At 39.6% G+C, this 144,179-nt stretch overlaps 2 protein-coding genes across 5 annotated transcripts; one reads left to right on the forward strand and one right to left on the reverse strand.

The window, feature by feature from the left end:
- Positions 1–6,987: 6,987 nt before the first annotated feature.
- Positions 6,988–33,569, forward strand: DKK3 (dickkopf WNT signaling pathway inhibitor 3; the record flags this gene model as incomplete). Its single annotated transcript, XM_080618419.1, has 7 exons — positions 6,988–7,164; positions 9,169–9,306; positions 9,825–9,908; positions 27,093–27,185; positions 29,273–29,417; positions 31,905–32,061; positions 33,326–33,569. 7 exons carry the CDS (start codon positions 6,988–6,990, stop codon positions 33,567–33,569), a joined length of 1,038 nt encoding a protein of 345 aa, XP_080474545.1.
- A 2,944-nt stretch (positions 33,570–36,513) lies between these two features.
- On the reverse strand, positions 36,514–93,417 carry USP47 (ubiquitin specific peptidase 47). Of its 4 annotated transcripts, none has more exons than XM_080618944.1 (28): positions 93,277–93,417; positions 74,793–74,996; positions 73,753–73,866; positions 72,499–72,637; positions 70,805–70,901; positions 70,135–70,280; positions 69,239–69,318; positions 68,223–68,372; positions 62,075–62,170; positions 61,831–61,983; positions 60,264–60,431; positions 58,837–58,968; positions 57,856–57,932; positions 57,485–57,540; positions 55,816–55,928; positions 54,791–54,895; positions 54,243–54,450; positions 53,699–53,814; positions 49,932–50,051; positions 47,884–48,667; positions 46,820–46,995; positions 46,554–46,634; positions 44,739–44,854; positions 43,743–43,861; positions 41,268–41,398; positions 39,175–39,222; positions 38,957–39,087; positions 36,514–37,951 (listed from the first exon to the last, which is right to left on the reverse strand). In XM_080618944.1, the coding sequence occupies exons 1-28, from the start codon at positions 93,313–93,315 to the stop codon at positions 37,777–37,779; spliced, it is 4,074 nt and encodes a 1,357-aa protein (XP_080475070.1). In that variant the 5' UTR covers positions 93,316–93,417; the 3' UTR covers positions 36,514–37,776. The 4 variants fall into 4 exon arrangements, with proteins under 4 accessions (XP_080475070.1, XP_080475071.1, XP_080475069.1 ...); XM_080618945.1 differs by having other exon boundaries at positions 60,264–60,428; positions 73,753–73,869; XM_080618943.1 differs by having other exon boundaries at positions 73,753–73,869.
- Between the last annotated feature and the right edge of the window lie 50,762 nt (positions 93,418–144,179).

The following is a 144,179-nucleotide window of genomic DNA, read 5'->3' on the forward strand; positions in this document are numbered from 1 at the left end:
AGATACTTGCCCATACTATCCCACACACCCTGCCACTCATGGCTGTCCAGCCTCGGGGAAAATCTCTCGGTCCCCCTATTTTGTCGTCTAACCCCAGACAAGGCCCAAACCCGACTCTGCTTAACTCTTGAGATCAGACGTAATGGTTGTGGACAAAACACACTCTGTATGCGTGCCAACATGGTGACCCCCATCACAATCAGCAAACAGGTCTCAACAATATTAAAAGGCCACTCAAAAACTTCAAAACTCTCAAACGATGCTGTAAACGGTCTGGAAGGGGCACTGGGAGGGTAAAAGAATGTCTCCTTCATAGGTTGACCACCCAGGAAGGAGAAAAAAGATGTATAGTTGCTAAGCATTTGTATTATATACCTCCCAAAGTATAAAGGTGGTGACCACACTGGGAACATAAGCCAGATCAGTTTCATGATCAATTTTTCTATTGTATTACAAGTCATTACCATAAAATATAATGAGACAATAACCTTAGCCCAAGCCCCACACTTGAAAAACACTAACACAGCAAATACCGGCTCTAAGTAACCTACGGCATATTGAGACTGTGAGATCAAAAACAACAACTTTGAGAGCCAATAAATCAGCATTGTGACAAGTGACTATCAATCCAAAACACTGAATGCTTATCACAAATACGATTAGACACACTCCAGTCAGATCTGTCGTTATCTCAACCCTTCGTGCCCCACGTTGGGCGCCAAAAGAACTGTCATGGTTTAAGCCCAAGCTGTAAATCAGAACCACGCAGTCTACTGCCCCCCCCCCCACCACCACCTTTCTTCCCTCCGCTTCTGGAGGGACGGGGAGGAGAATCAAAAGAATGCAGCTCCCATGGGTTGAGATAAGAACAGTTTAATAACTAAGGTATAACACAAATCACTACTGCTACCACTAATAATAATAATGATAAAGGAAATAACAAGGGAAGAGAATACGATACCGCCCGCCGGAAAAAACAGCCCGCCCCACCAGGGGACGTGCCCTTCCGGGTAGCTCCCAGTTCCATCCCCTGGCATGACGTGCTGTGGTATGGAACACCTCCTTGGCCAGTCTGGATCAGGTGTCCTGTCCCCGCTTCCTCCCGGCCCCTCCTCCTCCCTGGCAGAGCATGAGACTCACAAAATCCTTGGTCAGTCTAAACATCGGTGTTATCAGTTTTTTTTGTTCCCAAGCCAAAAGTCAAAAACACAGTACTGCAACAGCTACTAAGAAGGAAAAAAAAACAAAAAAACTGACTGCCACTGCTGAACCCAGGACAAATGCAAACTGGGGCATTGATACATGTCATAGTAATCACTAAAACCTTTCAATCATTACTTACTAATCTGAAATACACTCTAAAAAAGGTTGGGAGATAGAGAGTCTGTATTTTACTCCCAGTTTTCTCAACCACCAAGTCTTAACAGCATGAACTACTATGACGGTATTGATGAGAGTGTTTGAAGCTATGGACTGTCCAAAAAAACCATATGTGCACACTTCTGTAAAAGTCATTTAAATTTTCATTTATCAGACAATATTGCACTTCCTGGATAGTTAGAATAGTCTGGCATGCAGAAGTTTTAAAGTGTAATTTGATTGTATGGAATCACAGAACCATTTAGGTTGGAAACAACCTTTAAAATCATTGAGTCCAACTATAAACCTAACACTGCCAAGTTCATCACTAAACCATGTCCCTAAGTGCCAGATCTGCGTGTCTGAATGCACATGGACAATACATTTGAGCAGCAAAACTTTTTCATGCACTGCCATGGACTTACACATTACAAATAGAAAGAAATACTTTCTTACAACTTTCAGAAGCTTATTGCCATAGGTCATTATTTTTAAATTGAGCCAATGGCTTGGAGTGGCATTTAAAGCATCTAGAACATGTACTAGAAAACAGCTCTTTGCCTACGTACATAATTTGCACTTGTGTTTGTAGCAAAGAGCCCTTACGAGGCTTTGCAGTTTGTGTAAGTCAAAGCCAATTCAATATATTTCTGTGGTCTGGAAAAGCAGATACAGTTCAGAGGTTTCATCTGGTTTCTTGTTGTCACAGCTCTAATAATGTCTGGTAGGTGACTCACTGTTCCATCCGCTCTGGTCATCAGTAATTGAGAGAATACAAGGCACACTAATAAAATAGCCATTGTTGATCAGTTAGGTCTTCACTAGTTAAAACCTAGAGTACCTTAAAAGGAAAATATAGTCTACAAAGGCAATAAAAATGAGATCAAAGCATGTTCATATTTTAAACGCATAGCTGCTATCTTGCTAAATCATGTGCCATTAAAACTGAACAATATTTGTATTTGCATAATTCTATTTTTCCAGAGTACAGTTCAGCTGCCACGTGACAACTCTGTTTGAAAAGACTGTCAAGGATTTAATCTGTGCTGATAGGTCAATATTTCATAAATCCTTGGCATATGATAATCTAGCTTCTAGAAAATTTTATGATCATCCATGAAAAGGCCAAAAGGAGATAAGAGAGCACCACTCTAAACCCTGCAACTCCGAAGATAAAACTAATGCAAGTCCCTTTATTCTTTAAGAAAATAAAATTAAGCAAACCGCAAATCTCTCCTTTAATCTGTCAAATAAGGCCCACAAGGTGTTCACCTCCACCTGAGCGTTACTCTAGTTTTGACAAAGCACAAAGTTAAATATATTAACTGTTCATAATCAACCTATGTGTGATACCCTTGCATTTTCTAAACAAAGCCTTACTACTTTGAGACTTGATCAACTTACAGAGCAAGTTAATTAAACTAGAATGAGGCACAGCTATTCCCAAGAGGTATTAAATCAGGAATTTTTCAGGACCTGTTATTGGAGGAAATGTCTGTAGATATTCCTCTCATTGCAGTCAAGTTTTTCCCAAGCATAGGTTAGCATTTCCATGTCCTTCACACCTATTTACTTGAGCAAGACCTGACAAAACTATGATCATTAAATGATTTTGCTCTAATTGCTTTGAAATCTCTAATTCTTTCCTAAATCTTCCCTAAAATTTCTAGATCTCAGATTGGGCTTAAAAATTTTATATATGTTTAACATATAAAAATGGTCAGAAAGTTAAACACTGAGCTGACCCAGCAAAATAACTCTGTGGGTTTTTATACTGAAGAGTTATTTGATCCTTACATTTACAATTTTCCATACTGCAAAACCTCATGTGAGTAGAAAACATTTTTACTATAACTCAGAGCTTTTTAGATCCAAGCAATCTGATAAAACAAATAACTAGTAAAAAAACTAGATAATCAATACTGTTATCACATCTTAATTTGTCTGGATAGAATCTTTCGCATGGAAAACCCCTAACTGATACTGTACTAATAAAGCAATTAGTTCCACTGGGGAATTAAACGTACTGACAACATGCTAAGCAATATCTTTCAGGACTACATTATGGATATATAAATTCACTGTAGACCACAAGCATTCAGTTTGTCACTTGTTATTCCACCTTGTCAAATAGATTGAGTTTGATTTGCCCTTGGCTGCTGTCACACCTGGTCTTTCAAGCTGCTGTTAGCAGGGACTTATTGGCACAACACAGTTTCTCACAGGATGTCAACCATGATCCTCCAGTGACCACCCATCACTGAACCCATCAGCTTTCCTGTGAGACCCATACCAAGATCACAGCCCAGAAGCAAGAAATGTGTACTTTAGTGTAGACATGCCACGTACATGGGGAGTAAGGAAAAATAGCACTGCAGGGAGTAAGAGGAGTAATGTTAATTCCCTCTCTCAACTCTGCCCTCCCTTTCTCTCATACTCTCCTTTCCCCTTTAGCAGGGAATTTAGGCTTTCCGTTCCTGGAGTTTTGCCCACTGATGATAGAATTTGTCTTTGTTGTACAGATATTTGTTGTTGTTTATACCTACATACCTTGGGAGACTACTTTTTCTTTTCATGCTATAGGTTGTATATCAGCCAGACATCTTGATATTTTTTTTTCTGCAGCTAACTAACTGGTTGACTGTTGGCAGTACAATTGTTGGAAAGGGAAAAGAACTCAATTAATTGGTAAATGAACATGCAAAGTAACAGATGTCTGAAACACAGAAAACAATATAATACTGCCTTTAAATGAATAAACAATGGGTGGGAAAAATAAATCAAACATGCACAATTCCCTACCCTGCTGCTTTCAGGAACATTGTCTTTTGTGTCAAAACTCATCCAACCAGAAGGTGGTTTCTATTCTCCAGAATCACTGATTCAGACGATGTCGGCACTTGACAAGCGTGCATTCACCATGACAGGGGGCCATTTTTGCCTCAAATCCCCTTCAAGGATCTTGTATTGGGGCTGACCTAAGTCTTACAAATTCCTTTCTACATAATCTGTCTGGGGTATGCTTTTCCTAACTATGTTTCCAGCTAAAGTTATTCCACCTTACTATGTCCTAACTAAATTAATAAATTGTCTAAGAATTAATTGTATCTTGGCAAAAAGATCACATGTGGTTTTGTGTAATGTATGTTTTTTTGTATATTGTATGCGTTCAGGGACAGATGATCTTTAGCTGTGTTAATTTGTTTGAGTAAAATATCAGCTCTCTGGGCTGTACCTTAGCTATGAAAATTTATTATAGTTCAAAACATATTCTCTGACATCTTTTACCTAACATAATTTGAAACAAGACTTCAGTCCAGTAGCAGTATTTTCAATACAGATATGGCTTTCTTCCTGCTGTGAAAATGCAAATGACCTGATTAAAGGGTTCTGTTACATTAAATACAGATGAATTTTTATTTTTTTTTTTTTTTTTTTTTTTTTTTTTTTTTGGCATTGTCATTGTTGCTTTAATCACACAAGATGAAAAATGCAGAATAAATGACCAGAAGAGGTGATCAATACTACAAGCTATTTCTGGTCCTCCGTAATTCTGCTTAAGAGAGTGTAAATCCCACTGAAATTTATGGTAATTTTCCCACTAACCTCAGTGGGAGATAATCTAAGTGTAGTATTTTCAGTATAAGTAATTAAAGTATCTCAGGCTCTGATCTAGGTTGTATGTCAGTGTAATTATGCAAGTATAGCTATTTTCCTTACTACTGTACACATAGCTATAAAGCAGCTATTCCGTTGAAAGAAAAATAAACCAGTAACGGCTCTCATGTTAGCTGCATGCTTTGTTATGACTTAACTGTAAACCAAAACTGTACCTGGGTACTAAAGTATGAGTACAGACTTGGGAGTTTATAGTATACAACCAGATTAGAATAAATGTGCACCCCAAAATTTTCCATGTAGATAAACCTGTTTGCATAGGCACTGTGGACTGAGCCAAGAAGGAAGATGAAGATTAATAATTAAAAAATCCTAAGTTTTAGATGCATTGCCATCTATGACAATTTTTTCCTCTTAGTTTGCAACATCCCTACACTGGGCAGATCAAGTGATACAGAGGGGAAATGCACCCAGTTTCAAACTCAGGGAGGAACCTAATCATGCCTGGAATCACATCAGGCTGCTAGCACAGCATCATGCCCTAACATCTATACCTGCCTTTCAGTAAGGCTAATGAGCTCAGGCACAACACGATGTCACTGTGAACTAGACATGGTTCACATCTCAGTAGCTCAACTTAAGAGCAAGGCACAGCACCCCTGTGCCTATGGCTGTCCAGGGGACTTTGGCAGCTCCAGGGCAAAGGGCAAATGTAAGCATTTGAGAGTGCTGCAGCACCCTACTGCTCCTCTAGTGTAGAAATGCTATAGTATTTTTGCTAGCAGTCAGAGCTGAATGGAGCTGCCTTTGGCTGCCAATAACACTGGATTTTATGTTGGTGATTATTGTAATAATCCACTTGCAGGAAATTTGCAAGACTTAAATAGCTTCCACAGAAATACTTTACTCATGATTACCTTTCACCCAGGCTCCAAAACAAAATGAGATTTACAGGTCAATTCTCTCTTGGCACAACAATGTTGCCGTGGAGCAGGGTAATGATTGCAGCAAAACCTGGATGCAGCATGAAGAGGAAGAATAATGTGGGAACAGGGAAAGAAGCACACAGGTACAAAATTATGCTGTTGTCTGAAGTTTTTTTAGAAATAAAATTGAAAGGACGCAACCAGGGATAGTGAGGTGCTGGCCAACAGATGCAGGATGTATCACCTCTCAGAGATCTTTGATGCTGAAAACACCTTTTGAAAACCTTTGGTGAAGACTGGAAAGCAAAATACATAATCATAGAGTCATGGAATGGTTTGTGTTGGAAGGGACCTTAAAGCTCACCTAGTCCCAAATTCTTGCCACGGGCAGGCACACCTTCCACTAGACCAGGTTTCTTCAAGCTCCATCCAACCTGGCCTTGAACACTGCCAGAGATGGTGCATCCACAGCTTCTCTGGGCAACCTATGCCAGGGCCTCATCACCCTCACAGGGAAGAACTTCTTCCATGCACCTAATCTCAATCTCCCCTCTGTCAGTTACAGCCATTCCCCCTCGTCCTGTCCCTACATGTCCTTGTCAAAAGCCCCTCTCCAGATTTCGTGTTGGCCCTTTAGGTACTGGTACTGCTGTAAGGTCTCCCCTGAGCCTTCTCGTCTCCAGGATGAAGCATCATCCTATTGGCATTAAACCTGTTCAAAAAAATCATCGGAAGGGCGGGCTCGGGTCTGAACGGGAAGCTCCTACGGCTCCTTTTCCTCAGCATCTCTCCCCCACCTCCCTCAGCCCTTCCCGCTTCCCCAGGGCGCAGCTTCCCGCCCGGGGTCCTGCTCCCTGCCGTGCCTCTCACGCATGGCTGCGGGCTCCCGCGGCGGGCGGGCCGGGCTGGGCTGTGGAGCCGGCGGGGGCCGGGCCAGCCCCGTGTGGGCCGGCGCTGTGGAGCCGGCGGGAGGCTGCGGAGCTAGGTCGGCGCTGCGGGGCCGCCCGCTCCCGCCCAGCCCCGCCCCACCTCCGAGAGCCAGCCCGCACTGCTGAGGGGCAGCGGCGGGAGCGACGCCACAGGGATGCTGCGGGGAACGGGGCCGCGATGGCTGCTGCTGGCGGCTGTGCTGGGGACAATGTGCTGCGCCGCGGCGGGGAGCAGCGGCCGGCGGCGGGCGGCCAGCCTGGGCGAGATGCTGCGGGAGGTGGAGGCGCTCATGGAGGACACGCAGCACAAGCTGCGCAACGCGGTGCAAGAGGTGAGGCGGCGGCTGGGTGTGGGGGACCCTTCCTCCCTCAGCCCCCCGGGCCGGGTCGCATCGCACCTGCGGACAGCGCAGTGGCGCGGTCCTCTCACTCACCCGCCTTCGACGACCCCTGTGAGGAGCCGCCTCAGCGCGGCCGGCTCCATGCGTGCCACAAAGGAAGCCGGCGTCCGGCCCTGCCCGCGCCCCCCTGTGAGGAGCCGCTGCCCGAGGCGGGCGAGAGCCGCGGTTCCCCCGCCGGGCGCTGCCCCCTCCTCAGGCTGGGAGGCGGGAGGTGCGGGGCTGCTGCGGTGGGAGGTCTCCCCTCAGTTCCTGGCGCTGTTCTCTCCGGCAGGGTTTCCCGCCCCGCTCCTCACGTAGCCGCGCACTCCTGCGCCCCACGGCTGCTGCTGTGCGGCCCGGGGGGTTCCACTGTAAAGCCACCCGGGCAGATGGTGAGGCGAAGGTGCAGGCAAATAGTCCGCCTGGTTCAGAAAGTGAGAAAACAGCAGTACGTGGCAAGGGGAGGACTGAAGAGTTACTTTATTGCCTTTGACAGTAACAAGGGGTTATCCCAAACCAGGATCTGAAAGTGTAAGACAGTCCTGAAAACACATGTGTAGAAGCAGCTTAGAATCATAGGATCGTGTGGGTTGGAAAGGACCTTAAGATCATCAACAGGCAGGGATGATCTTCCTTCCACTAGACCAGGTTGCTCAAGGGCCTTCTGTATCTTGATCTCAAATTGCCTACCCAGAATTGCACAGTACCCGTTTCAAAGCCAGGGACTCAGTCTAGACCCTGAGCTATTGTCTCGTATCCACTTACAAAGACCTTGTTCCTGCATTCCCCTTACTTCTGCGCTTTTTACCCCTTTGTGTTAAGAATCTTCCTTCCAAACTCTCTTTTCCTGTCATTCAAAAATTACATGGTCCAAAACCATCTTTTACTGACAATCCACTGGGAAAACAGACGTTTGTTTACTGTAATTAGATAATTTCTGAACTTTTACTGTCTTTTGGACAGTTGCTGAAATCTGCCTCTGTCATTCCCTTCAGTTAGACTGCAAACACATTGAGACAAACCATTCTTTTCATTCTTTCAAAAAGTATTCTTTACAATGCCAAAAATATGCTTAGTTAAAATAAAGATCTAGTCAAAATTTCTGCCTGTTTTATTCCTCTGTTGTCGGTTCTGGATTGAGGAATGGTCTGTATACAGCACAAAATGTGGGTTGTCTGGACTGCATTTCAGCAGATAAAAACTTTACACACAAAAAGGTTGGCAGCTGTCATTTAAAATAAACAGACATACCAGAAAGAGAAATTTTGTCTTGGGAAAAATCCTGTTGTTCAGCCTGGCTGAACTTGTGGCCTCCTAGCTCAGTTACAGCAGTTGCAAATAACAATGGGATGCAACTTATTCACAGTTTGTGTTGTTTACAAGGCCTTTTTGCTGACCTTACTTTGTTTTCTGATTCAGAGAGCACTCCCTTTCTTGTTGAGCCTTCATCTGGCAAAGACTGTGGGAGCTGAAGTGAAGAATGAAATTCTGGATGTATGCACCCTGATCTATAGGACTCCTTCTATTGACTTTGGGGGCTCTGGCTATGTCTCTGCCCTGCCAGAACATTTTCTTTTCTTTGTCAGATGGGAAGGTGTGTCTGAAGTGTTTAGTGGTTTTCTGGGAAAAACAGAAAGCTGGGCTCTTGACTAGCATCAAGCTGTGCAGATACCAACTTGCCGCTAGTCTTTGCACACATTATCCTCACAGGTACTGACTTTGGCTTAAACAGTGCAGAGCTAGAGGGTTTAGCTCATCACTGTTTTTCTAGTCCATTAAACAAGCTGATGCAGTCACTGTCTGAAACAGCTGAGTAAGCGTACCCGTACAGGGGGATCTGTACTAACAGCATAACATAATTAAACAGGGTGTTACTGAGGGCTGCACAAGAAGCACTGCTGGTTCTCTTTTGTGTAATAGTTGCTAATTTTCAGTTGGTTTATTTAAATTTGGCAGATGGAAGCTGAAGAGGAAGGGGCAAAAAAACTGTCAGAAGCAAACTTTGAAAACCTACCTCCCAACTACCATAATGAGTCCAACACGGAAACCAGGATTGGCAATAAAACTGTTCAGACTCATCAAGAGATTGATAAGGTATGAGATACACATATTGTACATAGCAAAACATATATAGGAAGCTGCTGGTTCTTACACACCTTCTCTTCAAAAATAAAAACAATTTTTCATGTTTTGGGGAGGAATAAAATAATTTGGAGCATATGCTTTCCTGATCATCATTACTTTGGGGTTTTATTGTCTCTTGTTTGCTTGACTGATCACTGTGTAGGGGCACATGTCATGAAAGGTTAATATGAAATAATAATTCATTTTGAAAAAAGTTCCAGCTGAAAATAGAACACAGGTAGAGCTATTACATGGATCATAAAAGAAAGACCATCTCCCACTCAGCTTCCTTACAGTGCCATTTTGAATAGATAAGGAGGTAGCCTTGTAATCTATTTTTTCCTCTAGATTAGGATTTTTATATGATTGACAGCAAAATGGGAAAAAAGGGAGCGGGTGAGTTAAGTATTGCACAATGTAGGACTGAGAGTAACAAAGGAGTAATAAAAATTGTAGTCTGATATTTTGTTCTTCTTTTGTCATATCAGGTTACAGATAATAAAACTGGATCAACAGTTTTTTCTGAGACAGTTATTACATCTATAAAAGATGGAGAAAATAAAAGAAATCATGTAAGTGGGCACATTTTTTCCTGTTGAAAATTAAACAAATGCTTTATGTTCATCACTCAGAAGAGGGTGTTGCAGTTCACCTAGCGAGGTTTCTGAATGCTTTAAAACAGACAAAACCATTATGGGTAAGCAGACAAAAATGCTTTTTGTTTTTTAATTAATTTAACTTAGGCATATTATATTATGAATTGGAAGTGGTATTTCAATGCTGTGGTTAACTGAGGTGCTTGATCTGAATATTCACTTTGTCTGTCAAATGTAAATGTTGTACTCAAATAGCAAAGATAGTTACAGAGCCCTTTCCAGCATGAATAAACCTTTAGTATAACAGTTATTCATATATGTCCTGTCAGTGCTCTTGGGTTTCATAAAAAAATTGCTTTCTAGACTTTTAACACTCGAAAATAAACTCCAAATTGTCTATCATGAGAAGTCTATAGAACAATCTATGTCTGTAGTTGCTTTTCAGCCTAACTTAGTGATGGACAACTGGTTGTGAAAAGTCACTTTGGGGATGGGTGGGACAATAAATCCCCCTCCCCTCTGGAAATATGGTTGTTTAAGGATTCTCAAAGAATTTAAAAGATCAAGAATATTCTTTAGTTGAGTCTTGTAAGCACAAGTAGTGCCATGAGAAATTCAGCATGTACCACTACTTGAAACAACTGTTAGGTTTTCTTCAGCTATAGTCTTACCAAAATGGACTTTTTTAATGCTCTTGCTAAGACAGTAATTGCTAGTGTTCCCTCTCATAGTTGGCTTCAGCTGACTAATAGTTCGTGGTTTAATTTTAGTTTAACATGCCCTGGCTTTTTCTAGAGTAACTTTATCCAATTCTTTCACAAAAGCAGCTCTTTAACTATTTCATAAAATATTTATTAAACAAAAAGTTGTAGTGGTAGTTTCTATGTTTAATGGGCATAAAACCTGAAATTAGTGCATCTTTTCTGCTGTTATCCTCTAAGTAAGTTTTTCCTCTTTCAGCTCATATTTTTATACTGCTGTTAAATTTTGAAAGTGGCAAGTAGCAAAATAAGTTGCTACTGTTTGCTGTACTTATTTTTAACTATTTTGCAAAGCTTATAGATTAAGTGGGAAGTCAAGGTACACAGAAATTGCAACTGTTCTAAGCTATAGCTTGGTTTTATACCAAGGGTTAAGATATGCCACGATGCTTTTCAATAATGAGGTATGTGTAATGAAGGCAATTCAGATGTTTGTTTCAAGCAAATATGGTCATCCTCTTCAAACGCAGTGTACAAAGGCAAACTTTTCAACCTTCTTAGCACTGGGACACAACATTGGTGTTGTTTCATAGTGTATTTGGCTTGCTTTTTGTGTATAATCATTCTTCATAGCTGTAAAAAATAGTTCTAAATTTATCCAATGATCATCCAAAGTTCCTTATAAGCTTCATATATCAAAAACCAAAACTACATTTGTTAATGTTTATTTCCCCTGTCGTGCTCATTTTGAACTTTAAGTGTGCCCATGGTACAAACACCTAATTTAGAGGTTGCCAAGTTAGAGAAAAAGCTAAATGGGAAAATCAACCAAGAGACGTATTTGGTTGTTATTTAAGGCAAGAGGGTAAACATATATATTAATTTGATCAAGAGATGCCTAACAGAAGTAAATCTGAAAATATTTGAAAACTTTAAACATTAAGGGGGAATATGAATCACTTAGGACACTACAAGGTTGAAGAACTATTTTAAGAGTAATGGCATAAAATTGAGAATTGGAAAATTTGGGTTATAGCAAGAAAAATATGCTGCCAAGGAGAGACCTACCAAGTGGAAGAAAAATTGTGCCCAAATTAAAAAGCAGTATTGTTTAGATCTGTAAACGTAAGACAAAAATACTGGGGAAAATGAGTTACATAAAACTTTGCACTGGCCTCTTAGGTCATTATTATATACATATATTTTCATACTTGAAGTGTCGTGTGACATTGTGGGATGTCCCAGTCACTTTCCAGGCTGCAGGCCAGTGAATGGTAGAAGAGTGATTCTGCTTCTTTGGTGCTTATTTAAACTTTAGCAACAAAGTAATAACATGTATAGGTTTTGTATTCTCCAGGAAGTTACAAATACAAACCTTCTGAAATCTGGAGATTATCGCAGTGGGTCTCCAGATACAGTCAGTATATGCTGTTCTGTAATGCATCAGTGATTCTCCTGCTGTGTATTATAATGTAGCAAGAGGTTTGTATAATTGTAGCTATAAGTATTGACAGTCATTTGAAAAGGTATACTGACATTTTGTTATGAGGATGAAGGACTCGGTAGCAGAAGCTGTAGGGAGCCAGCTGCTGGGAACAGGACCTCTGTTCTGATGTTATTCCTGTAGCCTTGAGATTGGTGTCTCTTGAGAAGCGTACATTTGGTTTTATTTTCAATATGCCAATTAAAAGAAATAGGTGCGTGCTATCTAGAAGCTCAACTTTTAATCTTGTAAGGAAACGGAAGGCTGAAAACTAAACCTGTTTCATAGGTTCAGCTTATGAGCTTAGCTTATAAAAGTTGAAGAACCACAGCTCCTTCACTTTAGGTTCAAAACCGGGTGGTAAATACAACAATTCATCAAATACCTTAGAAAACAGAAAATCACCTGCTCTGAAATGTAAACTCTATAAAATTTATTGCTGCAGTAAGTAGTAATAATTGGAACTCTACAACCCTCAGTTCACATTTATTCTCTGAGCCAAATTATAAGCCACTGAAATCACTGGAAGTTCTTCCAGCTACATTTTTTGGGTTTTGAGACATGATGCAAAAGCCTCACAAGTGGGCAAAGATGTGTCTTGCAATAGGTCTGTGTTGCAATAGTAAATCCACATACTGACTGGAATGAAATTTGGCACTGGAGGAGCAGCTTCATGGAAAATAGGTTGTGTCTGCTTTTTAAATCACAGTGCCTGTACCACCCCTGCAAACAGGTAGAAATACACATATCTATAGTGTATTTAGGTTTATACACATACGTATAATTCTGATACACTATTACAGAAACATAAGGCATAATCTTACACACACACACTTTCCCCTCTCAGACAGTATTTCTTCTTGGCTTTGCATCACAAATATATTCTCTTTAGACTGTGTTCTTTCTTACTGAATGTCTCAGTTGACAATATTTTGATGGAAAGAAGACTATCAGTATTTAAAATCTCCAGAAGAGGAATTGTGCTGCTTGCCATTTCTGTTAATGCAATCCAGTTCTTCAGAGGCACTGCATGACTTGGAGATGCCTTTTACATTCTCTGACTAACATTCACTTTCTCAGATGTCAGTGAGGACTGGCAGTCACCAGCATAGATGTCAGGCTTTGATCCAACAATCTTGTGCCTTGAAAGAATCTGAATACAGGCAAGAGGTAGCTGGATGTGCATGTTATGTCTGTGCAGGGTTTTACACCTACTTGCTCCTGAGTTTAATGCTCACATACTTTATAGTTTACTTCTCCAGGGACACTGGTTAGCTTGCAAATTAAGAGAGTTAATTTCCAGTAGTCCGCTCAAGTATAGAATGCAGATAAAGTAACAGCACTCTTTATTACCATATGAAAATCATATTTTTTTCTAGTTTGTTGACTAGTCCTATTTAAATTGTGATACATGAGCCTAACCAATGAAAAGCAAGCATGAAAAACAAGAAGAAACAAAATTGATAAGATTTGCTGCACAAATGTTGGTTGCATTTCTACTCAGTTGCACTCGGAGCAGTATTTTATATAAGCCATCTCTTCTAATCCAAAGTTAGTGTACTTAAGATTTTTTCTTGTCTGTATTAATTTGATAAATATAAATAACAACATGTGCTTTTTAGAAAGTTTGGGATTTTGTCAGACAAGTACATCTTGTTGCTTTCAATTCTCTTTCTTGGAAGACATTTTTAAAGATGCTAGTATCTAGGGAGAGTATACCAGTACCATACATTTTTTATTTGCCTTTGACAGTACGAAGCACATTCATTTCTTTCACTTGTCCTTGATGGTAGAGGCTCTCAAGGGCATGACTGTGCCTCCTCCTTAGTTACACAGTGCTGGTCAAAGTTTCTTTGTGGGAGAGGAAGGAGAGGTGCCTTCAGCGGATTCTGTGCAAGGTGCTCACTCTTTCTCTGCAAAGGTGGGTGGGTGCCTGTGTGCACACACGCATTCAGCACCACCCTCTGCAAATACAGCAGCTGGCTAGGAGTTTCAAACATGCTCAGGTCCTTAGGAGATAGACTCCATGATACCAGGCCTTTATTTCCATGGTTAGAGGCTGCTGTTTGGATCCCTGCAGCTCTGGGCAGGGAGGACTGCATCACTGTGGAACTGCTTTTACAAGCTGAGTTGGCAGGCTCTTTAAGTGACTGTCAGTCAGGTCACAGGTTTATCTGTAGAGAGAGAATGGATAGTACCCCCATTTAATGGCCTTATTTAAAGCACTTTTCAGCCTTCATCTTCAGTCTCACAGTAAAATAGCAAGAAGAAACAAAATAGAAGAATTAAACATTAATTTCTGGAGCTCCATTTCACCCTTTTCTAGAGCAAAATTTGTTTTCAATGGGTAAGCTGTAGTGCTCCGTAACCAAGCTTCTACTTCGCTGCAGAGACATCCAGAACTGCTGAAGTAACTGCTTGATTCCTATTTGAGTGACTTTCGTATGATTTCACTAAGTATGTTTGCAGCCACGTATCCTGGAGCAGCTTTCTTTTGGGATTCATGCTGCTCCAAGGAGAGGAGTTTTTACCAGTGCTGAAGAGAAAAAGAGCTTTGAAAATTGAGCAGGAAGCATTAATGGAATGGAAAACACAATTTTTTTCATCATCGTCACTGCAGGAGAACAGCTGGTGGTAGAAATTTGAACATGCAGCATCTTGATGTTGATTTCTTCTCCCCTTTGGCATGCCTGTGTCTCAAGGAGGACACTTATTTGAGCATCCCAGTCCTACATTCGGGTCCATTTTTTTTTTTTTCTTCTTCATTTTTCACAGGATGTTTAGTTCCTGGTGACTTGCACTCAACAACCTTAAACTATCAATAGACACAGTAAGTGTATTCCTAGGTTGAAATCCTGGTGTCTGTCTAGCAAAAAATCCCATGATATCTAAATCTGGTAGGTTTTGTAAACTTAATAATTTAATTCTTTGGCACTCTTAGTTTGCTTTTGTTAACTGTCCAGACTCCTCTGTCGACATAACTTGTTACATGAACCATGTCTTGACTAGTACAGTTCTTCTTGACTAGTACATTTCTTACCCTTTGGGTAATTCACAGTGTAAGAGTAGATAAGGCAAAGTGCACTTCCTGGTTAATGCTCCAGGAGAGAATTAAGAGATCTGAATAAGCTGTGTCACTGGTTTTCAAGTTTATAAACCACAGAGTAACTCAAATAGATTGTTACAGTTATAATATAGGCTAAAGCTAAATTCTGAAAAAAAAAGAAAAATAAAAAAGCATGAGTAGCTTACAATGGCAGCCTGTTAAAAAACTAAACGAGTTTCACTGGCCTTTTGTAAGCAGAATACCTGCATGCACTCTCTTTAGTCACATACAGTGGATAGTTTTTAAGTAGTACATCTCATTTGCAAGTCATAGCTTGATTTTAAGCCAAAACAGCTCCTGTAGGCTAGGTCCCAATCCACCTAAATTCCTGCAGGAAAGCTAATAAGTATTTCTTTTAAATCTTACCATGCGTGAAAATTTACTGCTTTTCACCAGCAAATCTATCCCCAGTTCTTTCAGTCTCTTGTACAACTTCTTCAAGGCAGTCTGATGTGTGCATTGCCCTTCTGATAAGTTTGCTAACCTATCTGACCCTAGCAATCTGCTTAGTTGACCCCATCAGAGGTGACATACCCTTCCTGTATGAGAGGTGTGATGGAGTGTGTGCACACCTCTGAGCATATATGTAACTCCATAAGTAGAAAATATTTCTTAATGATGCAAAAGCTATTAAGAGGTTAAATTCAGCTCATGGACAATAGGATGGACTTACTGTCAGTCACAGTATATCTCTAAACCCCACCTTCATACTGGTGATCTGATTTTAACTGGACTATAGTTAAAAAAATCTGAATGTTAGCCTGAATGAATGGAAAGACCTGTCATAAGCAGTTTGAAAAATGTGTGTCACCTCTGATTCTGCATGCAGAAACTTCTCTGAGGAAGAAGGTGGGAAACCTCTGTAATTGCCAGCTGAGATGTGTAATTCAGCTCAGCGTCCACATTCTTATTTACTGAACTTAGCCCACTCTGAGTGGGCTTGTTACCTCAGAGAGAACGCTATGTAGAAAGTTACGGATCCACACAGAGAATCAGGAATGGATAGCGTGTACAAACAGAAGATGTTTTGTAATACTGTAGTGCTGCAATAGCCATGATGTGGAGAAAAGTGAGACTGCCTTTTCCTGGGACTCTGATATCATGATTGGTGACCCTGAACAAACAAGCAGGTATAAACAGCTGCTAGACCTTATCAGAGTGAAGAGAAGCAAGGTGTCTTTTGCTGAGAGGTGAGGCAAACCAGGCAGGTGTTTGGGCTGAAAACACAACCACCAAAGGTCAGAGAACACACATCATTATCTCTTTTATTTATTTTTTCTTTCTCAAATAGTGGCCTGGATTTACAGGCAAATAACTGATACAACAGTAAAGGGGTTACTCTTAATTAAAGGTATCAAATTGTGCTCTTGTTTGTATCAATGTGGGAGTCCAGAATCATTCAGATAAATTTAGCAAATATACTTTGCTAGTAACAAAAAAAAAATAAAATTAAAAGAGTGACTAGGATTTCCTTCATATTTCCCATTGCTCTAGCTAGTAAGTTTTTTTTCTGTCAAGTTAGGCAAACAAAACTGTGTAGTACTAATGGATACCATGAAAGTCACACTCTTCATTAGTAATTCAGGTCTATGCCTATGTTTAAAATTGTTCTAAAATTTGCCAGATGCTCATGTGCTGTCATATGGTGTATCTATTCCAGTTAGACTCCAAAGAAAAAGAATAATCTTACACAAAAGCGGGCTGGCTAAAGAACTGCCTCACTAGTTTTACCTATCTGGGCTCTTACCCCTGAGTTATTAAGTATTGAAGAAAGATTTTCTCAGAATACAGTTCTCACCAAAAATAAACTGTTACTGTAACACAGCCTAGAATTGATTCAGTGTTTAGGTGATGATTAGTAAAAACACAGCAGCAAACCAGTAAGTTCTCCAGAAGGCTCCAAAACAGACTTTCTCTTAGAGAGTCAGTGCCCACCCATTGCTTCATCAGTGTCCACCCAAGAGCCACGCACCACTTTAAAGCTTTCAGCATTCTCGTTAGTTGTGGAAATAAATTCTGGCTTGCCTGAAACTTTTCATCTGTGGGGAGGTATGCAACATGTTCAGTTATCTGCTGCTTCCTTGTTTGTATACTGGTTGGAACAACTCTTCTGCAAACAAGCCGTGGTAAGGGAGCAGTGTAAATCAAAGAGCAGTTGCTTACCTTTTCCCTGGCTTTAGTTTAGTCATCTCACACATACCATGCTGAGTTTTGGGAACCAAGGCTGTCCAAATGTCTTTTGCAGATCATGTTCAAGTTGTAGAGAGATAAAAAAACAAATTACCATGAATGATTTTACTTTCTGCCTTTATTAGATCTACCTATTAACCCTAAGACAAGTTAAATAGGTTTTTTTATCTTAAGTTAGCAGATACAGTCAGGAGAGTGAGTCTTTTATGTGGGCTGGTGACAATTCTGTGATCTGCTGATATCTGTTAAAAGATCATAGTTTGGGCTGTCTTTAGACAGCACTGAAAACTGATCAGCAATGTTTTTCTTTCCTCTGGTCAGACCCATGTAGCAAAATTAATTACACAAGAGGAAAAGCTCTAAGGAAAAAGACCAATTTTTTCCACTGGTTTTGATTACATGGTGTAATCTATTGGCTCCAGCAGCTGCTTATTTGAGATTTTAGCTGAAACCATGTTATCTAATTAAGTAATAAGCTTTAGCTGGTAGGGTAACAACAGTAGCAAAGGCTTTAGGAAATACAGGCTATAGTACTGGATATAAAGCAGAAATATTTTGTCTTTCTGGTTTTTATTTACACCTGTAACAGAATGATTGAGATAGAAAGGATTAATGGATTAAATTTGCAGCTGGTTTACATCAGTTTGTCATGGCTGGGAGGTTGGCCCAGTAACACATAGAACCATATAGGATGAGCCTAAGTCTTCTGTAACCTTTTCCTGGGCTGCAGGAGACGTAGGTGCATCAATATCATTAAAATGACTCTGGTTTTACACCAGTGTGTTGGATGAGACAGAATGTATGTGATCTGTGATTGCTTGACCTTCTGTGCAGTTGTTTATGGTCAGGAAGACACGTGAGATGCTACTAGTCCAGTTTGATGGTGTTTCTTACTACAATTTCCGAAGGTAAACCATGGAAATTGAAGGAAAGTGGTGAATTGAAGTCTGTTTCTGTTCAGTTCTGTTTCATCAAAGATTTGGCAAATGTGAGATAAAAAGCACTGTAGAATGGTGGCTTCAAATGTATTCCCTTGAGAAATGCATTTCTGTGTCAGCTGAGTAAGTCTTGCTTTGTCCTTTCTCTCATCTTGATTCAAACCCAGCATTCTGGCATCCTTTGCAGAGTGAGTGCCTGCCTGGCCTTTTGAGGGGCTGAGTCACTTTGATAGTTACCACAAAGGAAAAGCACACCAGTGAGCGTATTAGTTTTCAGATCGTGGTTGTTCACCACTGCAGCTTATAGAAAGAACCACCCCTCCAACTTCTCTACCTGTCCCGATTCTTACCTTAATAAGAAGTGCACTTCTCCATTCCAGTTAGTAATATATCATAATACAGCAGAACTGGTAAAAAGATACACAGGATGGGGTGGGAATTTCAGATTTGTTTACTTGTTACCCTGTCTGGAAATGACTCAGAGCCTGTTCTGTGAATTTATATCACATGAGGAGTTCCTCAAACGTGTTCCCTTAGAAAACCCACTCATCCCAGATGTAGGATGAAGCATCCTAAGGCATGCAAAGCAGCTGACATCACGGTGTCAGACACAGGGTGGTCTTTCTTTGTCCATGAATTGTCTTGGGCATCATACATGGTAAAAAGCTGTAATACATTCATATTCTTAGGTCCTGTTTGGAAGGACATAAAGAGTATGCTGAAGACCTTTTTTCATTTCTTTTTTGTTGGAGTTTGTTTATGAAATGAAATGATTATTCATGAATTGTCATCATCTGTCGTTGATATCCTCTAGACACATGACTTCAGACAGAAAATTAAGTTAAAGGAAAAAACATTTGAAAGACTCTATTGTAATCCCAACAAATGTCCCAAAGAGGAGGTCTGGAAGAAGCCTCAGAAAGTCAACATCTACCACACAGATGCCTACTCCATCTTTAGGCAGACATTCATCTCATGTGTACCCAAAATCCTCAAGCCCTGGAGGCAATTTATTCCAATACTTTTCTATGCTCACTCTAAAATCTCTATTGCTGTAATTTAAACCCCTTCTTCTTCCATCTACAGCTCATGGAAAATATATTATTTCTTTCCTCTACAGTAACAGCAGTCTTTCACACTGTCAGCTCTGCTATAGGCAAAATCCATTGAGGACGAATTCTTACCCATCTATTTCTGTTCTAGTATTATCTTTGGCTGACACCTTAGACACAGTAAATAAGTCTGCTGAAACTGTAAACTACCAAAAAAGCGTAACATATAAGAATGAAGCATGGAAGATTCAAGGTTTGAAATAAGTTCTGTGAGGGATTGGGCATAGGTTGGAAATTTACTCAGTGCACTGCTCTTAATTCAGTGATTAAGATTAGCAAGCAGCTATTAAGTACAGAAATCTTGTTTTAAACTGCTTTTCTTTCTGCACAGCTGTTTCACATCCTTGCTGTGTACAGCTCCTCTGTGTTGTTTGCTTTCATAAATTTTCAAAATTTACATAGCTTGGTAGTGAATCATGGAAACTTTGTAGCTGCCAACTGTAGAGAGAAAGGATGCCTGCATTAAACTCCACACATTACATCAAACTCCATACTCCAAACTCCACACCATTACATCAAAGCTGTATCTTGATAGGATTACTGACTACTTAGAAATAATGGCACTTCAGAGCTTGGTAACACAGTTTTACAGTGTTTCCGTAACTATTACTGTATCTCAAGATATTTGGAATAAAACCCAAGATCTTTTAGACCACAAGGTTTTAGACTCATCTTCTGGTTATCAAAGGTCGAAGAATTGTTCTCCAGTTAATACATACACAGGTAGATGCATTTATCTAGTAAGACAATTAATTGCAAAACCATTAGGAAAACTTGGTTTATGAACATGTGTCAGTAATTTGACCTCATTTGATAACCTCATACTATGTAAAAAAACTTTTCTTAACAGGGAGCAATTAAACATGGAACACATGGATATTGGTTTTCTGTCTCAGATTGTCCAACTTCAGCATATTCCTTCTCTGTCTAGTTACACATACAGAAGATTATAGAACCTCTGTGTGTTTAAAAACCAATGGACTGAGTGTGTAGCATAGCACCAAGTTTCCAGAAGGCTTAAGAAGAGATTTTGCTGTCAGAATTTCTACCTTCCTGCTCTGCCTATGGTATACCTGAGAAACAGGAGAAAAGAAGAGGAATTTTATGTTATAACCTGTCCTGCCTGCTCTAGGGCAAGTGTGTGGAATGAGACAAGACTTCTGCTATTGCAGACAGGCACTGCAATATGTAGCCTTATATAGATTTATGTATATGGCTGTATACATCTATATATGTGTGTATATATACATCTGCACAGACCTCTGCTCATTTCTTAGTTGAATAGGTCTTAGTTAACAGACTAAGTTAATTACCTGTCAGATTATAATTTGCGGGTTTTTTTCTGCCAACTTTGAACAGTTTTTCTGGTGTGCCTCCTCTGACACCATTGCAAAACTGACTGAAATAAGCACTTTGCATTGTTTCCCACTCAGGAGCATTTGCAGACAATGTAGTCTTGTTAGAATCAGATTATTAGATTCTTACTGAGAAAAGAGAGGGTGAGACAAGAAAATCAGGGGACTGCTTTTGCGGAGTGACCTGCCATGAAATTATTACATGACACGCAGAGATATTGACCATGGATGAATAGAACATGATCTGATAAAGCATCTAGGCATCATTTTTCTCATTATAGAATCATAGAATAGTTAGGGTTGGAAAGGACCTTAAGATCATCTAGTTCCAATCCCCCTGCCATGGGCAGGGACACCTCACACTAAACCATGCCACCCAAGGCCTCATCCAACCTGGCCTTGAACACCGCCAAGGATGGAGTACTCACAACCTCCCTGGGCAACCCATTCCAGTGCCTCACCACCCTCACAGTAAAGAATTTCTTCCTTAGATCCAATCTAAACTTCCCCTGTTTAAGTTTGAACCCGTTACCCCTTGTCCTGTCACTACAGTCCCTGATGAATAGTCCCTCCCCAGCATCCTTGTAGGCCCCCTTCAGATACTGGAAGACTGCTATGAGGTCTCCACGCAGCCTTCTCTTCTGCAGGGTGAACAGCCCCAACTTTCTCAGCCTGTCTTCATACGGGAGGTGCTCCACTCCCCTGATCATCCTCGTGGCCCTCCTCTGGACTTGCTCCAACAATTCCATGTCCTTTTTATGTTGAGGACACCAGAACTGCACACAATACTCCAAGTGAGGCCTCACGAGAGCAGAGTAGAGGGGCAGGATCACCTCCTTCGACCTGCTGGTCACGCTCCTCTTGATGCAGCCCAGGATACGGTTGGCTTTCTGGGCTGCGAGCGCACACTGAAGCCGGCTCATGTTCATTTTCTCATTGACCAACACCCCCAAGTCCTTCTCTGCAGGGCTGCTCTGAATCTCTTCTTTGCCCAATCTATATCCTGAGGTATTTGTCAGAAATCTTTTTTGGTTTTGTGTGTAGTTTCTTCTTTCATTGATGTCTCAGTTTCTCGAAGCTGTGGATAATAGAACATTTTATTTGACCTGTTTTGACCTGAAGCATTAACTGCATAAGAGTCTGATCAGTGACAGGATCACTGTATTTGTGGTGAGAATAAGCAGATGGTGTAGAAAGGGGTGGACTTCTTACACTGACTTTGATGGTGGCAGTTTACTGGGTGACTACAACCTGCTTCAATTAATTCCCCAGGCTTTTTTACAGCCTGTTAATGCTAACATAGTTATGTTGCTTTTAGTACCTAAAGCCAAGCTCAAGTGCCTTCATGTAGACATATCTTGCATTCACTCGTATTGCATCATGTGGAGAGCCAGAAATACAGTTCCTACAATTAAGATATTTTCTCTTTCTTGACAGGGAAAAGGAAATGGGTGACATTATTTCTGTGAAGTTCAAGACAAAACTGAGGGAGTCACTTGAGTTTTCTTATTAGTTTTGAGCTCAGAAGTCACATTCCTGTTGAACAGCCACACAAATAGCTGACTTTCTCACATGGCACTAGGATGTGACTAATACCATAGCTTGCAGCTCACATGCCTGCTCTTTTTAGTATGCCTTTTTTAACAGTAGTCCTTATTTTTAGTAGTCCTATGGACTTGGCAGGACAACAATGAGATTTGCTCTGCTGGAAAGTATTACAGAGGTTTTGAGATATTTCAAGGCAACTTAATTCATATCTCATCAAAGACAAGTGCATTATGTGCCCTGTCTAGACAACTAAGAGATTAAAAAATGGAACACTTGTGCAATTCAAACTGTTGTAGTAGTTTCCACAAAACCCAATATTCCATTCTGTGTAAGTCTGCCATTTTTTAAATACATGTAGTACATGCATGATATAAACCAGGTTTTATGCCCTTTTTCCTTACTACTCAGCAGTTTTTGCCATCTGCTACATTAAACGGAGACCAGTCCAACATGAAATGACTTATAGAAATTAAAACAAAACCTAGAAAGAGATATGTAAACACAGAAGTCATTGTTAACTCTTAGAATTGACGATTGCTAAGAAATGGCAGTTTAAAAGTGAACAAGTGATTTTGCTAGAGCACTCCAGCTACGGCTGAAATTATCACTGCCTCACAGGTACAGTTAGGTGAGCTCTGGAACTGTTTGGGAAGGATCTGCAGCTGCTATATATGGAGGTTAACATGAGTTTTATTTGAGTTACAGGCTTTTGAAAAGGAAATTTTATTGTAAAAGAAGTTTTTAAGAAACATGTAAAGGGACTTCTTGTTCAGAGAAGCTTTTGAAGCGTAGTCATCCCAGTAGTCCTACCATACTTCTCTATCACTAACATCAGTCACTTCTTCGTTCTCAAGCATGAAGATTAACCATTCTTCAGGAAAGCAAAGAACAGCTTGGCATAATCTGCCAAAGACAGGAAAACGTGTTTCTTTCAGCAGCAATTGGTTTAGCAGTCTTATAATACAGTCATCGTGGAACCTTTTCCACAAAGTTTCAGGGTTTTGTTGGGTACTTTTTTCCCTGATGGTTTTGGAACAGATTCAACCTCTGAATTGATTTTAAGTGTTGCAGGATATTCACTACGGAGTACAATGCTGTATAGTAAGAGCCCACAGGATGCTGAGTATGTACTTACAGGTACATAGCATGCTCTTCTCCATCCTGGCTTCTATTGTTTATGGGTCCTAGTGTACCCATTAGTAAACAGGGAATCCTCCTTTCACTTTGCATTATTCTTTAGCACTTCTCACGCAGCATATTTCTTTGCTGCTACATTAACTGGTATAACATCATAATGGATTTCAGAGAGATGTATACCATTGTAAATGTAGCTAATTCTGTCTTTAAGCTATCTGCTCAACTTGTATGCTCTGCTGCATGTCAGAAGCCAGCATCGGCTCTCCTGCATGTCAGAAACCAGCAACCCTTGCCCTCAGTTTACACAATTGCTCCTGCAAAGACAAAATGTTCCGAGAAATAACCTAGTGTGCAGAACTCCAGAAAAAAAATGAATTGTTCAGAATCTATTGCAGCTCATGAAGATGTTTAGGTTTGCTCCTGGTCTGGCAACTGTTCTGTCTCAAGATAGCCCGATTAGAACAGGTTTGTGGCCTGATTAAGTAAATAAAATAAATAAAAATATTACAAAGAATAAAAAGATTACAAAGAATAAAAAGATAAACAGTCACACATCTGCATGTGTAAGCATTACCGAGTTCTGCATTGACTACAGATTATAAATCCTGGGTGAAGGAAGCTGGCATGGAGTATGGCACAAAATTTCACAAAGAGCACATGAAAGCAAGCTTTTTCCATGCCAGGAAAGAAAACTGTGAAAGGATTTTTCCCTCAACTGAAAAGCCTCATAAAACTGGAAGTCTGAACTGGTGGGACACAATTCAGTAAGAGGGGAAAAAGAAATTTCTTGGCAGGCAACTCACTAGTGCGGGAGAAGGCACTGACTGGAGAATTACAACTTTGGTGTTAGGTGGTTTTATAGCTAGAGAGGGAGTTATTCCATGAGCTTAAAAACGATTGGGGCAAGATTCCTCCTTTGTGGAGAGGGACAGCTGGAAAAACTGAGTACAGTGAGAGCTGGCTGTTTGCCTGAAAGTAGATGGAACAGGAATGAAACAGTATAGTTTATTCTGAGTATAGTTTATACAGAGGGATCCATAAAAGAAGCTGACAAAGCTGCAGACAGAAAATTGGCCAGAAAGAGCATGGCTGCTGAAGAGAAGTGGCTCACTGCTAACTTGGAACTAAAAAACCTAAAACATACTATATAACATTGGGATATTGACCCACCTGATTATGTAGCAACACAAAAGCAAACAAGCAGAATATGCACTGTGCTGGAATAATGAAGTTTCAAAAGCATTCTGGTAATTTATAGCAGCCTAGACCCAGTGATACTGTCTTAAAATAGCTGAAATGACTGCTTCTTTATAAACATATAACCTAGATATTGTGTCATTGACTTGAAAATAATCAGGCCGCTGACTGTTTGGCTTCTGTTCTGTGTTCTGGGTAATCAAACTGTGAAAACATTTCAGGTAGCCAAAATGAGTAACTTAGACCCTGCTCTTCATGCAGGGCAGGCGTGTCTCACACAGGGCAAGAAGCTTCCATAAGGTTTAATCTGGAGAAGATATGAAGACAGTATAGATGTCACACAATGTAATCTTTTCCTCTTTCAGTGATTACAGTATTTTGAGAGCTTTACTTAAACTTCTTACTGACCTGGTCTTCAATGCAGCTGAAGCACAAACCCCAACCGTGGTGGTGTGGAAGAAGTCAGCACTTTGGGGAGAAGTGATCTGAGAAAGTAGAAATAGAAGATTAAAAGCTTAGTGGAAACTTTTTATGAAGGTTGCACAAATGACAGTTGATCTGCTCCAGCAAATGAGGTTAATATCTGCCAAGGAGCAGTGAAGTGGTCTCTTCAGAGAATTCAGGGATTTCTGGTATAATTCCTTCTTTTTTAATTGACCAATAGCAAAAAGATAGCATCAACCTTATGGTGGTACAAACCAGTGATGGAGTACAAGTGACTCAGAACAGTGCTATGATTTATTCTTCTGTTGACTAGATTGCTTGCAGCCTGGAGAAGACACTTTTTAGAGAACAGGGTTAATCACATGTTTGAAGACGTAACCATTAGATGGGTTCACACCACCCCTTGCTGTGAACCAGACACATCAGGAATGTGCAAACACATACACTTATTCTCCGTATTATCCTCACTGCCATACCTGTGAATTCCTGACCAGTTTGTTCACCCTGTGCCGCATGAATAAAAGATGAGCCACCTCTACCACGGTGCTTGTGAGACCTCTGGGTGAAGAAACTTTAGTCCGAGTTTGTGATTCAGACAGGATCTGAGGTGTCGCTCTCCCATGAACGTTTTTGTTAGGGCCACGAAAGGATTCCAGGTTTGAAGAGCTAAACGTGCTCAAAGACATTGCGAGGCTGAGGCCTGCCCTAGTGTCATAGCCATGGGACAAAGGCTGATACACTAAGGAGAACTGTGGGCCTTTTTTTTCCCCCTAGGATGCATGTGGCTCTTCAGCACTTGTCAATCTTAGTGTTCAGACCTGTCTGGTGAACACTCATGCAGCAAACAAGGAGGGAGGAAACACTGAGTTTGTTACATGCATCTCAAGGGCGTGAGATGTAGAAATCACATTCTTCAACAGTCTAGAACGTTACTAAGTGGACGTTACTAAGTGGACATTAACTCCATCGGCATCAGAATGACGCCGGAGAGATGATGTCAGCAGAGAATCTCCTCCTGCATATTTTGCAATATTCAAATTAAATTTTAAAAGGATTTAAAATTTACATGTGTTGGTATTTAGACATTTGCAGCTGTGATCTCGCAGGTGATGGGCTATGGTGATAGGTACACGGGAGACATACCATAAGCCAAGGAAAGGAAATCAAACAGTGTATGACCTCTACTGCTTTCCTGAGGTACTTGCTGTAAGGTAGTGCTGCAGTTACCATCAAGTCCCAGGGACATCTAATGTTACCAGTCCTGTGGAAAGCAGCACTGCATTTTTCAGCGTAGAAGTTATTGCTCACAAAAAAATTGCACTGCAAAGATTGCCCAAGAAAAACTTGTCTGCCACTTGCAAAGGGGAGCAGTTAAAAGGAAACGCATTTCCCTTCTCTCTTAGGGTTGTCCTTGCTGGCTTAAGGAAGCTAACCATGCTGCACCGTTTCTGTTGGCACTAACACTGCTGGGGAAGAAAAGGGAGGACAGCATACAGCTACCTGGCCTGGGATCTAGAAAGCTGTTGCAGAATGGTCTCCCATGGAGCATAAAGATACTCTTGGCTGCTGCAGCTGCTGTAGCACATCCTCTTTCCTTTGGTCTTGTCCCTGTCTGGAAAAAACAGCCAGCAAGTAATGAATCACAACTGTACTCTAATGCAATTTGAGTAAATTTAATACAAACGTCTTCAGCCCCCCTCCTCCCCCAAGAGCCTGCAGAGCAAGATAATTTGTTTTCTTGAGGTTTCCAGCAATCTGGGGCCACAGTATTTAGGTACACCAGAGAGATGGCATTGTTCTATTTCAGAGCTGTGGCTGTATGAAGAACCAAAGCAAGCTTCTTTTCTTGGTTCCTAAATAAGAAATACAATCATTCCAGACCACTTGATATTTCAAGAGGTATGGATTTCTGTCACACAGTGGCAAATTACTTTCATCTTTTTCCTCAGGAGTGCATCATTGATGAAGACTGTGAAACAGGGAGATACTGCCAGTTCTCCACCTTTGAGTACAAATGTCAGCTCTGTAAAACCCAGCATACAGTAAGTCCTGAATGAGATGTGATTTTCTGTGGTCTTTAGAAACTCAATATAGAAGTTATTGTTAATGTCAGCAAGTCAAAATTAGTAGAAAATAATATGGAAAGCTTTTTGCATGAGGTTAAAAATGGATGTGCAGAGCAGATTGGGCTGGATTGTTACTTTTTTTGGGGAGGAGGGTGTTTGTGTGTTCCTGCCTGTTAATACAACAACTAAGTTGTAAGGTTTCTGTTCCCACATGCTTCAAAACCTGCACTCTACTCCTCCTGACTCAAGCTTGACTTGTTAGGTGACCTAAGTAGAGTGTAAACTAACACACTGTATGTTGCCTGTGAAACAGGCAAAGATGAAATGATGTGCCAGCTCCTAAGGCTCAGCTGACGGTCGTTTCCAGCTCTTGATTCACAGAGAGCTGCAGCAGTCAGTGCTCTTCACTTGTACAGTGCTGTAGCACAGTTGTCACCAGAAGTGATCCTTACACATGGGTCATTTACATTGCTTGAATCTGAACATCAGGAAGCAGTGAATTCCTGTCTTTTGAGCTAAATGTTCTTGGTAGTAGCTATGGTTAGGTTACCTCCTGTGAGTCACAGGTACCTGAGAAGTTCAGGCTTTTTCTGTGGTGAAGATCCAGTTTAAGAGCAGTCTGTTGAAAAAGGCCTTTTATCTGACTGTCCCTTTCCATCTAAGTTCTGCTGGCAGCTTCTTGTGAAACAAATTCATTCCTCAGAGCATTTACAGACAGTTAAGCCTACAAGCAAGCAAGCCTTGCTGTAAAGTCATGTAATCAGTAGGATTATTATAATCTAAAAGCACCAGGCTGTTCCTGAAATGATTGAAATACTCGGTAACTTCAGGGAGCTCCATTGACTTCAGTGGACAGAATGCTTGCTTAAACACAAGTCCCGAGTATATGCTGAAATGTCATTAAGAAAGCTTATGCTTCATATTTTAGAAAATGTTAAAAGGATAATTTTTTGTGTTAACATGGAATAATGTAAAATCACCATTGGGGTGACCTAACACCTACCCCCCTCCCTCTTCTTTTTGCAGCCCTCAGAAGACGTGTAGGATAGAGAAAGTAAAAACTGGGTCCTAGCTACACTCCTGCTGTAAAGTGAGCTCAGACTGAAGGTGCTGGGACCAATTCCCTGACCCAGAACCCCCGCAATTGCAAAACATTTTATTTTTAATTAGCAGGTCTTACTCGTGCTGGTGTAGTCCCACTCCGTGCCCTGTGTTCAGCACTTCCTGTGGGATCCGCTGGACAAGAAATTCTGATTTTGGATGGCTGCCCACACAGGGCTTCACACAGACAGAAAACAGTTGTTAAACAGCTGACCTACTATGAATCCAAGATGTTAATCAAACCACCTAAAAGAGAGAAACAAAGTGACACCCTGCTTGCATTAGATTGGGTTATTAGGTGTGTGTAGTTGAAGCAGGGGGACAGTTATCATACACAGCTGGCTCTAGCCAGAGATTGGCACTTCTGATTCCCAAAGATAATTTTTTCAGAGATTTTTTGTCAAAGACTCTTGGTTCCAGACGAGGCCTGGTTCTTCTTATAACTGAAGATGGATTTTAGTAAGGTTTTTTTTGCTTTGCTCTTTGAAATCATCCTTCTGAACAAACTGTAAATTCCTGACTGCATTTAACAATGAAAACCAAACGTAGAAGTCAGTAATGTTTTCATTGACAACATTTTATTTGTCAATTTCTGCTTCCTGTCACCGCAAAAGGCTGCCTTAAAATCCATATTACAATTTAGGATGTCTGGCTGCTGATCCATTTTCATGTAAATGCTAAAATAAGAATTCAGGTTTTGTAAGATTGGAAGTACAATAGTATAGGAGGAGTGCTGTTACTCTGCTGTGGAGTTTCCTTTCTGGCAACTAGTTCTATGTTTGCTCGAAGCTGAGAATCTAAAGCAGTTTGGTTTAAAAAGTGGGAACATGACAAACGTACATTTAAATCGCATATATGTGGTTGCCTTCAGGACCAGATCTAGTTGTATGTTTAGCTCTCTGTTGATATATGCAATTACTGCTAGAGAGACAGTTTTGTCCTGTGCTTTTTCCATTTGCAAGCACTGCTCACGGGATGTTGAATGCTGTGGAGACCAGCTTTGCGTTTGGGGTGAGTGCAGGAAATCCATTTCAAAAGGAGAGAACGGCACCATTTGTGAGAACCAGCACGACTGCAACCCTGGAACATGCTGTGCTTTTCAAAAAGGTACAGAGGTTTGCTTTTTATCCTATTCATTTTATCGTACAGGAGTTGGGAGTATTTATGTTCAGTTCAAGCAGCTAAATCACTACAGAATCAGCTCATCATTCTGCCTCGGCCTGTGAAGCACACCTTGGTAACTTCATTATAAAACCTTAATAGAATTAGGAGTGAGAAAAATCTGACAAAGGTTCACAGTAGTCAAAGAAAAGCCTGTTGCACACTAGAGATGACACCAGCATGAGAAGCTCAAAAATCTACTCTTTCTGAAGGAGAGTCTCACACATTTAAAAGTAGCAGAGCTCACCGTCAAATGTTCACCCAGTAGAACAAAAGTAAGGGAACGAAAAATGTACAAAAGAAATTAATGAGATTACTGAATGTGGCTTCTCCCTTCTCTCAGCAAGCAGACCATCAGAGTCCCATTGCAGATACATTTCACACTCTGAGTTTTATGACAGCCTTCCAGGGCACCATGCTATGCAGTACTGACCAGACAGCCAAGATACATAGAGGAATTATGTTCCAGATTATGTTGTCAGTCCACATGGGAACGTGAAACTTGATTTACAGAAGGTAGGACAGGAGGAGAAGGTATCAGGCCTGAAATCAGTCCCCAAAATCCTGTCTGGTCAGGGCCCAGTTCTTCGGTTTTATACCCACTAGTTCCTTGCAGTTTTTATCATAGTTCACCTTAATTTTGCAGTGATAGGATACAATTCCAACCATCTTTCCAGACAGGTAGCTATTTCTCTAGATGTTTTTTATCTGGCTCTGCTAGAGGAGGGTTACCCCAGCCCTGCATCAGGTTTCTGCCTAAAGCATTTACAGGTTTTGAGCATTACATAGTAGACCTTCAGTGATAAGTAAGTTTGGTGAGAACAGTTTTATTTTCCCTTCATTAGATTTCTGCCTAAAGTATTTACAGGTTTTGTCAACCTCTATCAGAGATTTAATTGTACTGTGGTTCTAAAATGAGACAGAAAGGGCACTTTTAATAAATGCCTATTACTTTCACCACACAGTGCTTTGCATCTGCTTATGCTGCAGAGATGAGTAAATTAGTAATATGCATCCCACTGGTGGTAATAGCACTAGGCTGTCTACTGTGAGGGTAGTACTGCTGCTGTAGCCTTGATTTCCTATGGGATCCAACCAAACTGTGTCTTCATGATGATTATTTCAACTGCATAAAACAATCACAGTGAGTGTAAGTTAGTGTTTGGCTTGAAATGAAATTTAGTGCAAACCTGTAACTTGGGAAGGAACAATACAACAGATAGGCATAGTGACTAGAGTTGTGGAACACAACTGTTAAAACTTCAGATAGCAATGGATTTTTATTCTCTATGCTTGTCTGACGTAGCAGTTCTTTAGGGCTTTTCAGGTTAGGCCCTTCTCTATCATTAGAGTATTGCAAAAGTTAGTCCTAAATATTGGAGTGTCTTTACATGGATATTTTTTATATAAAACTGTAGTGAACTTTGGAGCATTCACTGCTCAAGATAATCTGTTTTGGCATTAGGAACTGATAAGTCATATCCATTAAATTACACATGTCTGTGTACACACACACACACACATAGGCTGTTCATAAAACATAAATTTTGAACTCTTCACATATTTTATTCCTCCATACCACAAAATACGAGGTGAATGAAGCCAAGAGGAGGAAGGGAGTTTAGATAGGAATATCCGGAAAAGCTGAATTAAAGATTGACACTGTAAGTTGCTAGCATCAGGAAACACAAAAGGCATAATATTTTGTTACACAGGTTGAAATTGACACCTGTACAGAAACAAAGTAACCAAGTCCCCAGTGCCATCAGACAGCTTTGCCTATTGCAGAATGACTACAACAAATTAAATGCTGAGTAGTAGTTCTTGTAACCTCATTTAGTGTCTTAACGATTGCTCTGTATTTGTACCACTACAAAGAAATAAGAAAAATAAGAGTTCCAAAATACAGATATTTCTCTATTCAGGTTTTAAGCCATCAATGCTATGCATTGTAAACAACTAACTGTAATGTTAGTTTTGTTGGGTTTAGCATAGTCTTGCAGATCTCGAAGGGATGGGGTTGTGCAGTACTACTGTGTTGACAGTAGTCTCTTCCTGACGCAGCAGAAGTTGATCTTGCTCATTAAGCATAAAGTTCCACTCTCTTACTCCCACCTAGTGGAAAGAACATTAAGTTATGGCTCCCTCATATGTAAAGGGACTTAAAAAGTGATCATCTGTTTTTTTATATCATGTGTATAGACTTAAAGATCAGGTCATCTCAGTTTAGCAGACAGTTAAGCATTTCTCTTAAAATTAATTTACTGTGCATGCATAAGTGATAAATGCCCCATCCCTGGCAGTGTTCAAGACCAGGCTGGACAGAGCCTTGGGCGCCAGTCTACTGTGAGGTGTCCCTGCCACTGGCAGAGGATTGGAACTAGATGATCTTAAGGTCCTTTCCAACCCTGACTATTCTATGTTTTTATGCAGACCTACTGTTTCCTGTGTGCACTCCATTACCTGAAGAAGGTGAGCCTTGCCATGATCCTTCAAACAGACTTCTCAATCTGATTACCTGGGAACTGGAACCCGATGGAGTACTTGAGCAGTGCCCATGTGCAAGTGGCTTGAGCTGCCAGCCTCAGAGGTAAAGAGCAAAACCGGGCAAGAAAGCTGCTTGAAAGTTTTGAGGGGTCTCTTTCTGTGATAAATAGATACAGAACTTGCAGATTCTTCCTCATTAGAAAATGTTCTGACAGCTTTTCTCAAGAAGGAGAACAGCTTTGATGGGGATAGAGAAACACAGAAATGAATTGGGGTGTGATTATAACTATCCAGCTACTGTCACAAAAATTACTTACCTGTTTAGAACTATCACAAACACAGAAATACTGTGCGTACGTGCCCAAGACTCACGTGGTCAGAAAGATAAAGCTGCTTCTGGGTGTTTCCATGGGGAATTTGAAGATTCAGATTTTTTTAAAGCAGCAGCCCATCTCTGCTTGAAATGGCCCTTGGCTAAATATTACTAGTGAGCGCTAAACACTGAAACCATGATTCTATCTTAGTGAATACAGGGTTAGCCTACCCACAACTGGACGTACTAAAGCTCATAGGAAGCAAAACATACAAGAATTCAAAATGCACACAAAATAAGCTCCAGGAACATTTTTAGTTCATTCACCCTTTGTTTCCAATGAAAGAGGGTGCTGCTTTAAGCAGCTATAAAGGAGGCCTGGCCCTAGCAGTGGTCCCGTTGCCCTATCACAGGGAGCTGCCCACAGCGCAGACACAAAGCAGATATCATGATCAAGTTCTGCTCCCCCACCTCCTATCAACAAATGCAAAACATTCTTCAAATTTTCCTTTTACCAAACTTCCTACAACAATGTGGGATATTTGTTTGCAGGCAACTGAAGCCACTTTTCAAAACAAAGGCAGCAGCAAATTTAGCTATTACAGTATCCTGTTCAGAACCAAATATGTAATGCTCAACTCTACAGCTTGATAGCAAGCAGTGTTTTTTCTGCATTCCTTTAAAGCTGGAGTGTCGTATTTCTTAACTTGTTATTGTGATGTGAACAGAAAGGCCTAGTCATCAGGAGCACTTGTAGGTAGAAGAGCACTTGTAGGTAGAAGATGCTGTGGGCCACTGCCATCTTGTGTCCCAGCATCAAACATCTCTGGCTATTAGGACCTTTGTTCTAGCTCTGTGTGTGGAAATCCCATCCTTAACTCTCCAGCTGTCAAGCATGTAAAAATCAGATGTTTATCAAGTCAGCTATGGTAGACCTGACAGTATTGCACATCTAACATGCTTTCATGTGGGGAGGGAATGGAGAATTTTATTCAGTAATTAGCCAAAGAACATTAAAAGATGTATTACATGACCAGATGTCTCTTTCCAACAGCCACAGTGCTACATCTGTGTGTGAACACTCTGCCAATGAAACCAGGGATAATGAAAAAGAAGAGCCTTTAACCATGGATGAGATGCCATTCCTCAGCTTGATACCCCGACAGAGTCTTTCCGATTACGAAGAAAGCAGCATCATTCAGGAAGTGCGTAAAGAATTAGAAAGTCTGGAAGAGAAGGCAGGTTTGAAGCCTGAGCCTGACTCAGCTCGTGACCTATTCCTGGGAGATGAAATTTGAAAGTCCAAACATCAGACAGTTAGGTAGTTATTTCTAGAGATTTTTGTCTAGTGTCTTGCTTATATAAACCCTGAACACTTACCACTGGATAGAAGTGTAATAAACAATGTCTTCAGTGAGCACCCTTTTCTGTGCACCAAACCTGCATGTCCAAATGCTTGTTGAATTCACTCAATCCTTGGACCAAACCTGCTGTCAAAGACAAGTAAGAACTATATCAGTGTTTCTTCTGCGTTAGTACTTTCCCCGTAAACTTATCAGTACTTGTACTCATTAAAAAACACACTTAAGCATAAATAATCATAAGACATTAGTGACTGTAGAAGTGACCTTTAAGTATGTATGTTTAGAATGTTGATTTGTTGGGCTTTTTGTTTCCCCAGGGTAAGAACTATCTACTTTGGAGACTGATTTTAAGCAAATTTTTGAGGGTTTATTTTTTTCTTTAGAAAATACAATCAGCGAAGCTGCAAAATGCAGATTCTTCGTGTCATGTCACCCCCACCATACACACATTGTAACGGTAGAAAAAAGAAAGGATGCTTACCCTTTTAGATGAATATATCCAGAGCTGCTGTTCAGCTGCATACAGTGGATGCCATCTGTCCTGCAGCAGCCTGCAGTGTAACTTCAGAACTGGTGTTCCACAGCTAGAGCATCCCTTGGGTTTTATACTTTCACACACAATGGTTGTTGGCCTTCCCACTACCTAAGGGGCATACTAACAAACAAAAGCCTACAACATTTTCCATATAAATAACTAATAGTGTGTACATTCTTATATTCATATCATGTTTGGTTTCTATGTAGGAACTTTCAATGTGACTGTTCAGGGCTCTCTCAAGGGCAAAATACACTATCTAAAATTAAATTTACAGAACTAACAGATTCTCTGTTGTACACTGAATATGTGGAGTGTCATCACATGAGAATGGCACAGCTGCAGTTACCAGTCTATGCCTAAGCTAGAGCTGAATACAGTGCCACACACGGCACCATTCTGCATTACACTAACACCTTTACGTACATTGATTAAAGGATCTGCCAACTCCATCATCACCTACCCTTTTTGAGAGACAGTGTGCATATAAATTCATTCCTGCAGTTTAGCAGTGATATCTTAATTAGCTTCTTGTATTTAGAGACTTGTGCTTCTCCTACTTAATTCTGTTACACCCAAATTCTTTGAAAAATGGTTTGTGCTTTGAATACACTTCATAAGCATAAATCTGTTACAACATGATTATCATTGCCATCCCAAGAGGTCACTGATTTAAGAAATCCATACCCAGCTGAGTAAAATCTAATCCACCAAACTCTCAAACTCCTAGCTTTCTCAACGAACGGTTGCTACAAGAGCTGTGCAGTTATTGATGTTTTTTGGGGTATAGATGCCACCATCTGCTATTGCACATGGTAAAAGATACACAAGGCTCCAGCCAAGTAACTCTTTGTGGATCTTCCCACATTAATCCCTACCGCTTATGTCCAATTTGGAACAGTAAAGCAGCTACAAGGCTGTGCTACTTGTAGTTTGCAGCTACTAGCCTGCAAGTCTTTCATCACTTCTGATCTATGAAAGCTTTCCATCAATTCCTTGGGTACCACACTCAATAACCACTATCATTATGAACAGGAAGGGTATTTCATCAGAACAGTCTGACTTCTAGTTTAAGGGTCCATTTATACATTTACACCACCAATTCTCACACCAGCACATGCACATATACACATGCTCTCAGAGTTCACTGAATCTGCCTTTCTTTTCTATCCCCGTAAGATTACTGTGCTTAGAGACAGCCCACCTTTATAAAGAGAATGAATTAACTGTCACTGCAATTCTCCTGTTAAAAGTAATGAACACAGTAACTGTGTGTAAATACTGCCCTATTGTAACGATAGCATCATTCTCCCTTCGAGATTCTTGACACCTCAATCCTTGGAAGATAAAGTGTTAGTACTCATCAGAAGTTCAGTGAGATTTCAGCTGAAGTAAGTACATTAAGGGACATGAAGCTTCTTGTTTCTTTAAAATGCCCATGGTCAAACTCAAAAATGTTTAAAACAATCAGAATGTTTCCCAGAACACCTCAGAATATATTCCAGTACGCTGGAAGTGCACCACCAGACAAGAAATCCTTACAAAGATGCCCCCCACCCCCCTTGTCCTCTATCCAGATTTCTGCCAAGACCGACAGATTTAAAATTAACTTCTTTGAAGATGTTCTCAGTGGAAGTTTCCCAAATTAGGCTAGAGATTAAGCAAGCTTTTGGAATTCTTCTCTTATCTCTACTTTATTCCACCTCTAGATTTTTGGCTCTCAAAACATTCGGAGAAATTTCATGACCCATTTGATAATTCAATTTTTCCTTTTCTAAAACCTCCAAGGGTCTTTCAGCAGTCTGCATACACATGTAAACAGCAATTTAATGCAGTGCTCTACCTACTGGATGGTACTCTATGCTTCCTTTCCTCCTGCTTCCACCCCATCCATGTTGGACAAGAGATAGCACAGGTTTAAAAGAAGAGGAAGAATGAGTAAGTTCCTCTGTGCAGTGCCTGGTTCTAAAGCTGCCAGATTCCTCAGGAGTTATGGGCCAATCTGGGTCAGTATGGATGGAAGAACTGAACTTTGTTAGTGAAAGCCCTTATTCCTCTGGAGCAGAACTTAGCTGCCAATTAAATTTGGAGTTTAGAAATTTCACTTCTAAGGAAGTGAATTCAATTCAAGTGAGGAATTCAATTCTGGAAAAGGAAACTTACAGTTGAAGCAACATTTGGTGTGAATCAAAGTAAAGAGGAGCAGCAGACAGGCTACAAACCACTCACCAAGTACACACAGGGGTGTGTGCACATACACACACAGATACACACAGTCTTGCGATTCTGACATTGCCCTGGGAAAGTTTGTGTTTCCATGAAATAATTCCATAATTTTCCAGATAAAGCTCACAGCATTTAATGATTAAAATAACACAACAGAATGAACAAATGTTTTATTGGCATGTTCATTGTTGTAAACAGCATGTGGCATGAAAAACTTTACCAAAACCTTTTGATTGTTATAAATTAGGTGGTTTTCCAAAAACTACAGAGAATTGTTCTCTATTGATCTTTATGGACCAAAGCAAAAAATGGCTGTTCCTAGGCTTTGCAATGAAATCATGTTGACTGCATCAGTCTTTGCACCACAACCTTAACTACCAAGTTTGTATGTTGAGGTGTCAGAGGTTGCCCCAATATTTGACTACACAGCGCTACAGAATCAACTGGGGAAAAGAAAACAACTTTCAGCGTGTGGAGAAGATGCAAACTTGTAATAGTCTCAAAACCAAAATGTACAAAAAGGAGCTAACAAAACAAAAACTTCATTAACAAGGGGAAATACAACCCTGAAGTACCCAGCATCATCAAACATAAAATGAATACAATTTTAAATAGGCAACTATACTTCCAAATGTACACAATGAATGTTGATATGTGAAAAGAAACACCATGGTAAATAGCTGAACCACAGGTCTGGTAAATGGATAGGGCAAATGGTATTTACACATTGAATGCAATATAGCAGATCTGCTCACCGGCCTCTGTAACCTATTAAAATGCAGTTTACCTTACGACAGCACTTCTGACCCAAGGTCTGCTGCCAGCTTTCTGCCCACACCCCTCTGACTGCCTCTTTTGTGGAAGAACATTCTGAAACCTCACACGTGCAGCACTTCCATTTCACCTTCAACCGTGTGCTGTCGCTTCCCCAGAACCAATGTGTTAACATTTACTGCAGGCTCTCTGATGAGGTAATGTGTGTATCAGTGAAACAAACAGAAAAAAGGATTATTTCATGGCCTTTGCACAGCTTTTATTAAGCTGAGTATCCTGTTTGAGGCTAGTTCAACTAGCTACTATGTGCACACTGTCCTCAAGAACTTCCACTCGTTTCCCTCCCCGCCCACTTTTGAGTTCTAATCTTTTATTTGCACATCCCTTTTAGCTTTACAGTACATTTGACTATAGTGCACAACATGATTCCAAGTCAAGCAGCTACCCAACGGGGCACTGCGCTTCTGATTGGTAGCACAGCCCAATCAGTGCTGGTGTCAGCGCTTTACACCTAATGAATGTCCTGCCATAACGGCACTACACAGTAGTAGTGAACCTTTTGATTTAAAAAAAAAAAATTCCTCAGGGAAAATGCTATAGCGAGTATCAGTCTTGAGTCAAGTCTTTATTTGGTGCTCCATCCAGATAAATTTTTAGTGCTTTTTCCTTACGAGGAGAGTAGGTTACACGGTGTCCAGTTTTCTGGAGTCTGCTGCTTTCCTTTTTCATCAGCTCATTTCTCTGCTCATCTGTTAATTCCATTAATTCTTCAGTTTTATCCCTAAAATAGAAATATGTAAAAATTAAGATTAATACCATAACCACAATTAAATTTCTGTAATTGTTTCATTTGGAGCAACTTTGTAAAAACCACAACTATACATAAAATACTCCTTATGGATTATTTTCTTCTCCAGAAACTAATAATCTGGCTAAACCTGCTTTTCTAACAGAGACATGCTGTATCCTGACAGCAGTCTCAGGGGAAGCAGCAAGACCCAAGCATACATTCTTCAATCTACCCGGTAACTCTTGTTCTTTAGAGACAACTACGACTCTGCTTTTTATTCGGTCACAGCAGCAACAGCTGGAAGCAGCATGTCAGCCAGCCCCTAAGAGAAACTACCAGCTGCTCTCCCTGGTAGTTTCATTTTCTTCAAGGCCAGCACACTATCAGCCAGCTGTTTCCCTCAAGCTCACTGTAAAGAAAAATACTGTAGCAGCAACATGTTCAGGAGGTTACCCCACTCACCAAGTCTGGCAGAAAGGACAATACTCAAGCTCTTAGTTCTTAAACACCGCCTTTGGGCTACTGCCACCAGCTGATGAACAATTCTCATGTTAACATTTCTATTGTAGCATCCTTTTTCCCAAAGAAGCCATACTAATTTCTCAAAAGAAATCAATTCAGAAAATAAAACCCTTGCTCTCTAAAACCTACAGCCAAGACCCTCACAGACTCCACAAGGGTATGGGTCTACTTGAAGAGATTAAATCCAGATAAACAGTCAAATATAGCAACTGGCTTTGCATTCAGCATTATTTTCAGTGGTTTGGGAGCAAGGATTGAGTAAAAGGATGCAGTGTTTGTTTTCTTTAACAATAAACATAATATTCAGGGGCTTAGGAAGCTGAGGAGCACAAACATTTCAGCTCAGTGTTTTAAACCCTCTTTTCTTTAAGACAATAAAAAAGTACTTCTATGCTTCTGCTGATTACCTCACCCCTCAAGTCTTATACCCAGATGTTTTGCTCTGTTATACATACACTGTAATAAAATACATACCTATAAAATATTACTGCACCATCATCACAAATGTACAGAGGCCAGACATTCAATGTAGATACTTTAGGATTCCAGTCCAAGTCCTGGTGAATCTCTAGTATGGAGATGTCACATGGAAACGTTCCTCTACCCTGAGAAGCAGCAATTACTCAGTGAATAAAACTCATAATCACACATCCATGCCGTTAAAAGGTAGTAATAGGCAAAATCTTACATACCTTTGCAAATTCTATGTTTTCTAGGGGTATTCCACTTAATTCACTCAGCTGTAAAGTGAAGAAAGATGGCACATTTAATACTATTCCACAATGTTGTTCAGTGTCTACATAAAGTCAACAGACTTGCCAAATCAATTCAATTAAAATATTTAAAAACCCTCTAAAGAGCCAAAGTATTAGTACAAAATTCCAGCCGCAAGGTACAGATTTTTCACATTTCTGAAGTTACTAGTGTGTCACATGTGGCATTTGCATCATACTTCTCAACAGTGAAGGGGTGACAGAAAAAGGTTAACAGAAACAATCAATTAGTAACAGCCAAGTTCCAAGATACAAAGAGACCAGCTGCCCCATGTTACAGCTTCAGGTTCATCAGTTTACCCTCAGCAGCTTCACTACACGAAACGAAAGCTGTTACTCAGTCAGCCTAGGATCAGGCAAAGCCAGAAAACTCGCACAACTAAAACCCATCTCCATACACCAGCACTTCCTACCACAACAACCCCACAATTCCCCAACAAGCACCCATGGCTGCTTTTCTGCCCTGCAGCTGCTGCCCCTCTTGTGCACCTCCCCATTGCACCATTCATGCCCTGGCCCTGGCCTTGGTGAAGCCCTCCCTCTGCTGAACATCTCATGGTGCACACAGGCTCATCGCTGCCCCAGCCTTGACTCAAGTAGGAGCTGCAGTCTGGTCTCCACGACAATGCAGGCACTAACTTTGATTTATGTTTATCTCTGGCTGTTTATTTTCCCCAAACTTGAAGAGATTTCCTCTCTGAGATTCCTGCCTCTTTCAAATCAACTGTTAAAACAGATGTGTTCAAATTAAGCTGATGGTAAGAAAAGACTAACAGCCAGTGCCATTTTCTAACTCATTTCCTTCGGAACCTAGGAGAAATAAACACTACTGACAAAAGCCAGACACTCTGAAATGTATCAGCCCTACACTCTACTAATAAAATTTGCCTGAAAGAGAAGAGCTGGCTGAACAGATCTCTTACTACACGTGTCATATTGAAGTTTCTCTTATTACTGGTGGCAATAAAAAGATTAAGACCTCTCAGAGAGAATGCTGCTACAATTGCTCCTTGCACAGCCAGTCTTACGACTGGAAAAAAAGAGCAGCCAACTCTCCCAGATACAAGCAAAGAGAAGAAGAAATCATGAAGACTGCATGGAAGAACCTGTAGTCACAACTTCACTTCTATTTGAAAAATACAAGAAACCAGACCATAGCTTAATCTGTGTATGTACACAACCCCAAGGCTGTTGCATTCTATGGAAGCTGAACAAAGTTCCTCTTCCCAGCCTACCAGCTAAGCCCTAACTTACAGAAGCTGACTGGTTTATTAAAGTAAGGCTTTGGCAGACTTCACTGCTAGTAGGATCTTTGCTGGCTGCAACATCCAAGGTGGCCTTTTATGTCTCAGTATTGCCACATACAAATAATATTTCCCTAATAACCATTTCTCCAAGAGTGGAACCCTGTGATATACTGGATTAACAAAACAATTTCAATATGAGACATACTTCTACTGCTCATTTCTGCAAGGATGGCACATATATGCTTACCTGTTAGAAGCTTCTGACCTTAAGAAAAACAACAAAACATACCAAAGGCGTACTTCTTTCCAACCAACACGTAGGTCAATCTACTTGGCACAGTTACACTGTACCTGAGCAAGAGCTCTTAAATTCAAATATGAAGAGGCAGACAGGTCTGGTATTTTGGGATACCAAAATACTGGCTTGAAAAAACAAAGTGACAATGGTTTAACTTTTCTTTCACATGTGTTTTTCCAGGATAAGGGAGACACATAATATGCTGCCTAAGCGTCAAGATACCACTTTTTTTTTTCTTTTGCATGTATTCAACTGAATGCTTTGACACCAGACCATTACGTGAAATTAAGAAGTAAAGCTGATAATAAATACAGCTTTGGCAATAGGATGGGACAGGTTCTCAGCTCCTGCGAAAAAAAATAATCACCATGCAACATGATTTTTGTAGCTATGACATCTCCGTGCTTCCCAACAGAGGACATCAATAAGGCTTTTAGATACCACAAGGAACGCGTTAAACATTTTACCTTCTCTTTTAATTCTTCAACACTGCTGCTTTCCAGTACTACTTCTTGGAAAGAATCTAGTTTCATTTCTGATGGCCTCCATCGTCTTGATAAAACAGCAAGTTGTGACATGGATTTCATCTTTTCTACTCCTAGCAAAGAAAGATAATTTTATATTACCATCACAAAATCTATTATTTAAAATTAGTTTTCCCATAGCATAAGCATACTCAAATATGGAATACTGCACTACATACACATACTAACCAACACAGCAAGTGTGCTGGAAGTAGTCCACTAAAACAAAAAGGGGCAGGAGGACAACACAAGATGGGGGATGCCACAGACTTAGTTAAAGGGGCTTGCATTTAGTTTGACTTTTTGCTATCAGCTCCTTTCAAGGAATTTTTCATAGGCAGTATCTCTTAGAAGCCATGCCATTTATTCTTCTTTAGGGTATGTTTTTTTCAGTCAAACCCAGCTTAGTTATGCATACAGTATCTATCCACCTAACCAGATGCTTACCTCCAGATCATAAGAAATTCCTCATCAATCTGGTATTTATTCATGCACTTCACTTCCTTTACCAAAACAAGCTTTCCATATTTGACTTCTAGATTTTACACACTAGTTATCAAACCCTGCTTTATACCTACCACCTTGAAAAGTTTTAGTACATACTGCCTCCAGTCTTTTTATACTAGTTCCAGGTAATAGAGCTTTCTCTGGTTGACGGGGTAATACTGTTAAAGTTACAATGAGATAGGCAGAAGTGATACCAAAGGGCTGATTTTATTTTAAATCATTCTATAAACTTGTAACTTAGCATGCCGAACTTGTGGCTTTAGCATTTATGTCTACCATTAGATGCTTTTTCTGCATGAAGCCACCAGCACTGGTAAGGCTTCTCCCTAAATCCCCTCTACAGTCCTGCCTGTGACTACATTTGTGCCACCTTTCAATTCTAACCTATTAGCCGAAATTAAGATCCAGCCACCTAATGCTTCTGGGCATTCCAAGTCTGCAGCAGTTACATAAATTCTCTTCAGAGACAGAAAATAACTGATTTAAATATGTCTGCAACAGTGCGATGCAAAGCTATGATAAGAATCTTAAATGTAAATTATTGTAGGTTGCGTTATTTACCTGCTTAATGTATTCAGTGTTTGGCTGAAGAACAAAATGAAGTCAGCGGTGCTGGTGGAAGGCCTTACAAACCTTGACTTAAAGAAGTGGCCTTTACACTCTTCCAATAACCTCTGTGGCAGCTGTGGGTACGTACAACTTAATTTTCACAGAATCTAGTGGGATCTAGATGTATCTTCTACAACTGGGTTTAAGCAGCACATCTAGGGCAGAGCTAGACAGTTATACAGAATATTCCAGAATACCTGGAAGCCCTGGTGTGCCTGTGAACTAAGTGGGATGTATGGGTCTAAGAAGTAGCACCTCCAAACCTGCTCACTACAGAAACAGTACAGCAACTAATCTAAAACTGATACAAAATTATTTAAGACTGTGGAGTTTTAACTGAAGTCTGAGCTGATACATATGGCCACTGGAATCTGCAGGCCTCCTGCTGTTTTGGTACTTGCACTGGCACAATTTTGTTAAAAATTAAGAATACCAGAATTGAACACAGCTGCCAAAATATTGGATTAACAGTTAAATGGGACTTCTTCAGCTAGGTATGCTTGTGAAGAAAGTTCCTGAGTGAATGGAATTCACATTCTTCATCTATTAATTCTTCATCTGTTAATCTAGAGAAAAAACAGTGTGACCTACTTTTTTTTCCTTTAAATTATGCTTTTGCATACAGAGTCAAATTTTTTAAGTGTATATGCAAAGGACAGCTTAAGAAATGCCGTATTTTTAATGGTATTTAGGCAGAATTTAGCAATCTGTTCTCTAACTTCTGTTACCAAAGTTGTTTTCATAAACGAGGACTATTCAAAAATTTAGCATTTCATGACAGAAGATGAGTGGGTTTTCACTTGTGCCTGAAAACTACTATGACTGGACAGCTGTGCTGACTTTAAAAACAAATTACATAGGTACTGTGTACACACATACATATTTTAGCTAACTACAAATTACCAATACTAGTCCAAAAATTAGATACAAATAAAAGCATAGTATAGGCATTCCTGCAGGTTTTATGTACAGTGAAAACATAAACATGCAAAAAACTGCCTACACTACTACTGTGTGCCCAAAGGCTTCCAATAAGCTTACAAACCGGTACTGCTATTACTGCTTCAGCAGATCACAGCCTCATGAAATCTGCACTTCCACAAGGTCCTACCCAGCTTCACGCAAGGCTTGTATTATTCTTTTTGCTTCTACTTTTTTTTTTTGTAAGAAAATGCTATTAAAATGGCATTAAGTCTTTGAAAAAAAAAAAAAGGGAAAAAAAAAGTGAAGTACATTTTCAAACATTCTCTAAAGAAAAAAAAATCTAACATTATCTTCTTTCTCTTGAAACTATATCATTACCATCAAGTATTTCTAAGAAGACCTCCCAGTTGCTTGAAATATTGATATCTTCTTCATAGATATGATAATCCAGAAACACAGTGCCTGGGTTCTTCCAGGTTTTCTTTCGTAGGCGAAACCTACAAATACATTATGAAGAAAAAGCTGAGTTTTTACCTGCTCATCAACATCACTGCCAGAGATTCAAAACTGAGTATTTTTCTGACAAAACTGAAACACAACTCATTTATGTAAGGTCTGATTAGGTTTACCAGGAATGAGTTTTAACATTCTGAAATAGTCCTGACAGAAGCGTATCAACTACTTGCTCTTAGTGCTGAACTTTTCATAAACACAAAGAAAACAAGCCTGTGTTGTACTTGTTCAGTGCAAGAAATGTGTAGGGAATTTAGATAAAGAATATTCTATTTCATATAATAAACCAGAATATTCCCAAATACTTCTGACAATTTTGATGCTTCTCTTTACCTTTTTTGAGGGTTAAAAAGGGACAAGGTAAAGGATTAGAAGAGCACTGGTGTCCGATTTATGTACTTAGGTTTACTGCAACAATCCAATCACAACACAAAAAGCATGAGCTTTGATTTAGATACAGAGATAAATAAAACTATAAACAACTAAAGATTAAACAGATACAAACAATGAAGTGTAATGGTGTGTCCACGCAAAAGTGATGTGCCCCATAATCAAAGGGCACTAGAGAATATAACCCAACCACAGCAGTCAGAAATCCTTTGGCCCACTCATGGTGAGGAAAGGACCAAGGTGAAAAACCTGGTCCAGATCTTGGTTTCTACTACTTTTATCAAGAGGGAAGGACCAACATTTGTCTTCCAATGTGTCAAAGACCACAGTAACTTATTCCTGCCCCTTTCATATCTTCGTTTCTCCACAAGAGGTGGAGGGGGGAAACACAAAACAACCCCAAACCAAAACCACCCCTCATTTTAAAGTAGTATTTAATCAGGTAACTTCAATGGATTGCAGTCTCTTCACCTGTCAATCGTCAAGTCTAGGCCACATTGTTCTCGAAGTTGAGGAAGCAGCTCCTCTTTTGACTGTCGGACAGTCATTCCTTTAGCAAAAACAGCATCTAGAAGAAACTTGCACGGCTGTGAACAGAAAGAGAAGGTGATTAAGAACAAGTTTTAGAACAGAAAAAAGTAGATTTGCCTTCTGTTCACATTTTCTGACCAGTCCATCCATCTAGCAAAGTGACCATTAGACTGCTTTTCATAAACAACGTAAGCAATGAATTGATTAAAATTAGGTTTAACTGATTTGTGTAGCACCAGCCTTTAACAAGTCATTCAAACATAGTGAATGCATGCCACTGCAGAAATAGTGCCTTGTGTCTGTTATTACTAATTGCTACCATTGTATTAACATTCTAAACAATGTGATAGGAGCTTTTAAATTAAAGAAGCCATACAATAATGCAAATGCCACTTTCTTGGCTTTCATTGGAACTCCATGACCCCACGAGCTAAATTTATCTCATTCCCTGCTTTATCAGTTCAGCTTCAGTCTCTTACACTTATCCATTCCTGGCTTCATGGCCAGGATGGGTGGATTTTGAGCAACCTGGTCTAGTGGAGTGTATCCCTGTCTGTGGCAGGTGGTTGGAACTGGATGATCTATATGGTCCCTTCCAACCCAAACCATTCTGTGATTCTATGATTATTAATATGTATCCTGCAGTTTGGTCCAAAAAATCAAATCAGAACTTCAGGTGCATGCAAACTCTAGAAGACTGTAATCTATATACTGAAATCACTTTTATACTTTTCGTGTCCCTAAAGATGCAGCAGGCAAGTGAGCTGTGTTACTGCAAGAGAGACATTTTTGTCTCAGGCTTGTCTTACGCAGAAAGGGCTATTATCCAGCTGATCATTCTGATAAGCACTGTCTGCAGTGCATGAATGTGACAAATTATATCAGTAGAGTATTACTGAAAACTCTAACCATGAGCAAAACCAGCTTGTTATCTGGAAAGAATTCTACATGATTTCCATACATTTAAGAAAAACAAAGAAACAATTATTTTCATCTGCATTCCATCTACACTGCAGAGAGAGACATGAGATACACTGTAGATCACACTCCAATTTTATGCTTGGAACAGCATAAACAGAAATAATCTCAAGTTCCCTTTTCAAACTGTCCTGGGTTCAGCAGCAGCAGTCATTTTTAATCCTTCTTAGTAGCTGTGTTTTTGACTTTCGGCCTGAGAACAGCGCTGATAACACCAATGTTTTCAGTTGCTGCTCAGTAATGTTTACTCTGACCAAGGACTTTCTGAGTCTCATGGTCTGGCAGGGAGGAGGGGAAGCCGGGAGGAAGCAGAGACAGGACACCCGACCCAAACTAGCCAAAGAGGCATTCCATACCACTGCATGTTATGCCCAGGATGTAACTGGGAGTTATCCGGAAGGGCTGGTTCACTGCTCGGTCAGGCTGCGTATCGACGGGTGGTATTGTATTCTCTTCCCTTGTTGTTTCCCTTATCATTATTATTATCGGTGGTAGCAGCAGTGGTTTGTGTTATACCTTAGTTACTGGACTGTTCTTATCTCAACCTGTGGGAGTTACATTCTTTCAATTCTCCTCGGGGGTGGGGAGGGGAAGAAAGGGGTAGAGTGAGTGAGAGGGCTGCGTGGCTGACTTATGGCCCGGGCTTAAACGACGACACAAATCCAGGAAAACTTGTAGGAAAATGCAGACAAAAGAAGGACTTTTTCCCCCCAGGATTTCAGTGAAAAACCTTGGCCAATATTTAATGACTCAGTCTTGAAATATTCAAGACCTTACCTCCGACTCGTTCACCAAAAGCTGATAGACTTTGACTCTGTATTCACCCTTCTTAAGGGCTCTTCCCAGTCTAATAGTTATCTGGAAGGCAAAAGGAGTACCTGTCAGAACTGATAAAAAACTCAGAAGTGTATCTTGTAACACACTACTAATACCAATGTAATAATTTCATGTGGCAAGTTAAGAAAAAGTTGTAAATAAAGTTCTTAAGTTTGTCTATACAGTAGCAATATATATTTATGGATTCAAAGTAACTTCTGAACAACCTTATTATCATCAGAAAATGATGAAAGTGTCTCATTCAGCCGAACACTCTCAAACTCCTGATTGCTGGCATAGACTCTAAAGACTTTGAAGTGAGAAGATGGAACTCCAACAAAGGGCTCCAAATGTTGCTTGAAAGCAGACAGTGTAATTCTTTTATCAACATGTACCATCAGCCCTAAGCAAAAAAAAAGATAAAAATGGCATGAAACACACTACCAAAAAATGCTCTCTAGAATCTTATTTTCATACATTCACAGTTATCACTTGCAACAAAACAATACTGAAAAATCATCATTATAGTTAATGGCCACATTTCCATTTTATCTGATGCTATTACCAGAACATTTAAGAGCTTTGCTGTATTTTAAGTGCTTATGGGAGATACTCCTGGAAAACACAGCAATTCCAAACTGCACTATTTTGTTATCAGTGAAATAACGGAGCAAAGTAGTATCTTCTCCATTCAGTAAGACAACTACTGGAGAGAATCAGAGGTACCGTTCGCAGAAAATCCCTCCACAGGTCTCCCCTGCCTCAAGGGACAGACAGAAGTGCTTCTGAAGTGGGGCTGGCCAGGCACATGCCACCCAAACCTTTTCTTCCCTCCTGGCTTTCAGGATTAAAAAGTTTGGTTAACTCTGTGTTCCGGAAGGCCATAGGATATCACAAGGCAAGCTTGAGTCCAGATTGAGGGATTTTTTCATGGAATAATTTCGTAATTAAGGAAAAGCCACTGTAGTAATGTGAAATTCTGGAAAGTGAAGTTAACAATTTATCTTTACAAACTGTGCTTCTTAATATATGGATTTTAGACTACACTACCAACTACATCACGATTATATTCTAATGAGTCACTAGAATAAAAAAAAAATCTATTTGGAATATTTCACTGAATAAATTATTTGAATTATAAATCTGATCATGTTTTCATACTAAAAATACATAAAAGCTTTCCCCTCAGGCTAATCACTTAAACAACTGTCATCAGACTTCTTAGCATGGCATATTAATTAAATAGTAATAAAATCTGGATTATTTTAAGGCACTTAAAAGGAATACACACATTTTTGCCCTTCTCCTGAACCTTCATCTGCAGTGTAGGGTTCTGACTTGAAGTACATATATTGTGCTTCTCCTCTGCTCTTGCCACTTTCATCATATTCACTGTCTGTTCCAGAATCTTCTTCTGCTGTGTCCCAGGTTTCTTTCTTCCCCTGATTAGCTTTTGATCGCCTACTACTTGTGATACTATGAGAATCAAGTCCATTAGCCAAGGGAAGTGGGGCATTGTCCACATTGCATAAAGTATCACTGCTATGACTGGAGCTCAGGATATCACTGTCCACTGAACTTGTACTCCTGTCATTATTTACATCTGAATCGGACCGTTCTTCAGACTGGATATTTTCTGTATCAGAAATCTGAATTTGGTTTTCAAGTTCTCTGTTTTCTGCTGATGCTGAAGAGTCTATTTCATTTAAAGGTGATTCAATATTTTCAAAATCACTGGCTTCTGTGCTTTTGCTGCTGTCTCCATTATCCCCCTCCTGCTGCTGCTGCTGCTGCAGAGACAAGCTTTTAAGCTTCTCGGTGCTTTCTTCCAGAATTGCCTCTACAGATTTCATATTACCTACAGGTCCTTTTACTCTTTCACAGGCTTCATCCAAGTTGCCTGAATCTCCACTAGGCTTCTGATAAACTGCTCGTCTAAATTGAGATCCAGGTGATTGCTCTGGTAACAAAACATACAGCCTGATTGTATTTGCATGCCGATCCAAAAGTTTCCATAAGTGAGAATCTGTATATGCCACATGATGATCTAATGACTCTGAGCTTTCAATAAATACCTGGACATAAGATAATGGTGTTTTATTACGCAGTGTTATTTTAAATAAAAGTAAAAAGTAACAGTAACAAACACACAGATTGAGCACACATTAGAAATTACATGTCTAGGAAACATCACCTTTCAGGAAAAAAACAAAAACCCAAACAAACAAAAAACCCACATTAAGAATCAGACAAATGAGTCTGCAGGTGAATAATGACTTCACTTTTCATAATCATGTTAAGACTGGAGTGAACTGTAAGCAGACTGATCAGCTGCAGTAAACACTTATGTTCAGAAGTGTAGCTATGTATCACTTCATGGACACCCTTCACCTGGACACTAACTCTAGTTAAGGCAGTAATAAGCCCCACAACTACAGGTGGCAGTTTTTTCTTTATTTTCTAGTATAGCACCAAGAAATCTTTAAATGTATTCATGGGTAAGCAATAGCCCAAATTAGAACACAAGGGAACAATTTTCTTTCTTCCTTTTGTCAATGGCCACTGTGTTGCAGTGACAAGGTGAATGCAAGAGGGCTCACTGTAACTGAGTAACAAGTCAATGACATTGTTTCACTCAGCTATAAGCCACCACAGCTTTTGCTAATCCTTTGTAAACTCAAGAACACACTATCCTTGATGAAATTTCAGACACTGAGGATGTGCAAAATGTGTCAAAAGGTGTGCTATTACTACTGCAGCTAAAAGGGCAATGCTTCAGATGAAGTTAAGTAAGTAGTAAGTTACTCTTTTTATGTTGCACTACACAACTATTACTGGAAACCTTTATTAGAAAACTTTTTGGAAAAACAATATAAATTTGGCTGGGGGAATCTGCATAGTAAAACTACTGAATTTAAGACAAAAACCCACCAGAACTTCTCTTAGTTCTGACATTTGTTTCTCAAGAACTTTATTACTGAGAACAGGCACAGGTGTTCAGAATGTTTAGAAAATAAATTATGCAGGTTTCACAGTAATATGCCAACCTTTGTTCCCTAGTAAGGGTTGACTTTTAAAAGTCATCATAAGGCTGTTAACCTCACTATCATTTGAACCAGATGTCTGATGCTGAATCTGCTTTCCTTGTTATGTACATCTGGTTTCACATATAGGCTATAGTATTCATCAGCACCATAATGTTTGCTAGTTAAAAAAAAACCCCAGTGAAATGTGACAGTTATCCACTGCAAATTCGACACAGCTATCCAGACCTTTTACAACACAACAGTAAAGTTTACAAACACATGAAGTGAACAATTTAAAAACCACAGCATGTACCTTGTTGCTTCTAAAAAAGCCTTCAGCTTTCAGTGTTTTGCTGGAAACATTCAGCAGACGCAAGTCATTGTAGCAGCGCTCTAATACTACTCGCATTGTTTCAGCAGGCAGGTGTGTAGCCTAAAGTAAGACATTGACAGTAAGGTAACATGCACATCACATGTAACTTGAAGTACTGGAGCAAGTATTTCATTTTGTAAGATCATCCACAGGCAAAGGAGAAGGTTTGCTTATTGACTTACAAATTGCAAAGACAATGTGGGGAAAAACCTCCCAAACCTGTTCAACTCCAGTTCCTTTTCTCCATTATTTGATATGTGGCTAATACTAGTTTTTCCAAAACATCAATAGACCAAAATGGCTTGGCTTTGCAGAGATCTGACAAATGGTTTATGACCAGCAAACAGTCTAGTTTACAGCACATATCAAATGAAAATACAAAATATTCTTCAGCCTCAAGTTTTGCTCACTGTTCACTTAATTAGACTGAATTTGAATTACTGAAATCATGTTTCATAACGTATATTATGAAGTTACACCAACCACTGAAATAATTTACACAGATGTGACCAAGTCTTAAAATTTAATGGAAGCAGTAACATCCCATGATCCAAAGATCAATCTGCAACTTAATGACAAGAGGCTCCTGGAATTAAAAGGAGGATTTGTAGGGAGAATGTGTACAGCTTTGGACGATGTATTTCAGTTACTGAAGCCAAAGAAAGAAATTAAATGTTGGTTCAGTTATATGGTAACAGTTATAGAATCACAGAAGAGTTAAGGTTGGAAAGGACCTTAAGATCATCTAGTTCCAACCCCCCCACCACGGGCAGGGACACCTCACACTAAACCATACCACCCAAGGCTCTGTCCAACCTGGTCTTGAGCACTGCCAGGGATGGAGCATTCACAACTTCCCTGAGCAACCCATTCCAGTGCCTCACCACCCTTACAGTAAAGAACTTCCTTCTTGTATCCAATCTAAACTTCCTCTGTTTAAGTTTTAAGCCGCTACCCCTTGTCCTGTCACTACAGTCCCTAGCAAAGAGTCCCTCTCCAGAATCCTTATAAGCCCCCTTCAGACACTGGAAGGCTGCTCTGAGGTCTCCACACAGCCTTCTCTTCTCCAGGCTGAACAGCCCCAACTTTCTCAGCCTGTCTTCATATGGGAGGTGCTCCAGCCCCCTGATCATCCTCGTGGCCCTCCTCTGCACTTGCTCCAACAGTTCCATGTCCTTTTTGTGTTGAGGACACCAGAACTGCACACAATGCTCCAAGTGAGGCCTCACGAGAGCAGAGTAGAGGGGCAGGATCACCTCCTTTGACCTGCTGGTCACACTCCTTTTGATGCAGCCCAGGATACGGTTGGCTTTCTGGGCTGCGAGAGCACACTGAAGCCGGCTCATGTTCATTTTCTCATCGACCAGCACCCCCAAGTCCTTCTCTGCAGGGCTGCTCTCAATCTCTTCTCTGCCCAACCTGTAGCTGTGCCTGGGATTGCTCCGACCCACGTGTAGGACCTTGCACTTGGCAAGTCTCTTGAATCATAGTTAAACTTCATAAGGTTGGCATCAGCCCACCTCACAAGTGTGTCGAGGTCCCTCTGGATGGCATCCCTTCCCTCCGGCGTATCAACCGAACCACACAGCTTGGTGTCATCGGCAAACTTGCTGAGGGCACACTCAATCCCACTGCCCCTGTCACTGACAAAGATGTTGAACAAGACCGGTCCCAACACTGACCCCTGAGGGACACCACTTGTTACTGGTCTCCAGCCGGACATTGAGCCATTGACCACAACTCTTTGCGTGCAGCCATCCAGCCAGTTCTTTATCCACCAAGTGGTCCACCCATCAAATTGATGTCTCTCCAATTTAGAGACAAGGATGTCATGTGGGACAGTGTCGAATGCTTTGCACAAGTCCAGGTAGATGACATCAACTGCTCTACCCCTGTCCATCAGTTCTGTAGCCCCATCATAGAAGGCCACCAAATTGGTCAGGCAGGATTTCCCCTTAGTGAAGCCATGCTGGCTGTCACCAACCACCTCCTTGTTTTTCATGTGCCTTAGCATGCCCTCCAGGAGAATCTGCTCCAAGAGTCTGCCAGGCACAGAGGTGAGACTGACTGGTCTGTAATTCCCCGGGTCATCCATTTTCCCCTTCTTGAAAATGGGGGTTATATTTCCCTTCTTCCAGTCGTCGGGAACTTCACCTGACTGCCATGAGTGTTCAAATATGATGGCCAGTGGCTTAGCAACTTCATTTGCCAGCTCCTTCAGGACCCGCGGATGGATTTTGTCAGGTCCCATAGACTTGTGCATATCCAGGTTCTTAAGATGATCTCGAACCAGATCCTCTCCTACAGTGGGCCTAGGGTTTTCATTCTCACAGCCCCTGCGTTCGCCTTCCAAGACTTGGGTGGTGTGGTCAGAGCAGTTGCCAGTGAAGACTGAGGCAAAGAAGTCATTAAGAACCTCAGCCTTCTCCAAATCCTGGGTAGCCAGTTCTCCTGATAGCTTCTGGAGAGGGCCCATGTTGTCCCTAGTCTGTCTTTCATGTGCAATGTAACTACAGAATCCCTTCCTGCTATCCTTAACATCCCTAGCCAAGTTTAATTCTAACTGGCCCTTAGCTTTCCTAACCTGGTCTCTAGCTTCCCGGACAACATCCCTGTATTCTTCCCAGGCTGCTTGTCCTTGCTTCCACCTTCTATAAGCCTCTTTTTTCCCTTGATGTTTCCTCAGCAGCTCCTTATCCATCCAAGGAGGTCTCCTGGCCCTCCTGCTGCACTTCCTTCTAGTTGGGATGCAACACTCCTACTGCAAAGTAGGTGATCCCTGAATATCAACCAACAGTCTTGGGCCCCCCTGCCCTCTAGAGCTGTATCACATGGAACCTTACTAAGCAGGATCCTGAAGAGGCCAAAGTCTGCTCTCTTGAAGTCTAGGGCAGTGAGCTTGCTGCACACTCTTCTCACTGTCCTGAGGATCTTGAATTCGACCATCTCATGATCGCTGCAACTAAGGCTGCTCTGGAGCGTCACATTTCCAACCAGCCCTTCCCTGTTGGTGAGCACGAGGTCAAGCATGGCACCTCTCCTTGTCGGCTCCTCTATTACTTGCAGAAGGAAGTTGTCTTCCACACAATTGAGGAACCTCCTGGATTGCTTGTGCCGGGCCATACCGTCACTCCAACAGGTATCAGGTTGGTTGAAGTCCCCCATGAGAACAAGGGCCTGTGAGCGTGGGGCTGCTCCTATCTGTCTATAGAGGGCTTCATCCATAGATTCCTCTTGATCAGGCAGTCTGTAACAGATCCCCACAGTAATGTCTCCCATTGCTGTTCTCCCTTTAACCCTGACCCACAAACTCGCTGTTGACTGATCATCTGTTCACTAGTTCTGCCACTGACTGGATACTCACTGAGGTGGTTCAAGTTAATAATCTGAAAAAACACGAACCTGACTCTTCAGCTTCCTCAAAACACTTCTTATCTGGTAAGCTAGTAAGCAATATGGCCAGACAGCGGTTCAGATTGTGCAAAAGCCAGGGTACACGTCTGGATGGAAGCAAGAAGGAGACTGCTGCTTTTAGCACCAGTGAGCAGATAGACAAGCTCAACTAAAAAACCTAATCGAAACCTACTGGATGTGAAACACATGACCTGCAAAAGGTGCAGGCTCTCAGATATTTAAATTATGATACATTTTCACAGTCAGAGTGAATGAAAGCTCTGTAATGCAAGTCCTTAATGACGGTAAATTACCTTAGAAATTAGCTGTTTAAATTCTGAAACTGTTTGATTCAAATAGGCTCGTACACTTATTGGAGGAGCAACAGATTCGCTCTTTAGGTCAACTACGTGAACCTTTACCATGACCTCTGTAGGGAAGAGGAAAAAGAAAATAAAACCACATATATATGAGAGAATTTAACAGGCAAAGAAAACACACATATGCTTATCTAATATACTGATTAAGGAGTTGCATTAAATGCATACAAACAGTAATGAATTTGAAAAGCAGCCCAATTTCAGAATTTAAATTTCAATCAATTTTAACACCAAAGAGGCAAGATGTTCCAGGTTGCCAAATTTTAGTATACCTTAGAACTGCTTCAATTAGAAACACTTCAATTAGCACAGCACAGTATGCAGTTCTAAGTACTGACTTCATAAAATTTAGTTCAACAAAGTTTTTCTTTTTTCACACATCATAATGAAGTTCTGTGTTTTACAAGTGTTAGTTTCATGCCATCATGCAATACATGATTTTAGTCTGTCCTTGTTTATCTGTAATTACATATCTTACCACCAGGTTTATAGCACTGGAAAATCTGGTCAGGTCGTCTTGTTTCCAACAGTAAGTCAAACATGTATGTTGATTTGACACCTCCAAGTAATAAACCCATTGGTGTATCCTCTTCTCCTTCATAAGATCGTTCCAAGTAGTCATGAAACTCATCATATTTGACAAGACGACAGCAATCCAAAGGAACCACTTCTTCTAAATCCATTAGCTATAACAAGCACACAGACAAAAAGTCCTAAACATTTAATAATGGTTTATTTGAGAGTTTAGTTTTTCCCTTGTAAGCTAGAAATATCTCAGTACGTGTGCATCCAGGAATTATCTGAATTTACAAATTCCAATTTAATTTTAGAAAAAACACATGCACGTGCATCACAGATCTTACATACACACAGAGGCAATATATATATACACATTTTCAAAATAAATAAAAAAAAAAGCCTGCATCAAAATGCAGGAGAGTAAAGTTTGACAGGTATGAATATAAGCACATGAAAGCAGAAGAAATAACATCGAACAATTACACTATTCTGTTATGCATATTATACCTTATAAGCTATTTCCACAGCTTCCTTCAGTGTCCGGTCCTTATGAACCTCTAACTTGTTCTCCATCATTATTTGTTTTGTGGGATGCATGCAGAACAATTTAATCTAGGAAATACGAAAGGAAGAATAATTACCATGGAAGTATTTCTGCAAATACCTTTCATGTTAGAGTACATTTAAATTTACAACCCCATATTCATACAATCCAATACCAAATACATCTTTATCTCTACTTCAGCTATAGGCCAGTTTCCTTTCAGCTGGTTACACACCTGCAGATAGAAAATGCCTAAAGGCATAGCAAATAGCACTAGTGTGTATCTGCAACTATATGTGTATCTGCACCTTCTTCCAAGCTAGGGTACAACATCTACAACCAGAACATCTTTAAACTGTACGCAGCATGCCAAATCTGCCAAAACAAAATGCACATAGGAACAATGAATGTGAAACTCATTTTCACATACAGTTACATATTTTACAACCATAGGGAACCTTCTAATAAAACAATCACTTGATTCATAAGTAGACCAGCTGACTGTCATGCTTCTAAGTCAGAGAAGTCATATTACTTCTGTTACTATTGAATCTGTGGGTGGAAAAGATTCCACTCTTTCTGCCAAACAATCATTTGGAATTCATTTCCAAAACATCATTTCACAAAAATAGCATAACACACAATTATTTAACAGTACAAAACACCTAGCATACAGCACTACATACTGTTTGGAATTCATTTTTCTGAAATCAAGTGATGTCCGCCTAACTATAGTGTTGGTCTAGTTTTAATACCAAGTCAAATTCTCATGGAGGACGTGAACTCAACAAAAAAAAAAATCTCTAGCAAATACGTCTAATAGATGTCTCCACTGCGTACAGGCTTCCAATAGGTTTACAATTCATTTTAAAGAATTACAAATACACATATACTTATCACAAAAGAGTTCCTGCATTATATTAAAAAACCTACTATTTACTACAGAAACATTTCTTACTACAAATGTATTGTTAGAAGAAATTCTAACCTTGCAAGTGTTGCGCTCAATTTCACGTTGCCTCTTTTCTTGTTCTTCCAATTCTCTTTCTTTCTGTACCAACTGTTTAATATGCTCTGGATATTCATGTGCCTCAAGAAACTCTGCCAATAAAAACAAAGCAATAGTATTAAAAAACAATTTCTTCCACAGTGGGCAGTATCTTTGGAATTATGGGTATATGTAATAGTTATCTTTCCTGCTTTCTTTCCTTTCTCTTCTCCATCCAAATTTACCACTGTACCATGCCCTGTTCTCTTTTTTGTAGTTTAAATGAAATCAAAGTCAGTCTTTTATCCTCTCTAATCATACATCAGCAACACAAGAAAATGCTATTAGCACATGATTAATATTCCAGTACAACTAAGGGAAGCATTACTATTATGAAGAAATACGCTAATACTGATGACTGCACTTGAGCCTGTTTTTACATTACAGGTAAATTCTGTTCTAGAAAGTGAATTAGCTGATAACAGAAGTCCCAAGATAGTGCTTATATTGTGACAAAATAAATATTGCACTTCATTCAGATTAGTGTACTTCCTACTTAAACTGACAAATTTCCCTTTATAAGGATATCCTACTGAATTTTTCCTTTAAGAAAAAACACATATAGCTTTGACACTGCAAGCAAATTAATCTTTGGCTCAATTCAACCACTTAGAAAATTAATAAAATACTTGATTCTTCCAGGCACACTGCTGATGAGTGTGGCTAGCCACTGCTCTTCCAGTTTCTTTCTACAGCTGTGCTTCTAACAAGGGATTAACAAGAAAGGGGAAAATAGCAAACATGCTTCCTTCTGGTTTGATATTGGTTAGAAAAAGTTCTACCTAACTTTCATTTGCTACTACATCAAAAATCTACAAGGGAAATCCTGGAATTTTACGGTTAGTAATATGTACAGTTAAAGATATATGAAATTTGATAATATTTGAATGCAACCTCTAACAAGATATTCCTGTTCTGAATCCAAACAGAATTTTGATTTTCCACTGTATCATATTTCAAAGATTAATCAACCTGGCAGCAGGGCCAGGCATCCATTCACCAATCCTCAGCCTTGGTGAACTTGATCAAAGATGAGGGGAATGAGAGACTCTGAAATCCAAGATTTGTTTCTAACTATGAAACTTACAGTATATTGTCACACCTCCTCGTAACTGAAAACCAGACACTAAGGGCTGTTTATAAGGTAAAACTGTCATTATGCAGTTCTTACATACTCATTTTTAAGAAATATCTTTTTTATTCCACTATAAATCATGACACTATACAGCATTACAGTTTATTCAGTGTCACCCAGTGTCCTGGGTTCAGCAGTAGCAGTAATTTTTAATCCTTCTTAGCAGGGGGAGGAAGGTGGGGAGTTAGCGAGCAGCCGCGTGGTTCTGGGTTGCTGGCTGGGCTTAAACCACAACACCCAGTAAAGCTGATTTTCATTTCCATGATAAGAAAATATTAAAAAAAAAAATATCATGACCATCTCCTAATGATCCATAAAAAGAGTAATGAAAAAAAGAAGGCTTCCTATATAGAAGTTACTTTAGTTTGCCCTAAAAATACCAATACCATGATCTTCACAAAAATTAGTACTCTGCACATGTAAAAGACTTCCTTATTCCACAACAGAATCTTAAGAACTGCAAAACATACTTACTTGCATTTCTTGTTGGATCCTTCAGTCTATATATCAGCATGTATGCATTTGTGGAGCTGGTGGAGAAAGGAACAGTTATACGAATTTATCAGACAGGAGGACAATACTGACTTCAAAAGTAGTTTTGGGGTTTTTTTTCAGTAACGAGCTGTGTTACATGTATCTCAGCAATACACTAATCAAGAGGGATTTTCAAAAATAAGTATCGCATTCCTTTAATGACTGACACAGTAGTGAGGATAGTTATTACGACTACTTGAAGCTTCTACTATTAATTGCAAGCTAACACATTAAGCACATGCATCTAGGCCATTCATTTGATTACACTAAAACACCACCAGAATTAACAGTAGTATTACAGTACTACTAACCTAGCAAAAGCACTGGAATAATAGCCTCTGCTTCCAGAAGATCCACCATACGTTTTCTTAATATCTTCCTGAGTTATCTAAGAGGAGATCAATTTAATGATTGAGAAACTTCCATTGAACAAGACACATTCTCATCAAGAAAAATGGAATGTAATTAACACACAATATTAATCATTCTATTTTTTTCATATTCCTGCTTATTTGCTGACTGCAAAAAAACCTCAGCCCAACCCACTTTCACAATGATCTGCCTCTTCCTTTTACAGCCCAAGAAGCTTTTTTTTTTTTTTAAAGGAACTTAACAGCATCCATCTTCTTGATTGCAATAATGTTTGTTATGGGTACACATTAACACCTGAAAGGCACCAGCAGGACAGGTTTAACAGCACAATCCAGGTGACAACAGATCTACTGATACACTTCTCTAAGGAAGATATTTTCTTCACGCATATGGAAGGCAAAATTCTAAATTCAGCCTGGTCTGTACATAGAATCATAGAATAGTTAGGGTTGGAAAGGACCTTAAGATCATCTAGCTCCAGCCCCCCTGCCATGGGCAGGGACACCTCACACTAAATCATGTCACCCAAGGCTCTGTCCAACCTGGCCTTGAACACTGCCAGGGATGGAGCATTCACAACTTCCCTGAGCAACTCATTCCAGTGCCTCACCACCCTCATAAATGAAGGCTTCTTTATGAACCACCATCCCCCCACTTCAACATCAAGAAACATTCCCCCCACACCCCAATGCACAAAACCCCATACATAAATAAATAAACCTACTATAAATCGCTTTAGCTAATGAGTGAAACATATGTACGTGGCAGGACATTAGGATGAGAATATGAAACAAAGTACATGCTTGAAATACCTATGCATAAACACAGCTTCATTATATGTAAGTGAAAAATAACATGGAAAACCAGAAACTTACTGGTTCATCTATGAGTACGCAGATAACTAAAAGTACTATTTTTACCTTGCTAACATGTTGATCATTAAAGCTGTACCACTGGTCATCACTAAAAGATTTTATACAGGCATAATAATGGCCACCAGCAGCACTTCCAGAATGAACCATAACAGAGAACAGCTCATACAGTAAACAACTCTGGGAAGAGAAGAGAAAGGTGTGATACATATTAAAAAAAGGTAACCAAATGATCATTTATAAAAACTTTTAAACAATAAAACCCCAAATATTTTTAAACCGAACTACATAAACAATTCTGTATTACAAAACAGATGAGGCTTATTTGCTATCACACTCCTTTGCATTCTTTGAAGATTGCTTTTTGCCCCTTAATGTAAGTTGCAAATCCGCAACATGCCGTTCAGTGCTTATCAGCACTCTCCATTAATTTCACTCACATAACCCTGAGTTTGCTGTCATAAACCCTTATTTCCATATATAAAAAGGAAGGAAATAAAGGGTACAAGGAACATACCTTCAATGTTGTCTATACATTAAAAAATAAAACTGAGCAATAATGATTCTTACAAATGTTAAAAGAAGTATTTCTAGTTTACACAGAGGAAGTGTTCTGCAAATTCTTAGCACACACTGCATCCATTACTAAGACATCCAAACCAAGAAAGTAAAAACATGGCTTGACAGTTGGTTTACCTTGAGAACAACTAGTACGAATTAATGGGCCAAAGCTACTGTCAATACTAGGACATGACACTTCCACTAGACACATTACAGTGCACTGTCTCTGTTCAAGTCAAGTGTCTGTCTATTCATTTTAATTTTTTCCAGCTAAGACTGACAGTATTCAGAACATTTATCAAAAAAACCTTTCCAATGGTTTAAGGTAAAGGTAAAGAGAGACAGATGTGCAGATTAAAATGCAACTCAGCCTTTAAACATTTATCAAAGTAACAATTACAGCCAAACAGCTTCCTAACAAGTCTGAATATAAGCTTTTGGCCAAATTGCAGACGAGTTCACTGAGTAACAACACATGAAGCACACACTGTAGACATTACCATGAAACTCAAGTATTTTTAATGAATTTTATATTGGCAAGAAAAATCAGGTTTCTCTAAGATCTCTGCCAATATTTATGTTCCACAGAAGGATGACTGCTGTCCTCGACTGACTTGCTGCTCGATTCCTTTATATTAACACAAGATGACTGAATGAACATTGAATATCTGACTTGATATCCTAGATGTATCCCCCTTTCCAGACACATGCTCACCCTTAGTCCTATTCATTACAGAGGCAGAATGAGAAACAGAGAAAGCCTTCATGCAGTGTAAAACTGTTCAGAAAGCTAACGCATTGGTGTGCTACCAACACTGGTTTAGTAACAAATCCAAAACAGCACCACACAGGCTGCTACGAAGGAAATTAACTTCATCTCAATCAAAGCCAGTACAATATTTTTCTAAACATACCTTTTCACTGCCAGCCTTAGAAATTCTTTCTGCTGCACTACTGCTTTCAAGGCAGATTCCTTCATCAACTCCATCATCATTAGAAAAATCATTGCTCATCTGATCACTGTGACAACTGCCTTCATTCTCAGCTCCACTATCAGTGCAACTCTCAGTCTGAGGAGACTTCTTAAAAATAAGACATACATACTACTGTTAAACAACATTTAAAGTTACACAGAACAATAAATAACAATACATTTGTGAAATTAAAAAAATCCAACCTGCAAAACAACGCCACTCCCAAAAACCCTAGAGATCTCTGCAATTCAGCACCAAGAATGGACTTGTTTCTGTTAGCAACTGTCTTCAGTCCACCTATTAGATCAGTATTTTCTCATCTTGTGTGCAACTGAATGGTTATCACATGGCCTTAGACTTGTCAAGACTGTGTTTGTTACTAACTCAACCCAGGACAGCTAGCCTATTCCATTTGCTTGTTAATTCAATTAAATACTTTGAAGTCTAATACCAGATAACAAACCCAATTTGGATTGGGCATGGCCCTATTAATGAGAACTGATTTAACTGGAAATATTTTCATCCACAGTCAAAGATTTTTTCTATATTTCAACTCATTGGACACAGAGTCGAGGTATTATAGTAAGAATGATTAGTGTTCTGTTAGCCTAAAAGCATGATGTCAACAACACCATGAATGCAGTTCATTTAGTACAAGTCATTATATCCATCTCTTACCTGATGCTATTTCCTCCAGGTAATTCTTTCAATTTTCTGAGAGTTAGTTTTGATTCAAGTTCTGTTCTCCCATATCAATCACCATTCTCATTTTTACCCCCCAGTAACACTTTAAGTATCAAAATGCTTATACTTCATAAAAATCAAGCTTTGTAGAGAGTCAGAAAATCCTCTCCATACGCATATCAATGCAGTATTTCTCTTATACCACTACAAGCTAGCAAAGTGATACAATGTTTTCAGGAACAGAATTGGAGGAATAAATTCAGTCTTTAATACAGAAAGCACATTAAGTACTTTTTGACGAATGTAACTGCACATGAATTTTAGCCAAAACCAGAAGAGTTAAAAGCCAGCAGATGAAATTGAAAAACAGAATTTTAAAAAATCTCATTTCTAGCATACACAACAGTGTGAGTCAGAAGGAATTAATCACTCATGTTATCTGGGCCAACTTCCACATTCAGTTCCAAAGCTTTGTATTACCTCTTTCAGCCAAAACAGATTCAGACCTAAGTTTAAGAAGTATGTTTCATTCTGGATTTGCAGTATATGCAGAAGTCCTGATAGTTTAAATCACTTATGTGAAGACGTAAGAAATCAGAAACAACTTCTTTATGGAAGCACAGAAACAATATAGTTACTAGAACATGTCTCTTTTTCAACATAACAAAATTCCACATGGACAGATACAAAAATTTCAAATTAAAACACTGTCATAGCTAAACAACATTTTAGGTGCAAGAACAGTGTTGTTAAAATGTGTTTATTAGACATTTTTATTTCCTTAATGAGAAACTTTAAGAAAGTTGAAGACCAAACACTTTACCTCATCTTCAACATCAATGAAGACACTCATGTCTAGCTCCTCAGGAAAAGTCATTCGATCATTGAGTTTAATTCTGTGCATAGTGGTATAATCAAAGTCAAATCTCTTCAGCTGTAATGTCAGCAGATATGGAAAATGCAAGAATCGCAGACCCTAGACGAAGCAAAGACAAGATTATGCTGCCTTTGTCAGGATTGGTCATTTGTCAAAAGTAATTTTTGCAGATGATTTGGACAGTCTTTACCTTCCTCGCATCACATTTCTTCTTACATCGTTCACAAAAGTACTGATTTGGGCCATCTAGAATCTCAGGCTGAATGAAAGCATGCAGTGCTTCTTCCTAATAATAAAAAGATGTTACCTGATTTTTAAATAATGTTTTACTATGAAGGTATAAAACACAATTATAATTTTATTATGAGATTGCAAACACGTAAAATTATTTCAATTAAATCTACAATCAAAATTTGATTGACATGGACTTTGATACAGACACAGTCAGGAAAATATGAAGGGAAACCAACCCTTCAACCCAGCCCAAAGTTAAACTGTCAAACCACAATTACTGCTAACAATAATTAATTCAGTATTTGGTGAATCCAAATTGTCTGTTTTAATAAACATACAACATAAAATGACATTTAATCCTGTTATCTTGCACATCACATTCAGTCACGTCTGTTCAGTTAACTGCTCTGAAAACAAGCTAATTTTTTTAACCCTGCTTTGGCCCTCTTCTACCAGAATTTTGAGATGGTTGTTCTGCATTTCAAGAGGAGTTTTTCCCAAAAGACATCATCTAGATATATCTCCTATAAAGACAAAACTAGCTTCCTAATGTAAACCTCATGAGGAAACTGACCAAGAACTGTAATTTTATCCTCTGACAGCTGCCTAAAAGTTCTGTCAATAATCACAGAATGGTTTAGGTTTAAAAAGACCTCAAGATCTCTAGTTCCACCCCCCTGCCATGGGTAAGGACACCTCCTACTACACTACGTCACCCAAGGCCCTGTCCAACCTGGTCTTGAACAATGCTCCAGGGATGGAGAATAATCCAGGGGCTCAATGATTTCTACTTTTTTCTACAGCAAACAATATTCAAAATACCACCAAACTGATCATGAATCCTTCCCCCAACACTATTTGCAACAATGATATTGAACATAAGTTGTATATACTTGAGAACAAACTTGCTCAAACAAAATTCACTAAGAATATTGAGATGGGTTCAGTGAAGAATTTTACCCAGAGATTTCAAATGTTATAACCTTCAATTCAGTCAGCTTGCAAGCCAACAAGCTCTGGGTTTCTGAACCAGAAACCAGGTGGAAACCAGAAGTTTTCTATTCACTTACAGAGGTGAAAACAGATGCAGTTTGCACATTTAAACACTCAGTTTAATTAAAATCTACAGAAATTACGTTTTTAAAATCACTCTCTCTTACAATGAACTGTAGATGTTCCCTGAAGTGTGGCTAAGTGAGAAGGGGCTTTAATTGGGCAGAGTAAACTCACCAACTGTAACATGACCAGCACAGACTTAAGATTACAGTAAATCATGTTGTTTGGCAAGTCACAGTTTGGGAGGAAATCAAGGATAAGCCAAGTTCCTCAAAAAAGCCTCCAGTTCTTCCCTTCTCCCTCCTTTCTTTCTGAAAACTCAGGGAAGCAGCAAAGAACAATGATAAAATTAAAGTTTTTTAAAAGCCCTGCTGATATTCCAGGAGAAAGAACTTTTCTAAAAGGGACAGTATTCTAGGTAACAATTACTCACAAACTAAAAATGTGACAAATTCAATAGAACAATTGTACCTTGAAGGCAGTCATCTCACTTTAATATCTTTTGATCCAGCCAGAAAAGCCTTTGAACAACCCTGAAATCACAGCTCTTAAGCAGAGATACAGTCTCTAGACATGTGAAAACATTTTAGTCTGAACTGCTGTCTACATATTCACTTCCTAAATGTTACAGGCACCAAGTTGCTTTTGAGTCAAGGGCAACAAATAGCTGATGTTTAGTCAGATTATGCACTGAAATGTGAGAAACGTCATTCTAAAATGTAAGAATGATTTTCTTAAGTAAGAAAGAAGACTAAGAAAGTTATAATTCTGCTTGAAAAGGGGAAGAAACATTACTGCATTTTGGCTATTCTGTAAACTAGTTAAGGAATTAATATTCAGAACTACTTAAATGAAAGCAAAGAAGTTAATAACCAACATAGAAAACATCCCATAATGACCACAGAACTCTCTCTGACGAGCCAAATGCCAATTCAGATAACAAAAATATGTTTTGACTGTAAAAAGTTGCGATTCCTGCATTAACAGGAATATGAATGAATGGGAATATACAAATGATGGGATGTAAATGATTATGTAACAGTCTCATGTGATGTGCAATTTAACAAGGAAACATACTATACATTTTTACATATGGGAAAAAAGTCACCATCCTTCAGCGCCCCCAAAACTGAACGAAGTATTATTACAGTACTTTTACAGTTCACTCCTTACCACACATAGCGAGCTGTGCTTTGAAAAACCTGATTAAAACTCGAGAACTCCATTATTTTTGAGCTCTATGAATAGCCATGTGCTTTTCAAACCTTTTATGGGAAACAACACTGTTCCTAAGGCTTACTCATATTTTTGTTTCCTCCAGTTTTCTCCTATGTAATCTTTACATGGAAGTTAGTTCTGCTGATTAGGATGTTTCTTAATACAATTCCTGATCTAATGCAGTTCACCATTTTCTACTCTGTTTATTCAGCAAAATCAGTGACAAAGCTTCTACACTGCACAACATATCACATGACAACTATTTTATAGTAACTGTTACCTTTGAAGTTATCTTGAAAGAGGTAACTATTACGCAGCCTTAAAGCTACTAATCATTTTCAACATTCCCAACACACAAACACACTTTACTATACACCATAAATGACAAAGGCCATTTAGATAAACTTTTTTTCCAGTTCATAGAATCAAAAGAACAAGACAGGCTGAAAGAGACTTCTTGAGATCATCTGATCCTAACTCCCTATTTAAAGCAGGAACAACTTACAGCACATTGTTCAGGGCCTTGCCCACTAAAGTTCTGAGTATATCTAGTTTTTAATATCCTGATTAGATTGATAACACTTAGCATAATGAAATTCCCTAACAAAGAGTTCAAACTAATAATTGTCTGGCTAAAGACAGGCTCTTCAGAGACACCCTTCTCCACAAAACTGCATTATGATACAGTCAGTAGTTTCACAGGTATCTTACTGCAAGCATTTGTAAATGTGCAAGTTTGCAAAACCTGTGAACAGGAACAGTAGAACTTTCATGAAAACTTAGACAATAAATAACAACTGGGCAAAATTATTCTTGGAAAAAACAGGAAAATAACTGCCACCTTGGATTTTCAGAGCTCTGCTAGTTTTCCCATGTTCAAACAATATACTCAACTAAAAATACAAGACCTTGTTGTTATCAATCTAGCTTAGAAAAAGTATCACATCATCCATATTCTGCCTTCAAAAGTTTTAGTTCAGCAATGACACCACAAAGTAAGTTCACACAGAAGTCTAAATTAATTTCTGCCCAAAAAAGGTCTATACTTGTATGCATAGTTATGCACTAAAGGAACAACTAACATACAAAAGATGGTGGAAACTAACAACACTTAACAAAACAGAACTGTACTTGCTACATGTCCCAAGTACTTGCATTACTACTAGTCTTCTGCTATTACAAAGCCATTTCCACTGATTTCTAGTAACGTGGTTTCAGCGTGCCAGCGAGTTCCCCACTGCAGCCCACTCCTCTCAGCTGTTCTTCACCTTGAAAATTCTTTCATGTTTTGCAGTTAAAAAAAAAATAAATTTAGCTTATGTCTACTGCTGGTAAATTCAAGTGTCTATACAAAAGATACTAGTACCTAGAGATCAGTATGTGAATTGCTGCTCCTGCTTACCTCTCTTAAAATAAGCTACATATTTTTATGTATCTACTATTGACCTCAAGAAAATACTAATTCAGGTGGGGTTTTTTTAAACCATGCATTTGAACAATTTAGATAGTTTTAAGTACTTTTTGAGAAACTAACTTGAGATACATACTACCAAGATCCCAGTAGCCCAGAGCTGCCTAATGAGTTTGTAGCTATGCAGTCTCACTACAGGAACTTGGGGTATGGAGAAAAAAAAAAAAATCAAAACACAAACCTTAAGAACATACTGAAGAATTTCAGAACTAATTCATATTAGGAAATAAAGAAAGCGTAACATTATCCTTCCCACTTCAATGTCCCAAAGTATTTTGAAGTAATACACATATATTTATAGATAAATGCAACAGATCAGGTATCTACATTTTTTTGACAGTACACAATGTCGAACAGTGGGATAATACACTTTATATGGCAATCTACAGATTAACCTTTCTTTAAGCTCATACATCCATTCTCTCTTATTAGAAAGTAATGGAAAATCACTTACCTCTAACTAGAGTTCTTTGAAGGTAGTATCCTCCTTAGATCCCCTATCTTGGGTTGTATCGCCTGCTGCAAGTTCCCTTAGGAGCTGACTAGCAAGGTCTAAAAAGTTTTACATTCCCTTCTATAAGCCCTATTAGCGCATGTGTGAAGTTTTTGATCTCTCACTCATACCCTTTTACCTACACCTACTATATCACCATCATCTATGGATCAATGGAGGATACTACCTTCAGAGAATTCCATTTAGAAACAGGCGATTTTTCCCTTCTCCAAAAGCAAGTATCCTCCATATCTCCCCACTGTTGAAGACTACAAAACTAAAAATTACATCTGCTATAGATGGTACAAATGCAGGGAGGAGAATCAACTGAATATGATCAGAATATGAATCAAAAAAGCTCAAAAATTGAAGCATCAATACAAATGGCAACCATGTAACTGTACAAAAATCTTAAAACTCTTCCTCAATGTGGTAAACCCACTAAATGCTGATTTACAGAAAAATATCAAATACTACTAAAAGTAATCTGATGTTTAAGTTCTCAATTGTTCAAGCTGTGTTTTTACAAATATACAAAGCTTGCTGGGGTTTTTTATTTGTTTGGGTTTTATTTTTTTGCATTCTACTACACTCATCTCTACTTAAGTAAAAGAATTCTCAGTTTGAGACACACATACAATGCATTGTTAAGTGCCAAATACAGTTACACACACTGAATAATTTTCATTACTTTCAGAGACTATAAAAATCTCATTATTGAATAAAAACTACAACAAATAAAAAAATCAATTTAGGAAGTATTTCTAGAAATTAAAAGGTAAAATGGGAAGCCATACACATAAAATATTAATTTGTATCAATACAGCTTCAATTAGCTGGATAGTTTTAAACGTTTTAATACAACCTTTAAAAGTCAAAGGACTTTAGTAACTTGAATCCCTTCTGTGAGACCAATGTCTCTCATCCTTAATACTTTTCAATATTGTACTTTACAACTTTAAATAGCAAAGTACTTTGAACCTACACTGCATTTTAACCTAATTCTAACAATTCTTAACAGAACTACCGTTAAGAAGTACTGACTATAAGCGCTTACAAAATACTGCCAGAATACTAAATACAAAAGGAAAAATACTTATATATAATAAACCTGGTAAGCCAATTAAACAAACGCTGTGTAAAATTATTCTCTCTCACCATAGTACTGGTATTTTAAGCCACAACAGTGGAATTTCAGAGTTTGTAATCACTTCTTTTCAGGGGGTGGAAAAGATAAAAGAAGACTTCCACAGATCTACTAATAAATATATATGCTTGCCAACATCAGTAATGCTGGAGCAAAAGAGAACACTAGTGTATGATAGTATTTATTACTATTAAATAGCTTATCAAAAGCATATGGTATTTGAGAAGTGAACTTTAAAAAGCACAGCAACAACATGGCAACTAAATATTTTAAATCGACATTCTGTTCTTTCAACTAAGACTCTCAACAGTGCTATGAAAATTTAGCAGATGTGCCAATAAAGAGAACAACCCAAATAAAACTTTGTGATATCATAAAAATCTCAAGTAAATACTGAAGATTTTATCAGTAAGAAAATAATTGATTACTGCAGCCTTAAGGCAATAAAGTTGCATTTCCCCTCCCCTTATACATGCACCAGTAGGACTCATTGAAGGGCAAAAGAAATAAAAAACAAACCAAACCAAACAAAAAAAAATAAACCAAAAAGCCAAAAAAAAAAATCTTCTAGAACTTGCTAGCTGGTTCACTGCACAAAGACGAACACCCCAAGATGGAGTATCTAGGATGATACTTACCATGTAACAAATTATACCACTGTCGCATTATGTATTCTATGTGTGTATGGATGCACTATTAGTCAGCATAATAGTACACACCACGCTAGCAAACGCCTGGTTGGAGCCATAGGGCCGGATGACCAGAGGAATATCCAGGTAAGTGTCGATTCTCCAGCCTTCATAGCCACATTCTAGACATCTTACATAGTCCTTCAGTTTGCCTTGATACAGTTGATTTATAAGATCAGCCTGAAACAAACAGATATCCCACAGAACTTTAAACAAACAAAACAGAACATTCTTCCTGAACAGAACAATGGCTTTTTTAAACTAAGTCTTAATTGCATAGCTACACATTTAGAATGCCATTCTCCAGCATCTGCCTCCTGAGCTCATTGTACCCTCCCCCACCACACCACAAAACACACTGAGCTTCTCAAACCACTATATAAAGCTTCACAGTGTACTTGACAGTCATGTCTTAAAAGTGACTACTGAAGTTTGTGTTTTAAAACCAAGTCTGATCTTGAAGACATTGTTAACAGACTGATTCTGCAGACCTTCCCAGTGTCTCTAGAGATAGGTGCAGAAAGATGAAGTATTTGTTAATCTACAAAACGGAAAACTGGCCTACAAGTTCTCCATTATCAGAACACAGCACATGTTGTGAATATATTCTTTTCTCCTACATTAAGAGTGGGCTTGAGCTTCAAGAGCCCACAACATAGCCTAATAAATACTGACAGCAAGGAAGATATCACGGGAGTTACACAACCATTTTCTGTGCTTCAAATGAAGATTAGGTATCCAGAGTTCAGAATATTCCACTTTTAATTGGAAAGGAAAACATAAGCAACACACTCTTGAAAACTGTACATTACAGTAGCTTAACTACTGTGTCAAACAAGAAAACTAGCAACTACTGCAGCCTCTCAATAACTTGGTACTTAAAACTCAGTTAACATTTTTGAAAATCATTCTTAAAAAACACGGCACTGCACTAACTACTAAGAAGGAGAAAAATAACTATTACAGCTGAACCCAGGACACCCAACAAAACCCAAAAGCAATATCACACCACTGAATGAACAGAAGAAAGTTTTTTATACACTTACCTGTTCTGTTTGCTTCCATTTCTGCTCCAAAGCATCAAACATGACTCTACAAAGTTCCTGTACATCATGTTGCTGCCAAGCTGTCAGAAAATGAAATTAAATCTTAATTAAAACAAGAGACGTTAATAGCCCCAATAATAACCATAGTCTGAGAATACTTCCTAAAAAGCTAAAAAGTTTAAGTCTGTTCCTATTATTTACTACATTATTCACTGCTAGGCCAGTGTTCAATTCCACAAGCAGCTGCCTGTTAAGTTAGAAAAATGACTGGCCAGCATGCTCACAAGTTTATGCATGAACAAGAATTACGTACATAAGCAAGAATATGTAAAAGATACAGAAATGCTAATATGCAATGTTATGAAATAAACTGGTTCTGGCTCATTTCCCACTTTGTGTTTATTCTCTAAAACTCAATTTTCAACTCCTTATCATCATATGATTACTCCATGGAAAGATCAGCTGGTCATGGGGCAAAATTACACTATACAAGTGTCAAAAAGACAAAAAGTGGTTGATTTTATGGAATTATACAAATTATCTTCTACTTATGGAAACGTGGCTTTGACATTCATGATTCAAAACAGATGCAAGTTCCTCAAAGAGCTACTTCTTTAGGAAAAGAAAAAAAAAATCCACTGCAATGTTAGTTCAACAACAAAAATATAATGCTTTTTACCTGAACAGACTAAAACTCACAGACATAATTTCTTTAAAAATCTAACACACATCACAACAAAGTATCTATTTAAGCTATTTTGTTTTCATTGGAAAAAGAGGATTCCGATAATTATTGTCAATTATTCTGCTATTTTTCCCTGTCAACAGTAAGTAGTTCAAGCCCGTAACAGGCAGGTGCTGAAGCAAATCACACAAGCTTAATAGCTGCATATTACCCTCACTACTATCCCATCCAAAACTCCGTGTAACATCTGTTGTTTCAATTGCTCTTTTTTTGCTGGTTTGCAGTAAAACAAACAGTCTTTGAAGCTGGTAGGGGATACTCGTCACAGGATCCTCTTCAGATTCTTCAAATTCCCATCTATTCACAAGATATTTGATAATTAAAAATGCTTTGAAAACATTACTCAGAAAGGCATTTAAATCAGCATTTATTACATTTCAAGAATTTGGACAGATTAGAAAGGTTAACTGCAGCTCTGTTTCTTGGGAAAAGTCAAATGAAATTGCTTTCCATTTGTATAGTAAATGACAATGCTAGTCTTTAAGCATACTAATCTAACACAAACAAATTAAAATAATTTTTAAGCTATTCACTGCACAAATCCAGACATGAACTGCACTTCAAACTTTACTCCAACGTTTTCCAGATGGGAAAAATCCTTTAAAAAGCTTGTCTATGTCACAATCAGCAATGTTATCTTAGTCTTTTACTAAAAATCTGAAAACTTTAAGCAGATATAAATTAGAAATCTACCTACTTCATCCTCAAGGATGCTTTTCAGTATCCAAACGAAGAAATTTTGACAGGAGGAATTCAAAGGTATCTCCTACCAATATATACCAGCATAAACGTAAGAACAGGGTTTTATTCTACATACTCACTTATATAATGCATTTCTAAATTCAGGAGTCATAAAAAGTGTTTGCAGAAGGCTGTTCAAGTAGCAAGTCATTGCTTGATTTACTAGCCCAACATAACCTAGAAACACAAGAAGAATGACATGGAAATAACACAGAAAGATAGGACGTCACTTTAAGAGTTAAAACATTTGACAAGAAAACAATTCCATGAGAATTCTTATTTAAGAAGAGCATCCATCTGTTGTTTATTGTTATTTACCCTATAAAAATTAAGAGAAAATTATAATTGCTCATTTCTGAGAGGAATACAGAGTAATAGTTTACACAACAAATAATTTCCTTGAACAACAGGAAGTTATTTTAGTGATGATGAATTATGTTTCGCAATAATAACCACACTTAACGTTGACTACTGCACCAAAGGAGATGTAGATAACTGTATGTATTTTAATAGTAGATCTAAATATTTCACAGAAGAAATTAGAATTTGTTAAGAAACAACTGTGTACTAGCTTACTTACTGCCTGGTGGCAACTAGAAATATCCTAGTTATAATTTAAATATAATTTGTATCTGCATTGTACTATTGTTTAGAACTATAAATATATATAAAAAAAACTCTAATGTGCCCTCACACATGTATCTTCCAAAACCTCCCGTAATAACAAATTAAAACAGCTAGTAAATATCAGTATCACTTTTAGTAGCTGAAAAGGGAATTTACTTATATTCATCTTACTATAATTTTTTTCTCCAAAATATGCAATATTAACAACAGCTGATAAGTAAGCAGCATAGTGCAAGAAATCAAACACGCCTATTTATACTTTGAAGCTCTTAGCAAGTATTAAAAAGAAAACAACAAAATAAGTTCTATACTAGTAATGAAAAGGCAGCTAACTACTCCATGTAAAAACACAGACACTGTCTGTGAAGAGACTGTGTATTTTTTTTATTACCCTACTCCATACAGATCATCTTTTCACACTATTAAATGAAAAAAGGTAAGTGGCAGCTAAACTGTCTTATCTCTCAAAAAATTCTTCCATGAGCATGAACTAGTGTGATATGAACGCTGTTTTTGTGTCTGTTCAACAAAGTAGTATCAGGAGTTTTATTCATCAGACTTGTTCCTGAGCTGTAAGTTGCTGTCTCCTCCTGCCCCCCACTGCACAACAAAGGCACCCAGTCAGCCTCCTGGGACGGGCAGAGCTGCGCTTCCCTTCCAGAGGGAGTCTCCGCTTACTGGTGGGGAGCCAGGCAGTGGAGGATGAACCTCCTGGGGAATCACGGTTCAGAGAAACTGCAAGTGGGGGCTACAGTAGGAAGACTTTACTGTGTTAACACACAGACTGCAGAGATTTGGCAATGGCCCTTCTATAACTGAGTATCAAGTACTCATTAAGCTGTGAGTACTTCTGGTAATACAATCCTGACTACTCAACTACGCTACAGCAGCAGATTAATACAGAAGAGGAGGGCCCCTGACAGAGAGTTTGAACTGCATGGTTCCAAATAAGAAAAGGATGGGATAGAGCACTTCTATTCCCAAAGTGACATAAGAATATTGTAGAAAACATGATTGAAAACATAGTACTGATGTGGATTTTTTTAAAGTAATTTGCAATTTGTTTCAAAAATCTTGGTGCTGCTATTTCAAAATATATGCTAAAATAATCACAAATCAGCATTGCCTTTACAAGAGAACACTATACCTGTCTCTGATTTGCTCAGGACTGAAGAATAAGAATAGCTTTGACTGACATAATCACTGGTACAGCCAACAGAGCCCTCTCTTGGAAGAGGGCCTATAAATCTGTCTTGTGCACTGTCATCCGTTGTACCAGACTCCTCCTGAAAACATAAATACACTGGTTTTATGCAAAAATTAGACAACAAATTTTTATTGAAGCAACTACAAATTTTACTTTCTCTCATGGCTACGAAATCAATTTTGCTAACCATATCACACAGATTTTACAAACTCGCAGATATACAGTTGCTTGTGTAGCTTTCATTCTGCTCTTTCAATTCTTAAGCCTTGAGAAATCGTTCTTTGCATCAGCGGAAGCAAATGCCCTTTAGAATACTGTATAATCAAATACAGTACTATAATACATAAAACAAGCAAGTCTGCAATTTAGTATCTCCTACATCTCAAGTTTTCTGCACTGAAATACAGAATGAGATTTTTTTTCAGATATAAAAATTACAATATTCTTTCAGAATCACATGCAAATGCTGATTTTGCACACAATTATTTAAACTAGGGGGTTTTTCCCCTTTTATATAATTAAACCCATAACAAAGTCTAAGTAGGCAGCATTATGCTGACATGAGAGGTAAATAATAAATCGTAGTATATCATTAGTCCATCCAATCCTTAAGTAAACTGAAGCTGTGTTTATCTTTCACTGCATCATATATTTGAGAAATAGGAAATTTCAAGATTTTTTTAATGTCAGACAGTTGCTTGTAGCAACACTGACAACTCTTCTTGTGTAAATTTTTTTCCCCCTTAAGGGTAAATTTGAAAGAGGGTAATTGCTGTCGATAGAGGACTGCCGCTTCTGAGAATCCTGTCACAGTGACCTAATATTGCTTTGAAATACCCAGAGGAAAAGGATTAGGTGTATGATTAAACCTGTAATGTTAAGACTTATCTCTAAACATGTCAAAGATTAATTAATTATATAACCCTAGAACATTACTCACAGCAAGCATTACGTAAATATTTGACAAGCACGAATAAAAAGTTACAGCAAACCATTACTAATGGAACTAGGCCTACTCGGGAGAAACCTAGAAGTATAAAATAGTAGCCTAAAAGTCTGTCGAGAAGGTTCCTGAAGACCGTTTTTACAGCCCAATTTTATTTCATTTTCTGAGCTCACAAGAGCAATCCACAGAACATACATCTTTCCCCACCTCCCTCCCAACAGTACAGCTTATGTAACAATGTTACTTACCAGCATTATGTGAGGCTGCTCACCATCTTTCTCTGTCAAATGCAGAAAGTTCTTCTTCCCTGGCTCAAAACCAGCATCAAGAACAGTTTTTTCACTGTTCTGATCTAGTGGAGTCTGCTAAAAAAAAAAAAAAGGCAAACAAACTAAGCTTCTTTTTTAAGAGATCTCAAACACACTTACAGATTCTGTACAAGTACAGTGCTTTAAATAGCTTCTGACACACTAAGATGACATGAAAATAAAATAACTAACTATCCATTATAAATATACCCATCATTAATACTTAAAGAACTCGGGAACAGTTTAACAAACGGTATAAATTAGGTATTACGATATAGTGTCATTCTCAGAAATTGGTTTATCTACTCAGGAGTTAAGACACTAGTCAACAAGTTTCTTGTAGAACTTCAGTAACATCTAATGTCCTATATAGCTTGCATACACTTTATTTTTAAACAACAACAAAAATATACTTTCAGCAAGCATAAACATGACCTGAAATAAAGATCTATTTCTTAAGAATCTTACAAAGTTTTCTAGGTGTATCTATAGAAATCATATTAACTAAAACCAACACTGCTTCACAATAAAGCACAGGTGTGATATTAATAATATTTTTTTGTATATAATAAATTAAAATGGGTATAAAACATTGAAAGTCACTACACAATAAAACATTTCTCAAACAAGACCACAGGAAAAAGATGAATTATCATGGGTATTATTAAAAATACATACTGATAATGAAAACTAGCATTACATCTGAATGACCATATTAGTTTCTTTTGTTTAATGATTAAACCCATATCAATTAAGAGCACATTTTGAAACTAAAATGCAGATATAACACTATAAAATTCACCCAAATCAAAATACTGGTGTTTGTCTTATGCACCTACTACGAATTTTTATGGGACTCCAATGGGAACAGATTTTTACAGTAACTAAATGAGCACTAAGCAATACAGGTAGCACTTTTCTATAATGTGAAGATTCAAATGTTTGCTTTCAAGAGAAAATAAAAAGAACTTTTGCCATACCGTATCATTTACACTATCTCCATTCCCCCACATTAAATCAAAAGTTCCATTCACATAGCCCACTTTTAAAGCCACATCTTCAAACAGCCTTTTAAGTGGTGTGGAAGCTGGCAGGTTCAATGTAACACGCTCATTCACTGTCTTGGAATTTGTGGTATCTTGTATTATACACAGTACCCTGGGTTCCTCAGCTGCACTTTCCACCTGAAATGACAGCAGGCACCAATTCATGAATAAAGTTAACACATTTTGGAGTTTTGCTGAAAAATCAAAACAAGACTTCACCTATAAAATGCAGTATACTTTTACAACCTAAAGATCCTAAAACTGGAGTTTTATTTTTCAAAGCAACTGTAAGAAAATTAGAACCTTCCAATTTTGGAAAACACATGAAAAAACAAGCTCTGTTTTTAAAGAAGGAATTCGTATGGGTGGATCACTTCATAGAGAGATAAACTGTTCAAGTTCTGCATAGAATTTCAGCCAGCAAGCAGACAGAAAACTGCTTCACATGAGGAAGAGGCTTTCATATCATCACTTCAAGCTCATATTTTGCTTTGACATGATTATAAATCTTGCTGAGGTAGAAGTATACCTTTTGTGATTTTTAGAAAAGCAAACCAGATCTGCAAGCTTCCAAATAATCTTGGAAGCTGATGATTAGACAAACAGCAATCAAGCCATCAACTTTCTTCTACTAAACCCACTGCTGCATGAGTCGAAGGAGAAATTCTTCTGCCAGAACAAAGAAAATTAATGTTGCCAAATGGCTACTAGCCAAAATAGATTTTAAACAGCAATTTCAATATACCTGAAATAACAAAAAAGTAACAATCTTGAATGAAAGTAGCAATGGATTATTACTAAAATTTTATGGACCCAGGTAACTCAGGAAAATTACATTTTCCCAACATCTTCCCAAACTGGAAATCCAGGAAGACAAAGATGTCAGCACAAACAATTAACTCTCTCAATTATCCAAAGCTGTAGAACAGTAAGGAATAGCTAATATTTAAATACAGGTCACACATGAAAATATCAGGTCAGTAAAAGGAAGCATTAGTCCCCAAGGACTTGGCCTTTTCAATTTGTAACACCCAACACATTAGTAATACGTGTCAGAGCACCCAAACCTCAGTTCACAGCTAGAAAGCACATAACCTAGAAAGCCAAAAAAATGCATGCAATATGCATGATTTTCACTGGATAAAAACACTAAGAAACAGCAAGAACAGTGTTCACACTAAAACTGTAAGCCATGTCATAAGCATCTTCTGGAGAATAAAGAACTGCAAAGAATATCTAAACAACTTAAGCATCCATTTATTTCTACACAACTGAACTCACAACAAAGATGACTACCACAGAAGTGGTATAGTACTTCATGAGAGCTTTTACATTACCAAACCTTTTAAAAAAGTATTAAAACATCCTAGCCAGTGCTGCATCCCTTCATTTTACAAGATTTCAAGATCAGCTGACAGTCTTCATGCAACTATAAAATACAAAGCTAGGCAACTGCAGCTTCTAATCCGATCATCATCAGAAAAAAAAGTTGTCAGAAAAGGAAAAATAACCCCCTTCCCAAGCTATATTATGTTAGTTTGCTTTAGACTGTGATCCTTCTTAAAGACTTCAAAGTCCAGTTTCTGCTAGTTTATAAAATCTAATGTCCTGTGTAGAAATCTTCAGTAGCTGCATGCTCAGAAAGATTCCAGGCACCATTTCGCACGAATCTACAACACTGCATCTTCATACATTTAACCTCTACTAGACAATTGTAGGCTTATGAACTACTTTCCAAGACGACAGACAAAACTATTCCTGAAACATTAACCACACATTAAGGAAAGAAAAAAAAATAAAAAAAATAAAAACCACAATTCAGAAGTCAATTTGACGTATTATTTCCTCACTTTCATCCACAGGGAGACAGAGAGCTTTACTTGAATAAACTACACTTCAATTTTACCAGCAATTACGTTTCCTGGGTTCTTTGCTTTATATTTCCCAGCTCAGCTTCATTCTTTAATTTTATTGAGTTTTTTTGGCTAAACAACAAGCACACATTTTTTTTCTTTCATTGTGTGGTTACAAAAGAGAAGATGAAGCTCATTCAGTGGTCTATTTTCTTGATTTTTCTGGAGAAGATGAGCAGCATCTAAACCCCATCATACAATCAACCTACACTTAAAACTCAAGATTCCCCAGCAACGGTAGAGGTTTGCATCGGTGGAAGCCCACCCTCCCGCAGTGCAGAGAGATCAAAAGGCCTTTGCTACTATTCATATAGCTTCATCTAGGAAAATATGTTAACTCAGACTTCATTATTCTCACACTAATTTTGTACTGATCCTACAACTTGAGCTGCTACTGTATATAAGCATGTCAGGAATAGAAGTTCTCAGAGACTCAATTCCTTGTTGTCCTACCGCCCTTACATAACCAGCACCTTAACTCGCCCCCTACCTCCTCTCTGCAGAAGGTACCTACAAGTTTAATTCCTCCTACTCAAACTTTCTCCATCACCTTTGATAGTGAATCAGTCGTGACTTACACTGGAGTTGCTACAGAAATAATAAGACACACAGTATCTGATGGAAGGAAGTAACATTAAGCAAACAAATTATAGAAGATTACAGAAGATTTGCTGGTTGAGTTGCTGGACGTTCTGTGTCAGACAAATCCTCTCTTCCTTGTTCACAGATGTAATTCTGACAGACTGAACTGGTTTAACTCAAGGTTAGTATAGCAAAGGGTATTAAGCCATCATTCGTGCTGCCACTGCTTCAAGCTGTTCATAGTAAAGAGATGAAGCAAAAATAACCTCACTCCAGCTCTATCCATGGCAAGTATTCACATATACCACTTGAAATATCAGACAACAATGCAAACATCTCCCTTGGGGCTACTTTACTATAAAAACAGCCTAAAAGGCAATAATGGTCAGTGATAGACCTTTAAATTATTTTGACAGGCTGTTATCAAACTGAGCCCACAAAGTCAATACAAAATTTAATATATCAGATTATGGAATGATTAACATTATGACAGCTACACAATTTTTATTTTTTTTTAATTAAAAGCCCACACACCAGCGTAAAAGCGTGTAAACACATACTCAATTTGGAGCTTCTACTGTTAAGACTGCATTTAAAACATACACAAGCTTTGTATTCAAAAACATGCTCATGCTAAGAAATAACCAAAAGCTACACCATCATGCTATTATGTATCTTAGTTATTTTATAAAATTCATTTTGTGTGTCTACCTGTGAAAATTTCTTCTTCATTTCAGCAAATATACTTTGTCTGCAACTCCAAAACATATCCTATAGTATATAAAAACAAAATTAACAAGTCAATCCTTGAAAGTAGTAAACTGACTTTTTTTTCCATAGTCAGTTTTTTAAGTAAAATATTATTACCGAGTTTGAAACCACCAGTCACAGAGTAACTTCTAAGGGAAAAGCCTTTAAATATTCTAACAAGCGCACATTATTTTAACATTTAAATTATCATAGGAGCAGTGTTACATACAAAGTTAAGTTGTAATACATGTCAGACTACTTCATAAAGTAAAAAGTGAGTAGATACGAAAATGTAAGCAACAATTCAAGAGACAAATTCATACTAACAAATTCCTTCACTGTATCTGAAGAGCCCTCCAGACAGAGCTAAATGTTTTACCTCAAATGGTTCAAGCACAAGATTAGCATAAAAATCATATAGTTTATTATTGCACTTACATATCATGAAGCTATCCAGTTTTGAATGAAACTGCTTCTTCCTGCCTATTTCCTGCAGGAAGATTTTTCTTAATATCAACTCATTTTGAAGTATGTAGCTGAAGTTAAGCAAGAGATGAAGTTACTGACTTTTCCTATTCCTAATATTCCTAAAGAAAGCTTGCCTTAGTATCTCTGTTGTACCTCAAAAACACAACCATAAACATTACCTGCACAAAACTTTTTTTCTGACTATTGACAAACATCAAATTAACTAGTTTCTGAATCTGAAGCATTGCACTTTTCCAGAAAGGAAAAACAGGAAGCGAGAATGAAGATGCTAATAACATCATTGCTGTTTCCCAAATTTCTTTAACTGCGCCCTCAGACAAAATTATCAAAACTTAGACACTGACATAATCTTCACTGACGTGCCTGGTTTGCCCCACCAAATGACCTACAAAAAAAGCCCAAATTAGACCACTGCATTGAACTTCCAAGCAGGATGACACATAAGGTGAGATTTCTTTCTTTGCATACAAAGAACCAAAGTTCCAGCTTTGAAGTTTCAATGATCCCAGATTAGTAATTGTACCTATCAACTGTTTCCTTTACACACCAGTCTGCAATTTCAGATTTGACAGAGGTTTTAAGAATTAAAAAAAAAACAAAACAAACCAAGACAACAAACCAGAAAACAAACACCACCACAACATAAATGTTTTGTTGCTTACTAGTTTTACCTGCTCTCAATTGAAAGTTACATACATTTTGCTACAGTGACTTAAAGGTTATGAGAGTCCTGGAAGCATGATTTTGAAACTACCAATTTATAATTTTATGATAGTCACCAAGTATATTGTCCTGTCCCAAAGATTTGTCTTCCCATTTTCCTTGTAATCAGTGTCTCCAAAGAGGCCTTACTTAAGCCTGAATTCCTTTTCTCCTGAGACAGACATATTAAGTCCAGTATACAAAGGGGTATGTGTAATTTTCAGATGTGTTATTTTACTCGGTGACTGCAGGAGGGTGGAAGAGAGGACAGGCTCCAAGCATCACCTTAACTGGACAGAAATATTGACAGGTTGCTTCTTTTATAAGAATTCTCTTATGCTGTGTTCTCAGCTCTTCATTTCATAGTAAAAGATTGCTGGAAGATTTTCAAGAGTTATTTGACTCTAAGCAAATTCTGACTGGCAAAAGTTGGTTTTCAATATTCCACATAACACAAACAAATCAAACTTTGCACATGATACTGTTTATGTGATTCAGGAATTTTAGAAGTAACTAAGAGCCTTTAGCTGCTCTGACAAGACAAACTACAAAAGCACACAGACGTGTCAATCTTAAATGCAGCATTCCCTACTTTTCAATTAAAGCACTCTACCACTCTACGAATATACTTTACAACCACCAGTTTAACTCTACAAGTTACAAAATAATCTCCTTTCACCATGGATATTTATGCTTTAAAGTGCAATTAAGAGAACAAAGATCCTAATATACATGAAATTTCACTTTGATAAAAATCACTCTGGAATTCACCAACCTAATAATTTATTACAACTCACAAAATAGTTGAGCATATTAACTATATAGTTCAAGGGTTTCAAACTGACATACACATGGTAGCCACAGGTACATACAAAAATATCCTATTGTCTTTTCCTCAGAAGAGATAAAAGCAACTAATCAGGTAGCAAGCACATCTGTTCTGTACCCGTGAGAAGTCCTCAAAGCTAGATGTTGCTACTTTACCATACCATGATATAGGTCACATGCCACCAGCAGTTTAGTAAAATAAGTTGCAGACCCTCAACTCCATAAGCATCTAAAAAAGCAAATGCAGACTGCTGCTTAAGGCTACAATTTAGGAAATCATCCTATGATTATTTTACCACAGAAGTCTTCTCAAGCAATTTCAAATGTTAACCTTTTAAAAATATTGAAACATTGACACTTTCATCCCAAGTCTCTCAACCTTTTACACTCTATCATTTCTAGAAAGGCGATGACAGACCTAAACCTGCATGTAGATTTCTGATTATGTGTTAAACCAGACTTGCAAAAGACTCTTTATAATACAAACATGCAATCAACACACAGGTCTGACCTGGGCGGACATTTGAGAGGGCCACTCTACACAAGCATTTACCACATTTAACTTTCTAAAAAGTAATTTTGATCATTTTACATGAAAGATCTGCATGTGTATGTTCCACAGTTTAAAGCATATCATAGCATAAAGCCTATCAGGGACTGAAGGAATTCAAGCTGTAAATCGGTATACACTAACAAAGGAAGCATTGGTGTTAGTGCCGTCTGCAAAACTGAGACATTAGCTTTGACCATATACGTTCTGTATTTGTTGAAAACAGAGGAACAAAAAAATAAGTGTTAATAGATCTGTCAAAACAATATTCAAATGCAGAACTGTAGTGGTTTTAAAACTGCATTTAGATGTGGCTTGTTATTTCTCAGTTCTAAATCTGTGAATTCACTGAAATCCTATAGCAGCATTTTACTAACCTTATGAGGACAAACCACTACAAACATATTACATTCACATGATGCAAGATTCTCCCAAGATTTTAACTCCTACTTCAGTTCTTTTATAAAATTATTTTCAGAAATTGCAAGTGAAGCCTAAAGCCAAGTTCAAACTTCATGTCGATTCTACCCAATGTTTCCAAGTCACACTATTTCCAACAGGCAAAAATACCGACAGCATGAATCACAAGTAAAATCACAAGTTTCAGGTCAAGAGTCTGAATAACAGATGTGTGCAGTTTGAATGCTAAGTTAATGGCCTACTGAGACTTAAAATGATCACCAGTAGAAAAGTTCCTACATGTCCACACCCTATAAATAATTCTCACAAAACACTGCAATAGAGAGGGAAGACAATGGGATCAGCAGCAAGTGGCAACGGCAGACATTATGCTTACATTCATAAAACTACTTGGATTACTAAGTCTACGACAGCAATTCTCAAGCTTCATGTGCCTTCAGCAATTTAAGACTACCATACAAGATGCACACAAGTGACTACTGCCTACCACATTACTGCTGCTCAAACTTTGGGATGGACATTCCAAGCCTGTGTAACTGGGTGTGCATTTCAAGAAACTACAAGTATAAAGTAGAATTCAGTAGCTTCAATCACAAAAAAGTAGGCTGCACTTTTATCTTTTACTTCTGAAGAATCATTGCATAGAAACATTCAGATATTAAATACAGTTCAACTGAACAGAAGATTGTTTCAACTCTCTCAGCCCTTTCGTCTATCCCCATATAGAATTTAATATACTTTAAAAGAACAAAACCGATACCTGAATGAGATACTTCCATTAAGACCACTGCAATTAAAAAATAATTATGGTATCTTTATACCTGTCCATCATATTAGAAAAGTTCATGGCAGTCAGGTGAAGTTCCCAATGACTGGAAAAAGGGAAATATAACCCCCATTTTCAAGAAGGGGAAAATGGATGACCTGGGGAATTACAGAGCAGTCAGTCTCACCTCTGTGCCTGGCAAAATCTTGGAGCAGATTCTCCTGGAGGGCATGCTAAGGCACATGAAAAACAAGGAGGTGGTTGGTGACAGCCAGCATGGCTTCACTAAGGGGAAATCCTGCCTGACCAATTTGGTGGCCTTCTATGATGGGGCTACGGAACTGATGGACAGGGACAGAGCAGTTGATGTCATCTACCTGGACTTGTGCAAAGCCTTCAACACTGTCCCACACGACATCCTTGTCTCTAAATTGGAGAGACATCAATTTGATGGGTGGACCACTTGGTGGATAAAGAACTGGCTGGATGGCTGCACACAAAGAGTTGTGGTCAATGGCTCAATGTCCAGCTGGAGACCAGTAACGACTGGTGTCCCTCAGGGATAGGTGTTGGGACCGATCTTGTTCAACATCTTTGTTGGTGACAGGGACAATGGGATTGAGTGCGCCCTCAGCAAGTTTGCCAATGACACCAAGCTGTGTGGTTCAGTTGATACGCCGGAGGGAAGGGATGCCATCCAGAGGGACCTCGACACACTTGTGAGGTGAGCTGATGCCAACCTCATGAAGTTTAACCATGCCAAGTGCAAGGTCCTACACCTGGGTCGGAGCAATCCCAGGCACAGCTACAGGTTGGGCAGAGAAGAGATTGAGAGCAGCCCTGCAGAGAAGGACTTGGGGGTGTTGGTGGATGAAAAAATGAGCATGAGCCAGCTTCAGTGCGCGCTCGCAGCCCAGAAAGCCAACCGTATCCTGGGCTGCATCAAAAGGAACATGACCAGCAGGTCAAAGGAGGTGATCCTGCCCCCTACTCTGCTCTCGTGAGGCCTCACTTGGAGTACTGTGTGCAGTTCTGGTGTCCTCAACATAAAAAGGACATGGAACTGTTGGAGCAAGTGCAGAGGAGGGCCACGAGGATGATCAGGGGGCTGGAGCACCTCCCATATGAAGAGAGGCTGAGAAAGTTGGGGCTGTTCAGCCTGGAGAAGAGAAGGCTTCGTGGAGACCTCATAGCAGCCTTCCAGTATCTGAAGGGGAGCTATGGAGATGCTGGAGCGGGACTCTTCATTAGGAACTGTAGTTATAGGACAAGGGGTAACAGGTAAAAACAGGGGAAGTTTAGACTGGATCTAAGGAAGAAGTTCTTTACTGTGAGGGTGGTGAGGCACTGGAATGGGTTGCCTAGGGAAGTTGTGAATGCTCCATCCCTGGTGGTGTTCAAGGCCAGGTTGGACAGAGCCTTGGGTGACGTGGTTTAGTGTGAGGTGTCCCTGTTTATGGCCGGGGGGGCGTTGGATCTAGATGATCTTAAGGTCCTTTCCAATCCTAACTATTCTATGATTCTATACAATTACATAAGCATACTTACGTATTCTGGCAGCTCAGCATGTAAGACTGATGAATTGACAGGTTACTAGTAACACTTCACACATACATAGAGGTCTAAAAACTCCAAACATGGCAATGTTTCAGTTATACAAGCAGTTAAAGCTTGAATAGCTGCAGCTGCTGCCAGAAGTAGTTATCTTGCTCCACCTGGTTATTTCCACCCCAACGCTGTCCCCTTTTTGTGCTGGTACAAATGGTCATGCAACTACATGTTGAGAGGGCTCAGATACTTAATCCTTCTTAAAATTAATCATTTCTGGTTGGTTTTTCAGGAAGTTAGCTTTAACCTGAGTCAGTCCTCCAGCTTCTCAACAGAATCCCTAATTCTCCTGGAAAAGGACCAAGTGATGTAACAGTCCCAGCAGAGCAGGAGGATTTTAAAAGCATGTATTATATGGACTAGTACTTCAATTACTTACACCACCTTGGACATACTGCAACTTTCTTTGGTTTCCTGAATGTCTGAAATGACACCTTTCATCCTTATTACGAGTCTCTGTACATGTCATTGCTGCTCACAGGACAAGAGGATTAACTCCCCCTTCTATCTCGAATGGCCAAGAATCACACAACATATAATACCAAGCTGAAAGGGACCTTAACGATCATCTGGTCCAATCATAAAAAGTGCAAGAAGTATCATTACTGTGGCAATGCTATTGTTTTCACACTCATGCCATGCTCACTCCATTTTCCAGCCTGCTGTAGATACAGGATAACTGCTCCAGACCATGAAAGAAGGCAAGGGCCATATGGGGTTCACTAACGGCCTGCCTAAGCAAACCCTAAAAATGCTTTCCTATGGTGGATGACCTGATGCAAAACAGAGAAGATGTACAAAATACAATTCTGGACCTTTGTGATCTTGTTCCTTTTGGAAAAAGGGGTACATGTTTTACTCTTTTCTCTGCCCCATGGAGATAACGGGTTCATCTGCTGTTTTCAAAGACCACCCCACCTCAGAAATGCTTACAAAATTTTAATTTTAAAAAATTCACAGAAGTGTTTGACACCTCACTGAAATAGATTTGCATGCCAGCTGTTAACTGTCACTCCTGCAGAATGCATATGGACAAATCATTTTTATAAAAGGCTAATACTGCCAGCTTTCTAAATATGTCCAAAAATACCATTATTCCCAAGAAATAAAGAGTATGTTATGAGGCTAGTGTTTACCTTTCAAAGTTCGTCCCTGCTATTGTGGATTCCTGAGTTACTTGTAAAAAGCATTTATAAAAGAATGACAACCAAAAAAAAACCTCGTATAGGGCCAGAAATAAGTGCCTGTATTCAGAGTGTTCAAAAGACTACAGAAGATGATACACTGGGAGAGTGCATGTATGGAAACAGTTGAACTAGGGATCAAAACATTTTCTCTTCAGTTTTACAGAGGCTATTTTCCATCCAAGTTCTGTACTTTTAAAGACTTAAAATGTTTCTCTTAAGAAAGTCTTGAAGAACCAGTCTTCTTACACCTACCTCCTAGATATGGTAAATTAAGGTGATTCAAGGTTAACGACTTCCTTTAAAAAAAAATAAAGGAAAAAAAAAATTAATGTAGCAACCGTCAGTAACGAAAGAGTACAAATATTTCCTGGTCATGCCTACAGATGACACAAGTAGTCTAACAGTTTCCTGTTATTAAATTAAGAGGTAACAAAGAATACAGTAGAAACAGACTGAGTTTTAAAATCTAAATAGTTTTAACCACTGGATGTTTTGCGTATTTCACTCTTTCTTAAAGGTTATAATTTCAACTAATGGTATTTTCTTTCATCCTATAACCCAGAATTGTTTAATTTCCAAGAGGTTTTGTAACCAGAGTATAATAATTGTGAGGATTAAATGAAGTTCACTGTATTTGCAAACTATCTGCCAGCCTCTAGACATTCATTACAAACTTTATATTCAGATCAGAAATAGCCTCATCTTTATAGAGATTGCATCCTCTCTCCACCTTCTTAATCGCCATGCTCCTTTTCTTAAAAAACAACAAAAACCAAACTTCTCACTTTCATATATAAACCTATAATCACATAATTTGTTTTCCATGGAGAGTGACAGAAGTAGTGGATGTGCTTTCACATTTGTCCACCGTTCCTTCAAGTATGGAACTACCATGAACTTTTTATAAACATTTATCTATGCTGCTAATATTCTAAAGGACTTTCTATCAGACCGAGTTAGAAATGCAGCATTAGGATAAAAACAAATTAGAATCTGAGCAAAAATTCTAAGTTTTCTCTTTTTGGATGATTTTGAAATGAAGGTTTCATTCACTATGAAATCACCAGCTGACATGTATTTAAAGAAAAAAAAAAAAAAGACTCTTGTACAATTGAGATTAAAAAACGTGAATAGTGGTAATTTTAAACTCTTTAATAATACTCTAATTTTAAATTGTCCACCTACTGCTGGGGAAGGAAAAAGAGAAGCTGAATAGCAAGGACAGGACAAAAGGAGATGGTCTGAAGCTGCACCAGGGAGGTTTAGACTGGATATTAAGGTGAGTCAGCAGGGATTCCTTGTGTAGTTCTCCAGCAATACTGCACAGAATGAAGGATAAAAGTTAGGAACATAAGCACCCATGAAGCCTGGACATAGACTCTACCTGCTACCACTACAGCAAAGGGCTCCAGGGAGAACATGGAACAAAAGCACAATGTCTCCACACAAGATATAGATACTACAAGGTATACACGAGGAAGGACACAGATAATTTTCCCGTATGTTAATTGATGAAAATATTCTATTTATTAAATACAGGTACCACTTTCAATTGTTATGTTTTTAATGCCTTCATTGTTACTGATCTCAACACAATACATACACAAATCAATAAACACACCTGCCTCATTCCTTTAGCTCCTACAGTACTCTGCCAGACTTCTTAAAAAAATTATATTTACACCTGCTTTCAGACCTTACTTACAGTGAAAACTTTCACAGTGTATCAAGTGTATCTTGCTCAACATCTTTGTTGGTGACAGGGACAGTGGGATTGAGTGCACCCTCAGCAAGTTTGCTGATGACACCAAGCTGTGTGGTTCGGCTGATACACTGGAGGGAAGGGATGCCATCCAGAGGGACCTCGACACACTTGTGAGGTGAGCTGATGCCAACCTCATGAAGTTTAACCATGCCAAGTGCAAGGTCCTACACCTGGGTCAGAGCAATCCCAGGCACAGCTACAGGTTGGGCAGAGAAGAGATTCAGAGCAGCCCTGCAGAGAAGGACTTGGGGGTGTTGGTCGATGAGAAAATGAGCATGAGCCAGCTTCAGTGTGCGCTCGCAGCCCAGAAAGCCAACCGTATCCTGGGCTGCATCAAAAGGAACATGACCAGCAGGTCAAAGGAGGTGATCCTGCCCCCCTACTCTGCTCTCGTGAGGCCTCACTTGGAGTATTGTGTGCAGTTCTGGTGTCCTCAACATAAAAAGGACATGGAACTGTTGGAACAAGTCCAGAGGAGGGCCACGAGGATGATCAGGGGACTGGAGCACCTCCCATATGAAGACAGGCTGAGAAAGTTGGGGCTGTTCAGCCTGCAGAAGAGAAGGCTGCGTGAAGACCTCATAGCAGCCTTCCAGTATCTGAAGGGGCCTATAAGGATGCTGGGGAGGGACTCTTCATTAGGGACTGTAGTGATATGACATGGGGTAACAGGTTAAAACTTAAACAGGGGAAGTTTACATTGGATATAAATAAGGTCTTTACTGTAAGGGTGGTGAGGCACTGGAATGGGTTGCCTAGGGAAGTTGTGAATGCTCCATCCCTGGTGGTGTTCAAGGCCAGGTTGGACAGAGCCTTGGGTGCCATGGTTTAGTGTGAGGTGTCCAGGCCCATGGCAGAGCAGCAGGAACTAGATGATCTTAAGGTTCTTTCCAACCTTAACTATTCTATGATTCTATTTCTCACACAGCTTCAGAACTGTAGGGCATTCAACCATCTATTCTTCCTCATTAAATGGCTTTCATCACATGTGATTGAGAGGATACATGCAGCACGATAAGTAGCTCTAAGCTCTTCACAGAACTGTCAATCTAAAAATAATCTGCTGTCATTTTTCAGACGCACTTGAAGTATCCTTGTGGTCACAATCTCAAAGATTAAATTGACTCAAGTGATTTTTACCAGTTTATCTTCATTTTTTGAAGTTATTTCATCTGTCAATGCTGTGGTTCATTCAGTGCAACCTGATTATATGTCAAGCACTGCAGAAACCAAAGAAAATACTATACACTTCACCGTGGCTGAAACCGTAACCAAGTTGGTTATACTTTTATCAGAAGTTTACAAAAAATTTCAGACTTCCTAGTATGTTCAGTTTTTTAGTTACTAGTGGCATTGGTTTTAGAGTATTTTGTTCAAGAAAAATAGCAAGATGTTAAATAGGAAACTCACCTGAAGGCATACCATCTTAATTCGCAAAGGGACAGTACACAGAATATCAGCTTTGAGTGTTCACGAAAGGAATTAAAAACTTTTTCAAACTGAATAAAAGGCTGAATGTACACATGTAACTCAATTACTGAATTTTCTAGACACTTAACTCTCACTTAGCTTCTTCCATAAAACCCAACGTATTTTCAAATACAACAGAGAGAGTGGAGAGTTGTGACTGGATATATTAACATCTATACATATTTTAGTGTATTACATCAATTGTAATGAAACAGAGAAAAAAAGTTTAAAATAAAACACTCCACATACACCACACCACCAAGTTTAATTCTGACAAGACTAAAACATGTAAGTCAAGGGTAACAGAAAGCCAAGGTACTGGTCTATTTCAGTAAGTCTCTGCAAGTATCTTGTACTAATATCAATACATTCAAACAGTAAAAGCAAGCTGGATAGTAATGATTTTCATCAGTATTTGTGCAGTGGAACAATTCATATTAAACCTATGATTCAAGGCCACATTGATCAAAATCCACAGATTTTAAAAATAACAGAAAACAGGCTTTAGTTAAAAATGGCAGCAAACAAAGAACTAGAAACTTGCTTAATGGAATTTTGAGTTCAAGAAAGAGTATAGAACATATCACTGACAGATCTTTAAAGTATTCTCTGCCTCCAGATTAACTACTTCACAGCTTAGGAAAAAGTTCATTACTAGTTTGAAAACAGTGTGATTTGGAAACATTAATCGCCAGTGACCCACAAAACACTAGAGAAAATTGCATTTCTTGTTTGTGGTGATGTTCTAAATGTATTATTGAAGCAGAGTGTAAGGAGAGGCCTGGGGGAGAGACGTGATGTTATTTATTGTTTAATTATTCTACCAAATAATAGCTTTAGCTAACAGCATTTAAAGACTAAGGTTCCAGTACCAACTAAGAGGTAGCTGGTACCTCTTAGACAAAAAATTTACACCATATGATTTCAAGGTGCTATTAATTATTCTGATTATCTTATACAACAGATTAAATAGTCAGATGTATACACAAGTGTAACTAAACTGCGACTGAGAAGCCCGATGGCTGAACGAAGCAGGGAAAGATCTTGTGTTCTACTCTCATGCCTCATTCACCAAACTAAATTACTGAATATCATTCAGAAAGAGCCTCTTTGCAAGGACCAAATAACTTGGAAATCTGGGTGGATTTTCTGTTTGTTTCCTAACTTTGATTTCCAGACAATCTTCTTGGTCAGTGAAGGAGTCAGTTTCTTTACTTGTCACAATCATTCCTTTATATTCTACAACGCAGCGCAAGAGAAGGCAAACAGGAAAAACTGATAAATCACACAAGCTGTAACCACTTGTAGAATCTTTTAATACATAGGAATGAAAAAACAAGGATGTCATTAGCACTGAAGATAACAGCATCCCTTTACTAAACAGAATTGCAAAATATCTTAACCAGATTCCTGCTTTCCTAGTGAAGTTAGTGTGATACCCATCAAGAAATGTATTTTATTTGTTCAGTGCGGAAGATTAAAATAGATTCATTAATGTAGGGATGAAAAGATTCACATTAGTTAGCCGAGAACTTGGATCATCATCTTGGATATAATGGCAGCCAGTAGAAAGCACATATATTTATTCTGACAGGTGTACTTTTGGATAGTTCATGCTGGAACACGTTGAGAAAGAATCTGCACAGCATTTATTTAGTTCGTGGCACGGATACTTCAAAAGCCTTCTAGCAGAACATACTTTTTGCACTCTGATCGATTCTGGGCAATATTCACTAAGTTCTGATGCATTCTGATTTTCAAAGAAAGTCCTAGTAAAGTTCACTTACATTACTAGTAATGAAACACATTCATCTAATTTTCTCATCAACTGTGTTGATTAGACAGTTCTGCTGCTTTGTATTTGGGGTAGATTTGCATAAAGTTTCAAGTCTGCTTCTCTAAGAAACACTGACAGCCATGGTGTTTTCTCTTTTAATAGCACCATTTTCTTCTTATTTTCATTATTATCTTACTTACACTATTCCCCTTCCCAGGGTTATTGGGTTTTACTAGACTAATGGGGAAACTGACACCTAACAACAAAACAATTTTTAAAGAACATGCTTAGCTTTCACTACCGGCATGCAGCAATGTCTTGTATGTTACTCAATGCCTTCTGGGGTTTTTCTGGATACAAAAGACGACTAAATGAATAATTTATCTTTCAGGTTAAGAAATTACAGGAATTGAGGGCTGGAAGGGAAAGGAACATGGACCAGCTCACAATGAACCCCAGATCTAGTGAATAGGGATTCTCACTGCCCCAATCATAATGAATTACTGGGCAGACAATTACATGAACAGCTGGGAAAGTGTTAGGCAGTGGCAGGGATGCAAGAACAAATTTACTCAATGCCTGCATAACTTGGGCAAAAATCTTAATATAAAAAGAAAAGCCAACACTGGGTATTAGAAACTGCTTTAATACATCTGTTCCAAACGAAAAAGAACTTTATGCCAAAGTTATGAACAAGAGAAAATAATGAGGCCCTGATTACCTGTACTGCATGGATGCAGCTTAACCTATGTAACATTTGAAAGAAAAATTTTCATTAAACTAATAAAAGATTCTCTAAGGGCAGCAGTGAAACTACTAGTATTTTGTATCCATGAAAACATGCTATTACTCTTTACAAAAGTTAATGAAAAAATCCACACAATATACTTTAAAAACTGCAATCTGAGCTCCTGTCAGCATAAAGATGTGTATACATACAAACACAAACTGAAGACTTGTAAACAACGTAATACCTATGTTTCTCTTCTTAAAACACAGAGGCTGATGATGTTACAAGCATCTCCTACTACAATATCTACCATGCATCATGTGAACTTGTTGACAAGAACCAAAATCCTTTTTCCATCCGCTCTTTTAGATGAGTAGTCATTCCCCAGATCAGCCTGAAGCAACAGTATTGCACTTCTTCTTGCTCCTTTACACTGGAATTCAAATGAAGAACTCAGCTGTGTACTCATTTTTAACAGACATTGGTTTACACCCCAGTTTAGTCTTTGAGACAGCGCAAGACAGGGAGCTATCCAAGCAACAGCACTTAGCCCGTTGGAAAGGGACAAAACCCATGAACTACAAACCTTTATCTATCCCTAAAGGGCAGAATTTAAACTCCAAATGAATAATAGGAATATTCAGAAGGCTGTTGAGAGTTTAGAGACCTGGAGAATTCTGGTTACCCATAACTGACAGCGTTCGCTGCATTGAGACTATTAATGAACCTCAGAAGGACTTAATGTGAATGTGGTAGCATGACATTTGTTAAAGTTCCTATCACTGAAATTGAAATTAGGATATACTGAAAAACATTGGGAAAGTTGAAGCTAAACTTCTAGTGCAACAGAAACATACATAACCAGATGGGCTTAACATCAATAATTAATCTTTTCTTCCTCCTCAATCTGATTTTGCTGTCTGTTCAGTTTTGTTTACTTACAGAATGCATAGGGGTAAAGAACTTAAGAAAATTTGGTGAGAAAAAGCAACTCACTCTAGTGTTATCTATGTACAAAGTTTACAGATTTCACACTGTGTGTTTAAGATATCCATATCTGTAACAGCATGTATTCATCTTCCTTTAGCCATACTTCCCCTCCCTACAGATAAAAGTGCATTCAAAACCTTAGCCCAAGGAGTCAGTTAAAAATACACATCTGAATCATACGTATATACTGAATACAACTTTAAAGCCAACAGGGATACTATTAATAAATATAACTAAAGAAACAGCCTCAGCTTGCTGCTTTTATTAATCACCTTGTCAGTTCCAGTTAACTACAACTAACACCACAAGGTTTCTCCTGCCAATTTCCTTCATGTTTGTTTAGTTTTAAAATTAAATATTTCAGTACACTAGGTAGTATCTTCTATCCTTAGTCTTATGCCCTTTTTTTTTTAAAACACTCCATCACTTGTCTGAAGTTGCTGGAGATTTCCCCTTCTTGTAAAAAGTCTTATCATAGTCCTTTAAACCTTAGGATTTTAAGAAAGCAAACAGGTAAAGTTACCTTTGTCCTACCTACATCCTGTACAAGAGTATACACAAAGATTTGTTTCTAAAATTCTGGTTTCACCAGTCTGCTCAAAGATACCACTTAAGGATCGGCTCCCCATTTTCCTAAACTCTACAAAATTGAAGTCCTTGTCTCACAAAGCTTCTTGTAAGAATACATGATGGAACAGGTAGATGTAACAAACCACTGACATTTGAGGGAAAAAAAAAAAAACAAACAGAAAGGGGTTAATTTATTAGACCAGTAAAACTGTCTGAAAAGCTGGCTGAACATGTAAGTGTACCTGCTTACGAAATAGTTTCTGCTACTACTACTCTACAAATAACTGTTTCCAAATATTTCACGCCATCACTCAAAGATGTTCTGAACATCTGTCCTCTGAACAGTACAGCTCTTACTTGACACGTGTCATTTGCCTATCGCTGCAGGACAGAGCCTCAGCCTTCCTCTTTCATGCAGGTTCTTATCTTTAGCCTATGGCAAAAAACAAGCCTTCTCCCTTCTTCCTGCAGCAGGGAAGGGACGTGGGGCCCACAATAAAGGAAACACATCGCCCTGCTGAGCCAGCCCACATTTTCCCCAATACTCACCGCAAACACTACCGCCCGTTTTCTGCAGCACTTCGTACCGGCGCCGGGCAGGCACGGAGCCGCCCCACAAATTCGGCGATGCACCCCCCAGCTGCCATTTCGCACGTCGGCCCCTTTCCCTCAACCGAGGACGAGCTCGGACACTCATAGACGGGCCTCACCGCCGAGGCCTGCTCTCTCCTCTGCCCCCGTCGCTGAGGTCGCTCACCAGGGACCGCTGGTCCCTGCGGCCCAAAGGCAGGCCGCCCTCCCAGAGAGCTCCGCACACCATCACTGACACGGGGAGCGGCCCGACGAGCGGCCCAGCGCAGGCGCCGCCGGCCCGGCCCCGGCGCCACGCAGGCCGGCCTCCCCGCATACCGCCACAGACAGGTGCAGCTCTCCAGCCACCGCCGGGGCCCTGCGTAGCCCTGACTCGGCTCTGGCCTCTTCCACCCCACTCCAGCCCACACGGAAAAACCTCCCCTTCTCCCCTGCGCGCCGCCATTCACCCCGGCCCGGCCCTCCGTGGGCCAAGGGCTGCCCGGCCCCCTCACAAAGACGAGCCCTTCCCCCCTCCCGCTGGGCCTCCCAGGGAGACAGTGAAGCCGAGCCAGTCCGGGCCGGGCCTCCTCCTCCACCCCCTCCTCGGCCAACCTCAGCACCTCAGGCCTCCCGCAAGCCGCAGGGGCGGCGGCGGTGGCCGCCGCCGCCACCACGACCACCACCACCTCTCCCTTCCCCTGCGGCGGCCAGCATAAAGCCCTCCTGCTCCAGCCCCTCTCCACCTCACCTCTTTGGGAACAAGCTGATTCTCTTCGCTGGGAACCATGGCCGGTGGAGCGGCGCTGAGCCCGCAGCAGGCAGAGCTGAGCGTCGTCGTCAGCAGCGGGAGGCGGGGACACGCCAGCAGCTCATCCTCCTCCTCTGCCACCGCCCCAGCCGGTGAGGGCAGCGGCACAACCCCCACCCCCCCGCGGGCGCCGCCAATCAATGGGGAAAATGGCCACCGGCACTGCTCTCGCGAGAACGGAGTGAACTCTATCGCAGCGTTTGGCTTGCTGCGGGCGTGGCGTGTTAGAGTTTGTCAGCTGAGGTGCGCATTTGTAGACCGACTATGAGGAGCGATGTAGTAGATGGAATTCCCGCAGGCGGTCAGGGCAGAGCTGCAAATGTGTTCGGCTGTCGTTTCCCACCTCCCTTCACGTTACCCTGACTCAGAAAGCAGCGGCGGGAAGTTCCGCCTGTGGGGAGGCCGGGCCGGAGGGAGGGTAGCAAGTGATTAAAACTGAATTGTGGTAGGTAAGCAGGGAAGAGGTAGCGTGTTTGGAGAGCATGGCGGGCAGGTGTGAGAGAGAGCTTTCCGGGGCTTCTGTCGGCGCAGAAAGGGAGTAATGGGAGGCCTAGGAGCCAGCCCGCCCTAGCGCCGTAACGCCCACTTTCTCTCAGCCCGCTCTGCCCCTGGGAAGCTCTCCCAGAGCTACAGGGCACAGGCTGCGCTTTTCACCATTTAACTCAGTTGTGTTCTTTTGTTTTTCCCTCACGTCTAGGTGTGACCAGCTTGGATATGGGGTTAGGAGACTTGAAGGAGTGGGAGAAGTAAGCACAGCTGATGCTACTAATGAGCAGGCCCTCTTTTTGTTGGCCAGAAGTTGTGCTTTGAAGTTAGGCATGTGCTTGCATCTCTGTGAATTTAGGGTTAATAGTCTTCAAATGAAAGGTTACTTCTGCGGCATCACTTGGCTGTTGATTTTTGTCTATAACAAGCTTAAATACATGCTTGACATGCTGCCTGAGGCACACTGAAAGCCAAATACCAATCACTAGAATGATTATAACGCACATTAGTAGAAATGCAATTATACATTAATGTCTACTTCATTGCAGAATAATTAAGTGAAAAAAATCACTTGGTGAATGAAGAGTGGTACATTTTTGTAAAACTATTTTTCTTGTTATTTTAGTGTCCTCTTGTGGAAAAATGCAGAATTGGGGATGCTTTTCGGTTTTATGTCCAAGAAATTTTGTGTTTGGGGTAGTTTTCAAAACTCATTGTATTGAAGGTTTTTTGAAATCTTTTGATATTCAGTAAAATTACCTCCCTTTTAATGTTCAAAATACATCACCTCTCAGATTCCTCTCAGTCACCTTGCTTTCTCAAAGGTGAGAGAAATAGCATGTTTTGGAGTCAGGATATGTTATTAGTATTTATGTTAGTGTGCTATATTAACACTTTAAAAAGCGCTTCAAAGAAGTCTTGGAAAAACAACATCAGTAGTTTTATTTTCATCTTTCAAGTTTCCTATGGTAGGTGCTAAGTTTCTTTTTTTTCAGTTGTGCTCCTTGGGCTAAGCACAGAAGTATCCTCATTGAAAACTTAACTGGAAGCTTTTTTAAAATGTATTTTTGGCCTGTTTTTCATGACATAATATGCAATTATGTTGGCGTGTTTATCTACTAAAGGTTGAGAGGTTCTTTGAGACAGGACCTCTTGCCCTCTAGTTTTAAAATACGTTGCACCTGAAAGCCCCTCACCTTAGACATTTGAGTTCTAATATGATGAAATCAAGCATCAAGGCAGGATCCTGAAGAGTCCCTTGCTTTTAATGATACTTTATGTGAAGCACAGGGTTGTGGAGATACCTCTCCACAAGAGGGAAAAATATGCAAACCAGTTATTTAATAGGTAAGAAAGTATGGACTTAATGAACTTGTGTCTGTTAGAAAAGAATGTCTTTCTTAGTGCTTATCAGCTGTGGTTTTGATTAAAAGGTTTGCAATTTAGCTGGAGTTATTTTTGAAGGCAACTTTTGTAAGTGAGAAAAGGTAGGATTATGAATAAATGAAAAATAGTGTCAACATGTGTAGATATTTGAAGCATAGCTGCCTGGTGATCTTCTGTTTTAGCAGTGTCCAAAGATCCATGAGATTAGTGAGTAAGTACTTGAGTTGAAGAGAACTCAAGCCGTAAGAACAGAACCGTAATCTTGCAACAGAAAGTTATACAATAATCAAAGCACTGTCTGGGGGCCTCCAACAGTGGTACATGACTGATGAGCCTGGTGTTACTTTCCTCCCCTTCTCCCCCTTTTTTTTTGAGGACACATACCTCTAAACCTCTGGAGCTTTGAGGATTCGTCCTGTGTTGTGTAAGGAATACAGAATTCGGTAATGAGAAGACTTGAGGGTATCACTTTTGAAAGTTCTTTTGACTTTCCAAAGTGTTATGTGCTTAATGTTGGGGGTTTTTTTGCTGCCATTTGTGCTTAACACGGGGCAAAACTATGGGATTCAATTACTTTAAAATATATTGTTCTATTGGGATAAAGAGATAGCTACCACAAATATGTGCCTACTAGATAAGAATCAGGAGTTTGTTTCATAAAGAAATACTGTTAGATTCTCCTGCCAACCTTCAAAACTGTGCAGACATCTAGTGTATCATGAAACATCTTTAATGGAGTAATAATCTCTAGTTAATAATTAAATCTTCAGGAGCTATTGTAATTTGTTGATGCTACAGTGTTTAATCTCTCTACATGAGACTTCTTCAAGAGGAATACTCAATTCAAGTTTCGTGAAGGGAAATCAAGCTTTATGTAAAGACATTTAACATACCACAGGTTTAACTTGTTACTATTGTGAAGAAGAAAAGTTGGTCTCTCAGACTAAAAATTATGCTGGATTTGCAGTTACAGGTAAATTTCTTAGGCTGTTGATAAACTATGGATCAGAGATGCATTAATAAGGTCACAAGTGCTGGAGTGTATCAGTTTCCAGCCAATGACACTTAGCTAGTTCTGGTCAATACTTACCACACTAATGTATGCGTCTTACTAGTGCAAATACAGTTATGCAACATCATTCTGCTAGAGTAAATAGGAGACCTTCATTATGCAAGATAATGAACTTTTAAATTAGTCTGGGAACAGGATACCTGCCCCCTCTTCCAGCCTCTTTAATGTTTATGCTTTAAGAATTTCTCCTTCAGTGTAAGAATTCTGTCACTCCTTTTCTGACATCCATATGCAAGATTTAACAAATAATGACAAAAGTGTTAAAAACTAAATGGAGGGAGTGCTACTGTCTAGCTCTTTCAGATGCAGTTACATGCTAAGAACTGTAGAGGCGCAAAATCTTAAGAAACTGGTAAATGCCAAAATACGAACCAACACTGTCTTTCCAAAGTAATTTTATCCTACCTGTTTGAAGTAGAAAGCCTCTATGAAGAGGGTTTGGGATGTCTTTCCTGAAACTCTTCAGTTTTGATTTTTCAAATAGGCTGTTGGTAGGAGACTCATTTCCTGTTTCAGAGGTTGGTGGACCTGTTTGTAGAGTCAGCATTGAGATGCTTGTTTTCTTCTGCATCGTTCTGTTAAAAAAACCAACCAACCAACAAATGCACACAAACCAAATAAAAACTCCCCAAAAGCCCCAAACCTGAAGTTTGCAACCTGTGGCAAGTTGCTGATGAATTATCAAAATGACATAGCCATTCTGTATTTGCCAGCAATAGAAATGAAGCCAATGCTGATGCAGTGTTTTTCAAGCTCTTTTGCATTGTCAGCATTTCAAGAAAAAGCAGCTGAAGGCTCTCCGCTTTTTGATCTTTGGTAAGTTCACATCTACTGATAGAAGAAAAGATGTGTGAAAGTTCAGGATACCACTATCCAGCAGTTCATTGCACTCTGGTTACTTTGCTGTTTTGGGTCCTGACTAACATTTCCAGAACTGCACAGGAAGTTTTGAAGCATTTATTTGAAAATCTGTAGCCTACTGAATGCACCATCCAATCCTTTCTATAAGGGGAGGGGGAGAACCAACAACCAACCACCCAAAAAAACCCCAAACCCCCCAGTATATTTGGCTGTTATATGGATGGAATGGAAGTAGGAGGAGGGGAGAAAAGGGCAGGTTTATTAGGGAGAACAAGTAGTATTCGTGTAAAGTAAAAAAGGGAAAATTACAGAGTTCTGCGTTTTTAAAGGTGGTTTTTGACAGATTTTTATTTCCTTGATCTTAGCTCCCAAATACTAAGCAGGTCAATTAAAGGCTAAAGAGTAAATTGAAATCTTTGAAAAGGGAACACAGATTATTTTTTAACTCTCTTCTACCTCTTGTTAGAAGGAAGCTTTTATATTTTAGCATTTGGGACTGTTTCTTGAATGTGTTAAGTGCTGGAATCAAGGTATTAATTTAAAGGTAAGGAATCATTAAATTTTCTATTATCTGTATCTTAAAAAAAAAAAAAGATTTTTGTAGTCTTCACTTTCTAAAGTAGTGTATGCAGAATTTTAGGAAATCAGTTTCCAAGAGTTGAGATTGCTGTGGGAAATTAAAGCTTTAAATGTGAGATTTCCCATGGGAAAAGTATTCTTTCACTTTAGAAAGACCATTGTATTTGGTCTTGTAGGTCTAGTAGGTAGGTAGGTAAGCAAGCAGCCCTCTGAAGTTAAACTTCAAGAGATGAAGAAAAAACTTGGGTTTAAGTGCTGAACATAGTGTTCTGCTGTTCTTAAGTAGTGTTTCATACTATAATCTTGACGAGCATCCAAGTGGTTTTCTGTCCTCTGATATGGTAATTCATACCCAGACCTTTTTAATCAAAACCAGTAGGGGATTATTTTAATTAATTCTAAATCAGCAGCTGAGATTCATTTACATTGTTGCTAAAGATTATATTTTTGCTCTGGTTTTGAGACACCAGGTGTTCAGATACTATCTTAGGAAGTTAGTTTTCTTTTCCATGATAGCATTAATCTTATGTAGGAATTCACAAAGAAGTATGATACTGAAATTACAGTTGTAAAGAGAAATAGAAATCCTGCAGAGAGTTTCGGTGGACCGTATATTTCTTTAGTCACACTAATTCTTTTATCAGTTTGGTTTACCTTTTTCAACACTCAGTACTTAAAACTGGAGAGCAGTTTCTAGCATTAGTAGTCTATGCGAAAAAGTTTGGCCTCCTGAAGCACTTGTTGAAACCTTCTGGTGTCATAATGGTAGAACACATACACTAGCAGGCAAACTTTCCACTTTGTGGCCTGAGAGTTTGTAAACAGGTGTAAGCTGGTATCATGCTTGGAAATCTGCTGTCTTTTTAAACATGCAGACTAGAAGTGTACTGTGTATATCCTCTCTAGAATGTGGGCTAGTATGCTATCTAAGCCTTCTCCAAGGCTGGGAGATGGCGGGGGGAAGGCATCTCTATGCACAGCAAAGGCTTATCTGTGGGAAATCAAGAAGAAAGGAGAGTTGCCCTGAATGCATACCATGGTGGTAATGTCAATCACCAGAATAGTTCAGTTATTTCAGAGGTTCAGAAAAAGCTCACAGTGACATAGCCAATGTATTTAAAAACATTGCATTAACACTTACTGCACATGAGCAATTGCTGTTTGAGAGTCATGTAGGCATGCAAAGGCAGCACTAAATAAGACTATGTAATGTGCAAAAATAACAGAGTAGCTTAGGTTCACATGGGCTGCTCTCGGAATGGATACCCAAAGTATTTATAGCTGCCCTTGGGTCCAGGGGATTTAAATAGTTCAGGTTTGCAATAAGGGTTCCCAATAACCCTTTAGATCAAATCTAGTGACGTTTAATATTACAAGCAAGTGCTAATTATAGTGCTCTTTGGACAAGCAGGAAGTGGTTTCCCATCCTCAGCAAGTCCTAGCACATAGGGAACTTCATCCTGGGTTGAAGCTCTGAGCTGGCCTTCCTCTGGATGAAACATGTTTTCTTTACCTTTTCTTCATAAGGTGTCATGATTGTCAGCATAAAGCAGTAGCTCGCAGCTGCCTGGGCTTCACCTCATCTCTCACTGAGGGGAGGGAAGGAATTGCAGCAGTTGACATATTTTGAATGTGCCGTTTCATGGCTTTGAGTGCAAGGAGAGTACCTGCAGCAAGATCTGTGCTCTGGGCTGCCTTGTGACATGATCTGTCTTTGCCCTCTCCATACAGCCAGCCTTCTCTACTGGGGAGGGAGTGGAAAGAAGGAGGGGTCTGTCACCTCACTTTCTATTTTTTCATGAATGCTGCTTACTGACAGTGCTTAACGTGGTGTCTCTGCTTTGCTCTGTGCCCTCACTAATCATTTTCTTCCACTGGTGATGGGAGGAATCTTGTATTTTGCGGAGTATTTTGGCATGGCCTGGGTTATTTTATAACTGGTTTAGGATTGCTGTGGGGAGAGGAGTTGCTCTTCATCTGTTGTCGTTTCTCATGACAGGGTGTTCTCCTGTCCATCACAGGAGGGCCATGTGTTTGCAGCCCTGTAGCTTTCTGCTTGGGCAGTCTACATACACTGTGGTAGGGGCTCAGAGCATCCTGCAGTGAGGTGTTTCTAAAGCAGCTTTTAGGTGGTGATTGCATAGATGTTGGGAGGCTTGGTCTAAAACCTGCTGCTGGCACTGTAGTTCTCCAAGCTCAACCTTGTTCCTGTTTTGCAATAGGCTGTCCCTTGAGCATCTACAGATTTCTTGGGCTTTAAGGGATAGTCTGCTGTGGGGGTTGCTAAGCTCTTTCTTGCACAAATTACTGTAGCTTTACCTTTGGCAGCAGTGAAGGGAGCTGCCAGAGGTCTTGCATAGCATTTAAAATGTCAGCTGCCAGTCTAGAGCAGCTGCCAGCACTGAAGCTCTGGCAGGGACAGGGCAAATGTGAAGAATGTTAGTGTGGACGCAGCATGAGTCAGGCTGGGCAGGGACTTGTATACAGAATATCCTGACGTTGGTAAAATGCCCTTTGAAATCTCCCAGCAAGATGTCTCCTGTGTTGCTTGGGTCATATATAAGGACTTGCTACAGGCTCTTGGCTGTTGTGTTTTGCATTCAGATGTGACTGTAAGTGGCCTGTGAGAATGTGGGGTCTGTGCAACTGGTAGTGTCTCTGCTGGATGAAACATTAAGACAAAGCACTAGGCAGTGAGTCTTAAGAAAGAATGTAGTTTCTAAAACCGATCATTTTGTTCACATGTATATCGATTTTAAGTTTTTCTTTAATTGACATTTAAATGTTTGGAATTCATCTGTTGGTTGGACTGAATTGACATGGGAAAAATAATAAAACACAAAAATCTGTAGCTACTGTCCTTGCTTGTCATCATAGCCTTTGTGAGAAAATGGCTCTGGAGAGCAGGTGTGTTTCCTCAGCATTTTTGTTAGAAGCCTTGGCTGCAGGGCTTTGAAATGTGTGCACATTTATGCTAATTTGAATCTCCCATTTGCTGTTAGTGTGGGAAATAAATTTATTTTTATGCTATTACTTCTTTGCAATGAATTGTGCCAGCTGTTCTAAGTTAGATGCATACTCATTTGCCTATTACCTCTGATTTAAACCAGGCTTAATCGGACCTGTTAGGTATAAGCATGTCTACCAGAGATGACTAGATAGGTAGAGACAAATTCCAGATCATTTGGATTGGATCCAAATCCATTCATGAGATTTAGCTCTCTAGCAAAGGCAATGTTATACGGCAATGTTAAAGGAAGAGCACTCATTGGGTTTATGGTTTGGCTGTCTAGTAATGAAGGGTGCATCCATGGAATGCAGGGTATGTGAATTAGAAGGGTCTCAGTGCCAGGCTCATAGATATAATAGTAGGCTGGATACTGTAGTATTTACCAGAGTGTTTTACGTATGGGATTAATCTATGCCCTTGCACTGGAAATGTGTGCCTTTCATGCCCTGTGCCTTTGCATATGTGCTGGGTTTGTGTTCCTTATGGTAACAAAAGATTCCATTAAGCATCCCATACCAATTTAAATACTAACTGGCATATAGAACTGTCCTTTTGATACCACTGGTAATGGAATACTTACTGAAATGAAATTTCTGACTTCCTGATGGGAATGCTACCAGGGTAAGAGTAAGCCAAAAGCATTCATGAAGTTTTTGCTGTTCTAGTTTTACTTCTGTGTACAGGAAAACTTGCATATACAATGAAAGCCCAATCATGTTCTGCATCCAAGATCTTGGTTGTATTGCAGATTTATTTTTGAGTCTAGGAGGGTTTCTGAAATGCGGAAAGTGCAAGAAGATCATCAGAGAGTTACTGTCAAAACTGCCCAAGAAGTTATAAGTGAAGAGGATAAAGTCAGTCATAGTTGTCTTTTATGGTTTTTATGTTTGTTCTGACCACTGAATTCTAGGAAAAAATAAAAGCCCGACTATAACATACTTTCCTAATGGCAAAATTTTTGCTAGTACCTTGACCATCCTTCAATCTGGTCTTCTCTACTATAGTGCTGCTCCTTCAGCCTCTTCCTTTTCTTGCTGGTCCTGGATTTTTTTTTCAAGGATGGACTGAAACTAGTGGCCTGTGTTTTGTTAATCTGTCTTCTGTTACTTATTTTCGTGTATTTGAAATTACTCAGGATGGCACTAATGTAGTATACATGTTTTAGGCATGAAAAGGTTAGTGAAACTTTAACTACCTCATAAAAACATTCGTGTTCTTGGCAGCCTTGGTATGGTAGTTACTGCCTATAGTCTCACAGAAGGACTATTATCCTTTTGATTGTCATATTTCTGTACAGCCAAACTAGATTTAACATTTTTAAAGAACCTTTAGGGTCCTTTTGTACACTCCTCAGCAGTAAATAGCAATTTTATGGTGCCGCTTTTGAAAAGTGAAAGGGCAAATTTAGTAAATGGTTAATCAAGAATTCCTATGTTAAAAGGAATAAAATAATGTTCATGAAAAGGTGTTTTGAAGATGTTTTTGTGATTTAATTTTTGGACATAAGAAATTCATGGCATAAGAAACAATTCCCAAAGCCCCACTACTACTAGTTGGATTCTGATTCTCTGGCTGCTTAAACCATGGCTTTACCTTAGGGTGAAGTAACTAGTTTTCATTATTATTATTATTTTATTTTATTTTATATTTTCATTTGAGGAAGGGAAAAAAGTGAAAGCAGTAAGAATGAAAGTGGACACACTATTTTTAAATCTCCAATAGAAGTGAATATTTGGGGAAATTTCAGACTAATTGCTAGCTACTTGTGCTGCAGTGGCTATTTCAAATCCATCACGTGACTGAGAATGATGCCACTCAATGTACTTGGCTTGCTTAATGATTTTTACAGGCAATGTTACGTTGTAAAACACTTAAGTAAGATGTTGCAACCACAGAATTAGTTTGGTACTAGTATGCAGTATGAAGAAATATTTTTAAAACTTTAATGCCTGCTGGATGTTCATAGGCAAAACTGAAGAACTAGGTATGAAGTAAATACCCAAGCTGGTATTTCTTATGTAATGCTCTGTTCATCCATATAAAGTCTTGAGATGTGAGGCATATGTTTTTGAATACATGGTTGTATTGTTTGGTCCTGTTGTACCCATGACTATTTGCCTGTGTACTTTTCAGGAGTCTGTAACTGTTATTGTTAAAAACGTAAGATATTTAATGTATCTTAGTGCTGCAGCCTTAAATCTTGGAAGTAGTTGGGATTTATGATTTTGAACTGCTGCTTAGATTTCATTAACTACTTTGCATTTTCTTACATTTTTAAGGGGGGAGTGCTTCTATTTATTATATGCTACTTTTTATTTATTAACATTAGCTAGTACTACGTAGCAAACATACTGTTATAGCTGAAATATCTAAACTTAGAGGTATGCCACGTATGCCAATCCTGAGATAATTAGAGTATGGATGAGTACTGCTATTTTGAATCCAGAGTTAAGAGAGTAACTTGGGCAGTCTTTTCTACTGTAAACTAGATGTATCTATAAATTAAAAGGTACTGGATCTTAGAATCCTGTTGTGAAATGTTAACTGCAGCACAATGTCCTTTTGTTTCTTTGAATTTATAACATGTCTTAATCTCATTTAAAAAACCAAAACAAAACAAACCCAACAAACAACAACTCAAGGTTTTTTTTGAGACCACAATTAGACCTTCCTCAATCCCTGTCCTAAGAGGCTCTATGTGAGTAGATTATCATCCCTCTGGGTATTCAAAGTGAATACTTTTATTTTAATAGCATGCTCTAACATCATACTAACAGTGTTTCCTTTTGCTAAGTGAGCATTATATCATCAAAAAGTATGTGAAAGATTATGGAAATTTCAGGTATGGTGACATGGTTTAAACCTATACGGGAACATCATGACATAGCTGCATGTGAGCAGTAGACTTCACTATGCATGATGTAATTCATGGCACTTTACATTTTGCAAGTTACTAGATATTTTTCACATGAATATCAAGAATTCTCTTTTCCTAAGCTTTCCCAGTTAAACGCAAAAGAAGGAACTAGACTTGTGTATTTTATGTAAATTTGAATCTTATCTTGATGATAGAGAACCCTCCAAAAAAGGACGTGGCAAAGTGAAAGGTAATTCCAAAAATTTTTTAAAAGAACAGGAGACAAAGGGAGAAGAAAAGAAAGAAAAGTAAATCTCATCTCTATGAAATAAAAGAGAACCTGTATGCATGGAGGGGTGTGTGCATGGTTGCAGAGGCAGCCCTAGGTGTCAGACGCCTTGTAGACAGGAGGTTGGTGATTCTGCTGTGAGCTGTTTTGGTGGTAGAATGAGAGCGCGGTTTGAGAAGAACAGGAAATTACATAAGGATGTCTCTGTTGGTTGTTTACTAGCCAATGCTACTGGAATAAACAGCTGTGCTGGCAGTACAGTGTCTCTTTTGTCATCTAGTCTAGCAGCATGGGAGATGGAAACTTAAAGCTCAGGCCTTAAATTCAGTGAAGGAAATCAAAGGGATAAGGCAGCTTGTCATATGACTTTCAAAACTGAAGCAATGTAGAGTAATTTTGATCACAGACAAGAGCTTTTTAAATTCAGAAGTTCTTTTAGCAAGTATTGCTCTGTAAACAAAACTTTAATAGACAAACATAGAGGTTGAAACCCTCACCCTCCCCATCTTCCCCCCAAAACCACCTCCCAACTCTCTTCACCTATGCTGTAGGGGTATTTTACAGTTTTCTTACAAGTCTTTGGATAGAGAAATGTGTGATAAAGAGAGTCAGGTTTCTCATTGCAGGATGACAGTGACATGGGGAAGATAAATTCCTCAACAAGAGTGTGTGCAATGAGACTGGAGACTGAGACCTTTCTCAGTTCTCCAGCCTTAGCTACGTTTTTGTTAAATGTTGCAGACTGATTCAGTGACTAGACCTCAGTTTGCCTGGGAGAATTAGAACCAATGATGATAATACAGAAGTACTTTCCTCATTAGAAGCTACTGGTGATGGTTTCACATTTTTTCTAGGCATATGTAAACATTTGGATCCACTAAACATCCTCCTGCAGGTGTAATATTTTCACAGAAAAGTGAAAATCATGAATTCACTATGTCACAGATATTTAACGAAGCAAACTGTATTCAGATACTCCTTAATTAATCTTGTTTCTTTACAGTGAAAGGTGATTCAGATGCTGAGTTTTCTAGAGTGCCATGCATTAATCTAGTGCCAGAAAACAGACCAAAAAAAAAAAAAGGAAGAAGAAAAAACCACACCCTAAAACAAAACAAACTGAAAAACAACCACCAGGATTTTAATAAGACTGAAACATCCTTGTTCCACTGATGAGCAAACTGAAAGGAATGTATTTACATGTATTCACTGGACGCTGCTAAGGTTCACTTATTATTTCAGTATAGTAGAATGTAGTGAGTGGGTTGGGAAGAAGTATGCTTTTGTATTGAAACTATAATACTTCTAGCAGAGATAAAGAATGCTTAATTTACCTTACTGAGGTCTGTATTCTCCCCAGGCTTTCTGCACAATAACGTCCAGAGATTTCTCAGCTCCATTCTACATCATCAGCCAGTTAGGATGCATTATAAAAATATACCCTCTCATAACTTCTGAGATGGAAATAATTTAATTAGGTTCTTAGCCGAATAACTGAAGTTCAGTGACAATGTTTCAATGTTAGTGTTAAATTCTGTAGTTGGAAACAAAGTTCAACTAAATAGATAAGGATTTTGCCAGCACTATATAGAAACATTTATTCTATTATTTTATGATACTGTAGGAATTGTAGTAACTTTATGTAGGTTATATTTAGACCCATTTCTTTTGTTATTTTCAAGGAACACCTGGCAAATCTGTATTTCTGTGTAGTTAATAGTGCTTTGACTTTGTTTTGGGGAAAAGGAGAATGAGAGGCAGAAAACTGAATGGCATGAAACTTTGGTGTAGATCTAGCAAATTTAAAGGAGTTTGAAGTATGAGAAAGAAATGCTCTGTGTTCTTGCTCTTTTAAAAAATACTATAACACTAATCCAAAACTTTTACTTGCCTTGTTCATGTTTTATTTTTGTAGCAGATCTGGAATACCTAGGATAGCATACTCACTGTGGCTAAAATACAAGCTTCTGTAATGATCTCATATTACAAATTTGCTATCTCCAGTAAACTGGGGGTTTTTTTGGGGTTTTGTTTGTTTGCTTGTTTGTTTTTTTGTGTCTGGATAGATACACGAAAACCCTTTTATTATTTAAAATGGAGTAAGAGTACCTGAACCAGCAAGGCCATTCTTAAAGGGTTTAACATCCTTCATTTACAACAGTGAAGGTGAGACTGGTTAACAAGTTCAGCCTAAACAGATTTGGTTAAATACTAATGGCAGAAGTGTTCCTAATTAAACAGGTACGGTGAAGATAACATTCAGAAAATAGAGAATTTGGGAAAGTTACTATCAAATTGCAGAAAGGGTGCTGGCATTCTTACATTTCTATACTTATACTCACTTCCACTGTGCTAACTTACCTGCTTGCTGGTTTCTATCTCCTTTTGATGGAGTTCTTATGTAGAGATAGTATTTTAAGTTTCTTACATAGCAGCATTTTCAGAGTAGAAATTCTTCCTTTGTTCAGTTAGCACTTAACGTACTGGAATTTGGATGTTTAGATATCCTGTAATAAGTTTAATAACTTCAAGGATTTGTTCCTCTAATAATTTTTCTAAGTATTCATTAAGCTATTCCTCAAAAGCTTGATGCGTAAACCTTATTTATCCCTTATTTTTTTATAGAGACTTTGAAATTAATTTGACATTAATTTGGTAGCACTTTGAAGTGAACAGTCAGAAGGATCATACTGAAGAGATCATTTGGAAGTCACTTATGCATTATGGTCTTTTCAATGCGAAGTCACTTACGTGTTTCCACCCAGTTCTAGTGAGACTGAACCGGACACAGGGACTGAACAAGAGCTTTATAAAGACGATTTCTTTATCTTCTCTTCCTATGCCCCAATTTCTAAATTTCTAAAATATGTAGGGTGCATGTACGTTGTAGTTCAGATCAGGAGTGCCCTTTCAGAATGTATTCCCACATTATTACTAATTACTGTTGTTTAGCTCACTTCATCTGCTCAAATGCATATAGTCTGCGGATGCAAAGTCCTCAGCACCACTGACTTGATCTGCTGACGCTCTTCTGGATGGTTGCAGTGTCTGCAGATACCCTACAGTTACAGAGGAGTTCTGCAAGTGATAGCCTACATTCCCGAAAATTCGAAGTAATACAGGATTCCTTTTTCCTTTGCTTCTATGGTAAAACATTTCAATAGTTTTTAGCTCCTCCATGATTATTTTGCCGTGTTTATGCAAAATATTTCCTGCAGCTAGGAACCAGAGAAGAAATGAATAAAGTAATTCAGTACAATAGGCAGTACAAGCCTAAAGTATGAAGAATACTTCAAGTGGAAGCCTCTTACTCTAGGAGTCAATGTTTTTGAGTAGCCCAGTGGTTGAAAACATATATTAGTTTACTGGGAAAAAAAAAAAAAAAAAAAAAAAAAACCAAAAACAAAAACCAAAACCACCACAAAAAACCACTTTCACTTTTCTTTGTAGTTACTTTTTTCTTTATTGTATGTTGCTTTTCTTAAATACCATTTTGGGCAAATAATGTTATTTTTAGCAGCAATATTGGTTGTGCATAGCTTTAACAATTGTGGACATGCTCAAAGAATCTCTAAGAAAAGATCTCTTTAAAAACCTCTGTTTAGGTAAGTAGTCATTCCTTGCTTGATGTTTGCAGTATATTAAATTATACCTGCAAGGTGAAAACCTTAATATTTTAACTGAATTCTTTGAGGGATGGCCAGTTATACCCTGAATAGATCAGAATTCTTAGCTTTTGAATTAGTAAATAACTTCTTTTCAGAAACTCTCATGGAGATTTTGCTTAGAATTCTGCATTCCTTACCACACTCTTCTAAATGGCTAAAAATAGTTTCAACATGCACAACACATCAGATAATAGATGTATGGAAAATTCTCATTACAGTATTCTTAAAATGCACTCTCCGAATCTGTTGGAATGAGATGTGTCGTATTTACTCATGGCCTTCGATGAGCAAGGAGATTTATACAGACATTTTAAATTGCTGAATTATGTTACTGAAAAATGCTTAGAAACATTCTCTTGCTAAACAGCTTTGTGGTAAAAGAATTCCTTCAGTTTCAAAAGTGATATTTCATTTTGCTGATAATCAGGAAGTCCAAATAAAATAAACCCCACCCAGTTAAAATCTGAACATTCATAGAATCATAGAATAGTTAGGGTTGGAAAGGACCTTAAGATCATCCAGTTCCAACCCGCCTGCCATGGGCAGGGACACCTCACACTAAACCATGCCACCCAAGGCCTCATCCAGCCTGGCCTTGAACACCACCAGGGATGGGGCATTCACAACCTCCCTCGGCAACCCGTTCCAGTGCCTCACCACCCTCTCAGTAAAGAATTTCTTCCTTATATCCAATCTAAACTTCCCCTGTTTAAGTTTGAACCCGTTACCCCTTGTCCTGTCACTACAGTCCCTGATGAATAGTCCCTCCCCAGCATCCTTGTAGGCCCCCTTCAGATACTGGAAGACTGCTATGAGGTCTCCACGCAGCCTTCTCTTCTGCAGGGTGAACAGCCCCAACTTTCTCAGCCTGTCTTCATACGGGAGGTGCTCCAGTCCCCTGATCATCCTCGTGGCCCTCCTCTGGACTTGCTCCAACAATTCCATGTCCTTTTTATGTTGAGGACACCAGAACTGCACACAGTACTCCAAGTGAGGCCTCACGAGAGCAGAGTAGAGGGGCAGGATCACCTCCTTCGACCTGCTGGTCACATTCCTTTTGATGCAGCCCAGGATACTGTTGGCTTTCTGGGCTGCAAGCGCACACTGAAGCCGGCTCATGTTCATTTTCTCATTGACCAACACCCCCAAGTCCTTCTCTGCAGGGCTGCTCTGAATCTCTTCTCTGCCCAACCTGTAGCTGTGCCTGGGATTGCTCCGACCCAGGTGTAGGACGTTGCACTTGGCATGGTTAAACTTCATAAGGTTGGCATCAGCCCACCTCACAAGCGTGTCGAGGTCCCTCTGGATGGCATCCTTTCCCTCCAGTGTATCAACCGAACCACACAGCTTGGTGTCATCGGCAAACTTGCTGAGGGCGCACTCAATCCCACTGCCCCTGTCACTGACAAAGATGTTGAACAAGACCGGTCCCAACACTGACCCCTGAGGGATACCACTCGTTACCGGTCTCCAGCCGGACATCGAGCCATTGACCACAACTCTCTGTGTGCAGCCATCCAGCCAGTTCTTTATCCACCGAGTGGTCCACCCATCAAATTGATGTCTCTCCAATTTAGAGACAAGGATGTCATGTGGGACAGTGTCAAAGACTTTGCACAAATCCAGGTAGATGACGTCAGCTGCTCTACCCCTGTCCATCAGTTCCGTTGCCCCATCATAGATGGCCACCAAATTGGTCAGGCAGGATTTCCCCTTAGTGAAGCCATGCTGGCTGTCACCAACCACCTCCTTGTTTTTCATGTGCCTTAGCATGCCTTCCAGGAGAATCTGCTCCAAGAGTTTGCCAGGCACAGAGTTGAGACTGACTGGTCTGTAATTTCCCGGGTCATCCATTTTCCCCTTCTTGAAAATGGGGGTTATATTTCCCTTCTTCCAGTCGTCGGGAACTTCACCTGACTGCCATGAGTGTTCAAATATGATGGCCAGTGGCTTAGCAACTTCATTTGCCAGCTCCTTCAGGACCTGCAGATGGATGTCGTCAGGTCCCATGGACTTGTGTACGTTTAGGTTTCTCAGACGGTCTCAAACCAGATCCTCTCCTACAGTGGGCCTAGGGTCTTCATTCTCACAGTCCCTGCGTTTGCCTTCCAAGACTTGGGTGGTGAGGTCAGAGACTTTGCCAGTGAAGACTGAGGCAAAGAAGTCATTAAGAACCTCAGCCTTCTCCAAATCCTGGGTAGCCAGTTCTCCTGATATCTTCCGGAGGGGGCCTACTTTGTCCCTAGTCTGTCTTTTACTCACTACGTACCTATAGAATCCCTTCCTGTTATCCTTAATCATCCCTAGCCAAGTTTAATTCTAACTGGGCCTTAGCCTTCCTCACCTGGTCCCTAGCTTCCCGGACAACATCCCTGTATTCTTCCCAGGCTGCTTGTCCTTGCTTCCACCTTCTATAAGCCTCTTTTTTCCTTTGAAGTTTCCTCAGCAGCTCCTTATCCATCCAAGGAGGTCTCCTGGCCCTCCTGCTGCACTTCCTTCTACTTGGGATGCAACACTCCTGAGCTTGGAGCAGGTGATCCTTGAATAACAACCAACAGTCTTGGTTCCCCCTGCCCTCTAGGGCTATATCCCATGGAACCTTACTAAGCAGGTTCCTGAAGAGGCCAAAGTCTGCTCTCTTGAAGTCCAGGGCAGTGAGCTTGCTGCACGCTCTTCTCACTGTCCCAAGGATCTCAAATTCGACCATCTCATGATTGCTGCATCCAGGGCTGCCCTGGAGCATCACATTTCCAACCAGCCCTTCCCTGTTGGTGAGCACGAGGTCAAGCATGGCACCTCTCCTTGTCAGCTCCTCTATTACTTGCAGAAGGAAGTTGTCTTCCACACAATCGAGGAACCTCCTGGATTGCTTGTGCCAGGCCGTACCTTCACTCCAACAGATGTCAGGGTGGTTGAAGTCCTCCATGAGAACAAGGGCCTGTGAGCGTGAGGCTGTTCCTATCTGTCTATAGAGGGCTTCATCCACAGATTCCTCTTGATCAGGTGGTCTGTAACAGATCCCCACAGTGATGTCCCCCATTGCTGTTCTCCCTTTAACCCTGACTCACAAACTCTTTGTTGACTGCTCACCCGTCCCCAGACAGAGTTCCATACTCTCCAGCCTATCCCTAACATAAATAGCAACTCCCCCTCCCCGCCTGCCAGGCCTGTCTTTTCTAAAGAGCCTGTAACCTTCCATTCCAACACTCCAGTCGTAGGAGCCATCCCACCATGTTTCTGTGATGCCTACTATATCATACTCCCATAGTTGTGCACACATCTCTAATTCCTCTTGTTTGTTCCCCATGCTACGGGCATTTGTATAGAGGCATCTGAGCCGAGCTCCAAATGAACCCAGATCATTGGCTGGAGCGGCTGGAATATCTCTGCATTGCTCTGAGCATTTATTGTAGGTGCTGGCAACTGACTGGGTGTGTTGGGATGGAACGACGCCCTCCTCCCCCAACACATCTAGTTTAAAGAAACCTTGACCAGTCTGGCAAGCCTCCTACCAAAACTGCTCTTCCCCTTCTTTATCAGATCAGCTCCACCAGCCCCCAGTAGACCTGGCCTTCTAACTTGGATCCCGTGTTCAAGACACCCAAACCCCTGACTCTGGCACCACTGTTCTAGCCATTTATTAACCTGGCCAATCCTCCTAGCCTTTTTGGGGTCCTCCCCTGTATCCTGGAGGATTGATGAAAAGACAATCTGAGCTCCAGAGCCCCTAACCACCTCTCTCAGGGCTCTGTAGTCCTTCTTTATGTTCTCCAGCCTACTTCTATCAACATCACTAGCACCCACATGGATCACCAGAAGTGGGTAATAGTCAGTGGGACTCACTAGAGCAGGCAGCCTCTCTGCAACATCCCTGATCCGTGCCCCTGGCAGGCAACACACCTCCCTCGAGACCGGGTCAGGCTGACAGATGAGTGCCTCTGTCCCTTTCAAAGTACAGTCCCCTACCACTATGACCCGCCTGTTTTTCCTGGCAGCACCAGTAGTGATCTTCTTTACTGGTGCACCAGCCGGTTGTTTCCGGTGCAAGTGCCCTTCCTTCTTAGCACCCTGCAGGACAGCAAAGTGGTTCTGGGTGGGGACAACAGCTTTAGGAGGAAGCCCCTTGCTTTTAATTGTCCTCTTCCTCCTTTTTTTGTTGGTTTTCTTTGTTACTATTTCCCAGCTTCCTGGGTTAGCGGCCTCCTCCACTCCTCCATGAGCTTCAGGGGATGCCTGAGGCCCCTGCACAGCTCGGGCCTGGAGGAGGCAGTCCTGCTGCCTCTCAGCTTCCCTGACATCTTGCAGCCTATTGACAGCATCCCGCAGCTCAGCCCCTGCTGCAGGAGGACCTCCACCAGGGAGCACCGAGTGCAGCCCTGCCCATTGGGCACCGTTCCCTCAGGAGACCAGCGCAGGCACTCTCTACACTCCGAGCTCTGCACCGCAGCCTCCCCTCTCATCGGCTCTGTCTGGGTGCCTACGCTGGCCACCGCCGGGGCAGCCGGAGCAGAGCTCCCAGACCGGGCCCTGGTCATACGGCGAGTGCGAACCATCCCGCTCGCCTGCCCGCGCAAACTGCCTCGACCCGCCCTGTTCGCCGCGCTCCCTGGGCAGGTTTTTACCCAGTCAGGGCTGGTGCCGCTCCTCCTGGCTCCGTCCCCTGTGAGTCCCTGCTCGCGTCAGCTGAGCTGCCGGCTCCTGGGCAAGGCCTGTCGAGGACTTGAGGTTCCCTCGGTGGCTCTGGCTGCTTTGAGTTGAGGCTCCTGGACGCTGATCTCCTCTCCTCTCCGGTGTTGAAGGTGTCCTCTCTCGAGATACTCACCTCAGCAATTGACCCATGATGTATTGTGTCCCTGCCCATGGCAGGGGAGTTGGAACTAGATGATCTTAAGGTCCTTTCCAACTGTAAGTATTCTATGATTCAGAGTGATTCTATGATGCAGGTGGTAGTTGCTTCTCACTGCAGGTGAGGTGTGCTGGGTATTTGGCTGAACTTTGCCTCTAGATGCTTTTGTAGATCTTCCCAATGAAGCCATAACAGTCCTTCAAAAGAAGAAAGAAACAAAAAAGAAACTTCAAATAGAGTTGTGAATTTTCACCACTTTCCAAACATGGCGGTTCCAATATGGGAATTCAAGAAGCTCAGAGGAGCTCAGGGACTCAGGCCTCTCAGTTCTTGTCCTGGTGCCCAAACTTCTGGCAGTGTGTGGAGCAGAGTTTGGGTTGTGCAGTCCTAAAAATTCTGTGTGATTCTGTGTGAAAAATCTCAAATTGTTCAGCTGGGTAACCAGCATCAGGAAATATAACGTAGGTTTTTGTTTGCAAATGTGAGTAAGCTCACCCATTGTTGACATGTCATACCTCCTCTCTCCCCATACTTGCTCTTTTCTTAGGTCAGAAGCATTCATATTTATAGGAGTTAAAAATCCAAGAATTCAGAGGCTACCACCCATAAATCCAAGACAACTTTGCAGGGGCAGAAGAAACAGCATATCCTAATCTCTCCTTTAGCATGATTTCTTTCAGGCAGTGGTTTCAGACTGAATAAATGAGTGCAGACTTTAGAGGCTCCAGACACCTCATAGTGTATTGAATTAAAAAAATTAAACGACATTGCTGTAGTGAATAGAAGGCAATGTGTTTTACAGAGAAGTGAGTAAAATATGTCTCTTGATTCAGTATACTTTCAAGTAATTACTAAGAGCAGATCCTGCTGATAATTCAAACAACAAAAACATTTTCTAATTATGTAGAGCCAGATCTTCTGGTTTACAGTTTCCCAGCAAAGAACTCTTCTTTGGGAGGCCTAGGGTAGAATTTTCCCTTCTCTGCTTGTCCTTCTGATAAATACATTACACCTAGTTTTCAACTAGTAAGTGCCAAAATGTCTGATAATTGCTTCTCCTTCAGAGACAGGAAAACATTCTACATTTCTGTAAGTAGCTGTTACTCAAATACTCATGCCAAGATAGTGGTTCATACTATTTTTTAAAGGAATAAATGAAGACCCAGAGTTGTAATAGACTGACACAGCAGGAATAAAATTAACATTATACAGCAACGATGGAAACCAGTAGTTCTCTGTTGACTAGCCAGTTGCATCAATTGAAAAGTAACTGCTTCATTTTTAGTAACACCTGCAAGAAATTATTTTAATAACTTGTAATATCTTATAAAATTCACATACGGAGGGAGTGGGGAGGTTACTGTCTGTAGAGCTACAATTGTAAACCCAAATAGCATTAATCTGTTTCTGAGGTGAGGGGTTTGCAGGAAGACATGGATTTTGTAACCAGAAAGAGAGGGTTATTTTTTTTTCTAGCAACACAGGAAATCTTTAGGCGTGCTAATTAAATTAATTTTAGGAGATTTTCAGTATTCCCAGGTGGAAGTTGAATATGAATGCAGACTCTGTGGCATGTGATCATTGTAATACTGTAAGTTTCTTAGTTTCTTTCACTTTGATAAAATGAAACATTTTAAAATTTCTTTTTATGCATTCCACATTTTAAACATGGAAATCAAATATCAAAATACTATATTCACAAAGGTGGAGTCAGAATATTTCAATCTTTTTAAAGCTATCATATTTGTTTGCAAAACAAATTCCTGCTGAGGGCATGTTAACACTTTTTGAAGTGACATTTTCAGCTGTAAAAACATGGTTAGAAAATTGCATTATAGGTTTAATAACAGTGTTTCTTTAGCCCATGCTATTAAATTCAGTCCAATGTAGGTGGGCATAGTTTTTGTCTTGAAATCTCTGTGTGCACGTTAAAGATAGATAATTAGAGAAAGAATGTAGAGAATTATAAAAATAAATTAGAATTAGAGACAATATGGAGGAAGGACATAAGTACACACTCCTGATTTCCTAGGGGAAAACACAAGACAAAGTATCTGCTATTTGTCAATGACTTACGACTTTGTTTCCTTAAACTGCTCTTTGTCCCTTCATCCCTAACATCAAGGATGGATGCAAGTCATTTCAAGAATTGAATTAAATATTTGATCTTGTAAAATCCTTGTGGCGTTTGGTTTTTGTTTAGTTTTTTGATTGCTTGGATTTTCCAGTTTCTCAGTACAAGATCTCAGCTGCATAGTGGAAGCTAAAAGACAGGCAGGGCAATTCAGCAGCTTTTAGCATGGGCTGTCTGTAGTTCCTTTGCTTTTATTTTCACCTGAAATGCAGGTTCACTTAGTTTTGAATTCACCACTGCAATGTTGAATGTTCTGTTTGCTACTGAAGATAGAGCTTACTTTTAAGAATTCTTAGTTCTTGGACAGTATTCCTTATCACATCATTTCCAGACAAAGACCTATTTGTATGGACGGAGAACAAATGTCCAATTCACATCCTTGCTGATTCCCTACCTCTGTGTCTCATAAACCCCTGGTCACTTAGGATAAATCTAGAAAATGAAAACTTTGACTTAAGCATTTCCCTCGCAAGATGGCAGCATTGCTTCAGAGAATAAAATTGCCTGCACCATTCAGGATGTCTTGAAGTTTTTAATATTCCCATTTTATCCAGTATGTGAGAGAAACTCTGACAAATGTGTTCATTTGTGTTATCTGAAGCTATGTATCAATATCAGTCATGGGACTGGATGAGTTTCATTCATTTGCTGCTATGTTTTCAAGCTTTGCGATGAAAATAAGTCACCAGGACTGTAATGAATTTTGTGAGTTATATTGGAACTACATAATTTTGATTCTTTATTATTATAATGGCTCTACTTAATACTGTAGCTGCATTTCTGAGGCTTCAGCTGCAAACCAGGAATTTTATTGTTTCAATTGCACTAAGCAGAAATATCTTACAGGAATTTTAATTTCAAATTTATATCTATTTTTCCTTCCTGTCTACTGAGAGCTTTTATTCTTTCAGGACTTGATTTTACTCTCTCTGAAGTTGATGGTTGAGTCAGAATTTTAGGGTAAGTCCTGTAAGGAGGTAAGAACAGCAAGTAGCAGTTTTCAATTCCCTATATAGACAGGAATTATGAAAGAGTTGCTGTTTGAACCATTAGAAGCATTGACCTTCATTTATCTCTGGTCAATCCTTGTATTTGCTTTCAGGGCAGCACTGATTGACTTTTAAAGGGATTAGGTCAAGTTTATTTCTGATTCTAGAAACAGGTCTACCACTTTGGCCTTACTCATGAAGAGTAAAAAGCTTGGAAATACAGGAATCCTCATGGTGCTGTCTTGGATGCAGTTGAGCTTCTAAGAATATAGGTACATATGTTTTTTCTTTTATATATCATTTTGCCTATGATTCTGATTTTACAGCATGAATTTTGAGCTGAAGGATAATATTTCTGAATTCAAACAGTTGTGTTATAACTCTGTTCAGATACTCTATGTGCCAAAAATTCTAACAAGACCATTTTCATTCTTAAATCAGGAAAGTATTTTCCATGATTGCCTGGAGAAATCTCTTAAAGTATTGAAGGAAATATACTTTGCTATCCTGAGTAGCAATGGTTATTGTTTCAAGGAGATATACTTTACAAAAAAAAAAAAAAGATTTAAAGTCTTGTATTTTCATTTTCTTGAAGATTTTATGCTGAGCACACACACAAAAAAGCTTGCTTTTTTGGTAATTTCTCAAGATCCAACATGCTTAGACAAGGTTTTACTGAGAGGTGGTGACTTCTAGGACCAAGGTGGGTTTAGTCTGTAAGTGTAACTTTCTGCTAATAGCCCAAGTCGTTTGACTTAATATTTAGAGATATCAAAATTAATATCTTTATACTTCCCCAAACTGCAATGTATGAATTATTTAGTTTCCTCTTTAATGTACCTAGAGATTTTTATTGGTGCAGTTCTGCTAATCTTCAGCAATTCACAATACAGCCTCCCAAACATTTACCATTAGCATAATTTCCTTTTGTGGCTTTGACCACATTTTCTAAAACTTCTGAAGGAAGAAAGCCATGGATATAAATGATATTAAGAGAATGAAGTCAGATCTTTGTGTGATAAAGAATGCTGAATTCTGCTCTTTCCTTCCTACCACAGCACAGAGTCCAAGTACATAGAAGAAATTTACATGATGGTATCTTCGTTTGTAGAGGCTGGTGTCTCCACTTTAACATATTTTCTAAGATGTTTTCAGAACTGAACTGGAATATGTGGATAGCAATGTATGAGAGCTTCAGGAAAGTAGGTTCAGACTGGAAGTTGTTTTGACTCTTGCAGGTCAGCACACCTCCATCATTCCAACTGTCTTTGGTTAGAAAAGAGAGAGAGCATCAATCTAACCTCCTGGTCACATAAAGCCTGTAATATTCTCCATGAGCCCTATGCTGCTTGCCTCCTTACTCACTCATCCTGGCAATAGGACAAGTCCAGCCTTACCACTTTCAGAGGAAATTGAAAGACATTCTGTTTTAGAGAGGAACATAATTCAAGGGATAGCCTGTAGCAGAATACTGAATGTTTAAAGAAACTAAATAATGAAAGTTATTGGTGATGATATGCAACATTGATCACATTCAAATCTAACCCACACCATTAAAAGTCAGAAGCTATTTTTTGGTAGACTGTATAAAATTCATTTATTCCTAGCGGATGAGAATTCTTGTTATAAGTGGGTCCCGCTGGTTTAATCAGGAGTGACCATATATGTGGTCCTTTATTCTACACGTACTGATGTTCAAGTCAATTTTCATTTTTTAATTTTTTCTTTTTTTAATTTTTTTTAATTAGAAAGCATTTAAAATGTGTTTGGCTTTTATTGTGTGTTTTGGGGCTATTAAGAAGCAGATTGAAAGACACTGGTGAATGAGGTACTCTCAACCTTTATAGTGGCACTTGTAACACAAAACCTAAACTATTATGATGTAGCTTTTATCATGTGTTAATTCCATAAGCATTTTTGTCTACCTGATCTACAAACAAATAGGAGATTTAATTTTTAAGCACTTGAAAGTCAGTACTTCTCACACATGCTTACTACAAAGCACAAAAAAGAAAGGAGGTATTATTTCCTCTACATATTCAGGGAGCATAATAGAAAAGCACATAAGAAAGATGATAGGCATCCCAGGTGGTTTAATGAAATGCTGAATTTTGGGTTTATTCTCATCTTTAGTATGGCCTATTTATTTACAGTCATACAAAAATACTCATCGAAGTTTTTATTATTATCCATATGATAATAAAATTTTCATAGGATAGCTTTGTAGTTGTTTGCCGCTCCTGAAAGCCATGTTGATTGGCTAATAATTATCAGAAATAACATCCAAGGACTAGAAGCATCTCCTTTTTCAATAGCTCACTTCAGCCATGAAAGAATTTGCAAAGATACTGTTGAATATGATCAGATATTACCAAAATTTGCTTCTCACTCAGAAACACTGTTTCAGATGCTCAATGTTCTGCTTCACATTCCCATCCCATTTCACTTCTACATGCTTTAAGGATTTATCTTTGTGTTATAGGCAGAGATGATGATTAAAATTTCAGTTGGTCCGTACGTTGATGAAAGTGTACCGTATAGATTCTTAAAAGCATTCATTATGCTGTAATGTTCATAAAAATGCTTTTCAATAGCTGAGTACTACTCAAAATTATTGCATGGATCTGCACTTGGCTTCTATTTTGCCACAAATACGATGTAATGAAACCCCAAACAGACTGTCCCACTCCTGTGGGACTGATGTGCCAGGCCGTCTGATCCGATTGTCCCTTACCTCCACCTGGCTGGAGGCAGGGCCCCTCTAATAGTGATCACAATATTGGTCACTTACATCTTGTAGACAGGGATTAGGATTCTTTATCACAGGAGCTGGAGTAAAATCAACTCTTCCACTCCATCTGGGAACCTGCTCACCAGAGACTGAAGCTGCAGCTTTCATGGGATGATCAGCCTTGACCTTTGTTCTCCTCTTCAATTCACACACCTGTTCTTCCAGAGCTGAGGGAGGTTTTCCATCCCACTTCGTCATATCTTCTCTGTGATCCCGTAGGTAAAACCATAGGGTGGCCTGTGGCCTGTACCTCCTATATCTTTTCTCTCGAACAGTAAGGCACCTTTTACTAATAGCTGAGATGTGGGCTGGTACACATGGAGAGCTGGACAGATCGTATAGATCGTCTCTCAACCGTTTTAACTCCTGAGACAGTTTTTCCACAGCTGAAATGATGGAAGGGGTGAGATTGTCTTTGAACTCTCAGAGTTGATGAATCAGTTCATCCACTGTTGGTGGTGATACATCATACCAGGTTATTGATGCCAATGAGTGGGCATATGATGATGGTGCACTCCGTGTAAATTTCCACCGCATGGGTCATGTACATTTGACTTCATTTGGATCTACAGATGCATTCCCAGCACCCAGCCTAAGATAGATCATCTGCACAATGGCTGATTCCCTCAGAGATTGAATGCCTTTCTCTATCGTGATCCAGTTGGCCGAGTGACTCGTAACATCGTCCTTGTAGGGAAACCTTTCCTTCACAGCTGCCAAGAGCCGCCTCCAGAGGCTGAGGGACTGTTTCTTTTCTGCAATTGCTGTTGTCAATTCCCTCTTCTCTAGCAAGTGACCCCAGCTGCTTGGCTTCCCCGCCTTCTAGTTCATGACCATCGGCCCCATTGTCCCAGCATTGGAGCAACCAGGTGACGATGTGCTCCCCTGGATGATGGGTGAAATCTTTTCACATATTCCGTAGCTCAGATGAGGTCTGATGTCAAGAAGTCACCTCTTCTTCTTCCTCTTCCTCTGATTCACACAATAATAACTCTTGTTCAGATGCTGTCCTGTGTAGTAAGTGCATTGGTTCTTCATCTTTCTTCACTGTATGGGTTCCTCTTTGTGCCTCTTGTTTGTTTTTCCCCTTGAGTACAGGGGCAACTGATATTGGCATGAATTGCTCCTTTGGTTTAGCTGCAGTGCCTGCCACTGTGGTTGGAGTGGCTGCAGTACCTGTTGTTGGGGTTGGTGCAGCCGCTGTGCTTGGGGGTTGAGTAGCACCAGCAGCTGCGTTGTCTGTTGCTGTCGGGGTTTGAGCAGCTGCTGTACTTGTCGCTGGGGTTGGTGTAGCTGTTGTACTTGGAGTTCCAGTAGCTGCGTTGTCTCTTGCTTTGCCATCAGATCCAGAGACATCTTTTTCCCTTTGAAGATGCTGGATGGTGCTGAAGAGGGCTCTGTAGGCGTAGGCCAAGCCCCAGCATGTTGACATGATTTGTCCCTCTCGGGTATGACTGGGGTGACAACACACCTCATTTAAGTGTTTTACCAGTTTTCCCGGATTTTGTACTTGTTCAGTGGTGAACTTCCAAAGCACTGGAGAGGCCCACTGGCCTAGATACTCACCCATACTGTCCCACACACCCTGCCACTCATGACTGTCCAGCCTCGGGGAGAATCTCTTGGTCCTCCTATATCATCATCTAACCCTAGACAAGACCCAAACCTGACTCTGCTTAACTTTCAAGATCAGACGAAATGGTCGTGGGTAAAACACACTCTGTGTGTGTGCCAACATGCTGATCCCCATCACTAAATCAGCAGGCAGGTGTCAGGGGTACCCAAGGCCATTCAGAACTGTCAGAACTTTCAAATGATGCTGTAAATAGTCTGGTGGGGGAGCTGGGGGTGTAAGGGAATGTCTCCTTCATAGTTTGACCACCCAAGGAGGAAAAAAGATGTGTAATTGCTAAACACTTCCATTATATACCTCCCAAAGTACAGAGGTGATGACCACACTGGGAATGCAAGCCAGACCAGTTTCATGATCAATGAGTCTATTGTTTTACAAGTCATTACCATAAAATACAGTGAAACAAGAACATTAGCCCAGGCTCCCCAGCCGATAAACACTAACACAGCAAATACCGGCTGTAAGTAAGGTACGACATGCTGAAACTGTGAGATCAAGAGCAACAACTTTGAGAGCCAATAAATCAGCATTGTGATGAGTGACTATTAATCTGAAACAATGAATGCTTGTCACAAATATGATTAGACACACTCTGGTCATATCTGTTGTTGTCTCAAACCTTTGTGCCCCATGTTGGGTGCCAAAAAGAACTGTCATGGTTTCAGCCCAGCCGGTAACTCAGAGCCACCCAGCTGCTTGCTCACTCCCCCCACTTCTTCCTCCCCGCATTCCCAGAGGGATGGGGAGGAGAATCGAAAGACTGTAACTCCCACAGGCTTAGATAAGAACAGTCCAGTAACTAAGGTGTAACACAAACCAATACTGCTACCACCAATAATAATAATGATAAGGGAAATAACAAGGGAAGAGAATACAACCGCTCACCACCCACCGACCGATACCCAGCCCAACCTGAGCAGCGATCTAGCCCTTCCGGGTAACTCCTCCCAGTTTATATACTGAACATGATGTGCTGTAGTACTGAATACCCCGTTGGCTAGTTTGGGTCAGATGTCCTGTCTCTGCTTCCTCCTGGCTTCCCCTCCTCTCTGGCAGAGCATGAGACTCAGAAAGTCCTTGGTCACAGTAAACATTACTTAGCAACAACTAAAAACATCAGTGTTATCAGTGTTGTTCCCAGGCAGAAAGTCAAAACCACAGCGCTGCACCAGCTACTAAGAAGGAGAAAAATGACTGCTACTGCTGAACCCAGGACAGTCTTCCAGTGTGCTAGGGGCTGTTGTTTCTTTGTTTCTTTCTCAAATTCTTGCACAAGAGTAAAAGCTGAAAAGCAGAAATTGCTTGAGATGGTCAGCAGAAGGTGCACACAGAAGGAACAGTCTGAAGAGAAAAGCATATTGATTTATTGTACTGAGTACGGAGCTTAAGTGGATGTTTTTGAAAGTAAAGGCAAAAGTACACATACTCAGAGATGGTTAGTACTAAAAATAGGGGCTGGAGGAATATTAGAAGAACAGTTCGGAATAGAAGTGATAGGGTAGGTAAGTGGTACATGAACTGTTAAGGAATGATGAATTACAAGATATGGGCAAGAGGCAAGAGGATGGGAATGTCAGTCATAAAATCGGTGGAAACAGGAGGAAGAGAAACCAGAATAGTAATAGAGTGGTGAATTAAAAGTAACTAGGCAGATAAGGCATGGAAGAGAGAGACTAAACAAAGATGTTATATAATTATTCTGTGTATGAATAAACAGTGTTATGCTCTGTGTGATTCCCTAAAGGACTGTCATAGAGCATAGTGTGTGATGTATCATAAAAATCCTTATTGTTTGCTCAAAGGAAAGCCTGCTAGGGTTTCACATCACGAAAGACTTTTACCCACCTAAGGTCAAAGAGGCCTGGTAAATCCAGAGAGTGTCTATGGATTAAGAGAAGCGCCTATAATAATATATAGTCAAACAGTTCCAGATTGCATTCTTTTCTGTGTACATTTGTAGACACTGACCCTGCTTCTGGCATTCTCCCCTCCCATGTTTTGATTTCCAGGGAATCTGTTCCTGCAGTGTAGCTGGAGGATGGCCCCTGGTTTTTCCCAGAACTTAGCTCTGGCTATTTGTGGTTAACTCTTGTCTGCTGTCCCAGCTTCTGTCCTCTGGGATTCTCGTGCTGGTATTTGTGTCTCAGGTACCCAAACACATGGTTGTGTGCACTTGGAAATGGAGGACAGGGGTTGGTTTTACTACAAAGAAGCAGTGCTAGCATAGAGAACAGCAGTTCTGATGCAAGCTGAACACCTCTTTCTGGTTTAGTTCTTCAGCTCCTATTACCGTATTTAACTAAGCTAATGTTACTAAAGCTAAAACAAGATGTAGGCTCTCAAAACTTCTCTGCAAGATACAGAGCCGTGCTACATATGCAGGAAGAGCTTTTGTAATTCCAGTTTCAGCATGGGGAGAAACAGAGCTGTGTAGAACTGGTGTATGTTGGTGCATGACCTTGATACTTGCATTGCCAATGGTTGATGCATAACCTTGATGCTTGCATTGCCAACAACAAAAGTTTGCAAGCAGCATGTTTTGTGGAGAGTATTTGAAGTAAGGTTCAAAGAACAATCAACTGAGAAACAGAAGCCTTGACTGTACTGTAAAAAAAACGACCAAACAAGAAAACACTAACACCTGCTGCAAGTCTAAAGCCTTTAACTGGTTTTCTGTAAGGTAAAAGCTCCCCAGACCATTCAGTATCTGAAATAACTGTCAGTATAATAGCACGGAGTAAGCTAATGCTGTGCTTTTCATTTACAAATGGACTTGACATTTTTGAGACATTGCTCAGGAATATTAGGTACATAATACAAAATAGGTTTGTAGCAATGTTACATGCTAATTCCCTGCTAAGAAATGAATTGGCATATGAAGCCCGTAGCACTTTTGAGATTTCTCTTGAATGAGTAACATATAACGGTGAAAGATATGTATGGTAACAGCTCAGAGCTTGCAAGAGTAAATTTCCATTACCTTTTGTAATGGTATTTGCATATAGTAACACGAAATTCTGTGTTAATCATAGAATCATAGAATAGTTAGGATTGGAAAGGACCTTAAGATCATCTAGTTCCAACCCCTGTGCCATGGGCAGGGACACCTCACACTAAACCATGTCAGCCAAGGCCTCATCCAACCTGGCCTTGAACACCGCCAGGGATGGAGCATTCACAACTTCCTTGGGCAACCTTGGTTCCTCGCTACCCTCACATTAAAGAACTTCCTCCTCATATCCAGTCTAAACTTCCCCTGTTTAAATTTTAACCCTTTACCCTTTGTCCTATTACTACAGTCCCTAATGAGGAGTCCCTCCCCACCATCCTTGTAGGCCCCCTTCAGATACTGGAAGGCTGCTATGAGGTCTCCACGCAGCCTTCTCTTCTCCAGGCTGAACAGCCCCAACTTTCTCAGCCTGTCTTCATAGGGGAGGTGCTCCAGTCCCCTGATCATCCTTGTGGCTCTCCTCTGGACTTGATCCAACAGTTCTATATCCTTTATATGTTGAGGATACCAGAACTGTACACAGTTCTCCAAGTGAGGTCTCACTACATGCTGACATAGAGTTAAGATTTACTATCAAGGTCCTGACCCGAGACACCAGGTATTTATACTGAATGCAAAGTAGGGGGTTTTTAACTGTTTAATGTTTCTGGAGACACAGTTTCCCTGTGTTTTCCATGTTGATTGGTTAGTCTAGCTCTGAAATGTGCCGCTCAATGGCATTGAAGTACGTTGTTCTGATTTGTTCCATTTGCAGGTGAGGAGATATACTTTCTAATTGACCAGTCAGAAATTCAGTGCTGGAACCAAAAATAGGATTACTTCTTTCTAATTTGTGTCAAGAGGAATAAAGACTTTGCAGACTACATTCTGGCATCACGGCAAATCTTGTCTACTAACTGTAGTTGAATCGGATGTATTCGTTAAGCATTTGAAATGAACACTGAACATGCTCTGAAGAAAATGCTGTATGGATTATATAAAGAGTTTAGGTTCCTAATTGTGGAAGCAGTAGCTTAGCAAAGATTGTGTGAGTATTTTTGGTTTGGTTCAGAGCAGCTGCAGATGTGACACCATCAAACATACTGTTTAAACAGGCTACAAAAACAAAGGCTTGCTAAATCTGAGTATTGTGATGATTCCAGCGAGCTCACTGAAACAAGTTATTTTTGGCAGGAAAGAAAGAAGATAGGACTTGGGATCTGCACTGTGAACCTAATTTTCTGTTTATTTAGGGAGCAGGAAATGAGAAATAATCTTATAACTTGGGATAAAGCTAGCATAAAACAATGAGGATGAAGAACTAAGATAAAACTGACCTCTCTTCAGGGAAAGAAATGAAGCTGATAGATGTCTCTGGTTGGCTTGGTGGAGGAGAGATGATAGGAAAGTTTGTTTTTTATTTTGGATTGGATTGTTGTCTGGAAAGGGCAACTAGTAAGATCTGTGGGGAGGAGTTTTGTTTAGCTCTCTTACCCGTATTTTCTATATAACACCTTGTACCTTCTGAGGTTCCTTTTTAAAGCATTGTTCCAGATAACATTTACAGCCCTGTCACCTAGTCTTTGGAAGCCATATGTGAAATTTTGATAGTAATAAAATGTATCTTGTTAATTTAAAATAAAATGATAATTAAGTTTATAGATTTCCAATATTCTGTGCTATTGAATGTTCTTAAACTTATTCATTAGTAATGATAAATTAACAGTGGTTCTGTGATATGTGCAGTGTTTTCACAGCTATTTCAGTGCAGGTGCTGAATTTGTAACCAGAACTGAAGTTATGAAATTAACTTTGAAGTAGAGCAAAAGGCCAAGTAACATCAAACTTGAAAATGGATCTTGACAAATTCAATGAAGGAATTGTACGACTGGCCAGGCTGTTCTTGAATGTTTTAAATGGATTAAGAAGAGTTGTTAAACTGATTGACTTTTGGTTTTAATCAATTATCTGTTAGCTGTAGATTGCCACTAGTTACCTGAAGGATCACAGGATTCTTTCTCCTGTGTCTCCTTCATGCATTCTTATTTTTTCATAGTTACATTTGTTGTTTCTTTGTTTTATCTTTGCTGGAACTAAAGATGGGAGTCTGAGCAGGCTATATTGTCATTCCTATGGGAAATTTTCAGGATCTTGTTTATGTTTTCCACCCATGCTGGCAATGCCATCTGGCATGCAGCTGCCAGACTTGAGAGGAGTAAGGAATTCTCCCCGCACCTTCTCATCCTTGTTTACACTGGCAGAGGCTTTTGGGATTTTTATTTTTCTGTGCTCTTCTGGCTTATGGAATAAAGTTCACTTCCTGGGCTTAGTTTAGCTGCTACACTGTAACTCCCTGACAGAGCAAGGCTTATAGCACTGCTAAATATGCTTGAGTTTTATTTGTGTATGATGTCTGATGGTTTGGTTTTGGGGTTTTTTTAATCCTTTGTACTAAAGATATACATTATAGGTTGTGAGTGTTTTTCAACTGCCGTGTTCGTATCTGTGGGCAGGTGTTGATGTTAAATTTTAATGTAACATCTACTATGTATGTTTAAGACTTCACAGAAAACTCAACTGGGTGATCAAGGTAGTCCCTCAAGGGTTCATTGACACCCCTTTTCTGCTAGGAAATATCTCTGCCAAAGCCATACGAGCAGCAAAATCAATATTGTGCTTTAATCCTGAATTTATTTAAAATTTTGCTTTGAAAAATGTCATTTTAGACTGTTTCTTTGCTATGCAATGCTGTAGGCTGTACACCCTCAATCTGGTTTATATGATTCTGGGCCCCTCAGTTCAAGAAGGACAGGGACCTGCTGGAGAGAGTCCAGCGCAGGGCGACAAAGATGATTAAGGGAGTGGAGCATCTCCCTTATGAGGAAAGGCTGAGGGAGCTGGGTCTCTATAGTTTGGAGAAGAGGAGACTGCGGGGGGACCTTATTAGTGTATATAAATATATAAAGGGGGAGTGTCATGAGGATGGAGCCAGGCTCTTCTCAGTGGCAAACAATGATAAGACAAGGGGTAATGGGTATAAACTGGAACACAAGAGGTTCCACTTAAACTTGAGAAGAAACTTCTCAGTGAGGGTAACAGAACACTGGAACAGGCTGCCCAGGGAGGTTGTGGAGTCTCCTTCTCTGGAGACATTCAAAACCCACCTGGACACATTCCTATGTAACCTCATCTAGGTGTTCCTGCTCTGGCAGGGGGATTGGACTAGATGATCTTTTGAGGTCCCTTCCAATCTCTAACATACTGTGATACTGTGATACTGTGATATGATTGCACCAGTAACAGAATTGAACTGTTTAAAGTCAGATTTCTCAAGAAAGGTACCAGAGTTTCAGGGAGAAAATATATGAGAAACAGTGATCTTAAAACTGTTTTTATTTTTCACAAAGATCAAAGCACTCCTACCCTTTCAAATACCTTTCTGTGTGATTTAGGAAGCAAAGATTAATACGCAAAAGTGAAGGCTTTGAGCTAATTGAGTATGAATTACTTTCTGAATGCGCTACTATTAAGATGCTTGAACATTAATGGCACTGAACATTACATAATTGATAAAAATGGCTGATCAGTTAAAACAAGGGATTGTGTGACTACTGACGAATAGCTTAAAGACATTAATTTCTTAATGGTCTCTGTCAGTATGGAGTTTATTTTTGAGATGCAAGGTGATATTAAGGTGTCGGACAGGAGGCTGCAGAACACAATGGTAGGGTAACATCAACCAGCAAACAGCTCTGTCAGTGTTGCTACATTCAAGCATAGTGTATTAGGCAGAAGTACAGGGAAGCAGCTATTCTTTTGTGCTTTGCTTTCAGCAATTAATTTTATTTCTTTTTTTATACTTTGCATTAACTCTCTTACAAAAGTCATAAACAGTATGATCTTTTAAACTTCTAATGTGCAGATGTGCTTTTTCAGGAAGTGAGCTGAAATAGTGAATCAGGAGAGACTACCTGTCATGCAGCTCTGAGCAGGACACAAAGGTGGATTTATTCTTGCATAACACAGAATCCTATCTTTTCTCTGGCTTCCTGGAGCTACCATGTAGGACCTGGAACCTTAGAAGAACCTGTGGTGCAGCACTAAAAATGTTTCTGTTCTGAAACTTAAATGAGAGAATGACGCTCAGTTGATCACCAGCAAATATGAGCCTGGTGCTTAGTAAAATGGGCCTTCAGTGACTGTGATACTTGTTCAGTAAAAGCAATAGACACTGGAATGTTTCCAGACTGAGGAAACAGGACAAAATGAGTGGCAGAACCTATGCTGCAAATCAGGTGTAACTGATTTCACTGCATTTAAGTCACAGTAATTTCTATTGAAAGGGATGCCTGGAATCTGAGACTTAGCAAGCTACTCTCTAAGCAACTGGCAGACTTAAGAAGGGAGCTAAAAATTGGAATGATTGCAGTGCAGTCTAGCTTGAAGATAACTGCCAATCACTGGCTAGCATGGAAGTGGCCCAGATGGGCCATCTTAATGTAAAATATATTTACACAGGATGCTTCAGAGCAGTAAATATATTTGCAAAGAGAAAACTATTACATATCTATCAGGTGCATCAGATACATGGGTGAGTACCACCAGGGAAGAAAGGAACTAGGGATACTCAGGACCTGAGGAACTCATGAGCAGCTGAAGGGGAAGAGCCCATTTACATGCAAAGCAGTAGCACAAACTAACACCTGCGTTTCCAGAAATTTAGGACCAAGTTCTTAGGTCACGTGTGAGTGCATTGGCACGTGTGGGAGCAGAAGCAACAGTATTGAATACTTGCTGAAATGGAGGAAAAGCAAAGTGGCACTGCAGTCCTGCTGCCTGGGAACAGGGATCCCACCTGAGAGAGTGCAGGGAGATAGAAGTTGCTTTCTTCAGTCCATCGGAAGAGATGGATTAGGAGCAGAAGAGAGTTAAATACTTCTCAGCCATTTCCCTGGCAAAACAGAGAAATTGTTTAGTTTTACCAATGTACAGAAAAACCATGCCTGAGCATTAATAGATACAATTACTTTAAACACACTTGAGCTAGAATCATTACATTTTGAAAGTACAGTTTGCAGCAGGTATAGATTCCGTGTATAGCTGCAGAAAGGGATGCAATTCTTGATCCCATTTTATTGCTTTCATCTTTAATGATGTGACATTAGAAAGAAATGTGATGGCATAGAATTTAATATATATTTTTTTTTAATAAATGACTACATCAGAAGTATTTATAAGGTAAAGCTGGAAGATAAATATGGACTCAGAGCAAGAAGACTCATCAGAGAAAATGTGGAGATATTTATACTATGATGTGGCGCAGACATTTTTCTTGTTTCCTATTTCAAAATATATGAATAAAATAACACATGCTGAATCAGGTAAGAATAAACTGCTAGAACTGTACAGCTGTCCTTGCTGAAGGATAGCCTTTATGTCACATAATTACATTTACAGTTGTATTACATAGAGCTGTATACTAATGGGATGATTTGGTCATATTTCAAAAAGCCATACTGAGGTTATTATAATGTTGAGGACATCTTGTGTGAGTCTCCCTGGTGCACTTTCTGGTCAGCATCTGGAAGGAAGCCAACTAGATGCAAATCAGCTTTTGTGGGAATAAAAGGCTAATCTGTGCAGGGGTCACACTTCAGTGTGAAATACGTATGGATTTATCAGTGGGAGTCATTACCAACATACCTTACTGCTTCTTTTTGCTTCATTGCGTGTAGTAACTCAAGTGGAAAATCAAGTGACAGTTTAATGCCATGTGTTTGCAAAACCCCTTGAGAGAAGAAGACACTGTTGCTCATAAATTCAGATCTTTGAAGAAGTTAAGATGGGTGAAGGTGAAAAAAATATTGCGTTTATCAGCATACACCGGGACTCTACAGGCTTGATTCTCTTTCCCCTGGAAGTCAATTACAAGGTTTTTATTAACATTCACGAGAGCAGGCTTGGCCTATTTCTAATCTACAGAGGGGCTACGTAGAGAGCTCTTCAATATTCAGATTGAGTAAAGAGAGAGAAATTTAAAAAAACCCCAACAAACCCCAAAACAGCAAAACACCACAACCAACCTACATGTTATTTCCAAAGTATGGTAATGAAATCTGGTTTAGAATTAAGAGGGGGCTAGGGAGAGGATTGTTGATATTCTGTTTATTCCTGCAAAATAAGTGATGTAGTGGGGAGGGGAGAGTTTTGATAGCTGGCCTTGGTGCACTGTTACCATGGTGAGTTGCAAACAATTCCCATCTGGATTCTGGCAGTTTTGTGCGCTTGATTAAGTTAACACTGTTCCTGAGTGATTTATTTAGTTCAGATTTCCTGGCTTATAACTTGCTGGTTGCAGAATTCTGGGACTAAAGTGTCAGTCTCTGAATGGTTGGCTCCTGATAAAGCAGTTTGAGGTAGTGTCCTATGGCTAAATAAGCATCCTCTGGAAGGATTGAAGTGTACCAAATACAGGAAATGGAAAAGAGCCTCTGGCATTCCATGTACTTTTTGAGTGTTCCTGACTGAGTGTTTGCCAAGGCTCATTCAAAATAAACTGGATGGGTTACTTTTTAATCATTCATGGGCAGTGACCCGTACACGAAAAACTTCTTAAGAAATCATCAGTGTTTGGTTTAAAATTGAAGTACTTCACTTGCATTACTTAAAGAATTTTTCGAAAGGAACCTGCTACAAACATACTGGTAAGCACACTGTAAATTTATATTTGGGTCCTTCTTGCTGTCAGTTAGCTGTTTTGGGTGGGACAAACCAACCTGGTTAGCTTTGAGCTTCTGTTGGTGGAGAGAAGAACTGATGGGCATTAGTCCACAAAGATGCAATTAAATATGGAAGACAGGAGCTGTCCATACAAAAATGGGAAGCAATGATCTATAATTTTTACCTGTTCTAGGACTAGAAGCAGGCCGACATGACAAAACAAAGAACTTATCTGGAAAATGGCTGGTCACATCTCAGGTTTTAGGTTAGTGGACAGAGCTTAATCCCTAATAGAAATCTGGAAGGCAGTCCTAAGCCAGTTATCCAGGCTGGCTGGATATCCAGCTTGAAACACAGTGAAGCTGCACATAGTAGTGAGCTTCACAGAGCTGTTTAGTTTTGGTTTATTGTTGATAGATTTTTTTTTTACTGTCCTTACAGATGAAAGAACAGTGTCATCTTGTTCATTATGCAGGGTGTTATTTGTCACTTGGACTTTGAGGTTTTGAATGTGATCATTCTCCTGGTCTTGTTCTACTTTGAGAAAAGCAAAAAGTATCTAAATAACAACAGTACATCAGTTTATCACAATGCTGGTGTTAGTCAAACATACTGGTAGTTAACTATAAGTTACTCAGGTGCTAAAGAGATGCATGTATTGTGCAGCTTCTTGATCAGTTTTTGTCTGTCTTAACTAGAGCCTTACAGAAGTATAGGCATAAGTCATAATTGAAAGAAGATTCATCCAGTGTATTGCTAGAGTTCTAGTAAATGAGTATTTTAACCTGAAAAATGTAGATGTAGGATAACCAAATACATTGCAAACCTCTGTGAAGACAGTGGGGAGAGTTTAACCCCTTCTATATAATCCTGCCTGTGTTCTGCTGTTGAGTTTTAAACCAATGTTTTGTTGCCACTGGGTTTCCTCTGACAGAAGACTTGACCAGGGATCTGTATAACTGTGGAACATCTGGTCTGTTTCTTTACCTCCCTTAATTAAAATCAGTTTTGTTTGTTAGAAAACACTGTGGAAAACCTAGAGGCACTGCATAGTAGCTTCCAATACAACCTCCAGTGCAACCCTCTGGAAAATTCAAAGCTCAAACCAAGGAATATCTCTGTAACTATGGCAAAGCCTTATATCCTCAAAGGATAGCGAAGTCACACTGACAGGTCAGTAATTTCCAAGTAGATATAAATAGAACCTGAATTCTTTTACTGTGCTTACTGAGTCCAGTAAAGCATTTTATGTTCTAAGTAGAAATTTAGCCCAAGACATGGTTAGTCAAATATACCAGTAAAATGGCTACTCAAACCAGAAGTGCTTGGCTATTCTTTTTCAGGAACTGCAGCTTTTGCAAAATTTCTGTTCTGTCTAGATTTTTCCCCAAGCATGACATCATATTAACGGTAAAAAACTTGGTGGAACGACAGCACTACAAAACTGATTGTACAGCATGGATTCCATTAGCCATTAGCGAATAGAACATGAGTCTGGCTTCCTGCTAAAACATACCAGTCTCTCCATAACTGAAGAAATGCTGATATGTTTGCTAGCCTTGACTTCTCGCTGCCTCACTATTTATGGAGTCACTTAAGCCTCCAAAGAGAGTGGTTAAAATGCTACTAAATCAGAACACCTGTTCAGCCACAATAGTGGTTACATGAAGGCAAGGAACTTTATAGGGGTGACAACGGAGCATGGGACCATAATCCTTTTTTCAGTTAAGGATATTACATTTTAGAATTGCCTGTGAATTACTGGAAGATGGCTTAATGTTCCTACCTCTTCTTTTTAAAATACCGAGTCAGACATCTGGCACTGGCTGGGTGTCCCCTGCAAAGCTGCTCTCCATTCCAGTGGTTCTCCTATGCAACTGGACATAAAAGGGGTGTGATGTTTCTTCAGTCACACATCTTTTCTTTTGGCATTGAACACTAAAGCTGAGAAGTGCAGTGGAAGAGGAATTTGCTCATTGCCAGGGGCAGATTCAAAGCAGAAAAAGGCTGACCTAGGTGACTCACAGGAGGTTTTGGTTTTGTTTTGTTTGTTTCTTTTCCCTAGATGGCTGCCATATCATGTGAGGGTCCAGGGTTAGATTACTGAAGCAGCTGCCTCCTGCTCAAGGTGCACCTAGCCTGGGATGGGTGTTCTCCTTGTGATAATTTGAAGTTTCACACTTACGATTTATTTCTTTCCTCTAGAGTTCTGTTCTTCAAAAAATTATCATAAAGCAAGAACATTAACGCTGTAAAAATTAGTGTGTTTACATTATTTGCTTAAATCAGTATCTGAACAGTAAAGCTGAGGGGCTGGTATGTTGTATTTGACTGGTCACTTCAGTCTGAAGCAAGGATGATATTGCGTATGATATAAATTGAAATTATTGCTGAATGGTGGAGTTAAGGAAAACGTCAAACTGCAAGCATGTTTTTCTTGCTGCATATGGACATGTATATCCTTTAAATATTAAGTAGCTGTTCCATATTATAATAGTCAAGGATGACTGATGGCAAACCATCTTTTGCTTCCTTTCATGTAATAAAAAATTGCTAAAACCTCATTTTAAGTTAATAGTCTGAGACTGGATATCCAAACAGTTCTTTTTCCTCTCTTGTGCCTGAGCTTCTTGCTCCAACAGAAAGGCAGATGGCCTAGAACTACTGTGATGAGGGAAGAATACTCAGGGGCAAGGGGGCAGTTACAGTGAAATTAGACAGACAAATAACTATGGGTTCAACGATATGTTTAAATAAACAGCACAGTTTGAGCTCTTGACAGTTGTTTTAAGATGCATAAAACAATGAGTTTACCATGTTCTAATTTTGCAGGGATAGCCTGAATAGACCACAAATCCTCTGTGCAGTATAGAAAGGGATCAGAATCTGATTTACAGGTCTGATTCAAAGCTTGCTGAATTCAGTGGAAACATCTGTTAAGTTTAGTAGGGATTGGATCATATCTTAAAAGAAAAGGGGGGGGGGAACTGAAAGAGTGGTAAAATTAAATGAGAAAAGTAAAAGTTTTCCCAGGATACATCCAATTTTATGTATCTATCATTGAAACAGGAATAAAATGTTTACAAGAGTCTCAGACTATCTCCTATAGTTCCATTTTACATTTATTTCAAAATACAGTGAGCCTAATGAGTGAAGAAGTCAGATTATCCATTACCTGCTGTTATACACTAAATGGAGGTGCATGTTTGCCCCAGTAGATTTGGGAAGATGTTCCCTGCAAGAGTATCCTTTCCAGAATGAACTAGAAGTATTGTCAGAATTATTTAGCTCATTGAATGTACAATCCTGTAGCTAAAAAATCCTCTAGCTAATAAACACAGGATTACATTTTCTGCTGGTGTAAATGCATGCTGCCCCACTGATACTAGTGAGCTGTATCATCAGACTGTGCAAAGAACTTGGTCTGGTTTTGTTTGCTGCTGTTGCCTAAAAGGTTCCACATGGGACTTGGGTCATACATGCTGAAGAAAACAAATGGCAAGATGAATGCAGTGAAAGACACTGTATTAAACAAACGTTAATGCTAGTGTGCATCAGCTTGCCATACAAAAGAAAAGTGGCCCTTAAATCAAGCACTAGAAATAAGATCCTTTAAAAAGAAGTAAAATAGCCAATTTTGAGTTTGCTTTTTGCAGCAATATAGAAATTTTAGTGCTCCTATAATCTCAGGCCAAGACAGACTTTGGTAAGTATAATGGGATGTAAATGCATTTAGTTCCGCTGTTTGTAAATTGTATAGCTGTCAAGTTGTGGCACGTCTATGAAGTGCTGAGTAAAACCATTGCTGGGAGTGATGGAATTAGTGTGCCAAAGGAGAGGGAAGAACAGAGATCCATCAAGTGAACCTGCTAGAATTCTGAAGTGTGTTTGAAACAGTACAGATGCCTTGACCATCTGCTGAGGGGCACGTGTAGACATAATTGCACAGCACAGCTGTCATCTCGTTTTCTAAAAAACCCACCTTGTTTTACAGGAAGTATGCAGCCACAGGAAACAGCTTCTCCATCCATTCAAAGCTTGTGTCCTTGAAATAGCTGTATGTTCTTTGTTCCAGACAACTGGATTTATTCGGCTCTTCTGCTGTGTGTAAGGCTTTACATTGAGCCTGTCCTTTAAAGAAGTTGGAGCCTCTTGCAGTTTAGCATGCCTGAACCGTACATGGGAGTTTATCACAAAAGTACCATGACACTCTTAACTGTAATGGTCCCAGGGCTTTGTTCTTGTGCTTTATACTGCTAGAACCTTTGGCAGAATTATATCTTTGTATTATGTGGCTGCTTGTCCATTATTTTTATTACAGAAAGAGAGAGAGAGAGCTCAGATCATGGGAGTACTGCTGTCCCTTTGAGTGCATGTCAGAGCTGTAGAAGCTGTGCATGTATTTATAAGCAGGGAATGTTTAATAGAACATAATGAAGGCAGTGGATATTTTCTTATGCTCAAGTATACCTTAATGGATGATTTTAAGTATTAAAATTCACAAGTGGCTGCAGTAAATTTCAGCCACCATTTTAAAGGAGGGATTTTTCACTCCGGCTTCCTAAGCTCAGGCACAGTTTTAGGTAGAAGCTCAGTTTTATGTGTAGGAATAAAAAGTAAATATCCCATGACTGGCCTTTGTCAAGTGATTCAATGTTTTTGAACATAGAGTATTTGCTGTGATTTGTTCCCAGTTGCTGGGTTTGCATAGTGACTTTGCTCATTTCTGATTTGTACAATGAAAAAACTGAAGATCTGTGGGTAAATAGGTAAAATAGTATTGTTTCTCTCATCTGGACATTTTTGCATCTACATTTTACATTTCTGTTAGTTGGGTGTGATGACTTTTGGTCTCTTTTTCTTTGTTGGCATAGAGCATGTATTTGCTGAGACTGATGTTTTTGAAAAGCAGATCCACTCTAAGCATAGGAAACCAATAAAAACAAAATGTTTAGAGAAAAAAATTATACTGGAGAAAATGTCTGGGCTCACCCTGAGAGAAATGCTTAAAGTTCTTTTTTTATTTTACTGTCTCTGCAGTTGTTGCTAGCGCTACTTTAGCTTCAAGCTGTATGATTTTATCAATTTGACTTCAGCTTACTAAAATAGAAATATAGATAAATAAATTCTAAAATCATCGAACCATTTTTTGTTTTCCAAGATTCAATGAGCCGATGACCTAAGGCTCCTTTTATTCCTTACGTTTTCCTTACGTTTTTTGTGTAGGCATTGTCTTTCATCAGCTGGTTTTTAAAAAGTTATTTTAATTCCATCTGAAACAACAAAAAGTGATTTAAATATTGTATGTGTAATGTTACTATTGCTTTTTTTAGGTTTTGCTGAATTAACATTTTCTGTAATGTGCTGAAGGAATAGAAACAGTGAATGCAGAACTTGTTTACGATACAGATATAATACAGGTGCCATGGGCCCTGATAACATGAGGATAGTTACAATATTTGAGCTTTCTGTTCAGAGGTTTATTTAATGACAGTGCTCTTTTAGGAAGGAAAGGAGTAGTGTTTGCTTCCTTTGCACCATATTTGTGTCTGCATTGTTATTATAAACTAGCAAGGCTCTTGGCCTTTGTTCTCAGACCTGTGGGATGCAGCAGGTAAGCTTTTAAGGTAATAGGAAGGTTTTTGTCATCTGAATGAAGCTTTATGTTTCTCCAAAACCCTTACAGCCCTGAAAACTTTTCAATAGGTATCTGGGAAGCCAAAGCAAGCAGTTTGAATTCCTGCAGAAGACAGTACAGAAATGAGAAAAATACAAAAGCAAAATCACTAATTGGCTCCCCAGTAAAGCCAGTATACATTGATTCAGCCACTTGAGTATCTGTCTCTTTATGCACCTTTGAACATGTAGATCTGCAGACTCCACATTGAGCACTGCTTAACTGCAAGGATAAGTTTTCCCTGTGACTGTTCCCAAGGCATTTGAAGTGCGTCAGAAGTGCTGGCATGCTCACTCATGAGCTCTGGTCATTCCTGATAGGGATATTTAGAAGGTTATTTTTCCCAGCTTTTCACCAGAAGCTGCTGGGAGCCTATGCAGCTCAGGTGGCAGAATGGCTACGTGTGGGCTTTGGGGCTGCTGCCATTCTTAGCCTGAATAATTAAGTTAGACCACCATCGATAACGTTATATATTGTAATATTGGTCTGGGAGCTGCAGCAGTTGGGAGATCCAATTTTCACAGCCCCTGTGAAACTGAAGCGGTGCAGAGATCACAGATCTCAATTACAGCAGTTAAAATGGAAGGACTGCAAATTGGTGCCACAGATAAAAATGTGTTTTGAGCATCAGAGCAAGATTCATGAAGATCTGTTCTCTTAAGGAAGCTCAATCCACAAATTCTTAAGGAGGCGGGGCTGCTTAGAGCTGGGGCTTTGCTGCTTGAGGTATTAAACTGTACAAACAAATGCTCAGACTGGTACAAGCTTGGAGATAGCTTTTGACTGTCCCTCTTCTTCAATGTTAGTAGAGGAACATTGGCCTTTCCTAGTTTATGAATTAAATGTAGTGTAAGTAACTGAGTTGAATATTGTAAACTTTTTGTTCTCTCAATACTCTGAGCTTGCAAGTTGGATGCAGTGACACTGTTAACTGCTGAAGAAATGAAAGAATGAGTAAAATGGAAAATCCTTAGTGATGTGACGCACAGAGCACTGCGGAAAAAAAGGGTCCCTATGGGATGACCCTTGCAGTGCTTCCTCTGCGAACTTTCCCAAGGAAATGGAATTAGTATGAAACCGGTTTTTTGGGGAGAAAAAAAAAAATTAATTGTAATGTCCTTGCAAATCAATAAAACAGAAAAATTTGCCTGTAAGGTCTGTTGCATCATACACATAGTAATGTGTTAAATGAAGCTAAAATAATCTACAAAGATACCTGTGACAGATGTTTAATCTTACTTAACATTAAGGAAAATTGTATAAGGAAGTGCAAAAATCTTTTTCTATTAAAAATCTTGAGACAAATCTGCCCACAGTCTCTGGGGTCTTGGGGGAGAAATGGTTTGAATCCTCCCTCTTTTCACTTTTTGCTTTGTACATCTCGATTCTTCTATTCATACATACTTATCCCTTAAAGATCATTCGTATGCCACTTAAAACTGGTCAGATGCAGGTGATTTGCTGCAGTACAGGGATGTTTGGGATTTGTGTTAAGCATTGAAAGAGGCTTGATAGGGATCTTGATCTGTCAATTATGTTGTCATAATTTTTTGTGAAAATGGTAATTTTTCAAAAGGTTTTATTAAAAACAGTTTTCCCAGTTCTTAAACAGCTCCAAATACCATATTTGTAGTTAACAATATATCTAGGGTTATAACTAAATGTATTTCATGCTTGAAATACTCTGTGTCACCATGGGCAGAGCCAGAGGCAGCCCCAGTCTAAATGGGAAAATATGCACCCACATCTGTATGTTATGCTGTGAGCACAGACTGTGCTGCTTGATAGGAAGAAAGAGGATGGCAAATTTGCCTATATCCTCTGGTAAGTTTCTGCCTGGTCATATCACTCAGTCATGGCCAAGTTAGAGATACACCTTCAATTCTGACTCCCAGATTACATCTTGGTTTTAAAACAGTTAGGCGGTTAGTTCATATTTTCATAGAATCATAGAATAGTTAGGGTTGGAAAGGACCTTAAGATCATCCAGTTCCAACCCCCCTGCCATGGGCAGGGACACCTAGCACTAAACCATGTGACCCAAGGCTTTGTCCAGCCTGGCCTTGAACACCACCAGGGATGGAGCATTCACAACCTCCCTGGACAACCCATTCCAGTGCCTCACCACCCTTACAGTAAAGGATTTCTTCCTTATATCCAATCTAAACTTCCCTTGTGTAAGTTTTAACCTGTTACCACTTGTCCTATCACTACAGTCACCAATGAAGGGTCCCTCCCCACCATCCTTGTAGGACCCCTTCAGATACTGGAAGGCTGCTATGAGGTCTCCACGCAGCCTTCTCTTCTCCAGGCTGAACAGCCCCAACTTTCTCAGCCTGTCTCCATACGGGAGGTGCTCCAGTCCCCTGATCATCCTTGTGGCCCTCCTCTGGACTTGTTCCAACAGTTCCATGTCCTTTTTATGTTGAGGACACCAGAACTGCACACAATACTCCAAGTGAGGTCTCAAGAGAGCAGAGTAGAGGGGCAGGATCACCTCCTTCGACCTGCTGGTCACGCTCCTCTTGATGCAGCCCAGGATACGGTTGGCTTTCTGGGCTGCGAGAGCACACTGAAGCCAGCTCATGTTCATTTTCTCATCGACCAACACCCCCAAGTCCTTCTCTGCAGGGCTGCTCTGAATCTCTTCTCTGCCCAACCTGTAGCTGTACCTGGGATTGCTCCGACCCAGGTGTAGGACCTTGCACTTGGCATGGTTAAACTTCATAAGGTTGGCATCAGCCCACCTCACAAGCGTGTCAAGGTCCCTCTGGATGGCATCCCTTCCCTCCAGCGTATCAAGCGAACCACACAGCTTGGTGTCATCGGCAAACTTGCTGAGGGCGCACTCAATCCCACTGTCCATGTCACCGACAAAGATGTTGAACAAGACCGGTCCCAACACCTATCCCTGAGGGACACCAGTCGTTACTGGTCTCCAGCTGGACATGGAGCCATTGACCACAACTCTTTGCATGCGGCCATCCAGCCAGTTCTTTATCCACCGAGTGGCCCACCCATCAAATTGATGTCTCTCCAATTCAGAGACAAGGATGTCGTGTGGGACAGTGTCAAAGGCTTTGCACAAGTCCAGGTAGATGATGTCAACTGCTCTGCCCCTGTCCATCAGTTCCATAGCCTTTTCTTCATTTGCTTTCTCTCTGGAAACCCTTTCCAATGACAAAACGAGCTCATTTATGCTTTCAGTCCTAACTCTCTAGATTCCTGGAATACCATCTTTATTAAAAGACAGGAAATATACACTGGAAAGTTCTGCTCTGATTCTTAGCAGCAAAGTTCTCTTCAGCAGACTGTGTCAAGTGTTTAGTAAGTGGTTTTATACTATATCTGGAACATTATTTGCTGGTCACCCTTGGAGATACTGCACCAGCTGGACTGTAATTCAAATATCATATCTAAATTGTGTTTCTGATTGTAAGATATGTCTTGTTAATTCTCCAGTGTAGAAGCTGGGAGGAAGCCTTTGAGTCTGATCCAACAGAATTTAAAATAATCTTCCACTAGTCACTGTCTAGAACCATTTCACTTTTGTTTGTACCTGGTAACCAAAATCTGTGTCAAGACTTGCCTTCCCTTCTCCCCTACCCCCAGTCTGGTTAAAACTGTATTTAAAGACCATGTTTAATACGTCAGTGTGTTCTGTATTTATGGCTATTAACTATGGTATCATTCCAAGTTCTTTTTTAGGATAACTTTTTTCTATTTCTGTGTTGTGCTGTTTCCCTTCTCAGTGTGATGGGGGCTTCTGTGGTATTGTAAGTCTAATTTCAAGCTTCTTATAAAAGCTCAGAAGATGTATCTTTATCATTATGGTGATTATCTGATGTTACAGAATAATAGCATCTTTTAATGTTTAGAAGCTCACAAAGCTGCTGGTCAGGCTTTCTGATCTAAGGCTTCCTCTTCTCATGTTGATCTTTTAAGAAATGATACATTGTTTCTCCAATTGTTCTAGTATTTTGTTCTTTCACTGGATGGGGGTGTTTTATTTTTTATCTCTGATTTCCAGGGGGTGAAGATGGCATATTTTTATCTAAAATATGTACCAGAAACCTGTAGATGAGGCTGTGTTATGCATGTTCGTGCCTTCCCACAGGCATTATTTTTGAGGTAGAGTTTTCCGGTTCAAGTTACAGAATAGGCTCCAGATGGTCTGGAATCCTTCTTTAACAATCTATAGCTAACTAAACATTCAGCAAAAGCTACTCTTTTTTAAACTGAGCACAGTCTCTTTGAAGAGCAGTATATTGATTTTCAGCTTTTCTTTCCATAATTTATACCTATTATTTCATTACATCTTGATTCTTGTTTTTCAGTTCATAAAAATACCCAGAAACCTAATATCTTTGTTACTGCTTATGTTTTTCTAAGTTACTATGAAAGGGAAAAGAGTAAAATTGTCCTGTGGCCTACACTTGCAGCGATCTCTACTTGACAATCGATGTGGAACAGTGGAAGGGGAGGTGGATCTGTGCATCATGCTATAGAAGTTGGAGTTGTGAAAACAACATTCATTTACTTTCATGGGCCTGATTTTAGGGTAAAATATAATTGAGCAATATGCTGGCTTGGACTAAGCAGTCATCTTTGTATCTGAATTCAAACAGTCTGATGCTGCTCTGAGACGTCTTTCAGGTTTGCCTGCAAGAGCATATTTATTTAATGGAGCAAAAGAGAAGCTTGAGAGCAACTGGAGGCAAATTCAATAGATAGAAATATGCAGTGTATTGTTTTCAGTGTAACTGAATACAAGCTGGACTTCATACGAAGTTTCTAGACTGTTCAAGTTATGACATTGAAGTTGAGTGACTTTTTAATTAAAAATTTAGTGTACAAGACATCTTAAAACTAGTTGGGTGAGATCTGGAAATTTATGACTCTTTAGCCTACAGCAAATTTTAATCATTGATCTAGGGAACTAATTCTGCTGTAAATAAAACGTTACAGTGATATATTATAAAGGCAGAAAAACTTTTTGCTGTGGCACTGCACTACTGAATGTTAAATAATATTTTGTTTTTAATAAAATGGGGTTTCTCCCGTTTTAAAGGGTATGTGTGAAGAACTTCCCATAGGATCGCTGAATACAGTCAGTGAATGGGTCTCTGGGATGTGAAGTGCTGGAAAAGCATTTTGGGTTTCAGGCAAGCAAGGCAGGCTTTTCAGCCAACCTCTGGATATTAGGAAGGCAGTGCCCAGGATTTACTGCAACATATACACAGTAGACACTGAGGAAGGACAGAACAGAGAAACAGCAGTACAATGTATTGGATTGATTATAATTGCCTGACTGTTTGTCTTTATAAACCAGAAAGGGCATTTCAGGCAGACAGAAGGAAGGAATGTCACTTTTGTAGTCTATCTTCTTTCCATCTTGGCCATACATGTCAAGAAAAAACATGATATTCAGGGGATTTGTGGGGAAAAAACTGAAACTGGAGCATATATTGGCCTACAGGCCCCAGATAAGCCAGAGATAATGCTAGGAGAGTTAGAACAAGAGCTGTTAAAATGGAGAGAAAAACTCCATTTTACTGAAAACTGAAACGGCCACTGTGAAGTCTGGTTCAGCATGCTGCATTGCTTATCCAGTCCAGACCTAATTTATTGTTCATATTGATTGTAGAAGTAAATCAGCATCCTGTATGTCTATGTCTGTGTAATTGACATCTAAATAAAGGCTTGCTCTTTTCTGGACACCTGCAGGTGTACAAATACCCGTCAGGTGTACATAACCATAGTACAAGTCCCAGATTACAAAGGCAACGTCACCAGTACTTATTTTTAACCCCTCTTGTTAAGGGGTACTTGTAATAGAGATGAGGACAGACTTTTTAGTTGGGCCTTTTGTGAAGGGGCTAATGTGAAGAAGTAATGATTTTAAGCTAAAAGGGAATAGATTCAGACTAGATATAAGGAAGAAATTTTGTATGGTGAGGATGGTGAGGTACTGGTACAGGTTGCCCAGAGAAGTTGTGGATGTCCCACCCCTGGAAACGTCCAAGGTCAGGTTGGATGGGTCTCTGAGCAACCTGACTCAGGTGGAAGGTGTCCCTCTCCATGGCAGGGGGGTTGGATTAGATGACCTTTAAAGGTCCCTTCCAACCTAAACCCCTGAACTATGATTCCCACAGGTAAACCCCACAGCAATACTTCAAAGTGCGTAGTAGCTAGAAAAGTTGTTCCTGCAACGTAAGTTAAGGGTTTTAAGAACTGTGCTTTAACTACTGGGAACCTTTAACTGTTGACACAGCAGAAGTTCTATTGTAGTGTGAGTTAGCAGAACATGTGTCTCCAAAATACAATAAATTTGTACAGAAATACCTACAGCTGTAACTCAGGTGAGTTTCAGTAAGTGCATTCAAAACCAAAGACCAAAAAAGCAAATTCTTGCATACGTGCTTAAATTAGTTTTGCTTGCTGGAAGTCATTCATTTCACTAGACTTTGTTATCAGACAATTCATGTTTGCTTCATGTTTGTATTTATACTATGGTTATGTACAAATGAAAAGGCTTTAGTGTTAGATTTACAATATGCAATGTTAATGAGCCTTATGTGAAAAAAACATTATGCATTTACAGCAGATTGGTTAACATGATTTTGAAGGCAGAAAAAGGACTCCAAAATTACTGTTAAAAATTGCAGATATGGATGTTTGTTACTAAAGCTTCCCTTTCTGGGGGTGTTGAAAAGTTGCTCTATGGGCTGGGGCGTTCCAGTAAATCTTAGCAAGTCAGAAGCTTGCTGTTGTGCCATGTGCTTGCAATGAATCTTGTCATCTGTAAATCCAAATTCTTTCTTTTAAAGGTCAAAACTGCCAGGAAGCATTGGAGCACCTGGTATTAACTTTCATTATTTCCACTGGCATCGAAAGAGGAGATAGAAATCATCAAGGGTTTCCAAAATTAGATACAGTATTACAATCTCTTCTAGGTCCTTAAGTCTCTCCTATGAGTCATTTCTTTTTGTGTGCATTTCTCTTCACATTAGTACAAATAGAGTGTGTACTTGTATCCCATTCTTGATGAGGTTTAAGAATTAAATTAAGCAGAAAGGGTGTATTTCTGCGTGGGCACCTTAATCACTTTAGCCCTGTCGTTAGGGATGCAGCAGTTCTGCAGAATTCCCTATGACATTTCATCAGATAAATGCTTCTCCCCCATAGCAGGGCTGAGCTGTTTTAACTTAACTGTGACTTCATCCCAGTGATTAAAGTTATGTCCTCCTTCCTGAGCACAAGGAGGCCAAATAACAGGGTGGTTTAAAACATTGTCCAGATACAGTGTACAGAAAGAACAGAAATTATAAATAAAATGAACTAGGAATATTTCCTACTTCTTTCTTTTTAGTTAAGTTTCTTTACTCATGTTGGGGAAGTGTCTGCCCGATATCATCCTGCATTACTGCTTGTGGAAGCAATCCCACACAGATCTGTGAAACTTGTATGCTGGTGTTTTCACTGAGGAGGTTGAAGTGAGCAGTCTGTCTAAAAGGTCTTTGAACCACAGTTATCACCTAGGTCATGCATTGTCTGTCCAGATTGTCTAAAACTGATGGGTTTACTGCTGTGAGCGGGATTGATAGGAGCTAGCTGCTTCCAGAGGGATGGAGTCTAAAGGTGGAAACCAGGAAGGGTTTACAGTGGCTTTGCTCCTTTCCAGTTTTAATCATTAGTAAATTTCACTCTTATGAAGTTAGATTGCCATTGAAAATGCTGGTTTTTTTCCTGCTTCAGTAGATTTCAACTTTTTATACCCTTCCCATAATTCTCAAACACCCAAAGACAAAGTTAAACCTTTCAGGTAAATCCTGATGTAGTATCTGGCGTGGCCCGTGCCATTTGTGAAATCACCACTGTTGTCATTCATGTATGAATAGCAACTAATATGTAATAAATGTATTGTTTTAGTCGGCCAAATGGTAACTAAAAATAGAGCAGCATCTAGCCTCTAGTTGGCTAATAATATTTATTAATATTATTGATAAAGTCAAAGCTTGATGACTACATAAAAAGTAAAAGGAGCATCACCAGTGTTGCTTTGCAGGTTAATATCACATAGATGAGGAAGTTTTTCATAAGTAATTTTCTTTTCATAGGATTTTGTGGTATGTTTTGGTTTGATTGTGGGGTTTTTTGACTACACTGGGCAAAATCGGATGTACATAATGGTCTTCCTAATGTTGATGGTCTAAGAAGGCATAAGCACTTTGTTATTGATCCATGGAAATATATTGCTGACTGTATTTTTAGTTAATACTTAGATGGTCACAGAATCATAGCATGGTTTGGGTTGGAAGGGAACTCATCCAGTTCCACCCACCCTGCCACGGGCAGGGACACCTGCCACTAGACCAGGTTGCTCCAAGCCCCGTCCAACCTGGCCTTGAGCACTGCCAGGGATAGGGCATCTACAGCTTCTCTGTGCAACCAGTGCCAGTGCCTCACCACCCTCACAGGGAAGAACTTCTTCCTTGTATCTGATCTAAATCTCGCCTCTGTCAGTTTAAAGCCATTCTCCCTTGTCCTGTCCCTACATGTCCTTGCCGAAAGCCCCTCTCCAGATTTCTTGTTGGCCCTTTAGGTACTGGTACTGCTGTAAGATCTCCGTGAAGCCTTTTGTTCTCCAGGCTAAATAACCCCAACTCATGATGATGGTGTGTGGTGGGCTGCCAGGTATTTTAGGCAGCCCACCTTATTTAGTGAACATCAGGGAAGCATTACTGTAGAGGATATGAATAGCAGTTTATAGGTGGGTTGTCTTATAACACCTACGACCATATGGTTCTGAAAGATATATAAAATACTCTCGTGAAGCTCATGGGGTGGGAAGTT

Source organism: Psittacula echo (assembly GCF_963264785.1).
Source record: "Psittacula echo genome assembly, chromosome: 5".
Classification (NCBI taxonomy): domain Eukaryota; kingdom Metazoa; phylum Chordata; class Aves; order Psittaciformes; family Psittacidae; genus Psittacula; species Psittacula echo.

Bases quoted from the DNA above. Each gene is read 5' to 3' on its own strand.
- USP47 (XM_080618943.1), bottom strand. From the start codon at position 93,315: ATGGTTCCCAGCGAAGAGAATCAGCTTGTTCCCAAAGAG. The intron at 68,373-69,238 runs GTAAGTGTATAA...TGTTTGTTTCAG, and splicing joins AATGGAAGCAAACAGAACAG to GCTGATCTTATAAATCAACT. The intron at 55,929-57,484 runs GTAAGTATGTTT...TTTTATTGGCAG, and splicing joins GGATCCAACAAGAAATGCAA to AGTTTCTTGAGGCACATGAA.